Here is a 144,179-nt window from a genome sequence, read left to right on the forward strand (position 1 = left end):
GCTAGACCCTGTTTCCAAATGGATTTCCATTGTGGTTGTTTAATGATGCACTATTCCTGTGTAAATGTACAGTCGTGTCACATGTATACCTCTCTGCTGCTCTTTGACAGAAATATTTATAACATCTTCATACTTTCTTTCAAATTTCATCCACAATTGAAGTTTTTTTTCCATCGCTGTTAAGCTACTCTCAATGTCACTCAACAATAACAGCAGATATTTCACAATAAAAGTATATCAGGGAAAGGTGGAAATTATGCCCATTGAGCTGTAAGGTGACGAGCAATTTCATCATCACTCCCCAATATCTAATGTACACTAATCTACGGGGAGTTAAACACTATGTTCTGCTGTTATAATAAACATTTGAATCAGGAGTTGTCTGACTGAAATGTACATGTACATACAGGCTCACATATATAGAGGTTTACTCCTCGATGCAGTGGCTGCGGGTTCAACTCCGACCTGCATCCCTTTGCTGCATGTCATTCCCCCCTCTATCTTCCCTTTCAAGTCTTCATCTGTCCTGTGGAAATAAAGGCTTAAAAATGTTTGTTGAATTTACATAGTTTAGTACCAGAGGAAATGAAATAAAGGCCTGTCTGCAATATAAACCTGGTTCGCTCTGCAGTGAATCTTTTTTTCATTTAGAGAATTCACAGTTTAATTTCTGATATATTTTCATAGTTTATTCCTACACAACCTAAAAAAAAAATATATAGTTTTTTTTTTATAGTTTATAGTCTTGGGAGACTAGAAACAGGTTAGTGAAAGATCATGTTCATGGTTGAATAACAACAATGCCACTACTAGTTTATAAAGGTGTTCTTGATGTTAGGAGATGCTTATGGAACCCTGACATTTACCTTTGTCTTTTTCTAGTGTTACACATAACTCACAAAAGAAAAATTCATCAAAGGTGAATTCACTGCATGACGACTGACAGATGGATTAGGAATCACTGATGTGTTTAGGTTACGAACACACACACACACACACACACACACACACACACACACACACATACTCACACTTACACATACAGAACTTGCAGAAGACTCCTTCCACAGCAGCAGATTCAGATTCAATACAGAAAAAAATAGCTGATAAAAGTACACACACACACACACATACACACACACACGCACACACACAAATCTTTTGCTGTGCCACTTTCTGCTGTTATTTTTTTCCCCTCATACTCTTAATGAATAATACCTTCTATTTATTCTTGACCTTTAACTTTTATTGTTGCTTATTTAGTCATGGAGATAAAATGTCATAGAGATATACCTACGATGTGAAACCACACACACACACACGCACGCACGCACGCACACACACACACACACACACACACACACACACACACACACACACCCTTGTGGCTGGCTTGTGTAAGCGGCCTGTGTCCAGGGGAGCAGCAGATTACATATAATAGAGTCCTATGGGCCGCTCAGCCTCCCTGTGATATAGTGGATGGGCCTGTCAGTTTGACAGACAGCTTATGGTACTGTGGCAGGATGGGTGCAGAGAGGAGTAAAGGTGGCGGGGGGCGGTAGGCACAGGAAAAGAGTGATGGATGCCGTCCCTCTCTGGGCCGTTAAGAATGAGTGATCTCAACATATCTATCACCTGACAAGAGGGGAAGGAGGGATGGGGAGGAGAGAGAGAGAGAGAAAGAGAGAAAGAGAAAAAGCGTACACAGACAGGCACCTCCATTCCTGGCCGGTCTTTTCCCACCCAGCCGATGGCGAGTGGAGGGGTAAATCTAGTGCGTCTCATTTTGCTGATTGCCCCTTCTGACAAGATAAAGAGCTTGGTAGCCCCCAAGGGGGGGGCGGACGTCCTGAGCTGTCCCTGGGTCAATCACAGAGCAGTCAGCGAGGGTAAATCTGGTGGAACACACACATACACACACATGCTAGCTGGCAGTGCTGTTTTAATGGATTTATGTCAACACACACACACACACACGCACACACACACACACACACACACAAACACACTCAAACACACACATTTTAACCCATGATGAAACACACAGCAAAAGAACAGGAAACTTCCACTTGAAATGGTCATTTAATATTTACTAGGTTGTTTGAGGAACCAGGATTCTCTGACATCTAGCAACTGTCAAACAGTGAAAGAAGAAAAATTAATCTCCAAACTTTATTGCAGACCCTTTGTTGTTCAGCTGAGCTAACAGATTCCTTGCTATGCATTTGGATCACCCTACACTCTCTAAATAAATACAATCCTTTGTTCGCCAACCCTCCGAATGCGGGTAGATTTCGGCAGTGGCCACTTTGGTGGCGGGTGGCATGCCTTTATATTGTAACTCCGGATTTCCACTAGATGCGTAACGGCTGCGGACCGGCTCCGCTGCATTCCGGCTGCTCCGTCCGTCAATACCCACCAGATCTGGATTTGTTGCGGCACGGCTGCGGCAATGACTGACAGCTGTAGTCACGAGGACCCACAAGTTCTCGCGAATTCACGTAGAATAGAACCACAAAACCAACAACAGTTAGTTTCCATCCAGAGGAGTAGAGGGGAAACAGCTCTGTGCTGTGTTTTCAAGGTGTACTGCAGGGAAATATGATCTGCCGTAAGCACGGTGTATTTTATTTTGAAAATTAACCGGATGTTTTAACTTGCTTCTGTGCTCGACTTCCTGTCCCGCACAATCTGCCGTGTGCTGAATTGCTGCGGAGCTCTCCGGCGTCCGGCAAAAATAGAAGCTCTGCGTATCTGCTCCGGAGGGCTGCGGATCGCCGGAGCTGGGATGGAGTCGCAACGCAGCCGTTCTGCAGTCAGTGGAAATCCACACATTTACTTTAATGGAAACCTAATGACTACGCCATTGTTCCGGAGCCGTTCCGCAGCCGTTCCGCATCCAGTGGAAATCCGGGGTAACACTGGTGGCCGGAGTACTGTGGCAATGTGCCGCCCGCCCCGACACACAGGAACACAGCTTTGTGTCACGCTGAGGGTGTGGAATAGCGCTGCACCTTTTAAAGAGAACTACAACAAACCTGTGCTTACTCGCCATACTGTGTCTGGCTATTCCTGCGGTGGTGGGGGATGCCTCAAACAATGGTTCATTGAGAAACAGTTGATAAAACAGAAACTGTCATCATGATGAAGTGCCATAGTTTTAGCTCCCTCCACACACACACACATATACAAACACACAGGAAATGTATTAACAGATGTTCAAATATGTATGTTAGAATAAAATAAAACCTCTCTGAGGGTCATACCTGCCCCCTCAGCCTGTCTTTGCAGATTTGACCCTGGGTTGACAGTCCAGCTCTGTGGCACACAAAGGGAACTGTGTCATATACCACTGACATTGGAGATCGATGAGAACGTGTCACCAAAACCATAAAGGTCCGCTGATTTGAATGGAAAAAGTAGCGTCAGACATTACCGGTCCCCTAACCTTCAAGAAATGTGAGTAGGGATGCACAATATATAGCATTTTTTTTTTTTTATAATCGTCATCGCGATATCAACTGGGACATATCATGAAAGACACTCCGAGATTTTTTTGTGTTAGTTGAAAGAACATATCAGCAGAAAACTGGACTTTAACATGTAACTGTCATTATTGTATTAGCGGTGCCTTTGATATTTAGTTCAATGTTCAATTTGTTCAATAAAAGAATGCTGGATATTAGGGCTGAATGAAAATTTTGGTTTTCAAGCAAATGGTTTGTAATGCTATTTTGGAGGGTTACAAATGCAACACAACCCCGCAGATTCCAAACCGAAACGGGTCAGAAGTGTTTCCAAATGTCTTCCTGGTTTAGGGGCTCGGAAACGCCTGAGCAGAGGGGATGAGAGGGGGAAACGTAGCAGAAGATATTCCTTTTTAAACCAAAAACGTAGCAGTGTAAATGTAGTCATCAGTAATTTCGTTCTTTCCCAAAACTTTGTTCTGTGTGAATGTGCATGCACCATTCTGTGAAAGTAATATAAGAATGTGATATAGTATATTAGGAGAATGTAGCGGACTTGGTCAAATATTTTGTAGAATTTGATTCTTTTTTTTTGGTCTATCAGACTATTCCTTTCTCTATCCCAGAGTGCAGCTGGGGCTGGCTGTGGGTTCGGCTGATTCTCCCCGCAGCTCCTCCTCTTCCATTCACCGTGGATTAGAGAGAGAAAGCTCCGTGACATAAGCTAGGAAGGATATAATGCACAAAACAGTAGGCTAGGCACACTGTGTACGTGTGTGTGTGTGTGTGTGGGGGTGTGTGTGTGTGTGTGTGTGTGTGTGTGTGTGTGTGTGTGTGTGTGTGTGTGTGTGGGGGTTTCAGAGGGGTATTGTGTGTGTGAGATCTTCTGCACCATACAATGGAAGCTTGGCACTAAGGCCCTCAGTGTGATGGATAAAGAGGGAGATGGGGAGAGAGAGAGGGAGACAAATTGAAAGAAGAGCAAAAATGGTGAGAAATACAGTGGGAGAATATGAGATGATGACTGAATGAAGGAAGAGATTTAACAGAGAGCCCAAAACATGGCTGTCATTCTCAGAGTTGAAACATTTCTATTCTTTAGACCTTGTCTTAGTCTTTGTCCGGGTGTCTCATGGATCGTGGATTGTTTTGAGCTTCTTGTCCTAGCCCTGGTGGGAAACATGATGGTCATGTTCGTTGGTTGAAAACATTTCCATTTCAACCTTTCAAGAACCAAAAATATAGTATTGCTTAAAAGTTACCATTCTATTTATCTACACTCTAAGAAATGAATACGTAAAATAAGAGAAAAAGTTCTGGCAGCTTATTACCTGGACAATGTCCCCATAACTAAAAAACAGAAAATTTTGTGTGTATAGCTACGGTTAAAATACATAACAAAATGAAAAAAATAGCATTAGCTGGTAAATAAGGGAAAGTCTGCAGATTTTCTGTCTCCAGTACCCGGAGGTCTGTGTTTATCTGCCGGTAAAACTCCCGTTGGATGACGCGCTTCGGAAGGGTTGAAAATCTGCAACTTTCCCTCTTTAGCATATAGCTTAGAGCGGCAACATAGCAACCGGAAACAACACTGTCTCTACCATTTAGCTGCTTCCTGTTTAGTGCTGAAGGGAGCACACCCATTGGTTGTTGACATTGTTCACGTGATTTAACTTCAATACCAAGACATAAAACTTAGGATAATATCAGACACATTTGATTTTGTCTTAACATCAAGACGGGAAAAAGACTGACTGGGAGTGAGTTTTATGACCTCCTTACACCAAACGATGGAGACGACGGGAACGCCCCGACTATAAAAGACTCTCAGGATTTCATTCAGATATTGGAAAATAGTCTGTGACAGTGGAATCACTTGGAAAGTTCTTTGGTGTAAGGTCAGCATTAGGAGGCTGAAAATCTTGATGCAGGACTAATGTGAGTGTGCACACAGCCTACTATATCCTATAGGCCTACGCAACTATGCAACCAGACATCTGTTAGTTAGCCAGATTAGCGTAACATTAGCGACATGAATGATGTTAAAGCACTCCTAACTAGGGCTGGGTATGGTTCATAAATATTTGATACCTGTACCAATACCATGACATTGTTACTGGTTCCTAAACAATACCAATTTTATTAAACAAAAATGTTACATTACATGTTAAAGCACAAATCTTTTAATTTATTTTTCAGCTCCTACTACGTGAGCCCCGTCTCTGTGTTACGTAGAGTTTTTCCTGTGTTTCTCTACGACGTGTAACGTTAGACATCCAATCACAGACACTATTAGATCTTGGTAGAAGCACGCGGCATGCTGATTGGCTCACTGACGCTGATGAGATTTACTCCTTAGGTATTGAAATTGGGTATTAAGAGGCATTTTTCTATACTCGATACGTGGGAGGTGACTAGAAAATATTGAATTCGGTACAGGCCTACTCCTATCTTGCCACAATATTTGGTACTAAATAAATAAAACACATCTCATCTCTGTTACAAGCCCACATCATTAATCAATGTGTCCTCCTGCAGCCTTCTTAATGGACAGAGAGTCCACAGCGCTCCAGAGGTGCTGCTTGAGCCGATGCTGACAATCTCCCTAATGTGATCACTGATCCGCCCACTCTACCTACCTGCTGGGAACAAAGACAGTTAAACAGGTAGCAAATTACAAAGGGGATTTCCCTTATGATTTCCATTTGGACTGTTTGGTGCCTCACTATAGAATGCAAAATGGGCTGCAACCTTTTCGGGTTTAGAGTTGTTTCGGAGATTTGCGGGTCTTACTTTGAAATCTTGAGACATTTACTGTAAATCCAGCGCTGTTTGTTTGGTCCCACGTTACTTCTGTCCCTGATTTAATCCCTGATTCTTGGAGGTTATATTGGTGATGTCTCCGAATCCACGCTCACATACTTGGTCCATTAAAGACTATTACCACTGATCTCTGAAATGTAAGAAATGGAACTGTGACCACGTGACCAGCCGACGGTCACCAGGTTAGGATATCATACATATTGGTGTGCACGCATTTTCGTACAATATCAAACTGACCTGTTCATTAGAATGCGTTGAATCTGTTGATGCCCCACCTCCCGCAGCATTAGGGCCAAGCAACAATGAAGAATGCTGAGGCTCTTGGGGCAGAAGCATTGCCTTCAGCTATTATGCAATTCCCTCACTGTGTGATGTTCAATAATCTTAATCTTCATACTGATAATGAATGAACGGCTGCAAGAGTGCAGGATAGAAAAGAAGATGGCGAAAGGAGGACGTTATCAGTCCACTGTTTGGTTGAAAATAATCTCTATAAAACATGAAACAATTCGTCAGTCAACTATCGTGTGGTTAATTAGTATATTGTTCCAGCTTGGCCAGTGTGAGGAGTCCCTCGCACCTACTTTTGGTTAGATTAAATAAGATTAAATAAGCAATTGGAAAACATCACTTTGGGCTGTGGGACATTTGACTTGTATTAAGAAGACAAAATAATTTTTTTGATTTGATTAGTAGTGTGAAAGAACCGGAGGATGAGGCGTGCAGAACGAAGAAAAAGACAGAAAGAAAGACAGAGATGGAGGATGCTATCAGAGAAGGAACGAGCGCTGAACAGAACAGGGAACCCCAGCAGTGAATACGTGTATAGCTCTTTGATTTCTGCCCTCCTTTTCTTTCCCAATAATGGGCACTTTTAATGGTTTCTCAGAATGTCAACTCCCAGTCTGCAACCAGTCGCGCTGGGCTGTGTGGGTGGCAGAGTGACCGTAAGGGAAAGAGGGAGGGAGGGAGGGAGGGAGGGAGGGAGGGAGAGAGGGAGCATGGGGAGGGAAAAAGCGGCACACTGGCACAGTTTTCTAATGTAAGTAATTATGTTTAATACTACTGTGCACTAATTAATCATCTTTAGCAAGGCTGAGCCAAGTTGGTCAGTAGCAAGTGTGTGTGTGTGTGTGTGTGTGTGTGTGTGTGTGATTTCACACACACATTTCTCTCCATTTCTCCATGACTAAATAAGCAACAATAAAAGTTAAAGTTCAGGAATAACGCCGGGTATTATTCATTAAGGGTATGAGGGGAAAAAAAAAATAACAGCAGAAAGTGGCATAAGAAGAGATGATTTAAAATATCTATGTCACATGGGTTTCACTACTGTCACACCTCTTTAAGAGACTTTAGGAGTGTACTGATTCCAGTGAGAGCAGTGCCCTAGTTAGGAGTTCAGGGGAGTGGACGGTTCCCAAAACACAGGGCTTCTAACCTAGGACTTTCACCCAAGAAACGGGTGTTCATGTCCCGGGGGTACTACTTAAGTGGAAAGGTATTTTAACCCAAAGCACAAACTTTTTTTCTAATCTTAACTAGTCCTTTTTGTGGTTAAACTTAACTGTCACGACCGTCACCTCTTCTGTCTGGATTTACTTTGCCCCCGTGACCGTTTCCTATTGCTGTGATTCCATTACAATGAATTAAATGTCTCAACGCTAGAACTACCAAGGCAGTCATTCTGACCGTTTAGAAAGAAAAAAAAAAATAAAACTTGAGATGATTATAAAATATAAACATCCAATTTGTTAAGGAAAAACTCAGGAGCACCACAACTCATTTCACATATGTGAAGAATGTTCGGGAGACTTTAATTACTTACACAGGAGCATTTAATGAACACTCAATTGAGGAGAGAATTAAGCAGGCAGTACAGTTGAACCACGATGTGTAATCGTGCACTGCCATCCCAACTCTCTGAAGTTCCTGTCTTCCTGAAGGTATATTTAAACTCATGCTGGAGGCGTTACGTTTAGCTGAACCTTCAAAATAAACAAAGATATTGCAGACACCCAAATATCTCAGCACCGACAAAATGTGTTGTGTTACCCTAACCCTAACTGTGGGGAAGGTAGGATGAGGCCACACTGTCTTATCATCATTGTTGGGCAAGCTACTGAAAATTAGTAATTAGTTACAGTTACTACTTACTTTACATTACATTACATGTCATTTAGCTGACGCTTTTATCCAAAGCGACTTACAATTAAGTGCTTTCTACTGTGAAGGTTCAAACTCCAGACAACAAGTAGTAAGTGCAAGTACATTAGCTTAAAATAAGCAAAGCTACAAAGAGACAAATGAAAGTGCAGGTTCAAGAATTTATTTTTATTTTTATTTTTTATCCGAGGTGTGGTCGGAAGAGATGTGTTTTTAACCTTGGGCGGAAGATGTGTAGGCTTTCGGCCATCCTGATATCGGTGGGGAGCTCGTTCCACCATTTGGGAGCCAGGGGGGGCAGCAAGCAGGTTGGCTGATGCAGAGTAGAGTGGGCGGGTTGGGGTATATGGTTTAACCATGTCCTGGATGTAGGCTGGGGCTGATCCGTTTGTGGCCCTGTATGTAAGTACTAGTGTCTTGAAGCGGATGCGGGCAGCAACTGGTAACCAGTGAAGAGAGCGGAGGAGCGGAGTAGTGTGAGGGAACATGGGGAGGTTGAGGACAAGTCGAGCTGCTGCGTTCTGAATGAGCTGCAGGGGTCGGATGGCACATGCAGGCAGGCCAATCAGGAGGGAGTTGCAGTAGTCTAGACGTGAGATGACTAGAGCCTGAACCAGAACCTGAGCCGCCTTCTGCGTTAGAAGGGGACGTATCCTTCTGATGTTATGCAGCAACCCGGTCTCACGGCAGTTCGTGTAAATGTCCACGTTATTCTTAATCTATTGATACGTGTTCACGGAGACGTTTTCTCATTTTTTCAGTGTAACTGTCACGTTATTTTTTACGTGTAAATGTCACATTATTTTCTCGGGGAAAGGACGCCGGCAGGCGGCCGAAAAGGTCGCTCCATAAGCCGGGATCGGCGCCCGCGAGGCGGCCCGCCGGGAGGCGGCCGAAAAGGACGCTCCATAAGCCGGGAGGCGCCCGCAAGACGGCCCGCGAGGCGGCCCGCTGGGGACGCCCCACAATAACGGGATGGCGGAGGTTGGGTTTAGGAAAAAACTTACGGGGAAAGGGCGCCTTAAACGCCGGAGAAAGGGCGCCTTAAACGCCGGAGAAAGGGCGCCTTAAACGCCGGGGAAAGGGCGCCTTAAACGCCGGAGAAAGGGCGCCTTAAAGGGCGCAAACGGGACGCGATCCCCGCTCGCCCGGGTGAAAGTCGTTCTGTGGCCACGAAATATGCTTCCCATTGAAATACATTACTTCACATTTTCGTGTTGTCCACCACGTAAAAAACGACAAAAACGTCTCCGTGAACACGTATCAATAGATTCAAATAACGTCACATTTACACGAACTTCCATGTATCTACACGATCGGGTGGTTGCAGCAATGTTAGCAGTGAAGGAGAGTTGGTCGTCAAGTGTGGGGACTACCACAGAGTTGTCAATTGTTATAGTCAGGTCTTGGGTAGGAGAGACTTTCCCTGGAAGGAAAAGGAGCTCAGTCTTGTCAAGGTTGAGTTTCAGATGGTGTGCGGACATCCAAGGAGAGATGTCAGTCAGACAAATTACTTCTTTTAAAAGTAATTGAATTTTATTTCACACTATTATTATGGTTAAACTTTACAATTGATCCTCGGTTCACATTCACTCCGAACAGTCTTGTCTTTTAATTTGCAGTTTTACAACATATGTTACTTCTGAACTGATACAGTGTGGGTAACACTTTATAATAACTATTATTAATAAATTGTGAATTTATTGTTAATCAAAGTTTAGTTTATAGTTATTTTACTGTTAACAAACAATGGAATGATGATTAATAATGTTTACTAATTATTAGTAATGTTTCATGTTAATCATTTGTCTAGTGTAATATAAAATAAGTTTCTACATTTAGATATGTAGTCAGTACTTAGTTTTTTTAGTTTTGGTTAAAATTGTTTTGTAAACAATCTATAAACATTTGGATGGTTATTACAAAAAATGCTTATAACAAAGAGTTAATGACTAATAACTGGTTTATAAAGCATCAAATAACATTGATCTGGCCCCATTCAATATTTTTTGGCGATTGATGAAAGAGATGATGATTTGTACACTAGCAGCTGTAGCTATAAACAATGTTTATATATGCTTTATAGAGTCTTTATTAACCATTAACAAGTATTATAATCATCAGATGCAACTTTACAATAGCCATCCAAATAATGTTTATTGATGGTTTATAAACGATTTCTTAATCATTAACAAATACTTAATATAATATACAAAATGGTATCATTTGGAAAACAAGAAACTGTAATATGAATAATAAAAGTATTAATAATTAAACATTCTTAATGATCATTTTGTTGTTAGTTAAGTTTGTTTAACTATCAATGTATTCATTATCAATTATTAGCGATGGTTATTATAAAGTGTTACTATGTGACCTTACATTGTGATTCATGCATCAATGTCTGACCTGCTCCAGCATCAAGCTTTGTCGTGAAGTTTATTTGTACAGTAGTATGAGATCAGGGTTACACATATGTCATCATACCACCAATGCGTTGCTCTTTCCCCACCCTTGCATCAATAAATCATCTGCCTCTCTGGGCAAGACTAAAAGAAAATATAAATTACATTATAATATGATGGATATAGGGTAGGAAAATCTTGTTTGTTGGTTTCCCAATACATATTTACAAAAATGAATTAATTTGATGTGATTTTTTGTTTACATTTGGTTCAAAATACTTTGAGTTGAACAATACAAAGTATGTTAGTTCAATATTATTAAATCAGCTAAATTAACTAATTAATTATAATTTTTCTTACTGTGACACAGGCGTCATATTAGGTTTTCTGTGACTCTTTTAAGGTTAAAAACCCGATGTTACATGTGTTTTATATCATGATATCATCACTATGTTATGTAAGCATTTGAATCTTTAAATGACAACAACAAAATGCTTAAAAAGACAAAAAATTGGCAAACTGTCACATGACAGGATACCAGGATGTTCCATCAGTGTCACTTAGGGGCTTCATGAGTTAAGATCAAGGATAATGTTGAATGAGGAACTTTCCAGAACAGTTAAAGAGAGTGTGACCCCTGTGTCACCGTGGGTCCTTATGGGTTAAACAAAAAGGATCTTAACTCTTAAACAAAAAAAGGTCTTATCACTGTAGGGATCATTTCCATAATGTACTCAGACACTTAGAATAATAATCTGAGCCTGTCAGTGGCAAATACAGAACTTTTAGTGGACGGAATTAACAATACACATTTGTCCCCTTATGGTTACATTGCAGCTGTCGGTCACAGCATTCTCGCTTAATACTGGACCAATTTCAAAGTTTGTTGTTTTCATCAGTCCCTTACACACACAAAAAATACTGAAGTTAGGCTTCAAAGCCAGAGAAAACTTATTGCTAATCAATACTGAACCATCAGGAGTTCAGTTCCAAGTTTCTTTTACAACTTGATGCTGGCGGCTCTCTGAGTCTACCACGCAGGAGGTTTTGTTGTCCAGTCTAACTTTATGAACTTGTTCTGCTTGTATAATCTGGGCATCCATGGATGAATGCTAAGCGATTCCTCCACAGCTGATTCACTTGGATTCATGGAGTCATTAATGCTTTCTAATCATGGTCACTACCACAACACTTACAGTGCCTCTGCCCCCAGCTGCAGTGTCTTATCACGTGTGCCACAAGCAAACACTGCCCTCCTTCAAGTTATATTCCGATATCTCTACTGACACATTACATTTGACTTTTTGATCGCTGCCCTTGGTTGAAATCCTTCTGCCCCTTTCCCAAGCAAACTTTAAAGTGTTAGGGCTTAAGCTCGCTGATCAGATGATTTGCAGAATATCATGAGCATTTCATTGGCATTTCGTACAGCATGCAGCACATCTCATCAACTGATTTTCTGAGATCCTTTGACATTTCCAGTGGGCTGACTGAGTCAAAGTCAGGGCTGCTTCTCTTCATTTTAATGAGCACCTTCAACTCTCCTACCGCTGGCTCATCCAACTTCATCTTTACTTGTTGGTTTTTAAAGTCTCTATCTCGTGTATTATATATTTTCTTATCATGTTTCTTCCATTAGAGTGGTCAATCCCTGGCCTCTGCAGTCTACACGTTGAAGTGTTCTTAGGTAAGATACTGAAGCCCAAATGTCGCTCCTGATGAGAAAGGTGCATCTGCCTCTGTGTGTGTGTGTGTGTGTGTGTGTGTGTGTGTGTGTGTGTAACCAAGTGATATCCATCGTACAGACCCAGAATTAAACGGGGACCAGAGACTGCTATACAAAAAATATAGAGTTTATTAGCATCACAGTATCAGGAAGAGGATGTATAGCCACTACATGAACCATCAACAACTCAAACAAATAAAACTAAATAAACTGGATGGGGTTAAACTGCACTGAAAGAGGGACAAATGTAGAGTCAAGTGCTAACACAATAATTGGAGGCAATTAATAGATGAACCCAACACGGCACACAAGCTACTTCAAACAGTTTTACACACTCAAATTGCCTATTCACAGCACAGTAAGGTAGCCTAAACCACACATGAAACACACATGTAGAATGGCTTCTCTACTAGTCAGTCCTCCCTCTAACACAGCAGAAACCCCACAAAAAAAGTAAATCAAAATGGCCGTCCAGTAGCTTAATTAAAAGTACACAAACAATCTTAAACTGGGAAAAACAGTGGTTGGCCCATCCAGCAGCGTCTTTGCTTAGAACTTTAAAAAAACACATAAACAAGTTAATATGCTTTACAAAAGAAATCACCAAAAAACATTTGCAAAGCATATACAATAAAATTAAAATAAATATACTTTTTGGCGCTAGAATAGTCCCTTTTCCCTATCATGCAGGTGACTGGCATCTACATTTATAAAAAGCAATGTTGATATTGAAAAGATACTAAAAAAACACTTAAAACATCACATTCAGCATGAGCCTGCCTTCATTATTGGCTGATGTGCAATCACTCCAATTTTTTGTCCCTCACCAAACATGACATGAGAAATCTAACAAAGAACATGTTTTAATATTTAATACATCTTTAATGCAGTTTAAAACATAAAACAGTTCAATGTTCACTAAAACCATGCTTTTAGGCACATTATAATAAAGAAAAGGTCCCTGGTAAGGCCCAGGTAGCTCTCCACCCCCTTTTATAGACTCTGCCCCTTGTTTGAGTCATTCCTGTTTCCTTCCCTCCCACATGTGAATGAGTGAATGCTAGCTTGTATTGTAAAGCGCTTTGAGTGGTTGCCAAGACCACAAGGCACCACATGAATGCAGTCCATTCACCATTTCCCTCTTCTCCATTTCCAACCTCCCGCTCTACTCCTCATCTCAATCATCTTCCTACTCCACTGTCTGAAACCAACTTCCAGATTAAGTGTTTCAGTCCAAGGCCAATTTTCTGTATAGTCTCAAATCATAACAGAATATATCTCAGGACACTTTACAGGTAGAGCAGTTCTAGACCACACTCTAACATTTACAGAGACCCAACAATTTCCCAAAGAGCAATGCTCTTAATGAGGCGGCAGCGGTGAGGAAAAACTTCCTTTTAACTTCGAACAGGGAAAAGAGAGAGAGTTGGTGGCTAACTGCCCCCTTTCAGACACAGTCTGAGCAGCCCCACAACAACATTGCTATCCAATCACCAATCGGAGTAAGGCTACATCTACAATACTCAGTTTGGGTTTTTAAGCAGAGTTTTGAGCCTAAAGTGATCTTGGTGCAAACAAGTTGTTTTAGCTTCAGTAGAAGAATATCCGTTTAAACTAACATGGCCAAATCTCATATCTCATCAACATTCTCCCATACTGGGCATAAACAGGAGGCAGCGTATAGACTCAGCCTGCTGCTGGTAGTTGGTAACGTTAGTAGCTTAGTGTCAGAGAACGAGACGTCATGACCGATAAGCAGTGGTGGAAGAAGTATTTAGATCCTTTACTTAAGTAAAAGTACTAATACCACACTGTAAAAATACTCTGTTAAAAGTAAAAGTCATGCATCGAAAATGTTACTTAAAGCGTTAGTGTGTAACTTTTTGATATTAATGAACGGCCGTTACATTCAAGCCATTGCCAAATGAGTTGCTACAAAGCTAACTAAGCCTAGCAGCTCCACCCAACACTCTCTATATTTCTAAGTAAGATTGTGTCGTCCGGCGACTTGCCGCGCAGAAGCTCGAATGAAGATAATTACTTCTTCTGAAGAGTCCATCATTCTGCCCTTTCCACTCGTGACAATCCTTCATGCTTTGTCTCATCTCTTCCAAAGCTTCTGATGTCTCCTCAGGTGCAAGTTCCTGGTTCCATCGTACGCAGGTCCTTGTTGTGGTGTTGTTGTTTTTTAACCTTTATTTATCCATAAAATATGTTGATTGAGAACAAATTCTTATTTGCAACGATGAGTTGTCAAATTCACACAGTTACACATTCATACCTGGAAGCTGCCCAGTACAACCACAGTCTAATCTGCTGGCAGCTACACTGGAGCGGTTGGGGTTAAGGGCAACTCAGTGGTGGTAATAAGGGAGGGACAAGCGCTGCTCTTTCACTCTCCCCACCCAGATTTTATCTTGCTGGGCTGGGGATTGACCTCCCGGTCCCAAGGTCCCTTCTCTAACCACTAGGCCAGGGAGTTGTTTCTGTTTAAATGCTCTATGCGTACTTTCATATGAGATAAAATTGATTCATATCCTGCTCCTACTGTCCTTCTTCCATCATCCATTGTATCTGCCAACGACTGTGGATACTAGGGCTGTGTATTGGCAAGAATCTGGCGATATGATACGTATCACGATACATGGGTCACGATTCAATATATTGCAATATATTTCGATAATGTGCGTAAGGCGATATATTGGAAAACTAATATTTCAAAAAGTCATGATGTGTATAAAAGTCAAAGAAGTTTACTTCAGGTAAGCAATTCAGTACACAGAAAGTCAAACTGCCAGTTTGGGATTGTGGTTCACAGGTTCTTAGTGAGCAAATTTTTATATGCCAAAGTTCAGCCATAGCGTTGTTAGCTTCTAGCATAAAGTCAGGCACTGCTAGGCACTGTTAGGCAAGGACACTAGTGGTGCGTCTCAGCATAGCCATCTAGCAGTAGGGCGGGTTTAAACACAACATAAACGTGAACCACTGTCTTACATGAATATTTTTGCACGTAAACTAAAAAAATTTATTAAAAATAAACTAAAAATAAAATAATAAAAAAATGTTTTATGTTTTTTTTTTAAATCGATATTGCATTTTTTTTAAATCGATACAGTATTGCGAAATAAAATGGCGCAATACTCAAGTGTATCGAATTTTTCTTACACCCCTAGTGGATACTGTCTCACTATGGCCTTTGCAATCATCAGACATTCACTTCAAACTTTCTCATGTCATCAACAAGTATTCGAATGAACTGTCGCCTGTCCCCCGGCAGAGGCCTCTTTCAATTCTGAATGGCTGTACGCAGGGCAAGGGGCATTGTGTCCCACTTAATTTCAAAAGTGTCAGGGCAGTTTCTTATTCTAGGCTGAGGTGGAGACATTGGAGGAGAGGACATGGGGCTACTTGACAATGAAGAGGTCTCCATCAATGGGCCACATGCAGACATCTGCCTGTGAATGTCACAACTGTTCTCTGGCTCTGCAATGACAAAAAATATACCATTTTAAGATGGAATGTTGTCAGAATACCCATCACTCACATGTTTTCAGTTGTTGGTGCATTATGCTCTTTTGCGCATTTTTATCCAAACATCAGTTTGATGCTTTGACATAGTCAATATGGATATGTATTTGTAATTTTTTTTTGTTAAAATAATTGCATATTCAACATACCATATGAATATACTGTATTTAGTTATCAGCTGTAGAAGGTGGGAATACGAAACACACTTGCTAAGTGTGTTGATAAATCTTTTGTGTAATATGTTAATAGAAATTTGATACACATTTATTTATTTTCTCTACTCTTATCTTCTTTTGTCATTTGTCATTGTGCAGTATCTGCTTTTATTGTATTTTCCCTTTAATTCTCTTCTCTTTTTTATATTGTGTCATATTTGTTCTTATTGTCTTCTTTTATCGTAACAATTTATTTTACCTTCTCTTCTCTTATTGTACCTCCCTTCTCTTAACTTCTATTACAGTTTATTGTCTTCTCTTTGCATATTGTCACATATCTTATTTCCTCTTCTCTTATGCTGTCATGTCTTCTCTCATTAAGATGAATAATCTCATAACTCAGACAATATACACTCAAAAGGTTTGATTACCTTTGGGCTTCCAGGCATTCAGAAGTTTTCTGCACTGAATTGGCCAGATTAACTCTTCCATGTTCTGCTCTTTCACATACTGCAAGTCTTCTCTGCTGTCCACTCCTTGCTGCACCAGCTTCTCAATCACATTTTGTAGTGACTCTGGAGTGATACTGGGAAGAGTGCAGAGGATGGACTCTCTGATCAGAGCACTAGGGGTGGAAAAGAGTGGAGTGCTATTACTGATAAACCCTGCATATCATACTCTGGCAGAGGATAGTAGTCCAGTAATTTGTCATGCTCAGTGCAAACATATTGTGCATTGTGTGCATCAGTTGTAAGGCAATGAACCCCCTGATCGACGAAATAAACATTTTTCTGTGACAAAGAAGACAACAGAAGCATTTTGAGTTAGTATCAACCTAGTCCTGCCAAAGACTAGTCCTTCATCGTCTTCCTCTAGCACAACACATGTTCTTTTTATAGCATGTACCCTTTACCATAACTTCATGAGCAGCAACAGTGTTGCTTGGCGGAAAACTGAAGTGAGGAACTGCTTCTTGTATCCTATCGTTGTAGTCCAGTACAAAGAAATCTGTACCTCTTTCAACAAATACACATTGTGGGAGGATATCACCAGCACTATTGTAAGCTTGCAGAAGCTGATGCCTTTCAGCAAGCATAGAAGGTTCTTGAAGTTGTTTAGTTTGCGAGCAAACTGTTTAAAATAGGTATACTCTCAAATCGAAGCATCTATAGGCGTATGAGAGGCCCAAAACAAATGGCAAGATCTGGGTAACGTGATACATAATGGTGCTTCGGCTTCAATGGATTATCTGGAAAAGCTTCTTTTCGGCTGAGTAAATACTCCTCTGTCAGAACTTTCAAGTAGGCTATCTGACCAGTGGTCATATCTTTGGAGGACAGATCAGTTCAACAATTTGTCTGAGTTACAGCACCAGTTGCCAAATATTGGTTGTAAATCTTGTCCCCAATCAAGACTGGCAGAAGTCTCAGAAGACACCAATTCCTCACTGCATGTCCACTTAGTTTCTCACTTTCAGGATTGACATCACTGGGTTTATTATTGGCGTCACTGCCAAGGTAACGGAATAGATTAATGCGGCGGTTTAGTCCGATGTAAGTAAACTGCTTCTGCTCTGTAATGAGGTGTCTGATATACAGGGCCAGATCGTATGATACAACACCTTCAAAAAAGATCATGGCCTATGCAAGGAGGTAGCCCAGGTTGGCATACATTGAAGAAGTAAAGTTCATTCAATTTTGAATCAAATGTAATGCCGGCAGATGAATCTGAGTTTGTTCTAACATTTTGCTGCACATGGCCATTGTACGATTCGAATGTGCTGGCTGAGGCCTTCGCCAAGGGGTTGGTAAGAAATGTCTTAATATCAATATCACAGAATCTGCAGAAGTAAATACTTCTGCTAAAATACTCATTGAAACCACCAATATTGTGTGATCCCAGGTTATCACCAGCAATGGCACACAGTGTGCCTTTGTGCACCTTTCCATTAGACAAGGTCACACCATTTTCCTCTAGATCTTTTAGTTCTGTTACAAGTGAGCTAAATACTTTGTCTTGGCCAAAGTACTTAAAATCTCTACATAATAAAAATGGCTGCATTTGATCTACAGCAAAAATCTTATGCTTGTTTTTCCCGAGCCTAGTGGATTTGCAACCTCAAAGGCATCCTGATATAGTATGAGGCCCAAGGAGTTGCCTTCGGATTTAAATAATACATGCTCTGTCACATTTCTACCATCCCACACGTGCTCCAGTGTATCTTTTGGCTGAGCTGAGGAGCGCACCTGCTCCTTACCTGAATAAACTTGTTGACTGACTGATTCACACTGGAAAAAGTGACTTAAGTGTCTCTTTCACAGGCACATATTGGGCAAAGCATTCTTTTCCTCTCATTCTTCTCATTTCTGACTCATTCTGACCAAGACAGAGAGGAACTGGTTCAACATATCTGAACTGATTTTTTAAAACTGGTTTTCTTCTTTTATCAGTTTTTAATGTACCAGAGTTGCATGCCCGGAATAGGTCTTCTGATTTGATGATATCTATAATAATGTTAATATCCCCGTTTGGGATTCCCTGGGCAAACAACTTCTCTACAAGCTTATGGAATACATTAGATTGGCTGATATCATGTATGCCCTGGAAATCCTCAATAATGGACTGTATGACTGAAGATGGTAATAACAGCTTTGCCTGCAGTTTAAGATAACACAATGCCAAACTGTTCAGTACAACGGACTCATCTACATGTTCAGGAAAAACCTCTGAATGCTCCCCCTCTGTATCACCATTATCGTTGTCAGCCAACATGTCTGCCTGCCTACCAATGACTTCTGTCTGTTCACTCAAGCCTTCGGCCTGCTCCCTGACACACTCTATCTGAATATTTGCTCCTCTTTCTGAAGTCAGATGGCTTGCAACACCTCCCACTGTACTTTTTTGTGCATCCTTGACAAATGTGATGAAAATTTAGACACCACAGAGAATCTTTTATCACAGTTTGTATGCATACCTGTCAAGTTTTGGATTTGAAAATAAGGGAAATTTTCCGGTGCCCACCTCGAGCAGTCCCACCACCCCAACCAAGCTCCAGTATCCCTTACATTTTAAGACAGGTGTACAAGAAAGCTAAAATCACCACTTGATGCAGAATGCTGAAAACATTTAAAATGTATGCTTGTCTTTACATTTACATTTTATTTTCATTCCACACATTCTTTTCATTTCATATTGCTTTTCTTTTACAGTTTTTCTTTTAATTTCACATAACTTTTCCTTAGTGAGTTATTGTACAAATTTGTTGCAGACTTTGCATTCTTTAAGACTGTTTTGGAAGGAATGTATTTGTGGGCGGGGCCAGAGCGGTTAATTTTACATGAGAGTAGAGCGCAGACATTTCTGTTGTCTAACGTCATCCTATTCTCTGTAACAATCTTTCGTACCATGCTAAACATCCTTTCTCAACTTGCATTGCTATGGGGAATGCATAGTAAAGCCTTCATAAGTTTTGGCAGCGCACCGTCTCTGTCGTAGCGTCCATCATCCGTCTCTGTATTTTCTTCTTTTTTTCCACCGCGTTGTCACTCATCATCTGACCTCACACACTAACCTCGCGACAACTGCCACCTACAGTACCTGCAGTAGGCTACTGCAGGTGGCAGTTATCGCGAGGCTAGTGAAAGAGCTCAGATTGGGAATGTTTTTTTTCTTTTTTTTGCTCCACTCGGGCCCGGGGTATTATTATTTTTTAATAACGCAGGTTAAAATACGGGAGATTTACGGGAAAATACTAATACGGGAGGACAGCGGGAAAGAAGAGTAAAATACGGGACTTTCCCGGCCAAAACGGGATACTTGACAGGTATGTTTGTATGTGGACAAGAAACTGACCTGTCCTCTCTAATATAGCCCTTTAAAGGTCCCACGGCATGAAAATTTCACTTTATGAGGTTTTTTAACATTAATATGCGTTCCTCCAGCCTGCTTTTCATGTCTGAGGCAAGATCAACATGCCCTGGATTTATTTCCATTACCCGGCTTTACCAAACCTAACAAAAGCGGTCCCACATGTGGCTGGGTTGGCTCAGTTGGTAGAGCAGGCGCACATATACTGAGAGGTTTGCATGTCTTCTCTCTCTCTCTCCTCTTTCTCACCTAGCTGTCCTATCCATTAAAGTGCCCATATTATGAAAAAATAACTTTTTCTGGGATTTGGGGTGTTCTTTTGTGTCTCTGGTGCTTCCACACACATACAAACTTTGAAAAAAATCCATCCATGCTGTTTTGAGTGAGATACGGTTTCTGAATGTGTCCTGCTTTCAGTCTCCTAGTGAGCTGTTCAAAATTGGCTCGGACTGTGACGTCACAGTCCGAAATGAGCTGGCTAACCACAACCGTTAGCTCGTAGCTAACGGTTAGCATGCTAACGCTAGCATGCTACGTCGTTCTCAATAGCAAAGCACTGCTACAACACACACAAGTTCACCATAATCTACAAAAGAACTACTTACAAGAACTACTTACATGTGCTGCCTTGTAACTGACCAAAGTTGGAGAAACAGGCTTTCTTTTACTGTCTCTAGAGTTAGCTAGCTGACATGCTCTACATCTGAGCTACTGAGCATGTGCGAGTGCAATCAAAGATAGTACAGAAGAAGAAGATGAAAAGAGGTCTCACTCTGTAGCTAAAACAGAAACCAGGTGAAAAGAGGATCTGCAGCTTTGAGAGAGAGCTGTGCAGTACAACAACAATATGGTGTTTTTAGAAAATTAAACCATGTAAACCTATTCTGGAACAACCTTAAAATACAGTTATGAACCTGAAAATGAGCATAATATGGGCGCTTTAATGGCGGAAAAGCCCAAAATGATCTTAAAATACCCCAAAAAAAGGTGTGACACGACAGTGGTTATCAACTTGTTTAATCAACCCAGGGTTTCCCAATCTAGCAAAGAGCACGTTCATATAAAAGGGCCGGTGTTTGCACTACTGTATGTGACTAGTCTCGCATTGCCAGACCTTCCTCCACAGTGCTTCGGAGGAGGGTCTGGCGAGTCCACACAGCGTTCTGGGATGGGCGAAAAATGAGCTCATGTTTATTGGCATTTCTTTTAGCCAATCACAATCGTCTTGGCCGGCGCTTTGGCGACTCTGCAAAATAGCTTCGGGAGGGAACTTGTTTTGGTGGAACATGTGTATGTTCAAAGGTTGTTTTAGTCGTGCAACAGAAAACTCAGATTGGACAGATAGTCTAGCTAGCTGTCTGGATTTACCCTGCAGAGATCTGAGGAGCAGTTAACCTGATAGTCATCTTCAATCCACCGGAGTTTAGAACGCCAACACAAAGGAAGCCCAAGGCAACGGATTTCCGGCCTAAATGTGTGTTCCTGGTTGCTGGTTTCCCAGTGCTTCTGTGTTTCCTGGACTTTTCCCCGAGTTTTTGTGTTCCTGGTTATTCCCTGTGCTTGGGGATTCTGGATCTACTTACGTGGTTTGTTAGTCCCCTTGTGTTCTGATTAAATTCCTTTATACCAACTACTGCCATCTCCTCGCCTTTCTGCATTTGGGTCCAAGTCTGAACCAAGTTGTGACATAGCCGTCTGCTGCCGCACTTTTCATTATGATAAACTTGTTGGTCTGTGGGACCCCGACTCAATCACCTCTTTTCCGCCTTATTTCCCAAAACATATCCAATCAAGACAAAAAGACCACCCGATGTGCAACCCATCTCGAACAACCAGACATTTGGATGTGTGAAGAATTAAATACAACATCAACATTTTGTAAGAGCAGAGAACAGCATGATTTAGAAAACAACTGATTTGTATGTGCCAAAAGAGAAATAACAGATGTTCAAAAATAATATCAGAAAATGAACACATTTTACCGCAAGCATGTGTGCAATTTAACTGTGCTTGTTTGTTTAACCATGAAGCTTCAATTAACACCAGCGCCCTGATTATAGAGCAACAAATTCAAAAGATTTCCATCAAATGTGTTTCACGGACAAGTACCACATTACCAAAGACGAGAAAAAGAGTCAGTATTATCTTTTGGGGGACATTCTAAGTGGCCCTTGAAGAAATTAGTTTTCAATTACTGTCACTGTGATTTCTAACGCGGTCTCTTTAGCATTCTCACACGAAGACAAAATCAAACTCATTAGCTCTCCGTAACTCTGCGCCGAAGACGTCTGTGTGAAGAGTTCAGGGATGTGGACATGAGCTGAACTCTTCACACAGATGTAATTGGCGCAGAGCTACGGAGAGATAATTAGTTTGAGTTTGTCCTCGGAGCAAACTCATCTAGGACGCGATGAAAGGGACTCAAACCTCTCAGAGGGATGCTGAGAAAAAATGTAGTTCTTTAAGTGAATGATTATTTTGCATGGTGAGAGGTCTGTTTGCAATGTGAATAAAGGTCTACTGTGGAGGAAGTGTGGAAACTTAATTGAACCATGACTTTGACTGAAAAGCTGCTGCAATTTGGACAGAATAGAACAGAAGAAGACAAAGACAGCTTTCTTCTTTGAGATGAAACATCCTGAAACCTACGTCCTATTTAGCTAACAAAGAACAGATTAAAAAACACTGGGTTTACCACAACATCAACTCCAAATTATTACAGCAATTATATTCTACAAAACAATACCTACATCAAGTTCCCTTGCCAGCTATTTTGAGAACTTTCAACTGTATCAAATGGTTTTCATCAGTAGCCCTGTTGTCGTGGAGATTCATCTGCTGGCACATTCTCACTCCCATCGCGTCGGAAAGCGACGCTTGGTCAGGTGCGTTTGGCGTTTGTTATTGGCGCAAAAACTCTCCTTTAGCGTCATATTCCTTGGTCGGGACTCTTGGCGTCACTTTTTGACGCTCTGGGTCGGGACGTATGTTTAACTGACATGCGGCACAAGAACGAGACAGTTAGGTTTAGGGGTACCACTTTACTTGAAGGTATCTATATAAGGGTGACATGACACTGTCATGAACACATGAACCCTAACCCTAACTTGTCATGACAAAAACCGAATGACACTTAATGACAGAAGAGTTATGTCATGAACGTTTTTGACTTGTTTATAATGTTTATGACACGTTCATGACAGTGTCATGTCACTCTTATGTAGATACCTTCAAGTAAAGTGTAACCGGTTTAGGAAAAGATGGTGGGTGGGGTTACAACATTTTTTTGCGTTTGTTATTGACGCAAAAAGTCTCCTTTAGCGTCATGTTTCTTGGTCGGGACTGTTGGCGTCACTTTTTGACGGTCTGGGTCGGGACGTACGTTTAACTGACATGCGGCACAAGAACGGGACAGTTAGGGTTAGGGAAAAATGGAGAGTGGGGTTACAAAACGTACGTTTCAGTGACATGCGGGACAAGAACGGGACATGAACCCCCGGTCTCCTAGGTGAAAGTCCTGTCTTGTTTGACCCATCCACATCCCCAAACCAACCAACCTCCTTACACTGATTTTCGGTCTTTCATACTACTCTCTACGGTTGTCTCTCTTAATACTACGTCATCTTACGGCCTCGCGGTCGAGCTGCTGCTCTGCCCGGTGCGTTCCGTACAGACGCTGATGGGGGATTTTGGCGTCGTATCGGACGCTGAGAGACACTGACCAAGTGTCGATGACGCGTTGGGAGTGAGAACGGGTTGGTTGACATATGAGCACAGTAGATGTTTTTCATCCATCCATGACAAACATGTAGTATTACAGTAGTATTACATGAAGTATTATAATTTATTTATCATTTTACGTTACTGGGATTTACAATACGTGAATTGATATACATAAATATTAGGTCTTTTTTCATAGTATTTTTATTATCCTGGCTAAGGCCCTGGTGAAGAAGTATTCACAAGGCTGTAGCACAAGGTGATATGAGAACAATATTGTTTGTATGCATGTAAATATCTAACATGGACAGATTCAATTCATATGTATTTGTGTATGACATGTGGGAAGAACATGCATTACAGAGCAGACTTATTTCAAAACAATCATTGCTGTTTTATTTAAATATTAGCCATTTTAAAATGTTTGTTATCACAAAGTGACTCTTTTGTTTCCACTCTCGGTGCTCTTTGTGTTAAAAAAAACATACCGGATGTTAAAGTTATTGAATCATAACAACCCTCAACATCTGCATTAGCATAACCCAGATCTATATTGAGATCATCATTTTGAGCCTATTTAGGGGTTTCCATTCACATTTGCATTGCATTGGATACTCTATTAACCTATAGAAACTCAATTTGTACCACTCTGATTTGTATTGCATTCTTTCCCACAGCCAACACATTTTACAGAAGTGAGGCTAATCCATCTACTCCCTCGTGAATTAACTGATTATTGGCTTCTTAGTTTTTGTGGATGCGGATATCAGTCTGTACTTTATCATATCGCTGTTTCTGAAATATTCTGCTGCTTTTCCCTCTCACAAACACACTGAGAACACGAGTCACCTGTGGCAGTCCGCAGGGGACACTGGTCACATTCATGCTTGAATATATGACAAGGGGGGGAAAAAAAAAGTTAATGTGACCTCTTTGTGAAAAATGACCTGGGTGAAATGCAAAAAAAGGGTACTTCTCATTATCAGGGGCATTATTCGCCCTCTCATATTTAATTTCAATGGCATTTTGCGGACATTTAAGGGCAGATTCATTCACCCAAACCACCTTCAGAGTGGGTCAGAGACACGTGGCAACATTAACAAAAAAGTGTAAATGCAACACTCCAACCCATGGATACTGTAATAACTGCAAAATCCAAAAACATGTGTTTGTAAAAAGTGCATCCAAATAATCAGTGTGTGGAAAGGATTCGGACACCCCTTACGTTCACTGTCTTGTAGCGTTGATGATGTCATCATCAAGAGCATAATAGCAGGAAGTGATTGGTTGCCACCCTAGAAAGGATGTTAAGCATAGGTGAGAGTGAGAACAAAGAAAGCTAATATTTGACCCAAGAAAACTGAAGATGAAATGGTTTTATTTTCTGCATCTCTTCATTAACAGATTGAGTCGGCTCAGTTGTTGTGGGGACAGCTCAGGTGTCAACAGCTCAGGTGTCATCACGTAGAAACATTGGTTCTTTTTGGTCTGTTACCTTCCATACTTCCATACTTAGGTCATGTGAGACATCTGAGCTATGGTTAAAATATGGTAAGGGTACATGAACCTTTGTCTTTCTCAAATCAACTGGAGCACTGAAGAGAAACGTCTGAATCTAGTGATTATAAGGAATGACCTAAATTTATGACATTTTTTATGTAATTTCTAAGCAGATTCCTGAGTGCGGAGACCTCAATCACTGGAACGATTTCAGCAGTTTGTTGATTCAGAGATGACATCTGTTAATTGTTTCAAAAGAAAAAGTGACGGAGTGACATCTATTCCTGAAGATCCTTAGTTCCATGTCCATATACCAGTCCCTCCAGAAAAACGCGATTATGCGATCGCATACTTCAATGCATAATCAGCCAAAGTCCGCATATTTATGGGGGGGCCCGCATTTTTTTTTTTTCACCTTTCGCCGCATAAATTGCCAATTTCCGCACAAAATATGCGGGGCTTGCACAATTTCATAATCCCCGCATTTTCATTGCAAAAAATTCACATATATCTTAAGAGAAAGTTGAAAAATGTTGAGTTCACTTCACACAAGAGCAGCCATTTCCACCTGTTGCCATGGGAACGTTATGAAGTGAAGTAATTACGCAACGTGAATGTCATCGAAAAGCAGGGTGTTGGGGGGTTTTATTCATCAAACTGCAAGTTCCCGCAATTTCATTGCATAAAATTGCATAAATATCCCGCATATTCCATTGCATTTTTGATGAAAACGTGCCGCATAATCAAGGATTTTTGCCTGCAATAATCATAAAAAACTTTTTCTGGAAGGACTGATATACTGTATATATAATATAATATGTATTCAATTCAAATCCCATCTATGCACACAGTCCATATATGCAGCAGAGGTATGTACTTGTCATGTGTTTGCCAGGAAACCGACTGCTGAAGGATGAGATTTGATTGCAGCCAAAACAAGGGAACCTTTAGGACACAGAGACAACAACAAATAAATGAAGCAGTGCCAAGTGCTTTTGTTCACTCTGGCTGGTAGATGCGATGCATCAGTGCATGATGGGAGCCATTTATGGGACTGTTAACTTTGTCAGCTAAACAATGACTCCTCCTAAATTGACAGAAGCCATTGTGGTTACATCTCTCTCGTTCTCTCTCTCTCTCTCTCTCTCTCTCGTTCTCTCTCTCGTCTCTCTCTCTCTCTCTCTCTTCTCTGTCTCTCTCTCTCTGTCTCTCTCTCTGTCTCTCTCTCTCTGTCTCTATCTCTCTCACTCCCACTGCAGGGTGCCATGTTCCCAACTGTGTATGAGCGCTACCATTAGACTCTGTCAGGTGTGTGTGTGTGTGTGTGTGTGTGTGTGTGTGTGTGTGTGTGTGTGTGTGTATAAATAGAGCCTCTTACCAAGCTCAATTGATTAATTGCATGTTGAGGCCCAAAGAGTGGCATTTGGAGAGGCCACTGCTGGAAGAGAAAAGAGCCATTAGGATTTCACTTTCATGTTCATCAATCCACACACACACACACACACACACACACACACACACACACACACACACACACACACACACACACACACACACACACCTTGCATGACGACTCCTTCCACAGCAGCAGATTCAGATTCAATACAAAAGAAGAATTGCTGATAAACGTACACACACACACACACACACACACACACACACACACACACACACAATGTAATCGAGATGCCTGGCACTGAGAGGTTTGGAGAGCGGGAATAAAGGAGGCCACCTGCCTCAATTAGTTTGAGGACGGAGGGGTAGATGGAGGGAGGCAATGAGTGTGTGAGCGAGAGATGAAAAGAGAGCGAACGAGTGGGTGGAGAGAGGCTGGAGGGAGACTGAGTGAGTGAGAGAGCTCCAGTGAACACAGAGAGAGAGAGGGGAGTGGAGGTATAGAGAAATGTTTGTGGGTGGCAGAGAGGGCGCACAGGGAGCTGCTGATTGGGGCTTCTGAGGGCCGATACTGATGCTGCTGATTTCCAGCAGTCTGATATGGAGAGGCCATTTTGTTTCCTCTTTGTTATTCAATCGCACAGAGAGGGACAAAGTGAAAGCAGCAAGCAAGTCAAATCACCGATCAATAGCCATGTTTCCATTCAGACGTTTTCATGCGAAGTAAGTAATATTGAATGAAAAATGCCTTAAGAAAGTGCAACATCTGATTGAATTTCATGAATATCGACACATCCGATTTTTTCTTAATTGGTAAACGGCTTATGTGACAAATGCTGATGGAAACGTTAACCGAATAAATAATGAACTGTGATTACGTTTTAGGCAACCCGCCATAAAACAAACTTTAAACTTAACTTAAATTTCATTTAAGAGCGAAATATAACGGCTATTTTAGATAGCAAAAATCATTGTCATTGTGTTATGTGGCATTTACGTGCATCATCATAGCGATCTTTGATAGTGTCGTTGTTGCATTGTTATAGCTTGATATGTCGCTATCAGCTGGCACATAAGCACCATTACAACTTTGTTCGCTAATCTTTGTTTGAATGTTGTACGATTCAGAGCAGAAATGAATGGAAACACCTTAAAATGTCTCAAATCTATTCCATATACCAATTTTATAGCAAAACAGCATGTGACGTCATTACGCAATAGGTTTTTATTGGCTTTCAAGTCGAGGTGAGGATCACATGACAGACGGAAACAGCACAAAGCATTGGTAGGCTACTTTAAGTACAACTATAAACAGGTTATATATAGCAGTCCTGCTGGAATTTTTTTTTAATTGTTGCTGTAGTTTTGTACATATATATCTATGTTTAACTAGTATATATCCACGACTTTCCATTTCCGGGATTGCTCCGTTGCCACCGGAAATTCCACCGAATGTTTTTCTTTTTGGCCGGATGTCCGTTACCTTCCTCTTTCTTTGTGTTGGCGTTCTAAACTCCGGTGGATTTCTGAGGACTATGGTTAACAGCTCCTCAGATCTCTGCAGGGTAAATCCAGACAGCTAGCTAGACTATCTGTTGCACGACTAAAACAACTTTGGAACGTACACATGTTCCACCAAAACAAGTTCCTTCCTGAGGCTATTTTGCAGAGGCACCGTGGCTCTGTCCTGCGCTTAGCATCGCCCATGACGATTGTGATTGGTTTGTAGGAATGCCAATAAACCAGAGCACGTTTTTTCTTCCATCCCAGGAATGCTTTGTGGACTCGTCAGACCTTCCCCCGCAGCGCTGTGGAGGAAGGTCTGCCAATGCGAGACTACTTTAAGTACAACTATAAAAAGGTTATAAGCAGTCCTGCACAAAAAAAAAAAAGAAACTTTATTGTTGCTGTAGTTTTGTAACATGCTAACAAATGTATCTACAGTATGTTTAACTGTCTTTAAACCACCAAGTCCTTCCTGTTGTAACGATGTGGGGGGGGGGGTGGTTTGATTGGTGATTCAGTTGTGTAACCAGGCAATAAAAAAGAGATTTGGACGCCTTAACTTAAAGGAACACGCCGACTTATTGGGAATTTAGCTTATTGAGCTTACTCTGGGGTTACGGTGGTAACCCCCAGAGTAAGACAAGTCGATACATACCCTTCTCATCTCCGTGCGTGCTGTAACGCTGTCTGGCGGCTCCAACATTAGCTTAGCCCAACACAGATCCTGCAGGTAACTGGTTCCAACTAGCCTACTGGTCCGAATTGTGACAAAAGTGCCAAGTTAACGCCAACATGGTCCTATTTACATGTGCGAGATTTAGAAGTCACTAGCGTGTACAAAAACAACGTAAACATGAGACACAGCCATCTTCTATCCGTAAAACAAACCAGGAACTATATTCTCAGACAGGCTTGCTGCGAGCATATCACTCCGCCCAAGTACTATATTCTTCCGCCTGAGAATATAGTTCCTGGTTTGTTTACGGTTAGAAGATGGCCGTGTCTCATGTTACGTTGTTTTTTGTACACGCTGTGACTCTACAAATCACAACATGTAAACAGGAACATGTTGGCGTTATTTTGTCACTTATTTGGAGCAGTAGGATTACTGGAACCATTCACCTGCCTGTTCTGTGCTGGGCTGATGCCGCTGGAGCCGTCAGACAGCGTTACAGCACGCACGGAGATGAGAAGGGTATGTATCTACTTGTCTAACTCTGGGGGTTAGAGTGAATAAGCTAAATTCCCAATAAGTCGACAGGTTCCTTTAAAAGCCTCATGCCACTTTTAAAAAAAAGACCATTCCAGTGCTAGTTCGTATCACAATTTTGGATAGTCATCATGGAAACATGAATTGGTCATGTGACAAGGGCTGGGAAGATTGACATTAATTAGTAAACGCCTTTAGGAGTTTAGGATGAGTCATCAAACATTTGAACCCGTTTCATAGGAAGAGAACAGACTGTGATTATAAAGTAAAAAAAAAACTTTTACAATTTTTTTGTTTTTATTTGGCATATAACAAAAGATAAATGAACATTTAACACAGGGACACAGTGTTAACACTGGAAAAAAATGCTTTATTCTTTCACTTGCTGTGGGCTTTAAACAAACGTTAACCCATAGAGGTGGCAGATCAGAAAGCACTCATATGAATCATTTTCATAACGGGCCTATGGGCTATGAGTATAAGAAGTTGTCTGATTTCTCGGGATTCATCAGTGATCATAAGAACGGGCCTCTGACTCACTCTCCTAATGTGGATGTGGGCAGGTGGTTCAGGAGCTGGACCCAGGCGAGGTTTCGAATATGTTGTGCTGATATTCAGCTTGTTGTAATTTTCACATTTTCTGTTAAAAAAAACCAACAACATTTCAGCTTTGTCAGGCTGCAAAAGTCTGTGAAGCAGCATTGACTGTAGGCCATGCAACACTCAATTTCTCCTGTGAAACCAGACTAATGAAAGCCTTGCAGGGTTAACAGCTATTTCAGACAGGCTGACCTGCCACATATATTCAATGGCAGACAAAATACAAGTACAATAGGGCTTTAAAGGGCAAATCCAGTCTTAAACAGAGGAAATGAACACTTAGCATCAAGTTCTGGTGTCAGTCCTTCACAATCATAGAGTGAGGATTTCATTTTAGAGCTGTAAAACAATCATAAAGGAATGAAGCCTTGGTAGAGAAGCTAATTTCTTTATTAAGAATACAATGCAGCTGCAGCGCATGTTGGATCTTCAGTGAGAGAAATGGCTAGAAGCTTGGCTGTCGTGTCACTGTCTAACACCTGCAGTACCCATCGTGTCTGGGACCCACGAGGATCCCATCTATAGACCCTAGGGCATGGGTGTCAAACTCAACTTCACTAAGGGCCACACTAAAAAATCTGAATCACATCAAGGGCCAGACATGTTTACTTTATTGATATGCTTTTATTTAATCGAAAAAGTGAAATATCTTTGACTGTATTATTGCATGTGTCATATAGTCTTCTCACTTAGAGTTTGGTCGACATACAGTCCTAAAGAAGTCAGCAAAAAGTTCCTCAGCCATCAGAAAACGTCAGAAAAAGTGACAAAAACTTCGGCAAAAGTGGCAACAACGTCGGAAAAAGTTACAAATCGTCAAAAAAAATTACGTCAGAAAAAGCGAAAAAAAACTAGGTGGGCCAAAATGTATTGTCAACCTAAATTGATATGCGGGCCGGATCATAATCTGTGAGGGGCCGGATTTGTGCCCTAGGGTTAAACGCATTGGTTATTATCAATATATACTGTATGGTATGTTTTTTACCATTTAAAAATGTTGGTGGAATGTAATAAGCACATATACATAAGTACTGTACTTAAGGACAGATGTTGAGGTACTTGTACTTCAGTCTTTTCTTGTCATGCCACTTTCTACTTCTACTCCGCTACATTTCAGAGAGAAATATTGTACCTTTTACTCCACTACATTCATCTGACAGCTTTAGTTACTAGTTACTTTACACATTAAGATTTCTGTACATAAAATGTGATGTTTTATTATAAATTAAACTAGCCAACAACATAACGGCCTACAAGTCCAGCTGAAATGTTTAGACCATTAAACAGACAACTGTTTGGATCCTTAACACTTTCTAAAATGGGAGGATTTTTCTTTACTTTTAATACTTGAAGTACATTTTCCTGATGATTCTTACAGACTTTTTCCTAATTAACATTTTCAATGCAGGACTTCCACTTGTAACAGAGTATTTTTACAGTGTGGTATTAGTACTTTTACTTAAGTAAAGGATCTGGATACTTCTTCCACCACTGAAACACACACATTTTAATCATTTATTTATGTCCACCTGAAGAAAAGTAGTACAGGGACACAAATAATACCGATGCCGTACAATACATACACAAACTCATGGACCAGTGGCACACAGCAGGTCTTTACAATATCACTTAACAAGCACAATACTCAGGGCTAGATTTATCAAGCCGTTTGCGCCTGTTTCCAGGCGCTAATTGGTCGCAAAGACGGACGTATCCGATGCGGGCTATTTACAAACAGGGCGCACTTGGGTAAAATCGCAGATTGTCTGCCACATGAGCGAGAAGAGACAAGTTGCGCTTTCAATATGCGTTCGTGGGAGGGTCGTGGGGAAAGTGGGAGTTCCACCCAAAAAGGTGGGAGGATAAGCGCAAAGTGCACCTAATTATATATTCCGTATATAAGACTGTCAGTAAGAGTGCGCCTCTATTCTGCGGGGGAAATTCTCCGCCTCTTAAAAGCAGGTGTAAACCAGCCGCAATCTAATTTCCTCGTAGACCTTTATGCCGCTGGTGAAATGGCAACAGTAATTTGAGCAAGACGAAGACATAGGCGAGACTGAAAATATTTTTAACACAAGAATCACACTTTGTCAGTGAACACAACATCATTTAGCATTACAGATCAAGCAGCCATGCAATATTAGAGTTACTGGAAGAAATCAAAGATGAAATTGAATCTCCCACTCAGCGTTCACATCCCATTCCAGCAGTTGTTAAACTCCTCGCTACATTACAAATATTGGCATCAGGATCATTTCACACAGTCATAGCATCAGCAGTGGGAATATCGCAGTGTGCACTCAGCTATATCATAGCACCAGTACCGCTTTGCTACAGCGCAATTTACGGTATAGTGGGCGGAGAAAGACGCTGATTGCCTGATGGGTGTCAGGGTTGATAAATGCTACGCAAAATGTGGAAGCATAGCGTGCGCTGTTACCGAACTCGCATAAACAGACGCAGCGCAAACTGCGCTAGTGTTAGTAAATTAGGCCCTCAGTTCTTAAGGGTATAAGTAGCACAATACTCAGTTCTTAAAGGGATACGCCACCGTTTGTTGAAATAGGGCTTATCACAGTCTCCCCTAGCTGTAGATAGGTGGGCCAACGCATTTTTTGTGCATGCATTGTTTATAGCCCAGCTCTGAGATGGTGTTTAGGAGTGGTTGGTATTTAACTACCTTGGTGTAGAAAGACTCCTCCATGCTGGAATCAAAGCTGCAGCCTACCTCCAAAATATGCACCTCTCTGGACTCCTCATTAATAATAACAACATCTGGTGTATTGGCAACCAGGTGTAAGGAAGTACTAGAGTTACTACTGCAGTGCTGAAACATGGATGGTTTTACCTGAGAATGTTTGTACATTCTTACTGAGAGAGAGAAATGGTTTAATATGTCTTTCACTATGAGGTCTACTATTCTGTCATGACGTGCGATGTACAGTCCTTTGTAGGCATGGCAGCCATTTAGGATGTGTGACAGTGTTTCAGTGGTTTGTTCTGAGGTGTGATGCAGGCAATGAGTGACCTGAGTTGTGGGAAACCAGATAGAGAGGTTGAGTCTAGTAGGGAGGACTTGTAACCTGGCTTTTACTGTGAATGTGAGAATGTCCTCATTGAGTGCAGTGTTACCCACCGAAATATCATGTAACACAAAGATATGATTGAAGATAAGATATATTTTATTATAATTTGTCTTGGACAAACAAACAATATCTGCTGTTTAAAGAATTCAACACAAAATAGTGCAGATATACATACATACACATACTGTATACATAATCGATTTATTTGTTACAGTAACAAGTTAATTCAACAAAGAGTTCTTTTAGAGTTCAGTGGATTACATTTGTTCTCTAAATAACCTGGAAATGCTTGATAATATTAATTTCAGTGAAGGAGGGGTGTGTTAGGTGCAACTGCAGGTTTACTGAAAAATGTATTAGAGCTCAGATGTTAAAAAATACACTCACCTAAAGGATTATTAGGAACACCATACTAATACCATGTTGAACCCTATCCTATCAATATGGGCCAACATTTGTAAAGAATGCTTCCAGCACCTTGTTGAATCAATGACACAAAGAATTAAGGCAGTTTTGAAGGCGAAAGGGATCCCCCACACCATTACACCCTCACCATCACCAGCCTGCCCAGTGGTAACAAGGCATGAGGAATCCATGTTCTCATTCTGTTTACACCAAATTCTGACTCTACCATCTGAATGTCTCAACAGAAATTGAGACTCATCAGACCAGGCAACATTTTTCCTTCAACTGTCCAATTTTGGTGAGCTCGTGCAAATTGTAGCCTCATTTTCCTATTTTTAGTGGAGATGAGTGGTACCCGGTGGGGTCTTCTGCTGGTGTAGCCCATCCGCCTCAAGGTTGTGCGTGTTGTGGCTTCACAAATGCTTTGCTGCATACCTCGGTTGTAACGAGTGGTTATTTGAGTCAAAGTTGATCTTCTATCAGCTTGAATCAGTCGGCCCATTCTCCTCTGACCTCTAGCATCAACAAGGCATTTTGGCCCCCCAGGACTGCAGCATACTGGATATTTTTCCTTTTTCAGACCATTCTTTGTGAACACTAGAAATGGTTGTGCATGAAAATCCCAGTAACTGAGCAGATTGTGAAATACTCAGACTAGGCTGTCTGGCACCAACAACCATGCCACGCTCAAATTTGATTAGATCACCTTTCTTTCCCATTCTGACATTCAGTTTGGAGTTCAGGAGATTGTCTAGACCTGGACCACACCCCTAAATGCGTTGAAGCAGCTGCCAGGTGATTGGTTGATTAGATAATCTCATTAACGTGAAATTTAACAGGTGTTCCTAATAATCCTTTAGTTGGGAGTATATATTTGAAAGAGGTCAAATTAGTTATTTGTTTTCCGAGATTTGACATTTGTACCAGGCCAGAGATGAAAGTTTGTAATAAGTGTATGCTGTAATTTGCTATTAGAGTTTATTTTAAATTATGAAATCACATGACACATGAACCAACTGCTGATACCACGCTGATGAAAATAAAGCCAAACCTGTTGGGGTATAAAAAAACCACTATTGTGAGAATTTGAACTTTTGATACTCTTTGATTAGATTAACCATTACCAGAATGTTTCCCCTTACCAAGCAGTGTTAGTGGGTTGACCTTAACCAAGTGACCGTCAAAGCTTTCAATATTTATGTTAAATGGTTTATATATATTTGGTTTCTGGTTTAACATTTTGCTTTTGTGTGTCTGGCCATCTATTTGTTATACTAGCATTGTACGCCGCTGAGAAGGTGTACGCCTCACTAATAATATACACACAAAAACCATCCCGTTCTCACTCCCAACTCAAAAATACTCTCAAATCCTGACGCTTGGTCAGTGTCTCTCAGCGTCAGATACTGAAAATTCCCCTTCACCGTCTGTGTGGAACGCATCAGGCAGAGCAGCCGCTCGACCGCGGTGCTGTAAGATGACGTAGTATTAAGAGAGACAACGGTACAGAGTAGTATGAAAGAACAGAAATCCTCGTAAGGAGGCAGGTTGGGGGGGGGTGGATGGGTCAAACAACACAGGACTTTCCCCCAGGAGACCGGGGTACATGTCCCGTTCTTGTCCCGTTCTTGTCCTGCGTGTCACTGAAACGTACATTTTGTAACCCCACCCACCATCTTTTCCTAAACCTAACTGTCCCGTTCTTGTGCCGCATGTCAGTTAACCATACATACCGACCCAGAGCATCAAAAAGTGAGGCCACGCGTCCCGACCAAGAAATATGACGCTAAAGGAGACTTTTTGCATCAATAGCAAACGCCAAAGTGAGAATGAGAGTGAGAATGCGCTGGAAAAGCACAAGCAGTCAGACTGGAAAAAGATATACAGATATTTTTATCAGGTGCAAACCAAATTGAAGCTAAAAGAGAGCGAGTATTGCATTCATCGGGTGGACACTGGATGTTTAAGTAGGCAACTGTTTGCTGCCATGCTAACTAGCAACTTCAGAAGGTGATATGCCAGAAATGTATGTGTGTTTCAAGCTTGTTGTGGAGTTCTTCTACACCTCACGTCCTCCAAAAATGGATTAATGCAGCCTTAAGTTGCCATGTGAAAAATATTAGAAGAATACGTTCAACTGTACTTAATACTTGCGTTCAATTGCCACGAGATGCAGTCATGTTTCACTGAGAACATATTTTGCTAATGCAGAATGGTTGAATATGAATGTAAGGAACACTGTTTTTCCCATTTAACCTAGATGCAGTTTGGAAAGAAGCAGAGGAAGCAAGTTGGTGAAGGACAACCCTGATTCCAAAGTCAATAAAAGCCTAGTCTTGCTTTTACACAACAGGACACCAAAACATTGGTCTAAAGTTAGAACAGAGGGAATGTAGTGCAAGACTAGAAAGAGACAGAGGGATAAAAGAGAAACAGACAACTGTGGTTTTGTTGTTAGCACGCAAAAGCTACAGGTATTCTGGCATCGCCTCCTTTAGATGGTTTTCTTTTTAATAACTGCCAGCTTGACTCTGCTGCAGACTTTCTCCTGGGCAAGCTATATTCATGATTATACAACAACTACACACACACACACACACACACACACACACACACACACACACACACACACACACACACACTAAAGCAGTTGCATGCAGAGAGAGGCAGTGAGGGAGTGAAAGGAAGAACATGGAGCGATGGAAGCTAGGATCAATATATGTGTTCTTGTGCTTCTATCCTCGTGTGAACCAGTTTGAGCCGGAGCCTTTCACAATGAGGACATTTTGTCCAATGGAAGATCAGGCCTGCGGTTCTGTACACATCAGCAATAGTTGTAGGTATGATGGCTTCGTCCCCTTCATTCATTATTGTGCGGTGGGAAGAAACTGCTTCCACAGCATCAATCTGCAATCCATTGCAGTAAACTGCAACATGCATTGTGAATTGTTCTGTTTAATTCTGTCTTCAGTGTGTCAGAGTTGAGTTGTGCATTATCAGTGCATACATTCAGGGACTTATCATCAGACCACAGACATTTCAGAGCTCTTATAACCAAACATGTGGTCTAAGGGAATAGTGTGTGTGTGTGTGTGTGTGTGTGTGTGTGTGTGTGTGTGTGTGTGTGTGTGTGTTGCTTGGCTTCCTATTTCAGGTGTCAGTCCTGTTAATGGACCGGAGGGTTTAAGGGTTAGGTGAGAGACAGGAAGCCCAGCTCAGGCAATCAAGACTGGGCAAGAGTGGAACGCAAGCCTCCTGTTCTCTGCTGCACAGCAGCTGGCCGACGGGCTCTGTGAATTGGGGTTGATTTACACACACACACACACACACACACACACACACACACACACACACACACACACAATGGAGGCTCTGGTCACAGCCCTAATTCACATAGGGACATGGACTCTGCTTCCCTATCTCTAATTGAGATGTATTGCCCTGTGTTTCACTGCATACACACTAACCTCGGTAGCCTCCAGCCATATATGGCAGCTCCCAAACTGTGTCCTGGGGACCTCTAGGGGCCCTTGGGGAAGTGGATTGAGTTCCATAGGACTTTGTGGGGGACCCAGAAGGTCTTCAGCAAAAAAAGTTAATTTAATGTCATAGCCAGGACGAATTATCCAAACAAAGAGAATAAATTAACATGGCTATTGGAGTTTAGGAAGTAGTATCACCTTTAATTCTCACTTCCCAAAAAGAGACCCTCAGTCAGGTGCCTTTGGCGTTTGTTATTGACACAAAAAGACTCCTTTAGCATCATTTTTAGATGTGCTTGGTTGGGACTAGTCTTGCATTGCCAGACCTTCGTCCACAGCGCTGTGGAGGAAGGAAGGTCTGGCTAGTCCACACAGCATTCCGGGATGGGAGAAAACCGTGCTCTGGTTTATTGGCATTTCTTTAAACCAATTACAATTGCCATGGGCGGCGCTAAGCTCCGCACAGAGCCGCTGCAAAATAGGCTCGGGAAGGAACTTGTTTGGTGGAACAGTTGTACGTTTAAAAGTTGTTTTAATCGTGCGAGAGAAAACTCAGATTGGACACATAGTCTAGCAAGCTGTCTGGATTTACCCTGCAGAGATCTGAGGAGCAGTTAACCATTATAGTCCTCATAAATCCACTGAAGTTTGAAATTACAACACAATAAAAGCGGAAGGAAATGGACATGGGCGAAAAGAAATGCATCTGGTGGAATTTCCTGCAGCACCGGAGAAATCCCAGAAGTGGAACGTCGTAGATTAAGACTAGGTCGGGAGTGTTGACGTCACTTTTTGACGTAAGTTTAACTGACATGCGGCACAAAAACGGGACAGTTAGGTTTAGGAAAAGATGGTGGGTGGGGTTACAAAATGTATGTTTTAGTGACACGCGGGACAAGAACAGGATATGAACCCCGGTCTCCTCGGTGAAAATCCTGTGTTGTTTGACCCATCCACCACCACAACCAACCTCCTTATGAGGATTTTCGGTCTTTCATACTACTCTCTACCGTTGTCTCTCTTAACACTACGTCATCTTACAGCGCCATGGAGCTGCTGCTCATGATTTAACGAGTGGGGAGTGAGAATGGGTTGCCTTTTCCAATGGTCCAGGTTTATTTAAGGGTGCGATTCAGGATCTATAACGACCGTGGAGGCCATACTTTTCTCCCTGTAATCACTCTGAATGCTTTCATTTTCCATATCCTAAACATGAGCTCTCTAATGAGTCATTCAACAAGAGGAAAATTGCAGCCTAATGGTGGAAGTCATTATTATGCAGAGAGTCGAACGACATTATTAGAAGTAATAAGCGAGGATTATACTTCATACTTGGTGAATTGGAATGGACGAGGGTACTTCAAATGAAACTGGAATGAGGGGAATTAATCATTGAGAAGTGTCAGAGTTAAATATCAATTATCAGAAATGAAATGTTTCAATGAATGCATCAAAACCAATTTAGGCCCATTTCTGCCGCAGTTATCACAGTTACTATACTTCACTACATTGGTAATATCATCAATGTTACCATCATCATCCTCATCATCATTATTATCATCATCATTATCATCATCATCATCATCATCATCATGTCATTGATCCCAGGAGCTTGCAACCTACCAAGAGTCAAACATTTAACCGAAATTGCTCCAATGTTCTTTTGATTTTGACTTCATAAATATGATAATTCATTCACACAAAGTGATTATAACTATCACAATCCACATCATTATCATTATAATCATCTTTGTTGTATTTGGCAGATGGTGTTGGTGACTCATCCACACCATTGATTTTCATTTTACATAGTTGAAGTGCATTTAAATCAGGGTTAAATAAACATGGGTTTTGAAATGTGATCCCAGTAGCTATTTAAACAGCAGCTGCTTTGGATTTTGTACTCTAAACCTATGCTTTGATCATTTCCATGCCCAAACTATTAAAAATACAAAACAAAAACACGTACAACTCAAATTTCAAAATCAATACTATTGAAACAATTTAAGTCAGGGTAAATCAGCGTTTGCACTCTCTCAAGGAAACATTTTGTTTGTCTGTATATTTTCAAAGAGTTGTTTTATAGGTGTAATAAGTACTATAAATAGTAATGTAAAACCTTACGTTGATATGAGTTTTCCGCAGTTAAGCCAAGTTAACAGTTGAGTTGATTGCTATTTATTTTTGTTACATGTGTGAGCTGGATGTACTGTGCAATTCACATTTTGCCTCCTACCACCTCTGGCTTAGATTAATTTATTAATCGAAGGTGCCAGAACGCTGTTATGGATCGTTCCGTCCCACTTACTGCTGCCTTTAAGATACACCATAGATCAAAGACAGAACATGGCTCTGTACATTTTGATGAAGGACATCCCCACATTATTTGGAATTCTGAGACACATAGATATATGCATTTATGCAACTGCCTCAGGACTCACTCGACAGAAGAAGGCGTGCTTGTCCTCATAGTTATTACATCATTGCAACAAATGGCCTTTAAGAAGACTAAACTCTAGCCTGTATCATAGCAATTTCATCTGAAGGTACATTCTGGTGTTAGGCCCCCAAAGTCGCCTTCCAGGCAGCGCTGCCTAGAAGGCACTAGGATTAGGCAATGGTTAGGGTTAGGGTTAAGGTTAGGATTAGGTGCCTTAAAGTCGACGGTCGCAGCACTGCCTTGAAGTCGACGTTAGGGGCTTAAAACACCATTGAGCGTACATTCTCCACTCCTTTGTGTTTGTTTCATTTGAACGACTTTGCTAGCTTCTTACTGTTCAACTATTTCCATACTAGATGTCCATGAACTCATTCAAAGTTATTTTTAATTTCTGACAGACAACCATCAAAGTGCAGCTTGTGGGTCCAGTCATGATCCATTCCTTGACTGAATGGTCTGTAAACACGAATGCCTCTTGAGGCAGTATGAGTGTCCATACACAGTTTATCCTTGACAAGCATTCTGTGTCAGCTCCATTCTTATCTTGAGAAAGCTTTATTGAAGCACACTGACTGGTGTGAGTGATAAGCAGAGCGTAAACAGTTTTCAAGCGTTGTACCTGATGGAGGTGGATGCTGATGCATGTGGAGAGTCTTTGTCATGTCTTGCTGGGTTGTTTTTCTCATGCTCTGATTTCATGGATCTAGTAGTAGTCTTGCATTGCCAGACCTACCTCTACAGCGCTGCGGAGGAAGGTCTGGCAAGTCCACACAGCATTCCTGGATGGCAGAAAAACGTGCTGTTTATCTCTGCTGTTGTTGTATTTCACACAGAACTGGGCTGGTTAAAGTAAACTGATGATATAGAGGTCCGTGAAAACAAGCGCTATCAGAGCACATGTTAGGTTGTGATAGACAACGGCAGAGAGAAATAGACGCACTTGCGGTTTGGGAGATCCAGGTGAAGTCGTGAAAGCCGCTGCTGTAGTTGTACGGTAAAGCCAGAAGCTTTATGAATGCGGTCAAGCCGTACAGGGAGATGAGGGGCTATTCGCTGTTTTTCCGTGCTGGTCGGTGTTCTTCAGCATTTCGCGGCAGTCTAGAACAATTTTAATGTTAGGCGTATATACTGCCCCCGGCAGATCCCAAAGGATTGCATCCCCCGATACCTGGAAAAATGAGTACCGGCACGTTTTCAGAATTTTGGTACAGAGTTGGTACCGAAGTATCGGTTCTCGTGACCTCCCTACATTTTACCACGCTTGGTCGGGACTCTTGCCATCACTTTATGACACTTTGGGTCGGCATCACTTTTTGATGCTCTGGGTCGGGACATACGTTTAACTGACATGCGGCACAAGAAGGGGACAGTTAGGTTCAGGAACAGATGATGGGTGGGGTTACAAAATGTATGTTTCAGTTACACGCGGGACAAGAACGGGAGATGAACCCCTGTCTCCTGGGTGAAAGTCCTGTGTTGTTTGATCCATCCACCACCCAAACCAACCTCCTTACGCGGTCTTTCATACTACTCTCTACCGTTGTCTCTCTTAATACTACGTAATCTTACAGCGCAGCGGTCGAGCTGCTGCTCTGCCCGGTGCATTCCATACGGACGTTGATGGGGGATTTTTGCATCGGTATCTGACGCTGAGAGACACTGACCAAGCGTCAGTAGTTGACGAGTTGGGATTACAACATTCTTCCTTTGCAAAGCACTCAGGAAAGTTGTTAGCATGTACAGCAGGAACTCAGACATTGTCTTTCTTACACTTTCAACAAAACCTAATTGAAAACTGCAGAGAGGATTTTAATTCCCTGTGTAAAGTAGGTCATACTGTAGTTCCTCAAATAAAAAATGGTAGTCATTAAACGCCGGGCCTCTGATAGTGGCCGGGGGTGTGGTCAACATGGACAAAGGCCGGGCAAAAAATAGTGTGGATAATCTCCTAAATGCCTTTCATATAATGTTAAGTAAAACTCTTGTTCATTGACCAATTTATTCTAAGGATTCAACAATATATTCATGTTTTTTTTCCATACTTTGTTTTTCTGGATTATGTTACTCATGTAAAGTATTATTGTCCTACCGGTATTTTAGTCAATGCGTCTGTATGTGTTACTCAGCCAAGTGCAGTTTGTAGTAACGTACAGGTGCCAATAGATGGCAGTAGCGACATTGGATGTAACACGGGTCTCATTTAGTGCTAGCAGAGAATGACGGGCTCTGGTGCTAGTGACGGACTTTTCAACAACAAAAAGAAAAGAGTTTTAAAGTATGCGGCGGAAAAGAAGAAAAAAGGAGAAAAAGAAGGATGAGCTGACAAGATTAGGCGACAAGAGCAGAGCACGGCTAGCTAGCTGGAGGTGGGAGGACAAAGCTAGCTAGCTACCGTCTGTAACGTTAATCAGATACTGGTGTGCTGCAAACCAGCAACTACTGTATGCTCTTATTGTAATCTACCAGCAATCTACCGTAGTACCTGTATTTGAAATAAATACCTGGTACATTTACAGGGTTCAAACTGACACAATGGTGGTGTCACCCTTTGTCACCCTTCTGGCTGTTGTTGTATATGGTGATATTGTTGCTAATGTTTCTTAAAAAACTGTCCACTGCAACACTATGGCTTTTCATTTAAAACAGTTTATTTAAAACAATTATACTTATCAAACAGATGGAATTAGAAATAAAGGCCTGCCTCTAACAAAAGCCTGCTTCAAATTAAAGCCTGGTACCTTCTGCAGTTCAGGTAAATAAAGGCAGCTGGTTTTTATTTGAGGAATTACAGTATTATATTGCATTGGGTACACATGGAGTACCGTGTATTGTGCTTCCCAAGAGATGAAAGGACTTTCCGCACTGCAACTGGCCGCCCATCATCTATGTTGGGCAGCAACAGGCTCTCACGATTCTGTGGAATATTTATTCAGTCAGATTAAATTGTATTTAAATTCATCACATCTGTTGTCCGTTCATCAGCACTCTGATTGGTTTCACACACTTTTCCGTTCATCCGCTGGACTGTATTTTCATCATGTACCCTCATCATTTCATGTGAGTGAGTGCAGCACCTCGTCCACTGCACCGCCGCTGCTATTACTGCCATTTTCCCCCCATCACATTCAATCATATTCCATTACATCCCATCGCTGACCCTGAGAAGCTTGGTGCCGCCTTCCTCTTTTTAGTGCTAGCTGAAATGTCACCCATGTTCCCCGTGGCTGCATTATCCCTCCAACAATAAGATACACAGCTGCTGGCACAGGCACTTTGTCGTCTGAATATGTCTCTCTATCAGTCCCTCTCCCCTCTCATACAATCTGTGCTGGACACTGCAATGTGCTGCAATAAAAACGATTACGCGTATGTTATCTGGTCATTGGATTTGGTTTGTTCTTCAGAGATGAGACCCACAGAAAAGAAGACACACACATACAAGCACGCACACACGCATGTGCGCACACACACACACACAGCCTCCACAATAGGCTGATGAACTCTTTGTCTGGAAAAAACAAGGCATACATGCAGGCACTTCAGTCAAAAAGATGTGTAACACATTTGAAGTCCTGACACACACTTACATGTCTACATACAGTATACACACACATTTCTCTTGATGCCCTCTCTCATGGCACCTTCAGAGCATACATAATCAAGGATGACTTGACATTGCTTGGAGGAAATGTTTATAAGTGTGCTTGTGTTTGACTTTATGTCGGACATCAATTCTAAGGAGAGTAGAATAGAAAAGGAAAGAGAAAAAAAGACAACAGGAAATTCAAGAAAAAAGAAGAGGGGAAACAGGTATGTAAGAGACATAAAAGAAAGAGTAATTAATCTTAACCTTGTGTCTTTAGCAACGATATTACACCCTGTCTAATTTCATTCAATTAAACTCCCTGGTGCAATGCAAACTATTTGTTTTTAACAATGTTCTAGTGTCAAATGTTAAGCAATTATGAAAAGCATTGCTTTTCTGTTTACAGTAGTATGCTGGATGCAAGTGGCAGTGGGTAATGTTTTCCAGTTTGGCCTCATAATGGCGCTTTCAGGCTTCTCACTGTTACTAATACATACAGACTGATGAAAAACTTTACCAGCCGCGACAGCGACGCTGATATTGTTCTCACCTTGTGTGTGTGTGTGTGTGTGTGTGTGTGTGTGTCACCATGGCATTTTGCAGTGGAAACTACCACAGAAGCGCTAATTTCCGGATGCCACGACAGTGCCTCTGTAAAATAAGTCCCTTTCCGACCGGAGGGATTTTTGCAGTTCCTAGAACATAATGTTTCTAGAACCTTTTTTTTCTTGTGTTCCGACTGGACCAATTTGGTGATTATTAAATTCCTCTGATTGCAGTTCCTGTAACTCTTTCAGCTCCTACTTCGGGGCCACATAGTGACCTAGGTCTACATTGATTGATCCAACTTATAAGTCACGCCCATCTGTAAAAGCCATGCCGTCTGCGTTAGCAAAACATTGACTAATTGAATTACTTGACCACGTGAATTTTTGCGAGAATGGACGGAATGCTGAACTCTGGAAAGTGGACTGATGCAGAGGTGCAGGCGCTGCTGTACGCCACCCATCATATGAATTAGGATCATATTACGCTGGAGCAAGGCACAACATTCCGATGGCCTCCTCCATGCTGGTATGTTGTTGTATGTGGCGCTAAAGTCAAGTGATGACGCTATAAAGACCGTTGCCGTGGTTGCGTCACTCCCTTACCCCTCCTACCAGTTTCTATGGCCACTTGGCCAGTGCGAATGCAAATGGCAAAACCGGTTTTGGGGGGAGAGTAGTTAGTAGAACTGTTTAGACGTGGACTGTTCCTATAACTACGTTCCTGTAACTACTTGGTCGGAAAAAGACTATAGTCTTAGGAAGGAACTTTTGGTGGAAGATTTGCCCGTAGGGAGGCTAGCTCTGGAATGGCTAAAGAAAACGTCACAATGAAGTTAACTCTTCACACAATACAGTAACGTGAGCTATTTAAATTAGCTGGATACATGGTTAAACCTCGTTGGCTCTTACCAGTGAATCTCTGTGTGCACTTCGTCCACAGCAATCCCACCAATCAGTCCCAACACGTCCCAGTTAGAGAGGAAATGCCCTAAACATATTCCTTGTAAATCTTTACAATCATTCCCCGAAAGAACCAAGCAGGCCGGTCTTGTTGCGCCATCCAAATTATCGTCAAAACTTGACATTTTCAGCGTGTAACATTAGCTTACTAGGTAACAAGTTGTTTTTGAGAAGGGGCAAAGACAATGTCTGGTTTGTCATGCATATCCTGGCACAGTACTTCCCTTGATCCATACTAGGTTTTGGTAACTTAGATGCTACTCTTTGAGAAGTTACAGTCGACTATGTGTAAGATTAGTATTAAGTAGGGGAGACAACAACTGTCCCCAGATAGTTTTAACATGGGTCAGTTGTAACACATCCAATTTCTCCAATCAGGAACACGTTTCGAATGATCTGATTCACACTAAACATGCTCTGTTTAGTCCTTATTACACATGTGAAGAATCAGCATCCTGTGACACATTTTAGAAAGAAAAAAATATTTTTTCAGGTAAGAAAGTTTTGTAATAATGTGACATTTCAACCCAGGGTATGGTACAACAAACCCGGATGGGTTCCGCCATCCATTCCGACATATCCCCACTCCAACGTTGACGTCTAGTTGTCTAACTTCCATTGTTTTCAAACGTCCATTCCATTTCCATTAGGGTTAGGGTTAGGGAATAGCAGCAGTCGGAATAGCGGCATGTCTGAATAGAAGCATGTCGGAGTGGCAGCATGTCGGACTGGCAGCATGTAACCAACCGGGACTATAAGGTAAATTGTAACATTTTACTTCTTGTGTTTGAGAGTGAGCTCCAAGATACAGACAGAAATGTCAAAAATGTTACAACTATCCCTGGTCTCCCCTAAGTTACAAGCAATATGATTTGAATATACAGCTTAATATGTGCTATATACGTGCAGGGTCGCTCGCACCTGAGGCCTGAGGTATGTATGTTTTGGAGAAAAAAAACTACCATGCATTAAGGGTTAAAAGGGATTGGAAAGAAGGAAAAAGAGGAAGAATGAATAGAGGAAAGAAAATAGTAAAAAGTGAATAAAGCGGAGAGATACTAGAGGGTACTGACCACTACTGAATAGTCACTGCTGTGAATGAGTGGAAGTGGAAATTGTGAATGTCTGAACCAAATCTCTAGGCAGTCCATCCTGTAGTGGTTATGGCATTTCCATCTGGACCAAAAGTTAGAGACAGACTTCGCCATCCCTGCAGGCACACTGCTACCGTGGCTACGGGATAGAGGGAAAAAGCAGGAAAAAGGAAAAAAAGGAAGCTAGGAGAGTAAAGAGAGAGAGAGAGAGAGAGAGAGAGAGAGAGAGAGGCATATACACATTTGTGCTGACCCCCAGCCACTTTGAGAGACAAATTACACTGGTGAACCATTTCCCCCACTCTTCCCCTCATTCATTACAGCTCTCTGCAGGATAACAACAAATGAATGGCTGCTGTAGGAAATCTATGTCCCACTAAGTGTCAACATGGCCCCCACTATTCAATGGCCGATCCCTCTCTCTGTAGCCATGCACCGAGCCAAAATACACCGGAATGCACTTCATTTCCGTAACGACAATCGTTAACCGCTACAGACAAATTAATTTTCCACAATGATCGAGTTATGAAGCAGATATTTCTCAAGTGCAAACATGGTATTAGCCTGCTGATAAATGTGGCCAATAGCGGTCTTTTATGGCTTTTACTGGAATTCAGATATCCTGCAGTTAGTACATCCTCGTTTTGTTATGGGGATTTCTCACTGACTACAGCCAATCAATAGGGTTTCATTCTTCTTATTTTCCAATCAAATGCCAGACAAGAGAAATCATTAGTGTGGAGTGTATGTTTTGGTTAAAACAGTATGTGTAAGTGCACGCCGCAGGTAGAATGCCCTATAACCTGCAGTGATTAACTGATGAATACAAGCACTGTGACAGAGGACAAAACTACTATTGACATAACGCTCCAGAATACAATCCTGTCACAAGGTTTAACTATTGCAGGAAAGTGTTCTTATATCTGTCCTCTGCACATATGTCTGAGATTGATGAAAGTATTGGCAGCTCATCTATGTGACTTATTTTGAGAAGAGGGCAGGTATTATAAGATAATTTAATCATGGACTGTGTATCATGTTGTCACCTATTGGATCTTTTGTTGGATTTTGTGTTAATAGGGTGAACTAAAGTGAATGGAAAAAAAAGTAATAGTAAATATTGAGGAATGATTAGTTTGTAAAATCTGAATAAGAGAAATGAGAAAACCCTACATATGATTCATGAAACATGCACATTTGATGTTTGAAGTAAATCAGAAGTATTCTTAAATTGTCTGTGGTAAAAACAACTTTAAAGTCAAAGTCCACTTACCAGCTTTGGCCAGAACTCTCAACCCTAACCCATGGAATTCCCCAGCAAATGGAACACGTTCAGTTTGCATCAAGCGCAAATGTGCCAACTCCGCGTTATTATGGAAACCCCCCCCCCCAACTTCTAGGCAAGACCTGCCCTTCAATAGCATTCACACACTACTATTGGCCAGGCGTCCATGCATACGCAAAGTAACGTAACCTGATTTGTACAGGTCCTATCCCCTGACTAATCGGCTATCCTAACCTTAACCACTCGAGGTCAATGCCTAACACCAACCAATCAAGCTGCTTCGTAGGGCAGGACTTGCCTAGAAGTTACGTAGGATCCATAATAACGCGCCACCACCTGCTATCACAAGATTGAAGTTTTGCACTTGAGTAGGAGCACCTGAGTGGGTTGCAATCGCTTGCGTGGGCCCCAAGGGTCGTGGTCAAAAGAATGTTAAAAAACGACATTTGTGATCTGTGCAAAACTTCATAAGGAAGAGGTTTGTGGGTGGATGGGTCATCAAAGCATGTGACTATTTTAATACACTGATTAGATCAAATAACAGGCAAAAACACTGAATTATATGCCGCGTCCTTTCCTGTGAATCTCTTGTACATTTGAAGACAGTTTGAAAACTACAACATAGAGAGGTAATTACAGACTGTAAACACATTGAATGGCTATTACCGAAAACGTACCACCAATAAATAGTATCAAAAATTACGTTGGATTTCATGAACTGTCAGAAATAGAGCTACTTGGACAGCCACTCCAATATGATAGTTCATTGCCACACAACGGACGTTTCCGCTCCGTTGGGATTGAAGGGCTATTTGTGGATGATTAACTCCACCTGGGCAGTTTTGGTTCTATAATTAAACCCACCTGGGTGTGGAGTATTGTTTATAATTGCCTGTGCACACGCTGAGGAAGGGCGCTGCCCGAAACGCCCGTTGTGTGGCAATAAACTATCAAATTGGAGTTCTGTCCTAGTAGCTTTATTTCTGATTATTCACTTTTAGGATCCAGCACCCAGCCTTCAAAGCTTTCTAAGTATCTTTGTGAGTTGAGCGTGTCCAGTCCTATTTTTTCATTTCATGACCTGTGAAATGTGAAATTGACATATTCTTTAACCCAAACCCCAACCTTTTCATAACCATCACCAAGTAACCAAGTTGTACGTAAACAAAAACATCCTTAATCATAGCGGTGCCTAATCAGAAAAAAAAACAATATTCATCTTTTTGGAACAGTATTATCTAAGTGTGTTCTTGACTTCTGCCAGTCGTGAATAGTTTCCTTCCATTGTGTGTGAGCTGTCTGGCATTCAGCGATGTAGAGAAGGTGTAAGGGATACATATCTAAATTCAGTTTACTGCATGTTTTTTTGCAGAGTTGATACTTTTTTGCTGACTGTAATGTTCATAACAGGAATTCGGTGTATGTCAGGACAACACACTAAAGCATGTTACTGTTAAATGACTACAAGACCTACATGGGCCATATGGGAGAGGAGGAGAGAGAGAGAGAGAGAGAGAGAGAGAGAGAGAGAAGGATTGAAAGAGAAAAAAATGCGTGTGAGGGAGGAAATAGTCAGATAGAGAAAGTGCTTTTGAAATGGACGCACCAAGCTGCTCCAAGCCACAGAGAAAGAGAGGAAAGGTCACTGCCATCCTTTTAAATTACACCTCGCCTAGTGGGGAGCGCTCACTTTGTGTGACCGCAGAGTTCAGCCGAGTGGGCAGAAAGTTCAGATTCGGGTTGGAGAGTGTTGCAATCTCACCCTCTCTCCCCGTCTCTTCTTTTTCTCTCACTTTTGTCTTTGTTTGAGATACGCTTGTTCTATGACGTGATTGCAGTGGAACAATATATTAATAATGCCGTGACATGCCATCTGCATTGCCCTAAATTTACAATCTTTATTAACAATTTATTTCAAATATGCTACACTGGGATGGCAGGAGAGATACTAATGCTGCAAAGTAATATACTGTAGTTTCTTATTGAGGTTAATGACAATAAATGTCAGCGTTATCAGCAATAATCAAATAAAAAGGCATTAGGTCACAGTTTGCACATATGACTCAATAGAGTGTGATTAGATGATGGCTGTTGTGCAGGCTTAGTAAAGCAAGAACGTTTATGAATGTTGAGAGGAGTTCTTTACTGCCAAGGTGCTTCCTGACTAATTCGCAACTTCCAGGTTTGAAAAGTGAAGCCAAATGCCTTAAAGCTGCATTCTATCTAACTTCCAGCAATTGGCGATTCCATTGGTTCAATGCATTCTCATGAACTGGGCCATATGATATTGTATAATAATGTATGCACACCAAAACATAAGATATCATATGAAACTAAGAGACTGACGGCTGGTCACGTGACGCCTGAAGATAATTCAATGTTCATTCCATACATATATTGTGTGTATATATATATATACAGTGTTGGGGAGTAACGGAATACATGTAACGGCGTTACGTTTTTAGAATACAAATTATGAGTAACTGTATTCCGTTACAGTTACAATTTAAATAGTTGGTATTTAGAATACAGTTACATTGTTGAAATCAATGGATTACATGACGATACTTCTCTGTTTCACGAGTTTATTCACTCTGACTAAATTAAGGCAACTCTATGCATTTTCCAGAAGCCCCGATATGAAATCGAAAAAAATAGCTATTTGCGTGATCAGTCACAATGGAGTCGGAACCGGCACGAAAGAGCCAGGACAGGAATAAGTTTCTATCTTGGAAATTCAAACAGCATTTCACATTAAAGAACGAACAGGGAGAATGAAATATAACTGTGCAGTGCAGCCTCTGCTTGCCAGCAACCAACCTGCTTTCAGCGTCCAAATTACTCCACCTCCAACCTGAAGAAGCATCTTAAAGTAAGTTATTTTTTAATTAGCCAGGTGTAGTCGTCTGCTGTAGTTTTACTGGTCACCTTGCTATTTTAACGTTGACGTGCGACTTTACATTCTCCTACGTGCTGATTTACTAGCTCCAGAGCCGTTTAAAGACTGACTATAGCCCCGTTTTACATGCTAGCTAACGTTAGCTAAAATTAGCTCGTGGTAGCAAGACTGCGGTTAGATTTTTGTAGTATGCAGTTCGGGACTACCAATACAATAATCTATCTGCTTGTTCAGGTACACATTCAGCTAGTTGGAATAAAAAGAACACACCATTATAGGCCTGTTTAGTAAGCTGGATGTGATAGCTGCATTCCTACACTTATAAAACGCAATTCAATGTGGAAGTAATCCTGAAGTAATCCAAGTAATCCAAGTATTTGTAACGGAATACGTTACAAATTACATTTGTGGGCATGTATTCTGTATTCTGTAACGAAATACGTTTTGAAAGTATCTTTCCCAACACTGTATATATATATATATATATATATATATATATATATATATATATATATATATATATATACTGTCTATAGTGCCATCTGTTTCTCTTTTAGTCCACACTCAGGACCATGGAGGCCGGTGATTTGCAGCCTATAGTGGACACCTCTATGGCCAAGTGACGGATGGCTTTTCCATATTATCCTTTTAATTATGCACATTGATTCCTCTGGCGACCACTGCCTTGTTTACTCTCCGGCTGTAATGCATTTGTGTCTGCTGCTGCACTGATGAATGTATCCTAATCTTAATCTGCGCGCGGCAACATCCATCTGACTAATGCAGGACTCTGGGATAAATCACCGGGGTCTGACTACCGCCTCCCTCTCTCTCTCTCTAAGTCTGCCAAATACTTGCTCTCTCTCCGTCAACTTCTTCATTCCTTCCTTATCCCTCTCTGTCTCAGCTACTCCTTCTGTCGTTACTAAACTTCACTTGCTCTCCCTCAAACTTTGACTCTTCTCATTTGATTTTGGCTGCTCTTGCCCTCCCCTGTATCAATTCATTTTTTACTTCAATTGAATACTTCAAAGTGATCGAGTCAGTCTGCCAGCAGAGCTTCATCCAAATTTCAACTGCTTGAGTGCCGCTCCAAATGGTTCTACATCTCAAGCCCATAGGCCTGCAAACATAAGCACAGACACTTGTTATCTGCCTACCTTGGCACTGTTGACTGTCAACTGGCTACTGGCCAGAAATGTGCTCAATCAACTGAGAGAAAACCCATTTCAGTGTTCTCAAGGTCCCTTATTCCCGAATTCAGCAGCGTCATTACAAGACAGCATACTGATTATTGGTGTAAGCACAATCCTGTACGGTTCATTCATATTTAGGTCGCTCGGTTGACGATCAGCTGGCTAGTCCGCATGCTTCTGTCAAGCTGAGTCCTTAAATAAGTAAGCACAGTGTCCACAGAGCCCATAGATCATGATCAAGGGGAGAGAGCTCAAAAGTTTAAAAACCACAATCTCAAAGTCCCCATTAATTTTGAGTCTCAACAATCAATCAATAAGGCCTGGATCAGAAGACCTCATTGCGATGACTCTTTAATGTAGACAGGCGCCTGACCATGCATGATGTTTAAATGGATTCTGAATGTACTGAGAGCAGTGTAAAGACAGACTGGTATCAAAGTAGACCTCTAAGAAGATCTGATTAAAAGCTTTTCAGCAGCATTTTGGAACATTTGGAAAGATTACAGCGATATTTCAAGACATTTTCGAAATTATTATTTATTTTTTTGTGCAAAGTGAAAATGCGCCAAAGGCCCTGAATGGAAAAGCACCTTCTGTGGGTGTTGAGTGTGTTTGTGAGTGAATCTGCTGTTGTACAGTCTGATGGCAGTGGGCACAAATGAAGTGCTCCATTTTGGACATGGTTGTAATATGTAATGTAGTTCTAAGACGATACAATATTTTTGTTATTGTTGTGTACAGTTAATGGTTGTTTGTTTATCCAGTATACAGTTGTAACCATGTATAATCGTATGTCTTCAGTAGGTCAACAGTAAAATACATGTACACACTCTTTAAACCAGGCTGTGAAAAAAATAACAAAATATTCTACTCAGACATTTCTACAAAAAACTAATATGCCTGAAATCTATATCAGGACAATATAAACTGTGTTTTATAAACTGTTAATCATGCTGCTCCTCTACCAAACACATGAGAAACACTGCCAGCAGGATAGATTGTAGCATCCATCACCGGGGCTGATAGCTGACTTGTAGCTAATTAGTCCTTGCTAAGTAGTGTTAACGAAACAACAGAACACTTTGACAAAGTCAGTGTAATAAAAAAACCTACTGTACAAACACATGCTTGGTACACATAGCTAGTTTTTCATAGCTCTATTTATAAGTCTAAACAGAGACAGTGTTCAATTGTTAGACTTGAAAAATCTATTAAATGAATTCATGAATTCCAATCAAAAGCTGATCTTTTAGTCAGTGGACAGCAGGTCAGCTGAACGTGCAAAAGAATTGCTAATTGTCTACGAGCCTTGATGTGGCAACACATTCTCACTCCAATGGCGTCGAAAAGCGACGCTTGGTCAGGTGCGTTTGGCGTTTGCTACTGACGCAAAAAGTCATATTTAGACGCGCTTGGTCGGGACTCTTGACCTCACTATTTGACGCTCTGGGTCGGGACGTACCTTTAACTAACATGTGGCACAAGAACAGGACAGTTAGGTTTAGGAAACGATCGTGGATGGGGTTATAAAGGTACATTTCAGGGACATGCGGGAGAAGAACGGAACACGGACCCTGGTCTCCTGGGGGAAAGTCCTGTGTTGTTTGACCCATCCACCCCCCCAACCAACCTCCTTATGAGGATTTTCGGTCTTTCATACTACTCTCTACTGTTGTCTCTCTTAATACCACGTCATCTTACAGCGCCGCGGTTCCATAAAGACCCTAAAGGGGGATTTTTTTCGTCGGTATCTGACGCTGAGAGACACTGACCAAGGGTAAGTATTTTATGGGTCGGGAGTGAGAACGGGTTGGATGTGAACACGTTTGGGAACCACTGCTCTAACTCATCCTCCACCCTTTCCCCCTCAACTCCTTCTCTCCTCACTTGGCTGGCTGGGTGAATTAGGGCTGTTGGCACGGTGGACGGGTGAGGGTCCTTTATCCTTTTTTCCCCCAGTTGGCTACAGTGTTCAGAGTGAATGGCAACGCTCCCCTCCCCATTCTTCACCCCCTCCCTCTCAGTGGTGTAGTGGAGTGTGGATGACACGGAGCACCTATACTCCCCCTGACGACTCCCCGAGCACAGAACTGTTGAGTCTCTGCATGATCTCTCGACCCAGCCAATGTCTGTCCTGTGTGGATCACCGGAGCTAAATCCATACTTGACACGAGCTCTTTATGGGCCCCTGGCAAGCACACATTCCACACACACACACACACACACACACACACACACACAGACACAATCAAATCGGTTTTTATTACAATGACTTGACAAATGCGTGTGTTACCAAAGCAGTTTCTATTGAGATTCTTATTATATTAATTATGGACACTTGCAGATAACTCGTAGTAATTCTGCATATCAGTAATAATATCAGCGCTGTCAGCAATATTGTAGTCACTCTCTAATCTCCCTCGTGCTCTGAACCCCTGGCTTTTTCTTTTAATTTCCTCTTTTTATTAAATGGTCAACGCTCGCCAGCGTTCAGCTCATTTCAGTTTGATTCAACACACCCAGATTTACTGCCGTGCAAAGCAGTAACATCAAAGATCTGAATAAATGTGCGTGTGCATCTCAATGGAAGGTATTTAATTTCGTGCCAGCACAAAGCTCGCACTGGAACTAACACGGTCTCAGCGGCATTATCTCTTAAACTGCCATTGTGAAAGAGAGGTCTGTAAAACTGTCCGGCAGTGTTGCAGCAGCAGCTAAGTGTAGCTAATGAAGCTCCACGCTACTCCTGATCCACAGCATATACTACACTTTTGTTGGAAGAAGAAGTTGCAATGGTGATTCTGTGATTAGTGGGCGAGCTATGCTAATAAGCGAACAAGCGTGCTAACTGACCATTCCCTCTCCAGTAACTTTTTCACTTAACAAAATGAATAGAGTAGGCTAGGGCTGCAGCTATCGATTATTTTAGTAATCGAGTATTCTACCAATTATTCTATTGATTAATCGAGTAATCGGAGTAGAAATCATTTTGCTTCATAGCAAATAGCAAAAGTAAATATACAAAAGAACTGCAGTAATTGCAGTAACAGGAATAGACACTAATGTTTTTTACGCACTGGCTGCACGGGCCACCAAGCCCCTTATTCTGTTGGCCAAAGTACATTTTTGGTGGCCCCTTCCCCCTTCATGCCTCTGGACACTGGATATGCACAAGAGATACATGTGACTGTACAAAGCTTACAGCAGGGCGATTCAACTACACTGTTCTGGCGAACACATTTTCACTCACAACATTTTCAACGCCGATCTGAGTGAAGTTTAGAAAGAATGATGAATGCAGACATCATCGGCATGGTCCGATGATGTCTGCAGTCTTCATTAATGTCGAAAGAATTTTGCATGAATGATTTTTAATAAAAAATTATTAAAAGCAAGGGTGAAGTAATGGCCCAGGACAACGCAAGTAGAAGCTGAAGAGTGCGGTTGTCTGTTGTGGAGTGGGGGGGAACAAGGACTGTCACAGGCAAGTCCAGTGTGTATGGAACTGTCTGCATCAGGGGCAAGAGCGATGGTCTGCAGGTGGGGAAAGACACTTGAGACCAGACAGTATAAGACGTGGATTACCACAAATCTACCAAACCAGTGGGTGACGTCACTGATGCTATGTCACTTATTTCTTACAGTCTATAGAGACAGAGCGCATTTAAGTCCCGCCCCTATCGGAGGGGAAAACAACTCTCCGCTCTCCATTGGCTATATTGCGTGAAGGTTTCCTCCTCGTCATTTTGTATGCTAGCAGCCAACAGAATAATGCCTAAAAGCAGCTGTGTGGCGTGATGCACTACCGACAATGTGTATAACCCATCTGCCGGCCCGAAGAAACTGAGCTTTTATGAAGACAAAAGTGGAAACAGACGTGAATAATCACCAGAAAGAATGGGAAGACACTAACCTAACGTTATGTCCGACGTTACGTTTGCAGCAAGCATTTTGTTACCAAGTCAAATAGCCAAATATCAGTTGCATCGAGGACTGATCCATAGGCGAACGCTCTACCAGGTGAGCTACCCAGGCGCCCCTTACTATATTTCTTAGTTAAGCTAACACGCGTAACGTCGGACATAACGTTAGCTTATTGTCTCTCCATTCTCTCTGCTGATTCCTCACATCTGTTTCCGCTTTTATCTTCCTTAAAGCTCTTTTTTTCTGGTCGGCAGCTTATAAAAACTCAAGTTCTGGGTTCTTTACATTGTTGGTAGTGCATCCCACGACACAGCAGCTTTTAGACATGTTTCTGTTGTTTGCTAGCAGACGGAAGTGGCGAGGAGGAAACCTTCAATTGCATTCACACACTACTATTGGCCAGGCGTCCATGCTTAGAAGTACAGGTCCTATCCCCTGACCAATCCCCTAACCGTAACCTCAACCAATCGAGCTGCTTCGTAGGGAGGTTCTAGGTGTGGCCATAGTGGGATTCGTAATTTGTGATTGTGAGTTTATTTTCGGAATTTGACTGATGTAACATTAATCAATTTAGACATCATATGTGGGGAATATAGTTATAAAAATGTGATTACTTGTCTGACTTGTTGGCAGGGAAAAGGCATTTAGACGAGGAGAGCAGTTGAGAGCTCATCACAACTTCAAAGTAATGGGTGATAATATAAGAGTGTGATGATGATGATAACAGCAGTACTACAGCCAGATTGTTCATTTAAGTGTATATTTTGATTGGTTTTTGGAGGTAAAGTAACCCTGATGCTTCTTGGCAGATCATTATTACTGCTGACAGTTTTAAGGAGGTAATCTTTAACCTGTGGCAGATTCGATTTTTGAAATAACCTTCCCTACGCTGTCATCATGCAATTATTCTTCAGCCTGTGTTGTGGAGATAATAGAGAGCAGATCAGAGACTGGCAGAAAGATAGAGACAGACCAACAGAGATAAGAGGAAGAGAGGGGGGGCGGGGAGCCTCAGGGCACGAGGAGGTTGGGGGTTCAAGATCTGACTTTAGATGGCATCATCAAAAAACAAAAAAAACAAAAAAAAAAACATCATTTTATTTCAACATTAAACTCGGTGGAGCAAAAACAACATGGGAGACATGCCACAAAATGAAACATGTGCATCATTAATACTCTAGTAATTCAAAGCCGAGTGAGAGGTGGAAGGCACACAGCTGCAAGGGCCTCATAGACGCAGGACTCAAACAAACACAGGGCTTTCACACTGGTGTTTGTGTCCCGTTTAAAATTACAAGTAAACGGGGTGACATTTTAACTTTACGTAGCAATCAGAAATACATCACATTCTGCTTTACGCACAGATGTGAAGTAACCAACAAATGTACTGATTTGAACTCAAACCACGATCTTTTCCTAAACTTAACTAAGTAGTATTTGTGACTCAACCTCACCAAACTTTGTTCGTTTCACCAGTTAATGACCTGTTTAAAACTGCGACCGTTACGTTACGTTCTCTGGGTTTGCGCAGGCTAAACAATTTGAATGTGGACTGGACTCTGATGGTTTTATTTCTTTTACATTTTGTTTGATTTCATTCTATGGGAACCTTACAGTACAAAACAAAAGTCGTCTATCCAAAATTGTTACAGAGGCCAGCAAGTATAATAGGCATACAGCAGATCCCTCTAACAAAGATCTTTGACAGACAAATTCTGCAGAAGGCGCAGCCAATTTTGTCAAGCTCTAACTGCCCAGTCTGGGAGGAATTCATTCCTCTTCCCTCTGGGTGGAGATATAGGCTCCATAGAGCAACAAACAGGTAGACATTTTCTTTGGTCCCTTGTGCAATTAAAGCTGTTAACTTGCACAAGTCTTGAGTGCCCAGTTTTTATTTGTGCCACTTTGGGCCTTCTCAGGGACACTTTTAGAAATCACTTTTCCAGACAATCTCAAGGGATTTTATTTGACACTGTCCGTCAATATCGACACAAAGTTTTTACTTTCGATCTCATGGGATTTTTCTCTGAATTGGTAACCTGCTTATGTGATGAACGCTGATGGAAACGTTATTTGCCCAGTAAATAATTAATTGCCATTATGTTTTAGGTAATTTAATGGTTGCAACCCGCCATCAAACGAACAAGAAGAACTTTTAGGTCAGCTTCGCTTTCACATGGCGGATGTCAACAAAAACAGATATAAGTGGATGAACGATACAAAAGACTTTTTTGAAATTTAATTTACAACATATATATAATGGCTATTTTAGATGCATCATCATAGCGATGTTGTGATAGCGTTGTCTTATTATAGCTTGATATCTTGCTATCAGCTGGCACATAAGCACTATTACAACGTGTGCAGTATTACTCATTTGTAGGTAGAAGGTGTATCCATTTTGGCTAGCAAATCTTTGTTCCCAAATGTTAGCTTGAATGTTGTGCGATTCTGTGAGAAAATGAATGAAAACACCGTAAAATTTCAACACGGTCTCACGGCAGTTTGTGAAATGGTCACGTTATTTTTTATCTATTGATATTGATATTGATTGTTTATGTCGTTTTTTTGGGGGGTGGTCAGCACGTAATGGGAAGCATCTGTACGGAGGTTGTATTTAGGAAAAGAAGAACGGGGAAAGGACACGTCACATGCCGGGACACGATCCGCGGTCTCTGGGGGACGCGGGACAACACAAAAAATAAATAAAACATGTATTAGTTATTAATAAAATAATTCAAAAATGGAATCATGACCAAAGTCATTGTTTGGAAAAATTGTTTAAAAATTGTTTTTATTTTCTGTCAATGGACTGACAGCTCTAATTGTACATACTGTTGGGCAGTCGAACATATATTAATGCCTCATATTTTGAAAGCTCTTATATATGTTTATATTTATATTATATATGTTATATGTTTTGTAAGTAAAACCTAATGTGTGAAGTAACAACAGTAACTATAGCTATCAGATAAATATAGTGCAGTAAAATGTATTTGGCTCAGTGGAATGGAAGTGTAAAGTAACATAAAAGGAAAATACCAAAGTAAAGTACAAGTTACTGAAATGTGTTAGTCTTTTGGACGTGAGTCTAGGGTCTTACTCATCTTTATGCGCTGGGTCAATCTTAGCAACAACAGGGGTCACGACTCTGAAGCCTGAAATTCACTTGTGAATGCATTTAAATGCTTATATTTATATACAGTTGGGAAGATATTCATATGTGTAAATATGTATGTATAACAGCTTCATTATGTATTGACTGTGGCTTTACATTCAAACAACAAATTCATCATGTTTATATATGTCACTTCAGATACAAATACTACAAAAATAGCACAGTGTGCTGTAGTACCGTAATGCAAGTACAGTACAGCCACAAAGCCAACCAAAGTGCCAATCATAAATAAGTTGGAGATGAGAATTCACTATGTTGGCAAAACAACGTAAACATTGTAAATGTGTCCGCTGAAGAACACGACAGCTTGAAGACACTCTGCTTCTTCTGAAACCCTTCAGGTTGACATTTGAGCCGCGTCAGAGATGTGATGGTGCGACTGGATTAAGACACAGAACATGGACATGAGGGGTAGGACTCCACAGTGTAGACAAGCAGGCTGGTCCAACAAGTCAAATCCTCAAAAAGCTGCCTTTGCTGTCTCACTGTTTGGTCCAAAATATGTGATGTTTGAAGTGTCTCCCGTGTTTTGTTATTTTGTATTTTTGGCCAAAAACAGGGTCTATGGATGGGGATGGTGATGCAATTCAGTTGGTCTGTCCAACACAATGTTCCAGAGCAAGATATCTCAAACACTGCTGGCCAAAGTTCCATGACATTCAATGGGGATGGTTGTTTTTTTTTAGAGATAATTTCTTTATGGCATTTTTAGGCCTTTTCTTGACAGGACAATTTAGACATGAAAGAGGGGAGAGAGGGGGAATGACATGCAGCAAAGGGCGGCAGGTCAGAACCAAACCAACGGCCGCTGCGTCGAGGACTGAGCCTTTGTACAGCGTGCGCTCTACCAGGTGATCTACCCAGGCGCCCAATGATGATGTTTTTGATGACCCCCTTGCCATTTCCTTTCATCAGGACAAATTCTTCCCTAGTGTTAAAGAAAGACTGAACTTTGTTGAGCTACTGTAATCACGATAAAGTTTACTGAACATATTCCTGCTCTCCAGAGGATGGACCCTTTCCATTTTGGACACTCCATGAGCCTTCCTCAAGTACCACTGTCAGGACAAAATGTCAGCTTTGCACACAAGTTTTATCATAATCTTACATGCAGATTGCCATGTGATTTTCTGAGCACATTCATGCACCCAAGGTGATGAACGCTTTAGTTTTTAATTACCCATGACCCTCCTCTTGTGCCACCCTCAGCACAAACTTTGCATTTTAGCTGCACCACTGCAAGGCAAAGACAAGAATGAAAAAGTATCTTCCTCTTCCTTTTCTTTAATTTTATATTGTGCTAGTATACATTGTATACTTATTAGCCTCAGACTAGTCTGTATCCTTGACGTTACACTTCAAATTCTGCCGGATGCATGTATTTTTCCATTTCCTTCCACTTTCTTTGTGTTGGAATTTTAAATTTGGTGGATTAATGGGGACTATTCTTGACTGCTCCTCAGATCTCTGCAGGGTAAATTGCGACAGCTAGCTAGACTATCTGTCCAGTCGGAGTTTTCTCTCGCACAACTATTTTGCAGCGGCTCTGTGCAGAGCTTAGCGCCGCCCACGACGATTCTGATTGGTTTAAAGAAATGCCATTAAACCAGATCACGTTTTCCTCCCATCCCCGAATGCTATGTGGAGTAGCCAGACCTTCCTTCCGGGTGCTTTGGAGGAGGGTGTGGCAAAGCGAGACTTGCCTCAGACTAACCATAGTCTTAAGAGGATCGGTTCCTTTTTTACAACTGTGAGAATCTCACTTTCAGACGTGCCAGCATATAAAGTGCTTTATATAATCTGGATAAACTGTCAGTTTGTTTACAACCACTTTTCCTACATCTCTGCAATTAACTTGGTTGAGTGTTATCATAAGGGGCCAACACTACAAAATGAGACCTAAATTGTGATGAACCAGAATTTTTCTTCATTTAAGACATCATAGTTTAACCATATTTGTATTGACAGGAAACCAGACCACCAACAGATGATACTTAGTTAATAATCAAGTGTTTCCCATTCAGTCATGATCAGAATGTTTTTGGTGGTCTTCTCTCCAAGAGAGATGTGATGCTCACTGGTATCTCTTTATCTATAAGGCTCTTGATGGAACACTTCCACACTACCTTCCAGAACGTCTCTGTTACCCAGAGAAACATTATCAGACTCTCTCATTATCAGGATCCAATACAAAATTCTCACCATAACCTATAGGACTCTACATGGTCAGGCCCCTGCTTATCTTGCCAACATAATTCACCTACACACCCCCTCCCGGTCTCTCAGGTCTATCAACCAAAATTTGCTATCCACGCCATGCACTCGTCTGAAGACGTGGGGATAGAGCCTTTGCCGCTATGGCACCCAGACTCTGGAATGCTTTGCCAACCAGCATTAGGTTTGCTGAGAATGTGGACTGTTTTAAGGGACAAGTGAAGACTCACTTGTTCATTCTAGCTTTTGGGTAACCTCTGTCCTAATTTTATCTTTTATTTTTACTTTATTTTATTCTTAGACTATTTCTACTATGTTTTATTGTCTATGCACATTGTAAAGCACTTTGTGACCCTGTCTATGAAAAGTGCTGTATAAATACATTTTACTTACTTACTTACTGTACTTCATGTTCCATGAGCTAGCTCTGAACTTGGAAACACTGCTTTTAACTCTAGCGCATCTGACTCCTGGAACAAATTACAGCAATTACAGCAAAAATTAACTCACTTGTGCCTTTTGGGCTATTTAGAAATCTGGTTTTAAACCTGCACACTTCTACTTGTAGTTGCTTTCCATAGTTGTACCTTCTTTTGTATCCTTAAGATCCTAATTTATTCATCTAATCAATTTTACAATTCAGAAAGTTTTGGTGTGTTTCTGTTTTTTCTGTGATGTTAATTTGTTGTTGTCTTTGTAATTTGTCTCGATGTCGCTGTAAATGAGGGCCATCCCTTCAGTGATTTCTTGAGTTTAAATAACGGTTGAGTGGATTTCTCAGCCTTGTCTACAGGTTCAAATAGCCACGTTTTGACAGAATAAACCTCAGTGGACTTTTCAACCAATCCACAGCACCCCCCCTGCCGGCTTTCAGCAGAGGCCTTGGTTAGACCTCGGCGATGAGTGTACCATCGAGGCGGTTTGTCTGGCACGCTGCATATTCCCCTGGAGAGCTATTTCATTATGGCGTTAGCTGCCTTATTTCCGCTTAAAACTACCTCTCGCACAACAATCAACTTGGAAAGTCTCACAGGACCACTGCATGATCCGTCTGTGTGTGTGTGTGTGTGTGTGTGTGTGTGTGTGTGTGTGTGTGTGTGTGTGTGTGTGTGTGGGGCAAGTATTCCCAAGAAAGGGGTGTTTCTCCACCTCAATGAGCAAGAATAATGAGTTGCTGGTCCATCGAGGGAGGGGACAACTCTTATCATTTCGCTCTTCCCTCTCCTGCCATTATTTGCCAATTACCAGCATGTAAAATGTCTTATATGTACCCACCACCAGCAACCACACACATAATAGCTTTGTCATTTTACTAATTCATTTTGAGGATTTTGCTGTATTATTTGATGAGCTACTTCAACGCAGTAATTGGAAAGCAGAGGGGGAGGGGTGCCTTGGCACTGATTAGCCAATTAGTTAAATGATCTAGCCTGGTAAATCCCAAGCTCCTCCTGGTAAATGTGAATGTTCCAGCGTTCAGTCGATCTTAGCTGACTCTTTTGCTTTGATTTTGCACCTTGTTGTGGCAATCCAAGAGCGGTTCCTTGAATTATCTACTGTAAAAAAAAAAAAAAGGCATTAGCAGGAGTGCTGAAGGGAGAATTTCCATTACAGTTGGGATTGGCTCCACTGTCAAGGCAGCTTTCATTATCTTTTTGAGTGGGTTTGCATCGGAAAATATCCTCTGGCACCGCCAAGATTTTTCAAAGAGTACGTTCTGCTTTCTGCCTGCATGGATAAATAAAACAGAAATTCTAATGAAACCTTGATCCAATGATATATTGTATTAGGCTTGTGGTAAGGGATCCAGACCATTAGCAGCATAATGAACCCTAAAGCTTTTTCCTATTCTTTCTTATTGCAAATTCACAGATACCGTAGATGGCTTATTTCATTATACTTCTCAAACTTTGTTTTGAAAACCCTGCCATCAAACATGATCAAAAATTTATTTGGATACAGAAAGTTTCAGCAGAGGTTTTTTTTCACCAGAAATATTTTTGATCAAGTCAAATTACAATTGGTATGAAGATTGATAGACTGACAGGGGATTGACCTCTGCATCAGCACATTATCACATGGATGGATGGCTTGGCTACGAGCTGATTGGCTGAGCTAATACAGTAAAATCCTTGGTGAGGAACTTGGTTTAGTGGAACATTTGCACCCCGCAAAAGAAAACGCCACATACAACAAAGCGGGCCTGCCTTGTTGCGCGATCCAAATTTCCTTCAAGACATGATATTTTCGGCCTTTACATTGCTAGCTCAAAGTTTTTAGTTGTTTCCAGAAGCAAACAGAGTTTGAGGACGGCAACACACAGAGAGCGGAAGGTGAGGGACATCTTGAGCCAGGATTAAAACTCTAAAATGAAGTATCTTAAAGGTCCCATGACATGGTGGTCTTTGGATGCTTTTATATAGACCTTAGTGGCCCCCTAATACTGTATCTGAAGTCTCTTTCCCGAAATTCAAGGCGGGGGCAAGGTGGAGGGTGGGGTGTGGCCTTGACCATCTGCCACTTTGCTCGTTTGAAAGCCATGATGTCTCTCTCTCATGGGTGGGCCAAATTCTCTGGGCGGGAAAAGCAGAGAAAGGGGAGGTAACCTTGCTCCTTATGACCTCATAAGGAGAAGATTCCAGATTGGCCCATCTGATCTTTCATTTTCTCAAAGGCAGAGCAGGATACCCAGGGCTCGGTTTACACCTATCGCCATTTCTAGCCACTGGGGGACCATAGGCAGCCTGGGGGAACGCATATTAATGTTAAAAAAACCTCAAAGTGAAATTTTCATGACATGGGACCTTTAAACAAGCACGATTGCGGATGTACGTTTCAATGTGATGCATTAGCTATGTAAAAAAAAAAAAAATATATATATATATATATATATATATATATATATATATATATATATATATATATATATATATATATTGCTGTTGAATATATTCCAGGAAATGCAACTGTGGCTCAAGTGGTCGAGTGGTTGTCTACCAATCAGAAGGTCTGTGGTTCGATCATTGGCCCTGCAGTCTTCATGTTGAAGTGTCCTTGGGCAATCAACTGAACCCCAAATTGCTCCCGATGTTGTGCCATCGGTGTGTGAATGTGTGTGAATGTTTATCTCATGCGCAGGTGGCACCTTCTATGGCAGCCTTGCCCAGTGTGTGAATCTGTGTGAATGGTTAATGGTTCCTGTACTAAATGTATGGTGTTATTCAATCACGCATATCAGAGACATTGCACAAAGTTTGTTTTTGATTTACACAATGTGAAGCTGTTTGTCAGCACAATATGTTTGATTTGATATGGTCTTCCTCATCACTGGTAGGATTTTGAGGCTTTTCTGTGCTTTCACCATGTTAGCTCCCCTCCCTGTGGGAATCGAGTCATGTGGTGAAACAATAGCCTGTCGTTTGCTGACACATTAAATGCAAGTGGTTTGTTGCAAGAGATCTCCTTGTTAATGCAAACACAGCCAAATGGTTATCACGAAAATGAGATTGAAATCCTGGTTTTAATAGGATTCATCTTGAGAAGACTGGTGAAACTACTTCTGAACTCATCACAAAAGATGAATTGTGCAGCACAACAGCTGTTATATTGGAATCATTTGTCTCTCCCTGTGCTTTATGAAGCATTAATGTCTGCAGTAAACAGGCTCAGTGCTGACTACCTGCTGTTGTTGAACTCAGGTGATAATCTAAATATCAGACCTGCTTTGAAGCGTTGCTGCGGCTACATCATGCGAGAAAACAGCCGTCATTACAACTTGTTAAAGGCAATGACTGGGATGAATTCAAGCTTTCACACATTCATTTAAAGTTGTCAATACTTCCTGATTGATTTTCTTCCTGCAGACTTTGGTTGCTCCTGATCAGCTGTTTCACACTTTAAGTGGTAATCCATGAGTTCTTGAGTGTTTTTTTTGCAACAATCCGGAGGCTCAGCGACTCCTGCGAGCAATCGCTGCTATTCAAGTCAATGCTTGGTCTTCCACCACCCGCGTCACGGCGCGTCCCAGAAGCACGTCCCAGTGGCTCTCCGCTCCGCTAAAGATTCGCGCCAGGTCTATCTTCACGCGAGCCGCAGGGCGTTCATACGGCCGGGCAAGAAGTGAAACAGCGAGAACATCCAGTCAATTTAGCAAAAGACACCCCCCAACATGGTCAACTTTGGTTGTTTTAAAGTGCTCTATAAATAAAGTTTGATTGATTGATTGATATTGTATATGTCTCCTCTACAACACCATGGACGATGAGATATAACACAAAAATCACCCTGTTAGATTACATAGTATTAAGAGAGACAACGGTAGAGAGTAGTATGAAAGACCGAAAATCCACTTATGGACGTTCGTTGGGGGGGGTGGATGGGTCAAACAACACAGAACTTCTCACCCAGGAGACCGGGGATCATGTCCTGATCTTGTGTCTTGACCCACGGAACGCAGCACAGATGTGCCCGGTAGAAAATCTGGGTGAGAAGGAGGCGAAAGGCAGCAGAAGAGGGTCCCTGAAGCATGGCAGCCAAAAGTCAGTGGGCTGCTAGCCCTTGCAGAGAAGGGCACCCCGGGACGTCGCAGGGAGGAGCATTCTGGATCAGTAGCTACAGGGCAACTTCCAGAGCCACAGGAGAGAGTGTGCCCACACCACAGTCCAGGAAGAAATCCTCTCTGTGCAGGTGGAGGGCAGCAGTTCAGCCGCAGAGGCCCAGACCAATCGTGCCACTTGAAGACCATCCACAGGGGCTTCACCCACATAGGCCCCCAGAATAATGAAGGTCCTGGCCAGGTGGGGGCTGGGGACGGAGGGGAAACATGCAGCAGAAAGCTTCAGAGAGAGCAAAAGGAAGGTGAAGGCAGAAGTAGGAAAGTAAGGCAAGGCAAGGCAAGGCAGCTTTATTTGTATAGCACATTTCAGCAACAAGGCAATTGAAAGTGCTTTACATAAAAACAATAAAAAATAAATTAAAAACAGATAAAATACAGGAATAAGAGTTACGGTGCAGTATAAGAAATGAAACATTAAAGAGCAGTTAAAAACATTTATAAACATTAAACCATTTTTTTTGTCATCATATCCATTATTGGTCCACTAAAGTACTTTTATTTTAAAATTTAGTCGTCACTTTAAGTTTCTTTCTTTGGAAAAACTTCGCAAAAACCCTTTTGGTTGAAATTCACACTTTTTGAAATTAGATTTTGATTAGTGATCTCATGCCAACCAGTTGAAATTCACCCTTTGTTGTAATTAGTGATCTCATCTCAACCTGAAACCCTATTGATTGAAATTCACACTTTGTCGTAATTCGTGATCTTATTTCAACCTTAAACCCTTTACGGTTCGTAAAAGGCTGCAAGTAGCAGGAAAGTAATTGGGCTCCATTTTGGGAATTGGATCAGTGATTTCAAAGTTGTAAGATTTGCTCAGAATGTGGGCTGCAAAGGTTCGCTGGTCCGCACACTCCTCAGCAATATCCAAATATACTGTAACCTGAGCCATCACAGACCAACAAGTCTCACAACTCAACACAAGGTTCTTCCCATCGGTACATTGGGCTGTACATACATGGTATTTGAGTTATCTTTCTTTCTCACCTCATGTAAAATATCATACTGTTGTATGTAAAGGGTGAATGGATACAGGAGAGTGTTATTGTTCCAATAATATCAGATGTCAATGTCAATGGGACATTCTGAGCCTTAGTCATGTGAACTAATATTGCAAAAGTTACTATACTGTAAATGGATTCCGTCACTCGTTTTATTGTAATTCTTTGCAGTTCTTCTGTACTTCCGTACGGATCAAGGATCAACTATGTAAAACCCTACTGTATATTCAACGCCATTTACAATGTATTGATCAATTAAAACATTTTGTATTGATAACATGAGGTATGGACTGGGTCTGGATTGATTGAGAGGTGGAAGGGGTTTTAAGGACGCCTGAGAGAGACAGATATGTTTCTAATGGAAATGTAGAGAATTCATCAATGTGTATAAAAGCTCAAAAGGAGACCTTCAAAATGTATTGCAGTGCTTTTCTTTTTCTGGGGCACAAATAAGCATTAGAAACCTGTTTCTAGATGTTCTTTGATAAAGGCATGGTTTAGTTTGTGGAGCAGAGGTTTATTATTGTCTGTCTACTCATTCAAACACACAAATGTCAAATATGTCTATGATATGACATATAAAAGCTTTATAAATAATGGATATTGTAGAATATTTGCATGAATGATGGTGTGATGTTCATGCAGAAAGTTATACTACATTTTCACTTTTTAAAGGTCACAGACTTCAGACTTACAACAGAACTACGTCCTAAAAAGGAGAATACTCGACAGAGGCCTCAGGAGGCTCTCCCACTGAGCTGTGTTTGGATTAGAAAGTCTTTCCATTCTCACCTTAGTTATCATTGAGAGGAAATGTCATGGCTTGACTATTTACTTTAGTATTTTCAAGAGATGTGTATAGTTCATCTTGCACACTAAGTGGCAAAGCACTGTAGAAAAAAGCAGGAAGAAATGATGGGCAACAGGAAGGAACTTAAATCACAACTTTAAGGGGAATATTATAAATTAAATATGCACCAACTTGTTAATATAGAACAAAAATGTCTTAAGAAGTTAGGGGATCACTAGTGATTGCCGAAAAAAACCTTTATGAATCTTCATAAAGCATTTTCTTAATTTTCTGAGCCCACTAGATGGCGTTCTCTGTTGAGCAAATTTAAACCAAGAGTGCTATCTAGTGTGAATTAGAAAATCATGGAATATAGCTCATGAAGCTTCATTTGGACATCACTAACTTATGGACACATACCGTCAGCTTACTTAAAAAAAACAAAACAAAATAAATTATCTGGGTAGATTTGTAGGCGTGTCAAAAAGTCATTTCAGTAGGCCAAAGTGTTTTGTAAAATTAAACCTATGCGTATTTGTTCCCGTGATTATGACTCAACGTACAATCATTTTCCACAGAATACGATAATCTTAAGCCTCCGGTACGATAGTTTAACATTTCCCATCGGCAACGCTGGCAGGCTCTGTAGTTGGATGATACTCAAGGGGGTAAGCCGGCCTCTGCAAAGCGTACCTTTTGATGCCAATAAGCCATCACCCGCCGTTAGCATTCCATTGACTGCCATTCATTTTGGCATCACGTTGACAGCCAATTACTTTACATCTGAAGCGTTTAGACTTTATTTGTCCATTGTTTATTTCTAAAGAAACGCAACAATCTCTAAAAGGCTCCATTTCCTTGTATCTCACGTTATGGCCCTGTAGCAGGCGTTTTTGTAAAAATAGGTTGTGTCATAACCACGCCACTTTCTGTCCCATAGTAGGAAAATTACCGTGTAGCACAGGAGAAGCTCGCAGGCAGTTTGGACTTACATTAGCGGTTTAAGTTTAATAATGTTAACTAGCATTTTAGTTAGCAATAATTAGCCTGTGACTATGTTTTCTCCTAACGTATACCTACGCTCTCCGTCTCTGTAAGATTGAGAATGATTGAGATTTCTCTTGGCACAGCTATCAGAAGACTTTCAGGCAGGTTGCTCACATCACATCTACGTCTTCAAGCTCAGTTGGAGGCTGCGAAGTAACGCTCGGCTATCACCGGAAAAGTGCTTCTAATTCACTTCACTGGTCTCCGTTGCAAGTCTATGGCGTTGCTTTGTCCATTAATTTTACTGTCCATGATGATACTCAGTCCAGTTTCAGGCACTTTACAACACAGTGGGTACTTGTTAGTATTCATAACGAATACTGCTAAATTTCAAGTTTGTTAATGGACCCTAAGGACACTAACTGATACGACCAATGCCCACTTTCCTAGCTGCTCTTCTGATCTGACATCTGACCTCCATATAGAGGGGAAAGCAGTCAGTATCTCAGAAGTCTCAATGGAATACACACACACACACACACAAACACACACACACACAGTCATGAACTCATATGAAATCCCTCTCTCATGTTAACAAACCCTCTGCATCCCACTGACAGTCCTAACAGGATTTGAAAATGGTTTTGCTCTTGGTAATGAAATGCACATAGCAACAGATTGTGTTGCCCACGGCAACTTCAAACATGTCAACAAGGATGTTTTGGAGTAGTTTTTCTCTCTGTAAGTAGGTTAGGTCCTTGTTGTTCCCACACCATTACTGTGAGTGTACAGGATGAGCAAGAAAGCCTTGCAAGTACAATGTAAACATATTAACTGTTTACACCTCAGCACTTTTTATTACTAAAGGGGACAATATGCCCAGATTTCAAGGATATGAAATGTAAGATTTGTTCATAACCGGCTTGAATGTTTTACCACCAGCATGAGGAGACAACATTAGACAGATATTAATCTGTAATGTTTAGTACATTCCTGACATTTTTTTGGGAATGTATTTTTGGCTTTGTAGTTGTTTATTAATTTAACTTATTTTTTAAAAGTGCTGTAGTACAACTAGCAGGAGACAAGTTATAATTGAGGTAAGTTTGGAGACACTATCTTATTTAATCATTAAATTAATACATATTTTTGTTGTATCTCTTTTCGGTGTTGTAATTTGTAGACGTCCCCAAGCACTCGTCTTACTGCCGGTAGCAGCAGCAGCAGAGAGCAGAAGCCAGCAGGCAAGTGTTATTTAAATAAACTCCTGGTGTACTTACAAACTTTCCAATCCATTGTTTTATGAGTGCATAACCTATTTGTACTAGTGTAGAAGTTTGGTATCATTTCGGGCATTATTAGTGGGGTAATGTACAAGATACACTCTTGGATCCATTAGCGCCTGCACTAAGCTATTCAGCTGATAACGCTAACTCTCACAATATTCGATCCAGGTGAAAAAAGCTTCTGGGGGGTTGTTTGGCTCGAGGTCATGGTGCAAAGGACCCTAGGGTGAAATTTCTCCGAACCATCACTTAAACTGTCATCGCCGCGTTATTATGGCATTGATCATTTACAAATTACAAATATTATATGTAGACCAGAAAAGGGTAAATCCCACGCATACCCCCCCGGAAAATCTCACCCTGTTTGAAAGCAATACTTGAGTAAAAGTACAAGTATCTTACCAGAAAATGACTTTTGTAGAAGTTAAAGTCACCTTTTAGAATATTACCTGTGTTACTAAGTCTTAAAGTATCTGATATTAACAGTACTTAATTATCAAAATTAATTCTCTGATATTAAAAGTAAAAGTAAAAAACTAAACTTCACTGTAGCTTCCTTATAGTGTAGCATAATATTAAGGGTTTCCACACCTTCTTAAACATCAAATTAAAAGTATTTTCCAGAACTTTCCAGGCCCACTTCCCTCAAGTTAAAGGACCAAACACGACATATTTTGAGAGGGCTGACACCAACGAAGACAAAAACTTTTAAATGAAAATTTCACTCCAACGTACAAAACATTTCTTGCAAATACGGCCCCAGGAGTGAAACGTTATGCACACCACTGTAGTCAGGGCGGTTATCATCTGTTGTGTTGGTGGCAAAGCCTGCTGCAGGTGCTTCCATTATTATGCTTCCTCCTCTTCTTCGTCAGTTTTGGCCTATGGCTTTGTACGGTGGCCGAGACGGTTCAACACAAATACAAAAGCCACAACACAAACACAAAAGCTTAAACACAAATACAAAAGCTACAACACAAATACAAAAGCTTAAACAAACGCAAAATCTACAACACAAACGATGTATGTGTATGTTGTGTGTGATGTCTTTCAGCTACTGGGACCTTGAATTTCCCCTTGTAGCTTTTGATAGATGGATAGATAGATACTTTATAGATATAAAGTATCTATCTATCCATCTATCAAAAGCTACAACACAAAAGCTACAACACAAATACAAAAGCCACAACACAAATACATAAGCAACAACGGAAGTGAGTGACAACGGAGTGACAAGTGAGCGTGGATGAGCAGCAGGAGGAAAGTTCTTGTATGTTTGAGAAGCAAGTAAAACATGGTTCCTTGGTAATTATATTTACTGTCACTATGTGATTATCACAAATAAGCAATGTTGTTCAATATCTTTGTATTTTCATATGTATGTACGAAGGCAAGTGTGTGTGTGTGTGTGTGTGTGTGTGTGTGTGTGTGTGTGTGTGTGTGCGTGCGCCTATTTGTAGGGTAAGACTGAGGGGACATGTAACAAAACCATAGACTGTACAAATGGTAATATACAGTCTATGAACAACATGGCTTTAAATACAGTGTAAACACAAGAGTCCACAGTCTGAATTATATTTATTTACTTATTTTATTTTCCAGTAGTAAGCACAAAGCAAGGTCATGGTTAAAATTCTGGGTTTATTTCAATCAGACCCACCGTGTATGACCGTGGACCGTGAACATAGACTGTGTATGTGTGTATGTATGACTCATTACACCCCTAACACTGTAATAGGCAGGATATCGAAGGAAACACAATTAGCATTCACTTTAAACATCTGTTTACCGTAACCATAACCACACACACAAACACACACACACACACACACACACACACACACACTTTCCAAACCAACTGTATCGAGGGAATTTGCTACTTTAAAGGTCCCATGACATGGTGCTCTTTGGATGCTTTTATATAGACCTTAGTGGTCCCCTAATACTGTATCTGAAGTCGCTTTCCCAAAATTCAGCCTTGGTGCAGAATTACAGCCACTAGAGCCAGTCCCACAATGAGCTTTCCTTAGTATGTGCCATTTCTGTGTCTGTAGCTATTGAGGAGGAGAGAGGGGGGGCAATGTGGAGGGTGGGGGTGTGGCCTTGACCAACTGCCACTTTTCTCATTTGAAAGCCATGATGTCTCTCATGGGTTGGCCAAATTCTCTGGGCGGGCAAAGCAGAGAAAGGAGAGGTAACCTCGCTTGTTATGACCTCATAACAAGCAAGATTCCAGAACAGCTCATCTTTCACTTTCTCAAAGGCAGAGCAGGATACCCAGGGCTCGGTTTACACCTATCACCATTTCAAGCCAATTGGGGGCCATAGGCAGGCTGGGGGAACTCATATTAGTGTTAAAAAAACCTCATAAAGTGAAATTTTCATGCCATGGGACCTTTAAACGTAGCACTCGACGCTGGGCGTCATTTAGATAACGTTATAGCTGTAGCTTCGTAGCCTAAATGGCAGAGTACATACATGGTAACACTTTAACGCTAATAAATGGTAAATTTATAGTTAATTAAACTTAAGTTAATACTTATTTTACTGTTAATTAACAACTTACTGATAATTAACAAAGTGTACAAATTATTAGTCATGCTATAATTTGCTATTTTAACAGCTTATATATTAAGTATTTGTTAATGATTAAGTCATTGTTTATAAACTGTCAATAGACATTATTTGGATGCTATTATAAACTTGCATCTGATTAAATATAATACCTTGTTAATGGTTAAAGCATCTATAAACACTATTATTATTATATTTACTTAATGCTTTTATAAACAATTTATTAATCATTAACTTATTATTATAGGTATTAGTTGCAACTTCATAATGGCCATCCAAACAATGTTTATAGATGGTTTACAAAATAATTGTCAACCACTGACAAAGTATTAACTATCTAAATATCTAAAGTTATTATTTGATTTTACACTAATCTATTGATAAAATAGCATACATTAGGCTTTAACATTACAAATCATTTCATTGTTTGTTAACAGTAAAATAAGGATTAAATAAAGTTTAAATAACTATCAATTGTGATCTCAAATGTTACATGTTGGTGATTCAAATGAAAGTAGTAGGAATACCAATACCCTTCAGATGTTATGAATATAGTCTGCTGGCCCTGCCATGTGACCTGGTGCTTAGTATTTATAGAGGAAAATCAATTAAAGGAAATTAAATCAAAGTGATTATGGAGCTGTAGTGGGAGGGGCTTCCTGTGCTCATTGGAAGCACAGTGCTTTAATTTATCTCCACTTCCTGTCAGGGTCGAATGGTCAAAGGTGACAGATAATTTAATATGGCTGGTAATGAGACAGAGGCTGACAGCGGCACAGTGGAGACATTGTTCCTTCACACAGATACCGTGAATGTAAGTCACTGAAGCAGAAATAGCTTGCTGTCTTCATGGACAGGGTGGGCAGTCCTCTGTTCAACGTCAACTCAAAGTAGTTCACAGACTCCATTATTCAAAGTCCAGGCCTCATGCTAAATACCAGAACACCTATACTGTGTTAGTCTACATCGACGACAACGAAATTCCGCCAAATGTCCCTTAATTCGGCCGAATGTCCATCACCTTCCTCTTTCTTTGTGTTGCCGTTCTGGTGGATTTATGAGGACTATGGTTAACTGCTACTCAGATCACTGCAGGGTAAATCCAGACAGCTAGATAGACTATCTGTCCAATCTGAGTTTTCTGTTGCACGACTAAAACATACACATCGAGGCACTGTGGCTCCGTCCGACACTTAGCGCCACCCAACAAGATTGTGATTGGTTTAAAGAAATGCCAATAAACCAGAAGACGTTTTTCTCCTTTCCCAGAAGTTCATGTGGACTAGCCATACCTTCCTCAACAGGTTGGTCTGTCAATGCGAGACTAATACTGTGTAAACAAGAGACCGGAGCACTAACCCATCAATTCTGATCCAATCCAATCCAACTTTATTTGTTAAGCACTTTAAAACAACCAAAATTGACCAATGTGCTGTACAGAAAAATAAGACATCATAAATAAAATGCATAACAATATAACATGAATACAAAATAATAGCTACGCAATGAAAAACAATCAATCTAAATAATTAAAAGAAGTACAACAAGTCAACATCTTACTAGGTGTCAAAGGCCACAGAAAAGAGATGGGTTTTAAGACGGGATCTGATCCCAAATGTAAATTCCTTTTGGAATCTTCTTTTGACTGCATATCCAAGGCATTTAATACACCTACAGGATCACACTAGATCTACTTGCTATCTTTGGATCAGTGGTAGTTAATCCTTCCATCAATAAATATGAGGGACAAGCCCCCCTCCCCTATTTCCTATTTAAAATATCAACGGCGGTTGGGATAAAAGTCTTCTTATACTTGGCCTTTTTCACCAAAGGTACTTTATAACGTCTACCAGACGGAAGTAAATTAAATGAGCTATGCAGAGGATGGGCAGAGTCTATCGCAATAGTGGAAGCTTTCCTTTTTACTGCCACAGTGTAAAGATCAGACAGGTTTACTTGTTTCTCACCTGTAATTTTACCAGCTATATTTATAATCCTTAAAAGTCTATTTTTGCATTTAACAGAAAGAGAGTTGTACCAGGATACAATGTTGAAAGTAAGCACAGATTCGATAAGTGATTTATACACAATCAGAATATCTTTTTCAACATTAAAGCTCCTCAGTTTCCTCAATAAGCCTAGACGCTGGTAAGCCTTCTTAAAGACACTTTCTGAGTGCTTGTCGAATTTAAACTGGGAGTCAATCTCTATACCCAATTACCTATTAACAGAGATAACTTCCACTACCATACCTTACTTTATGTTTTTCATGAATCTTTCCCTAATCATTTTTGATCCACTAATCATTTTTGAGCCACTAAGCCGATGATTGGTCCACCTAGATTTACCAGAGCAGCCTGGTATGGTGGCTGAACCACCCACCATGCTTCGCCCTGCCTGGCAATCCCGTACTTTACCTGTTTTCACTTCTCACGACTTGGTCAGAGGTTAGGCTTTGTGATGCATGGTCATCGATTTTTCGAAAGGTCTGTCTGTCCAGACAACAGCAACAGTTTTTTTTATTTGTTTATTTATTTGATTAGGACAATGCACATTAATGAACATTTCTGTAAATACCCACGCAAACTCCACACAGAAAGGCCTGAGACGACCTGGGTTCGAACCTTCTTGCTGTGAGGCAGAAGTGCTAACCACTGAGCCACTGTGCTGCCTGTTTTCAATGTTCAACGTGTCAGCAGAGTTTCCAAATGTCCTTGTTTTAGGGACTTGGATACGCTGGAGAATACATGACTTTTTAAACAAAAACATCCCTGTGGATGAAGCCTTACATGACATTCTCTTCTCATTCCATCTAACAAAGTCTCTGGTCAGTCTGCAGCTGCCACTGTTCATGCAGCATTTCTAAAATCATCTCCGCCCCAGCATCCACCTGTAGGCTCGAAGTCAATGTCCCCCTATCACCAGAAAAACACTGCACGCTGAAGCGCCGCGAATAGCCGTGAAGCGTAGATTTGTGCCTGATGGCGCGCCTGGCTTTTCATACCAGACGCACACTTCTCCGCGCCGGTCACTAATCGATCCTTCTCCTCTCCACTCTACAAAACATCGCCATCCGTCAGTCTCTCTCTCTGTGTGCCTAAACGTGTGTAAGATAAGACAGCCAAAATCACCATCAACCAGGGTGTTTTATTTTGAAATTTTGTTTATTTTGTAAAGTATCCAGCTGTACCGTGGCCTTCCTGTATGAGGTCACCTGCCTGGCTTGACACATTCGCTAATGGGTTTCTGAAGTAAAGGTTCAGTTATTATTATCTCTCCCGACTCCCCATAAAAGCCAGTGTAAACCAAGATGGCCTTTATTTACTTCCACATTGTCAATGGCAGCGCAAGAACGTAGCCTAAGTGGTCTTTTCAGTTACACACACTCTATCAAAGCATCTCCACTGCAAACCTGCTCACCACGACCATGCCTTCCATCACGGTGAATGAAAGAACGTAAACACAGCAACTGCACCGCAGACACAAGAAGAAATAGAAATAAAGAGTGTAAGAGCAGTATCCCGCTGCTGCTCTGTGTCACAAAGTACATAAAAGCACGTTATGTGAAAAAACCCAGAGCCTGATCACGTATGTAACATCCGTCTAGTGTTGCAGTGGTGAGAGGATGTCTGCTGGTTAATGATGCACCCAGAAGTGAAACAAATGTGTGTTTGTAGCACTGGATTGCTTAGTAGAAGACTTTGGACCTTTTAAGCGGCGGAGGTCTCGAGTCTATCCTGACCTTTGAACTGCCTTCCTCCCCCTCCAGTGCCCCTCGTTCCTGTTTGATGTCTGAGAGCCACTGACACGGATCCCTTTACGCATCTGATGAGTTAGAAAAAAAGATAAGAACAGAGAGACTCAGGCTCAACAGAATCAAAAGCATTCCGCGAAGAAACAGAGCGTTAGTGTTACTCAGCCTCCACTCATTATCTGCTAGATTTCATCTGCGACACAACAAGCCATCAAACCTCCTATCCTTTAATTGGTAGGAAACTTTCCAGTAAATGTGTGTCGGAAATCGGAAATAATGTGTTGCTGTTTGTCTATTCCCCGCAGGCAGAGCGACATAGGTAGACAGGGAGGGGGGGAGGGAGGCAGCGGAGCATTCAGTTTTCTCATCTCCGCTTGGAGTGTGCGACCGCCGGTGACAAAACGGGAGTCAGATTCCACCCACAATCCCCCCACTGCGCTACTTTGGGGAAAAGGGCTGTCAGAAACAAAGCGTGAAGGTGTGAGGGCTGGGGCTGGTATGGTAGGGTAATGATTAGAATGAGTAAGGGGCGATGGCTGGGGGTGTGGGGTCTGTGTGCGTGTGTGTGTGTGTGTGTGTGTGTGTGTGTGTGTGTGTGTGTGTGTGTGTGTGTGTGTGTGTCACGGGAGCCCGGGGGTTAGCTTGTTAGGAAGAGGCTGTAAATTGAAAGTGGCGAAGCAGCTGACGTGACTTAAGAGTTACAAATCACTACAACACGCTCTATTCAACCTGACAGACTGCTGCTCCCTGATGCAGACACACACATACACACACACACACACACACACACACACACTGAGACAGCTAATTAGACTCTACGCACAAGGTTTGTTCTTAATGACATCTGCATGAGATTTTTCTACACCGCACAACGTAAAGTGTGTGTACGTGTGTGTTTGCGTGCCGTCACTGTCACCTTTCTGCTTCATTGAATGTTTGTGTGTTGATGTCCCGCCTTTCCCCCTGTGAGAGGGTTTCTAAGTTTGCCATTTCCCTGTCTGACAGCGGGTGTATGTGTGGGTGTGTTATGCCTCAGTGTGTGCTTGTGTGTGTGTGTTTGTGTGTGTGTATACCGAGGAAGCAAAGTGAGCATGGCATCCAACTCAGAGGAGGTGGATTTCCTGCAAAGCAGATGGTGTTAAGTGTTGCTGGCTGCCTCAGTGGTAAGGTTCCGAGTGACTTTTTGGGCGCAATCTGATGCAGTAGTTTGGCCTTCGTAAGTGTGCATTTTATGGATGTATAGAAAAGACAACTAACATTCATGCATATGTAAGTGCTAACCAGCCACATATGGAAAATGGACTGCGCTGTTCTATTTTAGAGAACAAAGCTCGTTACAGCCAGTGGCAATGGGAAGTTGGTGTATTGGCGTTAGAGCTGCAAAAATGAATCAATGAATCGAGTATCCAAAATGTCAACCGGTCTTTTAAAGTACGTGTCAGCCATGTCCATCTGTGACAGCTGGGGAGAAACAGATTGCACTTAAGTGTCACATGAGCTAAAACTGTTTTTTTTACTGAACAGAAGGACAGAACACTGAACAAAATCATGCCTTATGTTGAAGTCAGATAAGTAATGACCTTACTGAGTGTGCTCATCCAGAAGCACAGCATTACATGGCAGAGGTGGTAGCCTACACTTTACCCTCAGCTAGACAGACAGCCACTGTCACACTGCAGATCCCTGATGGTCAGAGCACTGCAGGAATAATGGCCCTCGCATATTTATCGCAGAAGCCATGACAAGTTAAAGTATGAAACTGATAGTGAGGGTCTTGTCACATTTCTGTCATTGCCCAGTGAATATACGTGTAGCACACAGACCTCAATGTCACTCCAGCCCAACCACGAAGGCTGATTTGCATATCACTTTGAAGGGAGAAGTCCCTGAACTCCCCAGCACTCGTCTTCACTCACACTGACGCTGCCGGTACCACGCTGAATCTAATTTTGATGAAGTATCCTCAGACTCCAAAAACGCACAAATTGAAAGGAAATGATGTCAGCGTGGTGGTATATGTTTGGAGGAATTAATGGCCTGAATTTAATTACTGATGTTATGTACCACAGAATGTGATTAGGAAAAAAAAAGTCAAACAAGCCCTACTGGGAAATGTAATAAATTAAGTCCATCAACTTCTTTTACCATTCTGTTTGTCTGCAACATCCAGCGCGCTGCTTTGAAGAATGGCCACACTCAGAAAGAAGTGATCCATCGTTCAGTCAAGAGGGAACCAATGGATCATCCGCCACAGGAGAAGCAGTGGAATGGTTCACCTTAAAAAAAACTACATTGCAAATATGTATTTATTTATTTCCAATTCAAAGTGTATGTCTGTGTCTACCATTGAAGCTACATCGCAGTCCCCAATCACTAATTCCTTATATGCTGCCATAATAAATCAAACTCTGGCGCTTGCATTTATTCTACTAAACAAACTGTGCTTGCTGGCCGCCACGAACATCAACTTATTGCTTGATGTGACGAGCACGTAATTTCCCAGAAAACATGGACTCCTACAAATATTGAATGAACTGGCTGCAGTTCATTTACACCATGTGGCACTGCTCAGACTCCATGCAGTGTGCTCCCTAGGTTTTTGAAATACTTAGGTACACGTATTTGTTGAGTGATTTAGGGGTCCTCCCTCAATTTTACAAAATCATCACAGGTCAGATTCAAACCCTGGACCTCTGCGTCGAGGCATAAACCTCTCAGTATATGTGCGCCTGCTCTACCCACTGAGCTAACCCGGCCACACATATCTGTCTCTAAAAGGTGGAAAAAGTTAAAGCGGATAATACATTAAAAAAAACTCAAAAAGACTTTCAAGAGAAGTCCCGTGGACCAAGTACAACCATTAGATCGAAGAAAAGTCATTTAGTAAATCGATACTGACATTGATTTAATATTAATTTGGCTCAGGTGGTGCCCAAAATGACTTGAGTGCTGCGCCTAAGCCTTATAATGGTAAATGCATGGTTACTGTAATACTACATCATTAGATCAAGCGAAGGTACACGCTGATAGCTATCAGATCATACCACTGATTAACATATTACAATAAATAGAGAGGGTGAATGTATGGGGAATTCTTCACACAACATCATTTTAAAATAAATGAAATGGATTTTTGTTTGTTTGTTTTTTTCTGAAATAATGCACCAGACAAGCTGTCCACATGTAGAATACTCTGGAAAAAGTATGTTACTGTACAGTAGGTAGAATAAGTAAAGCACCAGAGAACAAAAGGGGGCATAACAAAGTGTTAAGTAACAGTGTACGGCTAATTCAATGTTATTCAAGTTAATAGCACGACCAGTTTTTAACATGACAAAAATAAATAGACCAAATGCAAGGAAATAAAAAAGAAACTAATACAGTCGGCTAATTTAGTTCTACTACGTATGTAGGCAATAAATGAATCTGAAAGTCAATCAGTGTTAACGTCACTTTGAGACTACAACAATGTCCTCCCAGTTGTAGCAGTATCATAGTACATGAGCTGATTATGTGCAATACCATCCAGAATCTTCTGCGTTGTGAGAAAGATGCACTGAGCGGGGAGAAAATGTCATATTCTTGTCTCTTTCTTAGCAAAACTGCTCGTTCTATAAGTGGCAAATGTGACATTTCCAGTCCAACATGTAACAGCTTTATTATCATCCAACACATGGAGAAATGGACAGTACCTTTAATGAAACTCTTGTAATGGAAAAATGATCAGTAAATACTACACATAGGCAGGCACAGTACGCAGGGTTTCAACTCTCTGTTTTTCATTTTACACACACCTGCTTCTGTCACTACCTGTATGTACAACCAGAACAACACTATGAACGCTAGCCTTGGCCTAGGGAGAGCTTAAACTGGTTTCATGCTTCTTGCGGTCCCCGAATCAGCTGATCAGTTTAGGAAAGAGAGAGAGGAGAAAGCTTTAGAAGTCTTCCTGAAATAATTTACGCTGAGCTTCATTAGGACCAGGAATAAACACTTTTGCCTTCCATTGGCCCATACCCGTCGCTATGGGCGGGCCATAGGGGGCCGGGCCCGCCCCAAAAAATGCTTGTGCCCCCCCCACTTGAGGCACAGATCTCTTAAAAAAATTACTTTAATTTTATATTATCATAGTTGCTAATTTTGTGTTGCTTTAATGTTACATTCTTTATCATTAAAACATTATAAATATAAATAAACAATGGTGTGATTTTTGTTTGATTGATGGGAATCTAAACTGCAACAGCCTATCACGGCCTTACTAAAAATAAAGTTAGGCTACGACGTGACGTAGCCTACGTCAGTGTAGCTGCTCAACAGTTACCGCACATTTTTGAAAGCTGGATGAGTTTTCGCCGGCTTACTCGCTTCACTTCCTCATGGTAAGTGGTTGAAAAGCCCACCAACATCTCCTCTGCCAAACTGGATACGACACCGACGCCTCCTCCTGATGTTGTCGTTGGAGAAGGAGCCCCTGGACGACAGTCTGAGCCTGATGCTAGTAGCTCCGTGGAGCCCGACCCTGGGCCTGGCAGGACCTGCAGGTCAAGTGCAACTGCGACTGGGGCAGCATTTGGGCCACAACTAGCTAACTGTTGAATCAGGGGGTGTGACGGACAAACCCAAACAGGTTGTGTTGAGGAAATATCCAGTCAAAATGTTTGGTTAAAAAAAAAAACGTAGCTGTAGCTGGTATTTGAACAGGGACTGGCTTGCGTAGGCTACTCGGTGGAAAAGGACTCCGCATTTTGTTAGGCCTGCAGGAAATTCACATCTGTATCATCGGACGCGACCTTCTTCATTAAGGGGTTTAAGATTTACAGACAAGGGCTTAAATAAGCATGCAGCTTCAAATGACAGGAGGGACTGGAGAGAGGACATGCTGCCTCCACTCAAAGTACCGGTAGGTTCAAAGTCTCTGTGTATGTGTGTGTGTGTGTGTGTGTGTGTGTGTGTATGTGTGTGTGAGTGTGTGTGTGCGTGCGTGCGTGTGTCTCTCATGGCACATGCATAGCAATGCATATCCTTCTGTTGACTGCTTTAAAATGCAATGTTTGAGAGATGCTTCTGGTGTTACATCTAATATGTTGTATAGTCAAGTGTTTTATGGATATTCATAACATTGCTTCTATGTAATGTGTTGTAGGCTATATAGGCTACCTGGTCATATTGCTGTTGGTTATGTTTAACGTGATGATTACATGCAAATAGTATAACAAGAGTATATGATTATTATACATATACGTACTGTACGCCAATAATAATTGTGCCCCCCCATGTATTTCATGTGTCCCCCTTAAGACTGAGGTCTAGCGACGGGTCTGCATTGGCCTATTCTTTAGATGTTTCAAAAACCCTAACCCTAAAAAAAAAAGCTTTAAAATGTTCATGGAAAGGTGATGCTGGATACCAAAAAAAAAAAAGAAAAAAAAGAGTGTCACTGACCTGACAAAGTCAAGCTTTTGAAAGCCACTCTGAACGTCAGACTTCTGAACTTCCAGCAAGCCACACAGCAAGCCTCTGGATTCTCTGACAATGACATGAATAGTCTTTTTGATAAGGTAAAGTCAGCCTCTGTGTGCAAGAACTCTTTGATGGCCCATCGGAGCTAAACTGTGCACCAACCCATTTCGTGCAGGCAGGCTTACCCGTTTGAGAAAGACCTGCTTTGTGCTATGTTCTGTATCTGAATACCCTGGAGGCCCCTGGTGGAAGGGAGGTCTTAGACAAAGCTCGAGCACCCACCTTTAACCTGCCACTCATCTCTCAATGGGCGCCAAAAGGTGCTGAAATACCTTTATCTGACTTCACAATGTTTCGTGCTACAAAGGCCCCAGGGTGCTCTACACATGACCTACATACATTTGGTTCTGGAGACATCACTGGACATGAGCTGGTACAGTTTATATCTGTGTAGGGGAGGATGTATGCCTTCTTTTCTTATTTCCAAAGCGAAAGGCTCAGGTGGCTCAAACACTCAAAAGAGACCAAAGAAAACAAAATCATAATTAACTTACCACACTGTAAGCAATTGCTGTAAATTTACAGCCAATTTCCAACACTAAAATACTGTTTTCATGTTAAACAGTTTAGTACTGTAGTTAGCAATGCATTGTGGGCTGCTTAACTTGGAGCAACAGGACAGAGGCCCTAAACAGTATGCTGATGTTTTAAATTACAGGACACTACAGTATTTTTTGGAAACTGAGTGTTGACTGGGGAATTTGGAGCACGGTCAGAAGTTTGATACGTTAGTCTTTTAAATTGATGCTACTGCTTTTGGTCAATTTTCTTTAAAAAAAATAGAGAAATAATTTGCCATCAACTTCTGGAGAGACTTCAGGAACCATCATCTGGATAGGAGATTTTCCACAAGAAAACGCACATTTTAGATGACATGTGCTACACATCATGGATTGTTCTTCATCAACATCCATCGGGTCTTGCATTTACAAATTAAACGGAAATTAAAATCTTATTCATATTGCCAAGAATGTTTGACATCAAACTGATGCTCAGGAGCTTGTCTTGCTAGGGATTTGAACATGACATTTATCAGTGAGGCTTAGATTTGAAAAGCCAAAACAATATTACTTTTGGGTGTTTTTTTGTTTAATTTTGGTAACATCCGAACGTCTGCATCCGAGGAACAACCCTTGTTAACTGGTAAGAGAGGCCAATCGGCAGATGGAGGCAGCAGGAAGATATCATTATCCTGTACATTCCTGATTGTATAGTTTATTTATTATTATGATTATGATTGTTTGTTGTTGTTTGACAGTATCAACACTGGAATAATGCTGCAGAGAGGAACAGCGGCTACCAAAGTGATGGTCATCTCTCCTGGATCCACAAGAACTAAGATGTAGAAACACAAGCCTACTTTACAGGACTATTTTAAGAGGTAACCTGCAAGTCTAGCTCACAGTGGCACAGGTGCCTACCTTACAGTTACATCCCCTAATGTTTTTATTGATGCATATTATTGATGTATATTGTCAACATTTTCTACTGTATTATAACAGTTACAAAATGGCCTTAATGCACATTTTCAAAATGTTCTTAAGTTTGTTTTCCAAATGTTGTCAATTCTGCATATGTTCAAAATGTTATTATGAAAGTATATTTTTACAGACAGCAGAGAATATATTGCAGATTACATATGTAAATAATTTAAATTGACTTTTGAGGAAATTTTAATCTAACTCACAGGACTATTTTAAGAGGAAAAACCCCAAATGTGCCAAAGATGCTTGTATGCTGAATGTTCTTACGCATGTAATCTAAAAGTTCTTAATGTTCCTTAAATAGTCGTAATAGTGTAGTTTACCAAATATTGCTAATAATGTGTATTTGTTGCCTTGGTCCTTTTCTTAGACCCATTGTGTTTTTCAAGGTAAAGCTTAAGTTACTGTAGATAAGATAAATCACTTATGACAAGAATTTGATAAGTGTTCAAACTTGTCTTGTCTTAAATAAAAAAAAAGTCAACTATAGGTTATGCCCTTCACATTTGGTAAGGGTTAGGGGCAGTCTCTGATGAGTAATTTAAGAATTGAAGTTTATTGCCATAGTCTAAAGCAGACACTACTAGGCTGTTTCTGTTTGCTACTAGAAATCTCTTGCCAGCGTCGTCCAACAGGGTTTATTTTCTTTTTTTCCATTTTCTGAAAGTAGCAGTATTCATGTTGACATTGATATTTGAAATAAAGGTATTTGATTTTGAAGTTTTTATTTCTTATTTTGCATAATATTCACAATAATTCATATCTTAAGCAATTGTCTATAGCCCTGAGAATAATGTTCATTGCAATCAATATTGATTGGAGTGAAGACTTATATTTTAGGAAACTGTTAAATTTAGTTATTGTATTATCTACTGTGCCTGTCTACAGTAAATTACGAGAAAATAAAGTAACAACCTAAACAGAATATTATTGTAATTTCCAAATAATCACAGACATATTCTGCATTTATTTTGTTACTGTATTGGAATGTGAAATCATTTAACATTGTGAATACAGAAATACTGTATTCCTGGTTTACAGACTACTACTGTAAAATCATTTTACAGTATGCATACCGTAAAATTACAGTATATTGCTGGCATCTTTGCTGCCAGCTCTTTACTGTCAGTTATAGAAATACAGAAATATACAGTTTTTCTGGTTTACAGACTACTACCATAAAGCACAATGGTGCAAAGCAAACATTTGGGGGATTATCTGCAGCTGCAGGAAAGATCATGATGGAGGAGAAGCTGGTTATCTTTTCTGATGTAGAGACAGGAGTGAAAAGAAGAGAGGATAGCAGAAAATGTGTGAAAAAACTGAGTTCCTGGTAAGTTTTCAAAGTGAGTGATGATCATCAGTGCGAGTATGAACCGCCACACACATTTACAAGCACACTTCACTCCCACACACAGTCGGAGCATGTTGTTACAGCAACAGTTACAGTGCTGTCAATCTGGGAACACATCCATTGGCTGTTTGTGGCCTAAACAGACTGCAGAAACACTCCAGCGGCCACATTTGCCTGAGAAAAATGACTCCAAACTTCTTCTGTTGTACCTGAAAACTCCATTAATGTTTGAAGGGGTGGTACACCACCAGCATGCTCAGCTGAGAGAGAGAGCTGGTGTTACATCTCACGGTGGTGTTTGCAAAGTTTGCCTCAACAAGGCCCCAGAGGGCCGGAGCTGGTTTAGAAAGTCAGGGGGAAGCAACTGATGAAGCAAAATGTGCAATGCAAAATGAGTTATACCCTTTTTAAAACCTGTATTGACAAATTAATCAAAATTTGAGGATTTATCCCTTCTGCAACAAAATTATTTGACTTTGTTATAGCTCCCAGTATGCCCCCAAGTCCCCAAATTCCCAGATGAATTCACTTTTGTAACTCTTTCAAAGGCCCATAAATGCGCTTCTAGTGGCTGTCAAAGCTCCGCCAGACTCCCTGTCAGGGGAAACAGAGACTTGGACTGTAGCTTGTCATGAGTACAATTGCTAAGTTGCTGCCCAGGCTACACTGAGCGGTGGTCAGTCAGTCTCCCCCCATACACTAATTAACACTGTTAGCATCAATGTGTTTTCAGACTGTGTGAACAGACAAGAGAAAAGGAGTGAGACTGGAGGTAAATAGTTCACTGAGTTCTGAGACCAGTCAGAGCCTGAGCTGTACGTTGCCAGCTGGTAATAGTGCATGTCTGTAAAAGCTGTTTGAGGTGAACAAATACAGACAGCAAACGTTCATTGGGGGCGGCTGTGGCTGAGGTGGTAGAGTGGTCACCCATCAATCGGAAGGTGGTTTGATCCCTGGCCCTGCAGGTTAATGTCGAAATGTCCTTGGGCAAGACACTGAACTCTAAATTGCTCCTGATGCTGTGGGTAAATGTGTATTAAGTAGTATTGTGGAAAAAATGCACACTACAAATGTGTTGTGTTTTTTTTTTTTTTTTAGATTTTTTTTTGGGGCTTTTTCCTTTTAATAAGTAGTGACAGCGGATAGACAGGAAAGCAAAGGGCAGCAGGTCGGATTCAAACCTGCACCGCTGCAGGACTCAGCCAACATGGGGTGAACGCTCTTACTGGGTGAGCTAGAGGCCACCCCATGTGTTGTGTTTTTGACAGCGCATTCATAGCTGTTTCTAGTATTTGCGTGACAATGAAGAACATAGAAAAAGGATCAGCTGAGCCATGAAATAGTAACGGTAATGTCAGACGCCACATGAATGCAGCACAAATTCATTATTCCGTCAGTTTAAAAAAAAGTGAAAATAATTTGTGTATCTGCCCCCGTGAGTCGGATCTGCTCCAAAATGTAATGGGTTCTTCGTTGGCCCATTCTACGCCCTTCCACACAGTTACATGAAAATACACACGTTCCAACAAAATAAGTTCCTTCCAAAGACTATTTTGCAGAGGCGCCGTTGCTCCTTCCGGAGCTTAGCGCCGCCCATGATGATTGTGATTGGTTTAAAGAAATGGAAAAAAAACAGAGCATGTTTTTCACTGTGGAGGAAGGTCTGGCAATGCGAACTAATGCTCGAGGTCCCCAGACCCCCAGGGGCCCCAAAAGCCCTGGGTTCACAGTTTCTCATTTATTTGTAACAGGTTAATCTACAGTATTTAGTGTTTTGTAATGGGTTAACTTATTCAGGTATTTCCTTCATCCATGTGAAATTGTCATATTAAATATAAATGAATTAACAATTCTCAGGGCTCTCTTGGTCATCCATTTAACCTGGAGAAGTAACTAAGCAGTCATTCTCCTGTCACTAGACGGATTAGAAGGGGGCTTACTGAGGACTGATTAAGACTGATAGAGAGTCTGTCATGGTGTGAGACACTGAACTCTTCACACACACACACAGCATAGCATTTGAGAGCCAGAGCTCTCCCAGTCCCCAGATGTGCTGCATAGGGCTAACAGTGGGGGAGATCCGGGGTCCACAGGGAGGCAGCCAGCTTGCTGGGGTGCTGAGGGACTCCAGGGCCATGGGTCCAAGCTCATGAAAGATGCATTAATGTAGCTTTCTTTCACTGTCATTGGACTTGTAAGGCGGTTGCTGATCCCTCTGGGTTTGTATCTGTAATTTGACTCACATCCTTTCTCTTGCTGTGTGTGTGTGTGTGTGTGTGTGTGTGTGTGTGTGTGTGTGTGTGTGTGTGTGTCTGCGTGTGTGTGTGTGTGTGTGTGTGTGAGCGGTGGACGGATGTGAATATGTGTGTGACTGCATTATTCATCTCCTTTGTCGTCTTCTTGTTATGATGACATTGGTAAAGTCTTTGAAGGCTTTGAAGTATTTTTTATGTGTTGATGCAGGTGCATCAGCGGTGCGTCGCCATGCTTTTGTCATTTTAATTAGCAATAAGCTCGCATTACAAAATGGGTAGGCGGCTACAAATAGTACAGCAGACAATAGATGGGAGAGTAGATCATGACTGCCATGGAGTGAAAGCAGAGTGAGCCGCTGGTGACAGCTTGTCAAAGAATCCAAGCAGCATGTTGGACTCCATTGCTTATTTCATTCGGATGAGCACATGCATATGGCTCTCTTTCAGTAATGAGCACAGCCCAGCAACCAAAGACGACATCACATCCTGTGTATACATCATTTAAGTGGAAATATCTCCTTGGGTCTTACTTTGAATTTTCATTCCTATCATTAAGAACCACATTTTACACACAAAGGTCAAACCTGTTCTCACTCCCAACTCGTTACTGGCGCTTGGTCATGTCTCGGCACTGCAAAGGCACCCTTTACTGTCAGTAAGGTGAGGGTAGTATGAATAGCCACAATGATAGCGAGTAGTAACGTTGTAATAACGTTGGTCTCCCATTGTCAGACCTTTCTTCCCAGCGCTGCGGAGGAAGGTCTCGATAGTCCACACAGGATAGGAGAGGAACATGCTCTGGTTTATTGGCATGGCTTTAAACCAATCACAATTGTATTGGGTGCTAAGCGCCGGACGGAGCCACGGTGCCTCTGCAAAAAGCCTCATGAAGTAACTTGGTTTGGTGGAACATGTACGTTCAAAAGTTGTTTTAGTCGTGCGACAGAAAACTCAGATTGGACACATAGTCTAGCTAGCTGTCTGGATTTACCCTGCAGAGATCTGAGGAGCAGTTAACCACAGTCCTCAGAAATCCACCTGAGTTTAGAACGCCAAAACAAAGAAAGAGGAAGGTAACGGACATCTGGCCGAAAAGGTCATGGATATAGACTAGTTAATCTTACGCAAAAATGACGCCAAAGGGGTACATCGGAATTCGTTGAAAGCCCCCTGTGTCTGACTGAGACGCTAAAGGAGACTTTTTGCATCAGTAGCCAATGGCAAATGCCCCTGACCAAGCATCAGTTTTTGAAGCGCTTGGAGTGAGACTGTGTTGCAAAGTTAATCGCTGACAGGGTAAAGGATTACGTATCTTTGAAACAAACAGCATCCCACTGCCACCCTGATCTATCTCCGACAACTCTTTCTGTCGTTTGGGCGTCTTTGTAAGGCTTGACATGATGATTCCTATAAATCGGAATAATGACAATTTCAGACATTCTCTCCTGTGAAGCATGCTTGGTGTTGCATCTGGTTGTACACACAAATTGGTGGAGGTAGTTGTGTGAAGCATCAAAAGACAAAGATGGCTCCACAACCTCACCTCTTTCCTTTACATATGAGGGAGCAGTGGTTTTACTGTGAGATAGTATGTGTAAAAAAACTAATTTTGGCTTTTTGTATTTGTGAGCTCATCCTTTCAGCCACTATTCAAAACTCACAACTTTACTTGAGCTTTGAGTTGTACTTGGACTGGTCAAGTCAGACGTTCACATTAAGGCTGAGCAGCTGTCGATCTCACACTCCCTGTACAAACCCTTAAAATGCTTGGACTCACTCTGAACCCATTATGCCGGCTGAGTGCCATGACTTCAGGCCTGGAAATGCTCCACACTCAGCTACACACTGGTCCAGGGTTTTTCTGGAGGTCACTGCCTGGCAAGGCCACAAGGACTGCATTATGGATGAAACGCAGTAATTCAATCCTGAAGGCACCTTAAGATTCTGTCATGAAAGTGCAGACTTACCCCAGTCCACGACTTAGACAAAGTCTCAGCTCTCAGTAGGACTAGAGGGAAAGCAATCTGATTGAATCCCCAGACCAACTGGAAAAATATGGGTGGGAAACTCACTCAAAAAAAGGTTAAGTATGCATTAAACTAAAACTGGTTCATGCAGAGGATCATCTGACAATGTGTAAAGACAAAAGTGTGTCTATGTGTTCCGAGGGGACACGCTGGAAATATCGTGTCTCGCCTCTCTCATGTTAGAAACGGACGAGGCTTGATGAATCGAACAAATGGGTATAACTGAAGCTTTTAGGGCCCTATTTTAACAATCTGAAACGCAAGTGTGAAACGCAAAACGCAAGTAGCTTTGTGGTCAGATCTCAGGCGCTGTTGCTATTATACCGGCGGGATAAATGACTCTTGCGCCCGACGCAAATCTTAAATGGGTTGGTCTGAAGTAGCTAGGTGTGGTTTGGGCGTAACGTGAAAATAACCAATCAGAGCGTCATCTCACATTCCTTTTAAGAACAGGCGCGCTTGTTCCATGGCGGATTGTTATTATGACGGCGGATTTGCCTGGCGCACACCAGCGGGACCTGTCCGGGATGCGGCAAAGTAATAAATGCCTGTCTTGTACTGGAAAGTGCCTCCTGACCTATCCAAACACCTGAAGCACATTTTCAGTAATATTTTTCTTTGTAATTATGTATGGTTTTCAAAAATGTGAACTGCTGTAGATGAGAGAAGTGTATGCGCGTTGTGCACACGCTACATTATGGCCAAGCATTCATCCCTAAAATAGCATCTGAATAACGCGCCACTGACTTTAGACCAGGTTTTTCTTGGTCAGTGGCGGAATTGTTTTCTGAAACTGCAAAATAGCACCAGGGAACGTTTGCGCCGGAACATGCCTCCTCTTTTCGCTGAACCGCCCCCGGGAGCGCAAATACATTCCCTAATTTACCGACGTGCATCTGTGGAGGGAAACGTCTGTTGTGCGTGGGGTGCAAAATAGGAATGATACATGCGTCGGTGTACAAAGGCAATTGCGCTGAGTGCAAGATAGGGCCCCTTAAGGTGCTTCACTCAGTTGTTACGTTTATCAGTGTTTTTTGGGAGGCACTGGTTAGGGTTAGGGTTAGGTTTGGTTAGGATTAAGGTTAGGGTTAGGTGCCTAGAAGGCAGCGGTCGCAGCACGAAAAGAAAAGGAAGTGGTTATGTGAAGAATGAAAAAAGAAAGAATTTCAAATCCTGCGCTGTCTCTCACCCCCACATGGCCCCGGAAAAACAGCCACATGAGTAAGTTGTTCAAACAAAAATTAAGACTCATCTTTAAGTTTCTAGTGGCGCTGCCCTCTAGTGGCTATAAGAATTGTGACAGGAGCAAAGCAGAAAGTATAAGAGCGCATCAAACACACATCTAACAAACACAGGACATTCACCCAGGAGCCAGGGTTTTGTGTCCCATTTGAAAATAGAAGTAAATGGCAAGGTTTTTTTTTTATAACTTTTACGGAACAAATAGAAGAAACTGAGCTAAATCAGTTCTTCGTCACATGCGTAACCGGAAGTAAACTTAAGTTACGTTCTGTGGTTTAGATATGAGGACGGAAAACTCTCCTGTGGGTCGAATTTCCTGCAACCACTAGGGCCGCTAATTCATGTGGGTCGTATCAGAAGACAGGAACAAACAACCGTATATATCGTTTGGTTTAGAGGACTTGTTGCATGGCCAGTTGCTCTCCATTTCCGAAAGATACAAAACAAGTCCGACCCAGTTTCCTATGTTTGGAAGAGAAGCACAGAAATTGAAGCATATTTAATAATTTAAGGTGCCCTCCAATCAAGGGAAGGCTGCGGGACAGGCCACTACGTTCATATTAATCAATGTGAAGAAGGGGGTTGCTTGGAAAACGCATGAGACTCAGTCAGGCCCGTGTAAACGAAGGTTAAAAAAACACAGCCAAATGTTTATTCCATTTCTCTTCCTCCCTTCACCTGGCAGCTGTGCTGTCTGGATGGTAGTTGTGTCGGCTGACAGCGGGTCTTCTCTGCCTCTGGTGTGTATTTTCTTGTCTGCACCGTGACACGGGTCAAGCAGCAATTGCGAAAGGGTCAGTTCAGCCAGGCAGGAGAAAACAGTCTGCTTTATTGACAAAGAGTCTGGCTGATTGGTCCGCAGGGAGAGAAGCTGTTACTGTGGCAATCAAGATAGCATGGCTGGGCAAGCGCTGTATTGTCGAGTCTCCCAGGACCCAGTGACGCGGAGAATACTTGAGTGGCTCTGAGAGAACTGGGAGTTTGTAAATGGGAGTTCAGTGCACTTGTGTCATCGCTGTCACTCACGCTGCACAATGCAAAGTGCAGTCGCTGGAGCACAGTGGGAGGGCAGTGCAGGAGACAGTGGTAACATGAAACACACATATAATCGCGCAACTGAGGCCCTGTGGAAAACACAAGCTTTGTCATGACGAATACATATTTAGTTGGAGTGGCAGGAGTTGGCATTTTTCGTGATAACACAACAAATAAGGCCAGACCTCAAACTAATATTTTTGCACCCACATATGAGGAAGCTGTCTTTAACATCAAGTGAAAACATTGTGGCTGAACAAAAAAATAAAAGCACATAATACAGTTTTCTAAAAGATTATTCATTCAGGTATAAGCTTTGATAACGTTCAAATGTTCTATGTTTTTAAGAAGAATTGCAGCTGTGTGCTATGAAAAAAGCCTATACTATCTTCAGAATTGTATCCTTGTTTCTCCAATATGAAATATCATCATACCAAATATTACATATTATATACATAAACGTTGTCAAATATACATATATAGACCTTTTCTATGCAATTCCATTGCTAGGCAACAGCCTGTGTCCTTGTTAACTACCTGTCATATAATGTTATTCACATACACTGCAACATGAAATCAATTTGGGCACATTTAGAATGCTGTTGACAACTTTAAAATGGTCTATACTAGATATATTTATTCTTACAAATGTTCAGACGTGACTTAATATTTTGTGTGTGGAGCGTTAGTCGAGTATATGTGGCTTGCAACAAAGTACCATGTTGTATTGAAGGTTCCCAAATCAGTTCTACGTTAAACAGCAAGTAGATCTGACCAGGCAATCTGATTGGTCACCTAGACATTTAGAATGTGGCTTGGTAGCATTGCATTTCCCCCGACTCATTTCCTGGTTCTCCTTCTCCATAAACAACATGAAATCAAGGAGAGGGTTAACTTTTCATGCTACAGATTTCCCACCGTGGTCAGAAAGCACAGGGGAGACACTGTTTCTCTCACTATGACTCTAGAGTCGGTACTCTCCGAAGCTAATCGCCGTCACTCTCTCACTTCTCCCTCTACCACACACTTCCCCCACACACACATGCCGGCTCAACGCACACACCAGCGCACAAGTATAAACATCAGGTCACTTATGTAGGCTACGGCGAAAGCTCTGCGTGGAGCCTCCGCACAACTGTAAAACAAGCTTTAGGGTGTCCTGTTTGGCCACTGACCTAGCGTTTGACACCCGCTTTGGAAAGATAGGACGGGGAGACGGGGCCCTCCCTAATTTGCCGGGCCCTTTGCACCTTGCTGGTGTGCGTATAGGGTGGACCGGCTCTGAACTCATGGATCTGTTACTCACACTGGAGCACAGTGCATCGTCTCACCGGTACCTAAAGCAACACGACGCAGTGTTTTGCAGTGCTGTTTTCACTCTAAACGCCCAGTTAATCTTCTCTGTCTAACGTTCTTAAACACTGAGACAAACACACACATGATGATCAAATCTGACCAAAACCTGTCACCTGTCAAGCAGGTCATGGTGTAAGTGGTGTAACATCAAAACTAAAAATATGAAATGGTTTTCACTGTATAATATCAGAGGCGGAAAGGTTGACTGGAAAAGCTTTTTCATAAAAAGCCAAACTTAGCCTCTGGTATTGGTTTGCCAAGCGCCACTCTCTGTCTCTCCCTCTTCTTTAATTATACGACTCTCTACTGTTATCACCGTGAGAGCGTTCAGGCTGTCGTGACACACCCTGCACATTTGTCAGAATCACAAAGCTGATATTGCTGCAGACACGGCATCATAAAATCTACGCAGCACCACTGTCAGCCCAGTAATGGACCATCACTCCACAACAGTGCCTCGACACGAGTTGGTTTTTGCCACTGATGACATCTCTGCTAGCACAATGGCAGCATGGAACAAAGCTGGGCCTTCTAGTTAAGCATTAGCCTGTCAAGAAAAAAAGTCACTTTACCCCTGTCAACACTCACTGGGGTCATGCTTTTTTCACAGATGCCATGTTCTGGTTAGAGTTGATGAGAAAATTGCTCACTGGGAGTTTGCTCTCACATAGGAAAGCTAGGACTAGATAAAAGACTGAGGGTTTGATTTACTGAGGGATTGCAAACTTTTCAAATAAACTAACATGTCAGATAATGTATGTCCAACAGTATATGTAGCTCTGACAGAATAGTAACACTGCTTTCTCATACACAGAGGTCATTCAAAGGACTTTACAGGCAGAAACAACAACAAAAATATACAATTGAGATACATGAAAAAGATAGACACATTTTATAAAGGCATAACATAGTTTAAAAACAAATAATAAAGTAATTAAAAATGCCATCAAACGGGACTAACTAAAAGCTCTGGATAAGACAACAGTCTTTAACTTTGATTTAAAACCACTTTTCACCACTCTTGGAAAGAACTCTGGGCACCACCAACTGACCAGTACCTGCTGATCTGAGAGACCTACCAGGCTCATAGTCATTAAACAAGTTGGCAATGTATTTAGGGCCTAGACCATTAAAAGACTTAAAGGCAATAAGTATGGCCTTGAAATCGATTCTGAATTTAACCAGAAGCCAGTGCAGGGATTTGAGAATTGGGGTACTGTCTCTCTCTGTGTTTGTGAGTATTCTGAAGCAGCCTTTGGATGAGTTGCAACTGTTTTATGGTCTTCTTAGCATTATTAAGCATTGCAGTAGTTACCCTACAAGAAATAAAAGCATGAATATTTTCGATATGTTTATACACAAAGTTTCTGTTATGTTTTGAGTCCAAAAGATAACTTGTTATTTAAATGACTAGTATGACTAAAGGTTTCATCAATTATTACCGGTTCTTTGGTATTTTCTAGTCAAGGTAAGTACTAAGTGCAGTTTCTTTGTTATTGCCAAAGATAATTATTTCAGTTTATCTTATTCAGTTGGAGATTTTTGTTGATCCACTTTTTACTTTCTCAGAAAAGACATGAGAGTGTATAGAGATAGTATTTGTGAAAATTGGTTGCAGTAGCTGTGATAAGAGATCTTCGTGTTGCAGAGTATGACATGAAGCATATGAAGATTGAACAGAAGCCAAGAACAGATTTGTGGAACTACATATGTTTGTTTTTATTCGAGACTTCATATCCCCTGCCATCTACTGTAAGTATGACCTGAACCACCTGAGGACAACCCAGTTTTCTAATCTATCCAGAAGGATTGTGTGATTAACAATGCCAAAAGCTGCGGTAAGATCTAATAACACCAGGACTGTCAAACTACCAGCATCATTATTCAAGCAAATGTCGTTTAAAATCTTTATAAGAGCAGTTTCTGTGCTGTGATGTTTACAGAAACCAGATTGATTGCTATTGAGGATGTACTTTTTTTGTTGTTGCAGGAACTCGATTTGATTAAAAGCAACTTTCTCAATAATTTTCTTATGAAGGGCATATTCGAGATAGGACTGTAGTTGTTAAGTAAGGAGGCATCGAGATTTCTCTTTTTCAGAAGGGGTCTGATAATTGCAGTTTTCAGGGATGCAGGGAAACTGCCTGTGAGTAATGAGCCATTTACAATAAGCAACAAATCCATTGCAAACAAGCTAAAATCATTTTTAAAGAAACTAGCAGGCATGATGTCTAGACAGCACTGTTTTGTCCTTAATAGCACTACATTCTGATATTGAGACCATTCCTTTTGTATGGGGTGATAAAGTGTCAATGTTTCCACTCAAAGTGGAGCTAATATTGAATCTTATGTTTTCAATTTTAGTCTGGAAGAATTGGGCAAACTCCTTACATTGTTGAGATGAGACAAAGTCAGGGCACAACTGCATGGGGGGATTAGTTAATCTATCAACAGTGGCAAATAATACATGTGTATTATTAATACTATCATTAATAATTCCTGAAAAGTGGTACTGCCTCATACTGCGTAGCATAGTGTTGTACTGACCGAGTTTATCTTTGTAGATCTGATGGTCAATCTGTGTTTTCATTTTTCGCCATCTTCGTTCTGCCTCCTGCATTCTTTCTTCTGATTAGCTACTGTCAGGGCATTTCTGCATGGGGCTTTCTGTTTACCAGACCTTGTTTTAGTCTTATCAGGTGCTATGACATCACCCTGAGTATTTTGGAATTAAACAGTTTGAGATGATCTTCTACAGACCCTGCTGCTGTAATTAATTTATTAGATACCAATTCCATGAAAGTAACACTGGTGTTGTTAGTAATATACCTTTTTTTTTTACCAATTTAGATTGTGTGTGAATCACTGGAGAAACTACTGCATGAAAGAAAATGCAGTAGTGGTCAGACAGAGCTAGATCCCTAACATTAACACCAGCAATGCTTATTAAGCAATGACCCTTATTAAGCACCAAATCCAATGTATGGCCTTTCGTGTAAGCAGGACCATTTACATGCTGCAGCAGCTCGGAAATATCAAACAGGTTCACAAAGATCTTTAGCAGTGTTATCCTTAAGTTTGTCAAAATGAATATTGAAGTCACCAGTTAAGATGAAATAATTAAAATCAGTACATATAATCAGCAGCATTTCAGAAAATTCATCAATTAAGTTTGTACAGTATTTTGGGGGCCTGTATAAGGTAACTAATAAAACGCTTGGTGAGGTTGAATTTCCTAGTGAAATCGGTTTACACTGAATTGAATCTTTGAAAATAGCAACAACCCCACCACCCTTTCTGCCGACTTCTTTCTGATGCTTCAATAAGGACTGTAGCGCTGCAGCTATTATCTATCTGTCTCCGTAAGAAGCATAAAATCTAGGTGGTTAAAGGTCATAAAATTGTTGATTAAAAATGACTTGTTAGACAAAGAGCAGACATTCAAAAGAGCTACTTTTAAGAGCATGTATGACATTCGCAAAATTGGGTGCAGATTGGATAAATTAGCTTTGTTAGGAAGGGAGAGAGGGACTTTGTATTGTCTATTATTGATTATAACTGGAATGATAGAGCAACTCTGTGGGCTAGCAGAGTTATTTGAGCAGTAGGGGGAGCTGTTGGAACAAACAGATGGCAAATAATCGATATCAGATGAACAGTTCAAAGCCATTGTGGGGTTTATCATCAAATATGCTCTGTGATCATAGGGGGAGCTCATGAGGTTGGTGATTAAAAAGGAGGGTGACGAGGAAGAGTTGGGTGCAAGTGACAAGAGGGGCCTGCAGAGGGAGCTCTTGAGGAAAAGAGATAGAGATATGGGTTGATTTGTAGAGGAAGAAGAGCTTGACTGGGGCATGGACGTGGGGCGTGTGCTTATGGGAGAGTGTGATTGGGAAATGTGCTTGTGCACCTGTTTACGAAATGTAAACAGTCAATCATAAGTCTGTGTCTGAAGCGCGTGCCGCAAATTCCCACTGTGCATTTGGCTGCCGCGTGTATTGGGATGAATCCTATCCCTGCCAAATAGAGAGCGACATTCCAAACAGATTAAAGTTGTCAATAAAACCTATATTGTGAAACCTGCTGGCGGACTGAAGCCAAGTGTGAAGGCTAAGGAGTCTGCTAAAAAGGCCTAGAGATGGAAGTGGGCCCGAAATAAAAACAGACTTCCCAGTGCTCTTTAAAGCATCAATTAGAAGGTTAAAGTCTCACTTTATGTGTTCACTTTCATGATAAGACATATCACTATGTTCACAATGTACCACGATACGATTAATGGACGGGGAAAAGAAGATTGCCTACTCGAAGTTTGTCTTTGAGGTACGGTCTCATTTGACCGGTCCAGGCAGAGGAGGCCACCAGACCGTCTGATCACCGCATCCTTCAGAAGCTTTCGACGCAAGGCAGCGTTCTTCGCCTGTGATGATAGCTGGTGAGCCAGCAGCATAGCAGGGGCCAGCCCGGGGACCATCAGACACCCAGGGAGGGGACGCTGAGCCGTGGGGAACCACAGCAGCCACTACTGGGGAGGGGGGCGTTGTGACAGGTAGCCATTGGCACTCCACCAGCCACCGATAGAAAGGGAGCAACCCCGGTCGTTGAGCTTGAGCCAGGACAGTCACCCAGCTCCGACAAGGCACTGGAGCGATTGGAGAGGCAGTGGGTAGGAGACGATGCAGGAGGCGATGGAGCCCTATCTGAGGCTTTCTTTCGGCCGCGAACCACCCCAGTTCAGGACGACCTGATGGTCGGCATCAAGCAAGAATATGGACGCTGGCAGGTGGATGAATCTCAAGGCGCCGTATCCTGGAGGGTCGCTGAGAGAGTTGAGATCCGGAACGATCATGAGCCACGTCCAAGCAGGCGATTAAGAAGGCGTCTTTGGTCTCTAAGTTCTCGGAAAGCTGACTAACATCTTCCCTAAGTTCAGCAATTTCTTTGTTTGCATTCCTAAACAACGAGGACATTTTGCAGGGAAGTGGAGGCTCGCCAGGAGGTGTGGAAGTAGCCATGAAGCTGGCGCTAGCTTAGCAGCGTTTACCTTAGCTAGGGCTACCCTCACTCTCTGGTAACTTCTAATAACTTAAAATCCAGTCGTTTGATGACTGAAATCATTCATCCAGTTGAAAGAAACAGATGAACACAGCCAATGTCTAAAAGGTGTATCGTAAAAATAGTTATAGTAATAACTATTCAACAGGTTTAGTCACACTGCAGGCTGAGGAACAAGAGTGACATCTTCTGGCGAAATTTCCGGCGGCTCCGGCGGCTCCAGCGGCTCCGGCATCCCTAAAAGGAAACACATCAAGGTTACTTGTTACTGGCAGTAATACTCAGCCCATGGAAACACTTGTATGTCGTTTTTTTCTGGCTCTGGAGCAGCTTTGTCAGGTCTGACAAATAAAATAACCTGATGATGCAAAGTGATGTCCCATGATCTCAAGTCTACAGACTTTTACCAGAAAGACTCACAAACTGTTACAAAGTATCAAAGACATGGGCATTCGGCAGGCAGAGAGTTTCTAACAAAAATAAGCTATTGAGTTGCATTAAGGGAAGTGCCGCATTCAGTGTTTTTAGAGCTTGGTACAGAATAATATATATTAATTTGTTAATATAATTAGTTATTTGATGCTATAAAAATGGGGTAATACGTCATGATTGACAGCAGTCATTGACTCGCGAATGGTTGAGCGGGTGTATGGGCCGGGGTTTTAGTCCTCATAAATCCATCGGAGTTTAGAACGCCAACACAAAGGAAGAGGAAGGTGACAAACATCCAGCCAAAAATGAGGGACATCTGGCGGAATTTCCGGTGGCACCGGAACAATCCCGGAAATGAAACATTGTCGATATAGACGATATAATGGGCAGACTCTGGCTCCAAAATTACAAGATGGCAGCCCATATTTGGAATAGTTTGGCTTCACTTTTGTACAGCGGGAGGAAGTTGAAACGGGTGGAGCTCAGTCTTTAGGGACCTGGCTTGGGAACCGGAGGGTGGCTGGTACAGGTACGGAATGGAATTCGTGGGCAATGCCGAGGAGACTACCTGGCAACAAACCTCCGGGAGCATAATAACTCTTAGACATAAATTAAATCTGAAATGTCCCATGTTGGTATATAAAAGACGTGTCGCAGGCTTCTGTCTGACTGTCAATGTCACCGTCAGAATAGTGACGGTTAATGTAGATGCAGTTTGAAATTATTTTATGTAAATAAAAGGTTAGAAATGATATTTCAGATGCTTGTTTAACTGTGCTTATATTGCTGACTGATCACCTCATTTGTGTGATGAATATGGTCATCAGGTATTTTTCTCTTGACTACATGTTTGAAATAGCTTAACAGTTTTCCAGCGTGAAATGAGTTGTTCGTATACTCTGCAACTCGTTTCTACAAATCAAACAACAGCTTTGATGACACTCGGCTTAATGGATTCCCCATGGGAAGAAAACGCATTACTTAGAGTTGATTAGGAGAAGACAAGAAAACAGTTTGATCAAATGTTTCAACAACTAATGGATGAGGATGGTAGAGCTGTCTGAGTCTCCTAATAGAAAAAAAATTGTGTAACCCATTTAATTACAAATGCTCTGATTCAAAGGAAATATGTATTATTGATGCCTTCTATAGAATAGCTTTCTAAACACATGCACACACAAACACACACACACACACACATAGAGCTTCTCCAAGCTGTTGTGGCTTGTCATTCAGCTAGGCTGGCTTTGTGATGTGGCTTGGCTTGGGACATTAATCATTGAAGACTCCACACTGTAGGGCTCCCATTGTGTGTGTGTGTGTGTGTGTGTGTGTGTGTGTGTGTGTGTGTGTGTGTGTGTGTGTGTGTGTGTGTGTGTGTGTGTGTGTGTGTGTTTGTGTCTGAATTGTCTCAGGGGAAATCTGAGCGTTCATATCAGCACTACCTTCCTTCTATCATGGTCACCCTATGAACACACACACAAACAAACACACAAAGAGAGAGAGAGAGAGAGAGAGAGAGAGAGAGAGAGAGAGAGAGAGAGAGACACAGGTTATGTGACATTAATAGCCATCTGTGCTGTGGATATCAGGTTTATTAGGTAGCACTTGTATTTATCATCCTCATCATGTTGGGCTCATAACCAGCTTGTGAAAACGGTTAGCATTAAAGGAAAGGTACGTGCTTAAAACGACAATGACATCATGCAACATTAATATAAAACCCAGAGCCACATGGTAAAACACTGATAGCCATCTGCTCACACACACACACACACACACACACACACACACACACACACACACACACACACACACACACACACACTGTATTGTACATTTGATCAGAATCAGAAAAGATTTATTCCCAGGTAAGTAGTACTAGGAATTTGCTTTGGTTTGGTGTATACATATAAACATATGTAAACATTAATATTAATAAACACACAATAAATACAGAAACAAATAACATAATATTAGTGCTGTCAATTAAATGCGTTATTAACGGCGTTAACGCTGCACACACTTGTTTGGGCTCGCGAGCCGGCCAAAGAGAAGTAGGCTAACGTTTTGAGTGGATGGCGAGTGCGAAACGCCCAAATGGATGCCAATAAGATTCTGAATGGAAAGTTGACTTTTAAAAAGTTTCCAAATGGTTCCATTGACAAGACCAAAGTGATCTGTGTGTTTTGTCGTTGTGAACGGAGCTATCATCGCAGCACGTCCAGTCTGAAATACCACTTGATGGCCAAGCACACAGCTGATGCCAATTCTCCGCCCCCTTGTCAAAGCCAGGCGACAAAAGCACAAAGCAAGCCGATCCACTTTTCCATGTTGATAAGAGCATTAAAATGAGAAAAAATAATGGGACAAAAAGAAATCAAGGGACATTTAGAATAGATACAAATATGCGATTAATTGCGAATTAACTATGACATTAATGCGATTAATCGCGATTAAATATTTTTTTAATTTAAATCGTTTGACAGCACTACATAATATATATGTACATACATATAACTAAACAACATTAATTAAGAAAAAAGAGGCATCATGGATTAGTGCAGGATGTGCAAAAAATATTTGATTTGATGTTCATAGTGTTGTGTTGAAGAGTTATGAATTGCTCATTAGCTCTCTCTATATTTCCCTTGTTCCTGTTTGTCGCTAGTTTTTTTCCAGACAGTTCTCCAGTTGTTTCTAGCTACATGCTAGCACATAGCATTCCATCAACACTTACTGCAAAGTGATTGGATGAGAAGGTGCATCTAGTACAAACAACAGAAACGTCAAAGAGACCCCTTCAACTATTTAAATATGAATACTTTTGAAGCTTATCAAAATCAGGCGTATGCCGGGGTATGCAGGAATATTTGTCCCCCGCAAAGAAATATGAAAGACAAACCACTCCCCAAAAGAGGTAAAAATAACCATTCAGGGGGCTCAAAAAATTACGTAAAACAGGAATGTGTCTACTTTGCTACATCGGGGGTTAAAGAATTAAAGTATATAAATGAATAAAAAGTCTTTTCTCCACAGAAATGTCTGGTATCGATCTCTACAATGGCACTGCAAATTATAAAAATCCACCTGTGTGTTTCTGAAAATGTATAAATCATGCCAGTAAAAGTGAACGGCTCACCCCTGAGGAGGCTATTTGCCTTGCCTAAACACCCATAACACCTCTCAGCTTTTAGGCTCCAGAATAAATACATCAATGCCTACTTATTGGTGTACTGACTTTGCTTCTTTCTTCACATTTTACTCACCCAAAGCCTGAAAGAAGATGGTCAAAGTGACTCTGTGCAAAGTAAAATCACATGGAGGTGGCATTCTGTATACAACATGAAGTATGCATTTCTAAATGAAATGTGAGAAAAAAATATAAGCTACATTATGATATGTAGAACTAGCTACCAAGGTGAATAAGAGACACCTTCTCGATTTTCCAACAGTGCCCAATAGAGCCCCTTGATTTCCCAATAGAGATGTTTTAAAATTCAACACAGTAACTGATCCATCAATCTGCTTACATGGAAGTTATGCTGACAATGCTACTCTTACTGCTGCTGCTGTGCATACAGCATTTCAAGAGCCCCACCTCCACCCCAACATCCACCTGTTGGCTCTGAGTCTACTTACTCCTATAGGAGGGGCGTTGTCATCGTCACTCCCCAACTCCCTGCTGTGCTGACAATTCATTTCAGCGATTGTTCCGGTGCCGCTGGAAGATCTGATGGATGTCCCTCATTTTCGGCAGGGTGTCCATCGCCTTCTTCGTTCTTTGTGTTGGCATTTTAAACTCCGGTGGATTTATGAGGACTATGGTTAACTGCTCCTCAGATCTCTGCAGGGTAAATCCAGACAGCTAGCTAGACTATCTGTCTATTCTGAGTTTTCTGTTTGTTGTTTCACCAAAGCAAGTTCCTTCCTGAGGCTATTTTGCACAGGCACCGTTGCTCCGTCCGGGGCTTAGCAGCGCCCAAGATGATTGTGATTGGTTTAAAGAAATGCCAAAAAACCAGAGCCTTTTTTTCTCCTATACCGGAATGTTGTGTGGACTAGCCAGACCTTCCTCCGCAGCGCTGTGGAGGAAGGTCTGGCAAAGCGAGACTATAGCCTCATACGCTACTGTCCTTTCACATTATAATGCATTCCTCATAAGTTGGTTGACTTAGTCGTCCAATAACAACATTTTGTCTGGTGAAAGGGTTGCTTTTTTTCAATGAAGCTTATTGCTACAACATTATATACTGTACACTTATTATCATTTGGGTTTGTGAGATGCACATATACTTTGGTTAAATCAAGTATGAATAATTGAAGTGAAGTGTTTTCATTTTTCATCACCAGTGGGGATTTACCCATACCAGTAGATAATACTCACATCACTTTCATTGGCATTTAGATGGGCTTTGTAGTCATAGTTTCATAGCCAAAGTACATTTCTGAAAGAATAGCGGATTTGGCCCATGTGTACTATTTGAAGACCTCAACCATAGACGGTTGTGTTGAGACAGTGTGGCTTTAGTTTCACTCCTGTCTCCCTAAATCACAGCCAATCCACTGGGGAGCCATTTTGTTGTGGAAACCTCATGGGGCCTATTCGCTGATTTTCAAACCAAAGGACTTCATCCAGAGTAATCCTTAATTAGGCCTGTGGCATTTTAGAGCACACTCTCCCTGCACTCACCTCGCCCTCCTGCCTGTGCACAGCGACTCTTTAAACAGTATTGATCTATGGCGCTGCAGGGCGCTGCTGCCTACGCACAGCAACATTCACGTGTGTGTGTGTGTGTGTGTGTGTGTGTGTGTGTGTGTGTGTGTGTGTGTGTGTGTGTGTGTGTGTGTGTGTGTGTGTGTGTGTGTGTGTGTGTGGATGAAAATGTGCACTGCGCTGACTTGGAAACGATTTGAAAGCGTGATTACAATCTAGTCGTGTTTGGTGACCCTTCATCCACACACACACAAATGAGGGGCAGCTCTGACTAATGATTGGCTGAATAATGTGAACTGCTCACACAGAGGCAGATGCACAGTACTGGAAGTGGACAGAGTTCAATGCTAACCAAACTAAATAGGTTTGGAGTGGGATAGTGTGACAGATGGGTGTGAGTGTTTGCTAGTGGCTGCAGTGGGGAGGTTAGTGGGCGGGCTGCCACCTCCACCAACGCATACACACTCATTCTCACACACAGTTCTACAGCATCACCTAATGGGCCATGCAACAGGAAACACACATGCTACAAACAAAAATGGAACAGATTCCTCAACATTTGTAACAAATTAATATGCGATGCATGTCAGGACACAACCCTCCATGTGGACATTACATCACACAACTCTTGTCCTGTCGAAATGTGTAACTACTGTAAATCTCTATTGCTAGATCAAAGCCCCAGTTTCACAGTGAGCCATGGTGGATGCAACATTTTCACACTTTCTTCTTGTATAATTCTGATGCAGTCTACAGAATGTATTGTCCACTGACCATATTAATAGTTTGGATGGTATTTGTGACTTGAGTCCTCCCAGTAAAGAGCTCAGTAAGCTCAGTAACAGAGCCCGACACACTTTTGCACTTTTTGTTAATCAGCCAGAAACATACAGGTAGTAGCAATGTGAGCTCTCTTGTTGTTAAATACGTGTTGCTAAATACGTGTTGCTTCTTTGCCAGTTTCTGTGCAAAACTATCCACCACTTTATTAAAATCCAGGGCTTTAATATGGCTAATAATGATGCTCTCTGAGGTGAAAGGGAGGTTTGCTTCCTGGGATATTGAGCCACCCATTGCTTTTGCAGTTCGTAATCTTTATGGCACAATAACAACTTCTCATGTTGAGCTCCTCATAAGCTCTCACACTGGGTTTACACTGAGGCGCCGTGATTGGCTGCGATATGTCCAGAGAAGGGCGAGGAGCCGCCTGGCTGTTTCCATTAGAAACACATTTCTCCACGCCGGTTATCAAGCGATTATGTTGTCTGCTGTTTCCTTTTCACATGTAGATTTAATATCTGTGTGTGTGTGTGTGTTCAGTGTGTTTTCTTGCCAGATTTGCTCACGACTAACAGATAAAACAGAACCGAGAATGTTCGCTACAGATCACAAGCTGTCCGTGGAACTCTGCAGCGCGGCACATTCTATCTGAACAGCAAACACATTCTCACTCTTGCATCGTGTAAAATATGGACGCTTGGTCATGTGCCTTTGGCGTTTGTTATTCACGCTTAAAGTCTCCTTTAGCGCCGGGACTCTTTACGTCACTTTTGACGCTCCGAGAAGGGACTTACTGACTGACACACGGCACCCCAACCAACCTCCATACACGGCATTTCGGTCTGTCATACTACTCTTTACCGTTGTCTCCCTTAATACTACGTCATCTTACAGTGCCGTGGTCAAGCTGCTGCTCTGCCCGGTGAGTTCTATACGGACGCTAAAGGGAGAATTTTGCGTCGGTATCTGACGCTGACAGCCACAGCCCAAGCATCTGTATTTTAGGAGTTGGGAGTGAGAACGGGTTGGAACAGCACAATTGCGGGCCCTGGCGCTGAAATGAATCGGGCAGTGCTTCACAGCCAGTTGTCGCCCTTCAGTGGCACTAATGACTGCTGTACAGCCATCCTAGGCTCTAGGAAGACATATCTTTTTAGTGTTGCCTTTCTTTAAATAACCTATTTTTAACTGCTCTTTCTTTAAAATTCTTATACTTCACTGTACATTTTATTCTTGTCTTTTAATGATCTGAAATTGTTGTTAATTGTTTTAATGCTTTGACATTGTTTTTAATTGTTTTCTAACTGTTTTTAAAGTTTCATGTTTCATGTAAAGCACTTTGAATTGCCTTGTTGCTGAAATGTGCTATACAAATAAAGCTGCCTTGCCTTGCCTTGCCTTACTGAGACACAGCAATACTTTGGGCTTAATGCTAACTTGCTCACTCAGAGATCTTCAGCAGTGAGTCCGGGACCTCATATTTACCTCAAATATACTGCATATTTACTTAATATGTAAGAACACATACCTAAACATGAGTCGAATATATTATTCGCAAAAGTAAATTGGCCTGTTTGTGATTTCTTTTTAAATGTACACATTGATGACAAGCTGACTGGGCTGTAGGTAAGGTAGCCATTCACGGATACAGTTAAGCTTATGCATTCACTGTGCTACATGTATAAAATTAAAACATGATGTATAAATGTTAGCGTCGTCATAGTCAGATTCTAGTCAGAATGTGAGTCTGATACCGCTTCATTGGGCTGTGATTATGGGGCGTGTTTTAACCGAACCAGGAAAGAAAATGCCTCTGCACTCAATTGGATAGACCTACAACCAATCAGAGCAACGGAACTCAACTCAACTGGCAACAGAACTCAACCTGAACTCACCACCAATGAGACGAGACAGTGTATCGTCTCAATAGCAACCTCTTTGCACAGGATATATCATTTGTTTCGTGTAAATATGAATGTGGATAACGTTAGTGATCGTGAGATGCTTGCTACAGTTGCATTTCTAGTGACGAATCGGCGAGAACACGTTTTATTTCTCTGATTCACGGCTTTGTTCTAACGCCGCTAGGCGCTCTCTCTCTTCAGTCACTCTATCTCGCACGACCATATAACGTTACCGTGCTTTCGGGCGGACTTGAACAGCTGAGTCACAGCGACACCATCAGCTGGTTTGAGTCGAGCTGAGATGGGCTGGTTGAGGATTTTAAAATTATTCCGCTTTCGATATCTTCTATAACAGACGCAATGGCGGAATCTACACATCTCAATTCTCCGAATTCAACCCAAAGCGCTCTTTGGTGACGTGGTTGATTACGTTAATGTTGATCATCTGTCCATCATCGTATAAAGCCCGCCCTGACAATCTGATTGGTCCGAACAGCTCTGGTTCGAGCATAGTTGCTCCACAACGGATCGAGTCCAGGCCGAACTTCCCAACCTCAAATGTTGTGGGTGGCGCTAAGTTCGGCTGGCATCCAGGCTATTTAAGTATATGAATATGTCAATAATTACTATTTTAAAATTTTATAAGGTTAGGAAAAAAGGAAATTTAAAAAAAAAAAAAATAATATATAAAAAAAGTATGTGTATTATGTTAAGTTTAAGCCCAACTACATGTTACTGTAGGTCCAGTTTAATATGCAACTCAATTTTATATAATATGTAGTTTTTTTTTTTTGTTTTTTTTTTTTTTTTTTTTTTTTTTTTTTTTTTTTTTTTTTTTTTTTTTTTTTTGGGGTCAAAGTCATCCTGGTTTAGTATGTATGTTTGTCATGCTCATCGTCTTAGTTTATGCCACCTTTTTTTTTTTTTAAAGTACAGCTGAAGGCTGATTGGGATGTCATTAGTTCTGCAGGTATGTGGTCATAAATGAAAGTGTTGGACACATTCAAAGTTAACCTCCAGGAAGCACTATTTAAACCCTGTTTATTTAATTCAATATTTCGAGCAGCTAAAAAGCTCCATACTGAGCAGGCATGTTTTTTTTATGTATACTTTTGTGACTACAGTCTAAATATCTTTCTGATATGTGTTTAAAAAGTGTTTTCAGAAGTTTATAACATCATCTTCTGAAAATGATGCTCTTAGTTGGTTTGATGAACTTGATAACAGAAATACTCGCAGGGTGAATACACAAATCTACTTGGACACACACACACACACTCACGCATGCCCTAACAGCAGGATGGTCTTATGCTGCTTTAATCCTGTATCCATGGAGACCAATCTGTCCATCGCCCTGGGGACAAGAAAAGATCAGCCAGCATCTGGTTTGCTGTACTTCTGTCTGTCTGTTTGTCAATCTATCCCTGAGCCGTATGTCTGTCAGCCTGTTTGTGCATGTTGCAGTCTGTCACGAGCCCTTTTCATCAACTGCCAACAGCATTTTGAATAACAACAAATGGCATTTTTACATGAACAACTGTCCATTTCGCTATTCTTTAGTAAGTAAATGGATACAATTCAGTTTAGTTCCGACATGACTAACAGCAAGTGATGTGTTTAACAGTGGATTGATTATTAAATGAACCAGACAGTTGAAACCGAGCTGTGATAAAAAACAAAGTTCCGTAAAATATGTCACAGGCTAGACTCATGGTCTTTGGGAAATGCAGTGCCTACACACCACGGGAAAGAGCTTTTAACACAGCATGGAGGGGGTCTTGAGAATTTGTAAAATAGAGCCATAATATTCAGTGAGCCTCTGTCCACTTTCATGGCATGGACTCATCCAATATCCGTTCCAAACATCTGTTTTCCCTCCTACATTCTTGCACACGTACCATGGTGATGCTCAAACTCCTGTGAACCAATCCTAGAGATATAATCTACATACCAAATGTTAAATATCATACAATTTAAGGTTTCTAAAAGTAGATTATAAATGCTTTTAAGAGGCATGATATAAATGCATATCATGCCTCTTAAAAGTTGCTTGAGTTGTGTGAGTCTCTGAAGCCCACCACAAACTCTTTGAAACACTCCCCTCTGGCAGGAGGCCACATAAACAGTTCATTTGCGAATGTAGCTGGACTCAGCAACAAGGCCCGGGACGCCCCACTGACTCCCATCCCGCCCCATAGACACTAAGTTACATTTACATTAAGTCGCAACTTCTGTCACAATGTGTTACATCATTTGGACGATCATCTCTTAGATCTTTATTGGTTTACACAAACAAATACTACAGATTGATATACACATAATCAATAAGAGATGTGATGGAGAGATGCAAAAAACACCCAGAGGGGCTCAATCCGGGCACTCTCCAATGCATAATCCAATTACAATATAAAAAAAAAGACCAAACTAAAATTACACACATCAAACAAATATTGACAGAATAAATATCAAAGGTAAAATCATATTAGGAGTTACATGGGTTGTTTACAAGACATTACAGACAATGTGTTCGCTTTGAAAAATCTGATGGCAAAGCATTCCATATCACTGAACCTCTGTCATTTAAACCAATCTCTGTACATTGCACATATTGTCAATACTTTATACTGTGAACTTTTGCACATTTCTTGGACAATATTTTTCACATTTCTTAAAACTGCTTTTCATTTGTAAAACACCTATTTTTTATAGGTGTATTGATTTTTCTATTTAACTTACATTTAACGTGTTGGTTAAACAAACAAAATACAGATACTGCGTGTTTATTAGTCAGCTTCAGATATTTTTGTAGATATATTTCTGGACTTTGGAAAGACCCAGGCTAGCTGTTTCCCCTGCTTCCAGTCTGCATGCTAAGCTAGGCTAACCGATTGCTATCTGTCTAATCAGCTCATTCTCAAAGACAGCAAAAATGTTCTAGTATATTGTATTATATTATTAAGTAGAGTAGTGGACTTAATAAGTTCAAAGAAGCTTAGACCATACATTAACTGAAATTAGGGATGGGCGATATGGAGGAAATCCGATATCACAATATTTTTTAAATAATCAATAATGATGATAATGTATTAAAGAGTTTCAAGTGAAATTAAAGGGAGAAAATGTTTTTTTTCAGCTAGATACTACGGAGCCCCGGAGGTGACATGGAGGAAGAAAAAACATCGTACTGTACTGTACAACACTGACTATACTTTTGCGAGATCTTGATTTTGTTTTGCGATATCTTGAGTTTCAAAGCAAAACAAAGGCTAAACTTAGTAGCTAGCGGCGCTAGCTAGTAGCACGACATAATGATTACATCCCCTTGGTTGTCTAAATACAGCCATTGTTTATTTTGATAAGCATTACTAATTAATACATGCCAACGTGAAGTGTTATAATGAACATTGTCGTTGACTGTTGATGTCAATGGCTGCAGGCTAACCTTAGTAGCTAGCGCTACTAGCTAGCTACTAACGTTAGCCTTATTGTTTGTTGGATTTGTGAGATCTCGAAAGTGAAACTCAAGATATCGCAAATAAAACTCGATATCCTGCAAATGAAACTCCAGATATTGCAAAAGTATAGTCAGTATTTGTACATGTTTTTTATTTTCTTATTTTTTTTTTTGTCTTTATTTATTTATTTTCCTCCATGTCACCTCCGGGGCTCCGTAAGATACTGACTATGTTTACATGTATGCACAAAAATAGTCTGATGTTAAAACAAATCTGCAATTCTTCCAATGATATTCCCGCAAAATGTTTTACAATTGATTTTCGGAGAAAATGGAGTTAGTATGTGCTTGTTATTATCAATGTAGACAACGTAATTGTACTTCACAATATCTGGATATATGACTTCATCACGATATGATTCCATTGAAAGACAATACATTGTCATATGGAACTTTTGCAGGCTGTTCTTTAGGTTACTGTAATGTATTAACACTTTTTTTTTCTCATCAAATTACTGTTACCCAGACACATGTAATCCATCACTCTCCTCCCTCACAGGTTGGCTCCCCAGAAGGCCGGAGGAATGAAGGAGATGAAGAATGAAGGCAGAGTGTTGGTGAATAAAGATGCTGGAGGCCCCTGCAGCCCTTAATGAATGTGCATGGGCCGTACGGGTGACTGGGCTCCACACTGGGACCATTTGATGCCGACTTATGTCTGAGTGAGGGAGGAAAGAGCAGAGTGAAATATGGAGCGGCAGCCAGAGGTGGGCCGAGAGAGGGACAAATGGAAAAAAGACAGATAGACAAACTGAGAGGCTGAGATAATCTCTCTCTCTCTCTCTCTCTCTCTGTCTGTCTGTCTGTCTGTCTGTCTGTCTCATTCTGTCTCTCTGTCTCCATCAATCTCTATCTGTCCATCTCTCCATCTGTCTATCTATTTATATCACATCCCTCCATTAGTCTCCCCCACCCATCACCAACTGCACTCAAACACACACACACACACACACACACATACTCACACACCAACACATACACAGACACACAAACATATGGGAGATTGAGCGTGTGCAAATAACTGGGACCGTATGTGTGTAAGAAAGACGCTGAAGCATGTACATCTGCTATGATTTATTTATTTCGGTTTTGGATACAGTTGCTGCTGAAATGATAGACCTGACAAAACTAATTCCAGTTTGGTAACACTTTATTTTATTAGCATTACATCATCAGTAAATAGATGGTTTATAACAAACAATAATGTAGTTGTACGCAGATATAAGAAGGACATTTTTTTGAAATCTATGTGTGAATGATTTGTATAAACAGTTAATAAATGCTATATAACACTATTTACATGGTGTGTGTTATAATATATCAGGTTTTTGTTTAGTTTTTTCAATAAAAAAAAAAGTGCTTCATGCATCATCTTATCTAAATGTTGTTTAATCTTGAACGTAATGTGCTGTATGATGACCCTTTTTTCACATACGATTGAATCATACCGTTCCTGACCTTTTTTTTTTTTTTTTAGAGTAATAATCATTTATACTTTATTAAGCCCCAGGGGGGAAATTACAGTTTTTTCACTCTGTTGTTAGAACACACTACACACAGGCCTGAAATACACACACATGCTCAGGCCCTATGGAAAGATGTTTGGGCTGCGACTGCTGGACAGGCGCCCCGTGCAGTTTCGGGGTTTGGTGCCTTGCTCAAGAGCACCTCGGCAGTGCCCAGGAGGTGAACTGGCACTTCCCCAGCTACCAGTCCACATTCCATACTTTGGTCCGTGCAGGGACTTGAACCGGCGACCCTCTGGTTCACAACCCAACTCCCCCCACGGACCGAACTACTGCCACGCTCGTGTGTTATGTGGACGCTACAGCGTAGAAAAGGGCCTCCTTCGCAGTCTTGGGGGTCAAGAGTACTCGGATCCGGGGCCGGGATCCTGATGTGGAAGCCCCCTTCAGATACAACGTGCTAATTAGTGACTTTATGAGGTGCTAGTATGTGTATTTTTGAGGCCAGTGTGTTTACCAAGGGTACTCTCGGGGTCTTACAAGTCTTAAAAAAGTCTTAAATTGAACTTGAAGAATCCTGGGGGTACCCTGGTTTACCCTGCTTCCTGTTTTTACTAAACTAGACTCTGGATGAACTGAACCTTAAAAAACTAAAAAAAAAAAAGACCAGTGAGCTGCTAGGACAGTTTGGTACATGTAGGCTCTGTTATAAAATCAGGGAGTGTATCTTTAAACAGGTCAGTTAGTGATCTGTGAAAGACCACATTTATAATCCGCTTCCAAACTCGGCGAGAGACTGTGTGGCACTCCGTAGCAGGGTGATAACAGTCGGAGCTGCCCTCCCTCTTCCTTGTGCGTGGGGAATATGATTGTATTGTAATATTCCTGCTGAGTTATCCGCCACACCACTGCTTTCCATTGCACCTAAATTATTGTCCCGTGTGTAACATGCAAGACTCTGATTGTAATGGGGGCCTCCCACTGTTTATTGGCACGCTCTATGGTGGCAGTCCACACACATGCTACTATCTCGTTCCCTTACAGTCTCACACACACACCAACACACACTGCTGCAGACACACACTGCATCAGCACACAGTGCTGCAGACGTCAGCGGAGCATTAGCAGAGGTAGACCATTAGCATATAAATGTCTTCCTGTGTGAGTGTATTGTGTGGTGTTTGTGTGTGAGAGAATGTGGGTAAACTTGTGCAGAATTAGCATGCACGTCAGGCACAATGTGTGATACTAGTGTTCTTTGTTGATGGTGTGCCAGTTGCAGAGCTACCTCAAAAATTTAATATCACTATATTTTTGACCAAATACATCGATGTCGACAAAATATTAACACAATGAGATTTTAGATAAATAATCATCAGTAATGTGGATACAATGACTGAGCGGGTAAAGGCAAATAATAAAACAGCTAGAAGAGTCTGGTGAGTTCAGAAAAGGACATCAATTTACTGTAACACAGCCTTTAAAACCAGGAAAAGACATGTATAGTTGGACCTCCTTGGGCAAAAATTGGCATTTGTGATGTTGCTTAAAGATACAAATTAAATTTTTGAGCCATTCTCAAATACTTTCTTTTGTTCGATCATTTGAAGCCAACCTTCACCTTTTGGCTGGTCTCCATGGCACAACAATACAAAGATCTTGGTTAAGATCTCAATTGTGTTTTTGCAGGTATTGATTGAAAACAGGATACATTTCAAACAATGGCTGTATGGCAACATAGTTTCTCTAAATAATGCTACGAAACTGGTCGTTACTGTGTCATATCACAATATTACGATATCCAAAACTGACGACGATATCTAGCCTCATATAGCGATGTCGATATAATATCGATATATTGCCCAGCCCTATCTCTACTTCGCTCTACCCTCCCTCCCTTTATCTTTCTCTGTCTCTCTCTCTCTCTCTCTCTCTCTCTCTCTGTTCTCTCTCTCTTTCTGTCTCTCTCTCTCTTTCTCACTCTCTGTCTCTCTCTTTCTGTCTCTCTCTCTCTCTTCTCTGTTTCTCTTTCTCTCTCTGTCGCTCTGTCTGTTCTTGACATTAATTAAACGTAAACCACCGCCCATCTGCTGCCACTTAAGGCAGCTGACCTCGTGACCCTGGGACTTGGCAGGCCACTGCAGCCCTTATATATATATATATATATGTGTGTGTGTTATGCTCCTACACACACACACACGTTACCACCCCTGTGAGGTCCGTCTATTGTTTACATACAGTCTGTATCCCACATAATTCAGTGGTGCTGCCTCAGAAAAGATGTGAAAATACTAATACTATACTGTATATTATGCTATTTTCAATGACATTACAGTTTGTTTTTCCGATTGCTAAACGACACTGGTCACAACTGAAGCCACGTGTGCAAAACTCAAACTACAGTCTGCACTACCAACAGTCACCTGAGCTAAACAGTTCACATCTCCAGCAAAAATCATTCCTAACAACAACAACACAACTCTTCACACACACGTCTCAAAACAGGCTCAGTGCAGCCAAACACTATGCACAAGCCCCACTGACATAACACACACTGTCACTCAGAACACACTGAGCGTAAAAACACTAGCGTCAAACACCAATACAGAAAATACTTTCTCATCTTTACAGTTTGTACAATTTAACTGACTTTACACTAATCATTATTTTCTATAAGGAAAGAGTTACATTATTTTTCTTTCCTTTTTTATTTCATACAAGTTTTGAGGTAAACAAGAATGAATGAAAATCCTCAGTTTGCTTACCTACAGTAAATAGAAATATATATTCATTTTGTCTGTTGTAATTTACATAATTACTGGAGATGTCACTTTTGCAAGGCACTGTATCCGTGTCACATTCTCATTAGGGGCTGAGCCCCCTAAAATGTCTGATCCTAGAATCGCCCCTGCTAATTATATTGAGGCTTGGCCTCATCAACATAAAAGTCATGAGAAATGTTACAGCTTCCAGCCCTTTAAAAATCATTTGACTCTATGTAAGGAATTTGAAGAGCTAGAAGAAGCGACATTTCCCAAGACTTTTACTTTGAAGAGGGAAAGTGGTGAATGCCCCTTATGTGTTTGTTTTGGTATTGCCAAAATAATCTTCGCACAAGGGCCACGTCCATCTCGTGTTCTTCGTCAGCAAATCGTTGGCCTGGTTTGTCATTTAACATGCACTCTCCACCAGTGGTCTGACCACACGCATCTCTCAAGTAACCTTCTTCGAATAATACATTCAGAGATAAACAGAGGGCCTCAGTATAGAATAATCACACTGTTGCATGCCTATTCAATCTCTGCGCTGGATTGAATTGGAGGTTTTTCCCTTTTAGGTGACCATTACACCGAGAATGACCTCAGGAGCTGATGACCAAACAGGGGATACGGTTACGACAACATGCACACAGCATCGTGGATATCATGTAGAGCAGCTGACCCACCCACACCCACACACATACACACACACACACACACACACACACACACACACACACACACGTGTAACATGGCAGTTGGCCGGGATGAGAAGATGAATCAAAGGTCAGGTACACAGCCTCTCTGGAGCCTCTCTCCGTCCATCTGTGTCAGCGAGAGTGGGTGTTAACATTACTCACAGGAACAGGACTGACCTGTCGGGGTGGGACGACAATGAATATCAACATGACATACACTTCAGTAGGAAACACGCGCTGGGCAAAACACTCATTTATTCATTCATCTGTTAATAAGTTATTTCAATTTTCTAAAGGCAGACATCATTCAGAAAGGGGGATGAGTCCCTTCACGATTCAAATCAATCATTCTTTATGATTAGATCTGACAGAGCAGGGCATCAATGTTCTTAAATATTTCTCAAATGTATCGATATAACACTAAAACCAAAAACATCACAACACACAAAGAAATCAAAGTAGCCAACCATAAAGAGAACATATGTATATTGTTTTTGAACCAAAGATATATCTTGTTATGAGATGAATAAAATATCCTGTTACATCATCGAAATGCCGTCTTCTTCTATACATTTTTACATTAATGTTAGGGATTACGACAAAAGTGTTACCTGAGTGCATTCATTATGTTGTTTGATTTGTATGTTTTGTAGTTTTGTGTCGTTATTTAGTTTGTTTTATTTGAATATGTTTGTTTATGATTATGGCATTTTTTTGTCTGTGTCCTAGTGTGAAGGATCCGGAATATGAATAATGAGATGTATGTTTGAAATATCTTTACACTGTTTATGTAAAATAAAAGAAAAAATATAATAAAAAAAGAAAAAGAAGAAATGTCGTCTTCCAGTATTAGAATAAGAACACTGAATCCAGCAGATCCTGTCCCCCTTCTATTTGTGGAAAGCTGGTGTAGTAAAAGCATCTTGTTCAAACAGCAAAAATGTTTTTTTTAGAAATAAGAAATTCACTTTGATGACGTGTACATCTATGCAGGGGTGGATTCATGCACAGGCTGACCTAGGCTGCATTCTAGGGGCTAAACATGTGTAAGGCCTCCCTGATTGGCCAGAATATTTCAATATAAACATGAAAACAATGACACAACTGGGGAGATGTGGCCATGAGGTTCATGAGGTCAGTTTGGTTTTAAACAATGCATCACTGCTACTGGACAGCACAGCGGCAAAAAATTAAATGTGAAAATATGAAAGTGAAGCGCTAAAAACAAGGGTAAAAACGGCTAGAAGAACACCAAGATCTACTGAGAAAAATCCCTAAACTGCTGCAGTAGTTCTACCTGTTGCTTTAGAAAACTAAAAGCTGTGCGCTTTTTTCTGTAGCATTGCGGCCACAATTTCTGTACGTGGGGCATGTAATATGTATATTGTTTCCTGGTAAAGCATGATATCTAACAGGGGCCCCCCACACAAAGAGTAACCTAGGGGCCCATCACTTCCTGAGTGTACTGTATGTCTATAATCAAGGCTTTAGTTAATTTCTTTGGTCAATAGGCCACATAACTAGTAGATTTTCAAAGTTATCAGCCAATCAGATTTTCCAATAGCCAATTTATTTCCAGGGAATATAAACCAGATTATGAGTGCCGGTGAATACATTTAAACATCCATGTTTCTTTAAAGGTCCCATGACATGGTGCTCTTTGGATGCTTTTATATAGGCCTCAGTGGTCCCCTAATACTGTATCTGAAGTCTCTTTCCCCGAAATTCAGCCTTGGTGCAAAATTACAGCCACTAGAGCCAGTCCCACAATGAGCTTTCCTTAGGATGTGCCATTTCTGTGTCTGTAGCTATTGAGGAGGAGAGAGGGTAGGGGGGGGGGGTGGCCTTGACCAACTGCCACTTTGCTCGTTTGAAAGCCATGATGTGTCTCTCTCATGGGTGGGCCAAATTCTCTGAGTGGGCAAAGCAGAGAAAGAGGAGGTAACCTTCCTCCTTATGACCTCCATAAGGAGCAAGATTCCAGATCGGCCCATCTGAGCTTTCATTTTCTCAAAGGCAGAGCAGGATACCCAGGGCTCGGTTTACACCTATCACCATTTCTAGCCACTGGGGGACCATAGGCAGGCTGGGGGAACTCATGTTAAAAAAACTCACAAAGTGAAATTTTCATGCCATGGGACCTTTAAAATGTTTTTATTTGGGTTGATGACAGATATACAGTACATTCAAATGTTAAAAAATGTAAACATTTACTTTCAAAACAATCATGTTATAACAATATCTTAAAGGTGAACAGAAGATAAAGCCCAAATTTACAATGTCACCTGCCAAAGTAAATTTTTACCCGCATTTGGCTGGTAGGAGGATGTTCATTTAAAGCCCTGTCTATCATAGTCTCCTGGTAGCCTGCTGCACTCACTGAAATAAACACTTTATTATTACGTATTTGTAATACAACTTATATTGAGGCTTGGCCTCATCAAAGCCAAAGTCATGAGAAATGTCACAGCTTCCAACCTTTTAAAAATCCTTTTACTCTATGTAAGGATGTAAGGATTTTGAAGAGCTAGAAGAAGCAACATTTCACAAGACTTTTACTTTGAAGAGGGAAAGTGGTGGTTTTTTTTGTTTGTTTTTTTAATTGCCAAAATAATCTTCATTCAAGGTCTACGTCCATCTCATGTTCTTCGTCAGCAAATTGTTGGCCTGGTTGTCATGTCATGTTGACCTCTTCGAAGTCAAAGTTGTGACCGGTTTGGTTTGCGCCTGGCTGTCGGTGTCACCTGACCAAAACCTCTCATAGCATCTACTAGAAAAGGTCAAAGGTCGTGGAGCAGGAGGGAGTGGGCGCAGTGGTGTAGTCTAATGTATTGTAGTGGGTATACTGTACTGTATGTATATATATATATATATATATATATATATATATATATATATATATATATATATATATATATATATATATATATATATATATATATGTGTATATACAGTATATATGTGTGACAACATTCTGTGGCGACTGATATTGTTTTTAATACTATAGAGATAGCATGCTATATTAATGGCAAAGAATAGAGAACTTCACATAGCTAACTAGGTTAGTTATTTCTCGTATTTCACTCATTCACTCTAGCTAGACTATTGTTTACTATAGCCAGCTAAAACATCCCTTTATCTTTACCTCAATAAACGTAGCTAAAGTTAAGAAAGAAAGAGTCATTAACAGCAACTTACAATTTCACTCTGTAGTCTATCACTCACTGTGTGTGCAGTAGCAAGTTCAGACCAAAGAAAGACGCCAATGAGACGAGACGGGACGGTGTATCATCTTCATGGCCATCAGCTCTTTGTGCTTCTGTCTAACTTTCGACTTTCCGGCTTTTTTGTAGCTGGATATATTATTTGTTGTTTCTAAATATGAATTTGGATAACGTTAGCGATAGTGTGATGCTTGCTACAGTTGCATTTCGAGTGATAAATCGGCGACAACGTTTTATTTCACAGATTTACTACTTTGTTTTAATGCTGCCAAGCGCTCTTCTCTCTTCAGTCACTCTCCACCTCGCTCGTCCACGTACCGTTACGTGCACGCGGGCTCGTTGAGCCTCCGTCTCCGCCTTATCCACCAGCTGACAGTTCATGAGATATGAATAAAACAGACAGACTGCAGTGCAAAATAGGCCTTACGACGTCCCTGAGCGCACCCATTGGTTGTTGACAATGTTGACATGATTTAACTTCACTACCAAGACTTAAAGTGCCCATATTATGAAAAAAACACTTTTTTCTGGGATTTGGGGTGTTCTTTTGTGTCTCTGGTGCTTCCACACACATAAAAACTTTGAAAAAAATCCATCCATGCTGTTTTGAGTGAGATACGGTTTCTGAATGTGTCCTGCTTTCAGTCTCCTGGTGAGCTGTTCAAAATCGGCCTCGGACTGTGACGTCACAGTCCGAAATGAGCTGGCTAACCACAACCGTTAGCCCGTAGCGTTAGCCGGCTAATGCTAGCGTTAGCCGGCTAACGCTAGCATGCTATGTCGTTCTCAATAGCAAAGCACTGCTACAACACACACAAGTTCACCATAATCTACAAAAGAACTACTTACATGTGTGCCCTCATTTAGAAGTCTCCCAGCTAATCCTGCCTTGTAACTGACCAAAGTTGGAGAAACAGGCTTTCTTTTACTGTCTCTAGAATTAGCTAGCTGACATGCTCTACATCTGAGCTACTGCACATGTGCAAGTGCAATCAAAGATAGTACAGAAGAAGAAAAGAGGTCTCACTCTGTAGCTAAAACAGAAACCAGGTGAAAAGAGGATCTGCAGCAGTGAGAGAGAGCTGTGCAGTACAACAAAAATATGGTGTTTTTTGAAAATTAAACCATGTAAACCTATTCTGGTACAACCTTAAAATACAGTTATGAACCTGAAAATGAGCATAATATGGGCGCTTTAAAACTCAGTATAATATCAGACACGTTTGATTTTGTCTGAACGTCCAGATGGGAAAAAGACTGACTGGGAGTGAGTTTTATGACCACCTTACACCAAACGGTGGAGACGCCCCAACTCTAGCAAGACTCTCAGGATTTCATTCTCATATTGTAAATTAGTCTGCGACAGTGGAACCGCTTGGAAAGTCGTTTGGTGTAAGGTCGGCATTACCAGGTGCAGTGCAGCCTTTTTCCCCCCCGTGTGCATCTTATGAGTTTTGCATCCCTGCCTCCGTGTTTTGGTACTTTCACCGGTGTATGTTGACAGTTTGTGAATAAACTGTTGGACTTTGACACCTGTGAAGTCGAGCATTCGTGAGTCCATTACCCTGTCTGAGCTGTCTGTCACATACAGTACATTTAGAGGCTGGGGCTGTGTGAGCACAGGTCATTTCTGTCCTAACATTAATTTGACCGTTCACCCTTAACAAATATTCCACACTTGCACACACGCGACTGAAGATATTTCTCAATTACGCTTTAGATTTTCTTATTTTTTACATTCTTTAAAATTACACTAATGGCTTACGATTGCTCAAAATAGCGCAAGCAAAGGAAACCAGATTGAACAACCTTGGAGAATGACATGTTGGTGTCATCAAAAGTTTAGGAAATGAACTCGCTGTTTCCACATTTTTGACATAATCGAAAAAACATAAAACTCCAGAATCCTGTTTCCCATGTCTTTACTTTCTCAGTTTGCTGAGAAAAAAAAAAGGCATCCGGTTATTACACTCTGGCAGACAGAAACACAGGCCTATAATGTAGATAATTACCTGTACAAGCCATACATAATGTTGGAATAATAAAGAAGTGCTTTATCTCTCTCATCCCTCTTCAAGTCAGCACTGGCGCTATCTGCTGTATAAATTTGTCTGACACGACACACCCCGAGAAAAGCGCATTGCATGATAATAACGCCAAATTCAAAAGATTTCCTCTGCCTGATATGTTCAAAGCCGCATCCCGTATTTCAGCAGGTGATGGGCTTCTCTACTCGTTCTCTTCTCTGTGGAACGGGGCGACGAGCTCGGATGAATAAGACAGTGTATCAGACACTGTTTGTCTTTTGTTGAAATGAAAGGCTCACAGAACAAGGATTCTCTACTTTATTATTTCCACAATGGAGAGACAGAGTGTCTTTATGTAGCGGCGGAACAATGGAGGCTTTTCATGTGGTGCGCGGCAGAGGCGCCGCTTTTCATGTTTCCCCGTGTAACGAGGCTGCGTTTACCTTGCAAATAGGTTACGGCAGCTTTGTTGTCCTTTACGTCTTCTGCTTTCAATTCACCAACACGTCCACACACTTTCCGTGTGTGTGTGTGTGTGTGTGTGTGGGGGTGGGGGTGGTGTGTGTGTGTGTGCTGAGCCAAGCCTCTTTCTAGCTGCCAGAACACTTGGCCTCGCTCTCAAAGCGAGCCACCATATGTTGATTGGTCTTGGGACTGCGGGGAGAGAAAGACATCGGCATATGAAAATAAAAAATAACTGTGAAAATCGGGTAATTGCTCTGCCGTTTGTGCATTAATTTTCCCTTTCAATGACAAGTAAGTTGACCCAGCTGAAACCCGCACAAGCCATTTTGCCAGCGTCGTGCAGAAATAAACTTTGCATCTGACAGGGAGATAGATGCCCTCAGCTTGTCTTCACGCAGAGATGAAGGAAACAGGAGGGGAGCGTTTAGTGGGCTTCATATTATCGTGTTCAGAGAAAGCAGCATGTGTGTTTGTGTACAGCACAGTATGGATATGAAGTAATGAGGCATGCGTGTGGGAGAGGCTCCACCAGTGTGTGATGATGTTGTGGTCCACAAAAGACCCTCAGCAGGACAACCGCACTGATGATCAGACGGCACAGACCTGGGCCGACTGTTTGCACTCTTTGAGTTGTTTTCTATCCTCCACCTCGAGCTTTCAATTCTACTGTCCTTTAGATTTTCTTTTTTCTGTTGTTTTTCTTACCATTTTTTCTTTTTCTTTTAAGACTTCAGGCTTTATTAGTGTTTGCATTGACTTCATAGTGTGTTGGAAATCATTTCCAAATGGATAATACATCATTTGCATCATGCTTCATTGGAAGAATCATTTCTCTGAATCCACATCATCCGATATGACCGAAAGCTCCACAACAGCTGATAAATGGCACTCGAGTTGAGTTTGCTTAACAATGATCTTCAACTTTTTAACCCTTGTGTTGTCGATGGGTCAAATTTGACCCGTTTTCAAAGTTTTTTTTATATCAGAAATATGGATTTCTTACAACCAAACTGCCCCAAATTGCCCCCAAAAAAACTTGTTGATGCATGGATGTACATTGTATGGAACTCATACAACATTCTTTGCAGGTAAAATTAATGATTACCTTCACTGAATTTTGGGCGTTTCATTCAATTTCATGCATTTGAAAAAAAAAAATTTAAATGGTTTTAAAGCAACACTAACTTTTCCCGCTTTCTACAGATCCGCTACCCGATCAGGCAAACTTACATTATGTAATGTAATGGACAATTCCGCTTCCAACCTGTAGGGGGACCGAAGCGGGAAAAGTTCTTTAGTGTTGCTTTAAAACAGTGTCCTGACTAAACTTTGACATAAACCAGTCTGCGATCCACTCAACATCCTCTAAACTTAACTATTAGTCAAACTAATTTTATAATTTTTTTACTCAAAAATTTGGTATAATGTCATTTGAATTAGGTTTATTGACCATGAATTAAAAAAAAGTGTTCAAAGAAGTGAAAAAAACTTTTTAAAAAGTGTCAAAAACGTCGAAAAACATGGGTGAGAAGTCATTAAAGTGCACAGAAAATGAGCAAGTCATTGACAACAAGTCTGTCGTGTGACCAAAAGCTCCAGGACATCTACTACAAAGAATATTGCTTAATTCAGTTGTATAGTTTGTACTATGATATACATGTCTGATATTCTGTGTTTTACAGTATAATTTAATTGAAGAATGTATTAACTGACAATGCACATGCTCATAGGTGGGTTTGAAACTGTTTATAAATGAAACTACTAATGAATACATATTATGTATGACTACAACCAAGTTACACTGTGTAATTAAGTATTCTCTCATTCATTATTTAAACCTCATAAACCAGTTACGAGTGCTTCATAAAAAAAGTTATTGCTTAAAAACCCTTTTATAGTGTTATAAAGCACTCAGTAAATTGTTATGGTACATATTTTAAATACTGGGGACACATAGTGATACAATTCCAACACATTCTCTCTCCCAGAGCGTAAATGACGCTCGGTCAGGTGCCTTTGACATTTGTTATTTTTGAACAAGGTCTCTTTTATTTTCAAAAATAACAAGCAAAAGAAATACAATACACACTTGAAATAGTCAAATCAAGTTCCTATCCAAACAACCCAAATAGTTCCCAAGTGCCCCCCACCCACATGTACTGGACCCCGACAACTTTCCATGTATCCAGACATACTCAGATATGAGTCTGCAGATTCATACAAATATAATTCAAATATCTAAGTAAATAAAAGAAAAAGACAACATCAATAAATAATAATAAAAAAATTATATATATATATAAAAAAAAAAGAAAAAAAGAAAAAAAATAAGTAAAGTATGACGTTTGTTATTTTGCAAAAAGTCTCCTTTAGTGTCTCAGTCAGACGCAGGGGGCTTTCAAGTAATTTGCGCTTGGTCCAGGACTCTTGGCGTCACTTTTTCACGCCCTGGGCTGGGACCGATATGGAGCCATTTTTCAACGTGCAGAGTAAAAACAATTAGTTGAGGTTAGGAAAAGATCGTGGGTGCTGTTAAAAAAGGTATGTTTAATTGACATGCGAAATTCCGCTTAGGTGTGCAGGTTGGGGGGATGGATGGGTCAAACAACACAGGACTTTCACCCAGTAGATCGGGGGTTCATGTCACGTTATTGTACTGCGTGTCACTAAAATGTTCATTTTATAACCCCACCCGCAATCTTTTCCTAAACCCAACTGTCCCATTCTTGTCCCGCATGTCACAGAAACATACCTTTTGTAAGCCCACCCACCATCTTTTCCTAAACCTAACGGCCCCGTTGTTGTGCCGCATGTCAATTAAACATACCCGACCCAAAGCGTCCAAAGTGACGCGAATAGTCTCGGCCAAGCGCCTTCAGATAAAGCGCTTTAAGATATGAAGCTAAAGGAGACTTTTAGCATCAATAACAACGCCAAAGGTACATGGCCAAGCGTTTGGATTTTACGCGATGGGACTGAGAATGTGTTGGCTAGGACCGTTAGTTTTTGACTGTATGTCTACAAGTATGTCAACAACTGGTGTTCATTCAGTCTCTTTGTCAGCTTTCTTACTGTCTATTTCATGTAGTGTCCCCACGTTATTCTTAATCTATTGATACGTGTTCACGGAGACGTTTTTCTCGTTTTTTACATGTAAATGTCACGTTATTTTTTACGTGTAAATGTCACGTTATTTTCTCGGGGAAGAGGTCGCTCCATAAGCCGGGAGGCGCCCGCGAGGCGGTCCGCTGGGGAACTGCTGGATGAGGCGGCCGCAAGGCGGCCAAAAAGGACGCTCCATAAGCCGGGAAGCGCCCGCGAGACGGCCCGCGAGGCGGCCCGCTGGGGACGCCCCACAACAACGGGATGGCAGAGGTTGGGTTTAGGAAAAAACTTATGGGGAAACGGCGTCTAAAATATCACATGTTCTATCCATTAATTAATATCCGTCTCGTGAACACGTATCAATAGATTAAGAATAACGTGGACATTTACACGAACTGCCGTGAGACCGGGTTGGTCCCCCACAGCTGTCACATGTGATGAGGTGATGATTTCATTCATACACCACTCAGGGGGGATACTGTCTGTACTGTGAATGAGCAGAGATCCTAAGGTGTTGAATGAATATTGGTAAGCACAGCCATGGAGTCGTTTTTCACCAAACAATGTTTACATTTTGGCAAATCAGCTATTAAAGCTAATAATCATACTATTAAACGTCATGTCACATTAGCTTATAGCAGTTCCTGTTTGCAGTGTAACCATGAATGTCACCAGGATTACGAAGTATGAAATAGCTTAACAAGAACTGTTGTCTGTATGAAATACACCTTAAAATCAACGGAATTAGGATATAAATAAGGACATTTATGATCCCAGATGAAGTATTGGCTGCAACTTTTTACTACCGGCTGCTAGAGACATAATTGAGTAATTCTGCGAGACATTTGAGAAGTAAAAGAGGAGGAATCCAGGCCGAGCATCTAGCATCATCAACATATGCAACACACTCTCTTCTTGTCCCCATTTAGACTCGGTACAAACGTACTGTCAGGGTGATCGATAACAGCTGCCAAGGAGCAGGCCCCTTTTGTTTCCACATGGAGAATTGCCCTAACTACCAATTTTAATATGTAAACGTCAGCAAGGATGGATTTTTAATCCAGAGCTGGCGGGGTGGTGGATCAGAGCGTAGGGAGGTCCTGGCATCAATCATGTCACAGAGTTGGAACGGAGCAGGCGTGACAAATGACCAGGCCCGCCATCAGCTTTGGGCTTGAATCTCCCTTTATAGAATGAGAGGAGCCAGTCATTTATATACTGCGGCCCAGCATGGAAGGGGACAGGCCGTGCATACATATCCCTCTTGTTATGAATGCTGTTGCAGTCGGGGATTCTTGTATCAGTGTTAGTGAATCATTTTCGCTGAGCTGTATCGAGGCTTCAGGATTGTGACACACGCAGCTCAGTCTGGAACTTGCATCAGCGTGCTTGCGCTAGCTTATTTGCTGAGGCCACCAATAAATGCATTGATGCTGCATCTATTTTTAAGCTACTCTTTCTGCTGCTACTGCAAGATAATGGCTTCTCTCTTTGAAAGAGAGGGACAAACACAAATCTGAACAGAAAGCTCTTTCAGAAGCACTGATTTACAGGTGGGAGGTACTTTTTTCGTCCGACTCTTATCAGTGTCTTCAAAATGCTCCCTGCATGGAAACAGAAAATGTTACCCCCATTATGAAGGATTACACAAAGGACGGCTGACTGCACACAGGCGGTGCTCTGATATTCAACAGCATGGCGGTGAGCACATGGTATTGTCTGTAAGGTGAATGAGCATATTCATGTAGAGTAATGAGCAGAAATACCAAGATGATTACTATGGAGCCAGTGGGAGTCAAGAGGATTTTTTACTTTAAGGTATCCTGTTTTTGACCACTTGTAGCGCTAGCAATGTGTATATGAGTTGGTCACCATTTTGACCAAGCGGGGCTGAAAAGTAAAGCCAACGCTGAAGTGCCTTAAACCTGCATTCAATCTAATTTCCAGCAGGGTGCGACTCCACTGCAAGAAGGTCTATGAGAAAATGACCCTACTTCTCACTTGATTTATTACTTTAGTAAACTGTCTCCTCAGACAGAGTTACCAAAGTAGCCTTTATACGCTCTGCCGCTGCGATAGTGAATGAATAACCGAACAGTCTATTCCAACAGCGCTCCGAGTATATAAACAGACCAGTTTGTGCCAGAGTGTGCTTTACGAACGCATCCATAGATTGCACTTGACTGTTATGTCCTTTTTTAAAAGATTATTTTTTGGTTACGTCAGTACAGCTTAGATATAAAAAGAGAGAGAGAGACAGAGAGAGAAGACATGCAGCCAATTTGCCACAGGTCAGATTTGAACCCTGAGCCTCTGCGTCGAGGAATAAACCTCTACCAACTGGGCTACCCTGGTGCCCATGTTCTTGTCCTTTTCTTTGCTAAACTGAAAGTAATGGAAGGATACTCATTTCGAAAACGTCGAGAACACTTTACTTGAAGGTATCGACATCTATCTTAGTATCTTGACATGACACTGTCATAATCTATGACATGACACTGTCATGAACGTGTCATAAATGTTATAAACAAGTCATAAACGTTTATGACTTTTGTCATTAAGTGTCATACAGTTTTTGTCATGACAAGTTGACATTGTATGTGTTGTCTTGATTATGAAAACTTAATTAATTAATCAAAGTGACATTACCAGAAGTTGTCTTGGTCCTGACATGTTGACATTAAATTTGTTTGGGATGTCTTTGTAATGACAACTTGACATTAACCAGGAGGACAATACTAGAGGATGTTTTGTCATGACAACTTGACATAATGTCATCCTGTTTAATGTCAAGTTGTCTTAATAAGGACACTCCAAATAAATGTAATGTCAAGTTGTCATGACAAATACATCTTCTGGTAATGTCATCCTGGTTAATGTCAAGTTGTCATTACAAAGACATGTCAAACAAATGTAATGTCAACTTGTCATGACCAAGACAACTTCTGGTAATGTCACTTTGATTAATGTCAAGTTGTCATAATCAAGACAAGCCAAACAATGTCTTGTCATGACAAAAACCGAATGTCACTTAATGACAGAAGTCATAAACGTTTATGACTTGTTTATAACATTTATGACACGTTCATGACAGTGTCATGACATAGTTATGACAGTGTCATGTCACAATTATGTCGATACCTTCAAGTAAAGTGTTACCGATATTTCTTTCTGGTATCGCTCTGGCGGTAGTGGCGCCGTATGGATGAATGAAAAAATTAAAATAATATACATTTCATTTTGGGTGATAACACGTTTACTTTGCAAAATACGTTTAAGAATTTTACCAAAATCCTATAAGTAACGCATTATAATACTTACTGCTAAAAGTAATATATAACTGTAACTGTTACTTTTGTTACAAAAAAATTGTTGCACCATGACACTGTCATAACTATGGTCATATTGCACCACTTATTGTTGTGTTTACTGCAAATGTAATCTGCTATGCTGTATAAATCTGTACTCTGCTATTCTTACACTCTTATATATTCAAGGCTGTCAAATGCAGTATAATATACTGCGCAACAGTGTACTGCGCTTATGTGTACACTGTAAAGGTACTTTATTTGTCACATACACGTACATGTAGCGAAATTCATTCTCTGCATTTAACCCATCCCTCAAGGTAGCAGTGGGCAGCCAATCACAGCGCCCGGGGACCAACTCCAGATCTGAGCCAGTGCCTTGATCAAGGGCACTGACTTGAGAACCTAGTACATGTTTTTGATGGTGGGGGAAACCGGAGCACCCGGAGGAAACCCACGCAAACATGGGGAGAACATGCAAACACCACAGAGAGTATGTTCCCACTCCTTTGTCTCGATTGTACATCCTGTTAACTGCCACAACCAAGATTAAAAATTCCATTCCTTAAGGAATGCTCTTGAACCTAACCTCAACCTTCACTAAATGTAATGTGTTTTTCAGTCCAACCATGTTGTTTGTATGTTCAGTACAGAACTTAAACCTATATCTTAACAAACGTGGGTTTATTACTTCTTTTCTTTTTCAATTTTTAAAACCAAGGATTTTCCAATACTAATCTATTTGAAATTTTAACCTCATAGCTGCTAGTTCCAGTTTAAGCTTCTCCTACTTGAAGAGTAAAGCCACAAAAATATGATCAACCATTACTTGGGGTAAATAAGTTTGCCTCAAGTATCTGGACCATGAGGTAAGATTGTTTTGTCTACAGTTTCCAAGATGAAGCATGGAATATCAAGCACACTAACCGACACAAAGCACATACTGCTATCGATTAGTGGCACTTTTAGTTAGTGAAAACAATGCAATTTGCCAAGGGTAATCAACCCCATTCACTCTACCACTCATTTTAGCTTAAGAAATTAAAGAAATGCATTCAAACGATGACAGAGCCTCGAAATACGCCCCCACCCCCACCCCCCCAAGTCGTCATAGACTTCTCACTGATTTTTGGAGGTTCGAGAGGACAAAATTACTGGATTTTCTGTGGACAAATGAAAATAGAGTCTGTTGGAATTAACACTTTAAAATGAGCCCAGTATCAAGAGATAGTGCCATAAAGTGACTGTGCATGTAGTTTACTCATGAACAAAAGTTACTCTTTAAGGCTCATTTAGACTCATGCTTATCAAGGGCGGCAGCTGTGGCTCAGGAGGTAGAGCGCCTTGTCCACTATAGATCGGCGGTTCGATCCCGGCTCCTCCAGTCAGCGTGTCCTTGGGCAAGATACGGTGTACGCTGTGAGATCGATTGTTTACTTGATTACTATCTCCTGATGAGCGGGCGGCACTTTGCCATCAGCCCTCCTCTGCCATCAGTGTATGAATGTGTTTGTGAATGTGGCCTCGGCCATCAGTGTATGAATGTGTTTGTGAATGTGGCCTCGGCCATCAGTGTAGGAATGTGTTTGTGAATGTGGCCTCGGCCATCAGTGTATGAATGTGTTTGTGAATGTGGCCTCGGCCATCAGTGTAGGAATGTGTTTGTGAATGTGGCCTTGGCCATCAGTGTATGAATGTGTGTGTGAATGTGGCATGCGGCCATCAGTGTATGAATGTGTGTGTGAATGTGGCATGCGGCCATCAGTGTATGAACGTGTGTGTGGATGTGGCCTCTGCCATCAGTGTATTACGATCTATTTTGCATCACGTTTCAGATGTGTCAGAGCGCGTGGTCACCATCCTGACCTGACAGAGTTGGTCGCTGCTGTTCCTGAGCTAACAGTCATATTTGGATAGAATGAGTCTGGTCTGTTTCAACATGCAACAGGAGGCCTTGCCCCCCATATTTTCCTAAAATCTTTTCCTAGAGACCTCCGCCAGCCGAGCCGGCTACTTCGCGTTTAGCGCTTCTAGACTTTCCAAAGTTTATCGGACCGAATGGATCAAATTCTGATAGTGAAAAAATTTTGCGAGGGTTGTGACGCTATAAAAAATGTCTCCACTGATTTACAGACGTCTCTTTTGGGCCTGGGGGCCTGATGTAAACACATACTGTAACTCAGTACAAATAAAGAACTGGCCTAGACTCTTGGGTGCAATTAGGGAGTAAAAGACATGCCTGTCCAGGAGACCAGAAACCTCAATCGTGTTAGAAACCTTGTTAAAGTTGTAGAACATCTTTACCTTGGTGTCAATAAAAAAGGTGACAGGGAGCTGAGAGAGGAGCATTAGAAATCTAACAAGCATTAGCCAGAGGGGGCAAAGGGGGCTGCAGCGTCTGGACCCCAACTTCCCACAGGTACGGATAACACTATATGACATAGCTAACACATGTAGTTACAACCCCATAACCCTGTAAATAAAGGAAACGGAGAAGAAGGTTGAAGGGGTATTTAAGACGTACTGAGTGATTTAAAAAGTTTGGCTTAGTTTTTAAAATGAAGAGGCAGGGAGAAAGACATCACCTATGAAAAATGGCTGAAATAGTGATGAAAGCAGCCATAATAGTTGGAATTGATTACAGCGAGAGCGGCTGGTGCTCTGTTAAACAGTGAGAGCAGAAACATGTGAACTCTCTGAATTGTCTTAAGGCGCCTGAAGGCTGGCTGGCTCAAACAGAGATGTTGTGATTGTTAGGAAATCACATCTGAAGAGTTGGAAAGCAACTCCATAGTTAGTCCTGCTTTTTCAGCCAAACAGTGGCTTTCTTTCTACAAAGGCTGGTGAATGATTTAAAAAGACAGCTTCTGTGATGTGGCAGCCGTCTTTCTTCACTGGAAATCACAGCGTGCTTGGGTAGTTAGAGGAAAAACTCTTTCACATTCTATTTAGCAGTAGTTTGTGCAATAATATGCAGTGTATTAGACAAAAAGGAACTTTTACACCAGTAATGGAGTATAAAACTCTGTAAGGATAATGCACAATAAAGTTACTGGACTTATTAAAGGGTTGCTCCAGCAAAGTTGGGAACTAAAATGAATAGTTAAAATGTGTGCAGCACACGTCCTAACTTTGAGTCCCTAGTATGGGTCAACCTCCAAAAACACTGGATCCTGCATTTCCCACAATGCATCTTTATATTTGTCGGTCTACATTGCGTGAAATGACACAGCACGTTTTGTCTCTGCTCTGTAAATCACGTCACGTGCACCCTGCACGAAAACGAAAAATTAATGTTTCTCTGAGCATTTACAGAATTTAGAATTCTGCTCGTTGTCGGTCTACATCGCCAAAGAAATGATCTGTGTAAAGCTAATCAAATTATTTCGTTTTACACTTGTGTATAACGCAGTAACACCACTGTTTTAACGAGGCAGATGGCCGCCCACCAGAGCCCGGTTCCGTTCGAGGTTTGTTCCCGTTAAAGAGGTTTTCCTCGCCGCTCTCTGATGGGGAAATGTTGGGTCTCTTTAAATTAAAGAGTATGGTCTAGACCAGGGATCTTCAACGTAGGACCTAGGTGCTCCTCAGAATCAAATCAGGGGGGCCTCCAAATTATTGTTAATTTTCAAAAGTTTTTTCAAAATGAAAAAGTCCTAACATGAATCAAACCTATTACTAGCAAATATAAATCCCCACTGATGATAGGCTCTCTGGCCTATAGATAAGGTATTCACTAAGGCTATACACAGATACAGTTCATCCTAAGGATTCACATGTATGTTTAACATGAAAATATGATTTAGAAAATCATGCCACCAATTATTAGGCTATTTTAATGGCTTAGTATTCAACGCAAAAAAGGCTTTAGGCCGCCCTACATGTTATTGTAATATGGAACTTAATTTTATACAATAGGGGTTACCTGTGCCATCTCTCTTTCAGTTAAGGGGTCCTTTGCTTAAAAAAAACATTGAAGACCCCTGGTCTAGACTCTATATGAAAAGTGTCATGAGATAACATTGAATGTGATTTGGCGTTATATAAATAAAATTGACTTGACTTGTCACAGTGACACTAACAGCTAGATAACAGCCTGACACAACACAACAGGCGCCTCGGACAACTGAACACAACATGCTTGTTAAGTTGCTCTTTAAAACCTGTAAATGTCAGCATCGGTTCATTTAGATGCTAAACAGTGTGGTCCTTGTTCTTAATTAGAAACAATAAAAAGGACACACACTCCCCGTGCCCAATAGGATGGGTGCTTGTTAAAAAAAGATATCATTTCAACAAATAGCCCATGGAAGGATTTTAATTGTGTGTAATTTCCAGACGTCTTGTTCTTTGTTACCACTGCAAACAAATCTGTATTTAGCTTGTAAAATACAGTATAGCTAGCATGCCAGTTTGTTCACATTCATTTCTCTACCTCCGCTGGCTCAGCTGTCAATCAAACATATACACTGGAATATCTCTGACTTTGATCCAAATACCCCCTTTCTCCCTTTTCACTAGGACCTGCTCCCAAAATGAACAGTGTTTTGTGTCGGCTAAAGCCTTTAATTCTGGTATAATGTTTCAGTTTATCTGATAAATTATTATTTGATGAGTATTAAATAATTGTATTAATGACACCGGCCTGTTTAGTTTTAGGTTCAAGGGTTTACAGTATTGTAATTCTGGTTCTGGCTGTGATGTAGGGGAGAGATCAGCTGCTCAACACCTCAATCAAGGAGAGTGCATGCAGGTTTGCCAGATCAGGGTCACGTTCAGCCCCGACAAAACGTAAGTAACACATGCTTTTTTTAAGTGTGCCTCCTGTACGGCTTCTTCAGAATCCCTGCGTAATGGTTTCGGGCAGTCCACCACTTCATTGGCTTTCACATGAGGTGGTAGTGCTTCTCTCTTGATGAACAAAAATGACCAACACTGACTTTGAAAATCAGTTCATTTTGAGTGCAAAAAGGATGACTTACATAATTCCAGTTAGACATAGACCACTATTGTTGTTTTGCAAATTTGACCCTCTTCCACCGACAACACATGTACCTTACATAACGGTCAGCCAGATTTCCATCGCATATAAATCAACTTGCTGACACAGGAATCTTAGTAATCCATCATAGTGCAGTACAGGTGGGGCCTGAGTGGGGGGGGGAAGGCTCCTGAAATCTGTCTGGACACACCCTGCTGTGAACATCATGTCTGCTTATATATGCTTACGTGAGTTTTGTCAAAGTTGAATTACTGTTCTGTGGTGATGCAGTGCAGACTTTATAAATCAAGCGGCATGTTTCAGTTATCAGAGACTGTAGTGTACCAGGATGTTGGAAATGCTTTCCCAGAGGCCTTTTATCCCCATAAGAATACCATAGAGCTGTGTAGATTGAATTATTACTTTATGTTATCACTATTATAAAAAAAAAATGAAAGGTATGAAATAGGTAAATGGAAGCACAACAATTGTTGTCTTCCAACTCAGGTCACCAATAGTCTCGCCTTGCCAGTCCTTCCTCCACAGCGCTGCATAGGAAGGTCTGGCTAGTCCACACAGCATTCCTGGATAGGAGAAAACCATGCTCTGGTTTATTGGCATTTCTTTAAACCAATCACAATCGTCTTGGGTGGTGCTAAGTGCCGGAAGGAGCCACGGCGCCTCTGTAAAATAGTCTCGGAAAGGAACTTGTTTTGGTAGAACGTGCGCTCGTTTAAAAGTTGTTTTAGTCGTTCAACAGAAAACTGAGATTGGGCAGATAGTTTAGCTAGCTGGAATTTGAAATGCCAACACAAAGAAAGCGGAAGACGACAGACATCCAGCCAAAAATGCAGGACTCCTGGCGGAATTTCAGGCGGCACCTGAACAATCCCGGAAATTAAACATTGTTGATAGCGACTATAATTAACTTAAAGATTAAATAAAGATCTAAAAGGACCATGTATTACCCCAGAAGTTTGAGTAGCAGTCTAATTAATCTTAGTAATCTAAAGCTTTTCTGGAGTCTGGGAAAGCTCTCAACTTGACCCTGCGCTGAGATTGTTCACACCTTGCTTTCAACAATCTACTTGCGCCAAAACCTAGGATATCTTTTTACATAAGACTGAGATTCTTGAGACATTTTATGTGATGCCGCTGCATCATTTCTCTAGAGAAGAGTCAAAACTCAGTTGGTCTTGTCGAACTACAACAACATACAGCCTAAATATGCACAGAAGGTACAGAACCAAATATGCATCACTCTCAAATATTTTGGCCAGTTAGGACTCACTTCCTGCTTTGAGAGGCTTAATAAACACTATGCTTGCTACTTTAATATTGTGCAGACTGGATGTGGAAAAAAATGCATGTGACATACTGAATTGAAACAGAGGAAACACTGTATTCAGATCAGAGACTTTTTTTTGCATTCAGCTGCATACTTTTACATTTATTTTTTTTATTTTTTTATTTGAAAGAAAAAGGGGACAATGCATATTAATGAACATTTTCACAAATGTAAATATGCCATATTATAGCCTTAGGCTAATTTCCATCTGCAGACCCCCTGGCAGGTTGGTGTTACACACAAATTAATAAAAACATACAGACACACTATATGCAGACTACATACAAAGAGACAAGGACGTGTGGTGGAAGCAAAGTGAGTCAGGCCTTGTGGTAATTAAACACCACACATGAGTCACACAGCAGAGAGGGGTCATTAACAGGCAGGAGTTAGCATTAGTGATAAACAGGAGGACTGCTGATTGCATTAGCACTCATGTGACAGTTTCATAATGTGGACTGAATCATTAAGGGTTCAAATTCCAAATTAAAACAGTTTAACACCCACAAAACAAAAACATAACAGACATGAAAAAGAAGTCACATTGGGAGCTCGGACAGAGAATTTAGCAGCCAAATGATTTTAACTCTGGCATTATAAGACATGGAGCATACTGGATCTTCACTGCAGGCTATGTACTGTATACATGTCTCAGTGTGGTCTGTTCAATAATATACATTTGCACAAATAAGATGAAGCCCTTATTTTATTACACAGTTGTTGGATTATATATGTATTTAATTATTTCCTGATACGCACAGACAGGGTAGGGGGGGCGGGGGGGTCAGAAAGTATTACGAGACAGACTAACTGGAGGGAGGTGATCAATAAAACCATGTTTATCTTAATATTCCACTTGACCCTATGTATTGATTTTGCTATACTACAGGAAAAAAGGACTATAGCTCTCATCTGGAAGAAAATGGAGGCACCTACCATTGGTGCTTGGGTCAAGAATTTGGCGCAATGTATGTCCATGGAAAGATTAACGTATGTATTAATAAAATTAGGGGTGTATGAGAAAATCTGGAAACCATTTGACCAATATATTTAAAAAAGGAGACAGGGGAGCTGCTACAAAGGGGAAATGCGGGACAGGATACCTAAAATGTAATAATAAGTGGTGAACCCCAGAAGGGGAAAGGACTGAGGCATGTCTTGGAAGCTGATAGCAAAGGTGCAAGTCATATTTTTGTATTTATGCGTGTCGTAACTTTGTTAGAGGTGCCATTGTTCTTTGCATGTGATACTGTCATATAGTTTACTTTTTGGTTCTTTGGCTCTTGTAATACAGCAGATGTTGAGAGAACGATTTTGTAATGGGCTGGGACGGGGACAGGAGGTGGAACTTGATGGTCGCACATTGTTGGTTTGGGTCTTTAGTTTATTTGTTGACACAAATAAAAATATAGTAGCCATCTTTAAGTTTAAATCAATCTTTTGGGGATGCACTATTCATTTCTGTTTGTTTCTTTAATAGCCAAAAGTAGACAAGGTATTTGGCACAACTGGACTGATTTTATTCATTTATAATGACAGAAGGCTGATATTTCTATTTTTTTTTTTTTTACTGCACACTCACACACTCTCTGGGGATTGTCAAAATGTGTGTTCCGGGAATGCTGCAAGTCACTTAATAAGGTATATGAGTTTAATTTAAAGGAAAAGGACTAAACTGTAAAAGGTAAATCACAACATCATGGAGTGAGTTGTATGAGATCGAGCAGACTAATCATGTCTGAGTGGGGGTTCCTTAGTAAATACATGTGATGATAGGGAGAGAGAGAGAGAGAGAGCTGTGGGTGCATGAATCATCCAGCTGCATCTGAACAAACTGCACTTGAAGTGTGGTCATTTGTCAGGTGTAATGCTGGCACAGTTCAGTATGTTTTCTGAACTGCTCAGACAGATGAGACTTTTCTGTGAGCTCCGATGCCTCATCTATAACATGCTGAGATGCTGGAATCTCTGCCAGTCTGAACCTTTTTTCAGGGGTCCAGCTAGAGTGAAGCAATATACCACACATCAGATACGTTGTCCAGGGCTGCAAGTAATGACAGTCCATCACTTCCTCAGTCCATTCTTTTGTTCTGTTTAATGACACATTGTTGTTGAGAAACGGAACAGAGCAGCACATTTAAATTGGAGAAGCTGATAATAGAGATGGTTAGCATTCCGCGTGATACATTACTTAAACGGTTGATTAATTAGCAAAGTGATTGATGACAAATTGTCAAATATATTAGTTTTACTTTTAGACTAATGACAGACAAAAGCACAACAAGACCCGTAGGCCATTTCAGAGCTACAGTGCAGAACTGTGATTCCATGTTAGCAATCAGTTAAGCCTGCTGATAAATGCCAATCACTGTCAAATTTTCTTCTGGAACAAAAAGTAGCGGCTTCAAACTGTATAGTCCAGAATCAAGCGTCGAAACCTTTAATCCCTTGGTCAAGCTTTAAAACATTGGATCCTACACTTCCCATAGTGCAACTTCAAAGCATATTTTGGGCATACCACCCATGCCTGGTAAATGACCAAGTCTGTGTCCGACATCGCTGTCTATTTAGTTTAGCTGGTGCTGCATGTTTAACCTCCGCCATTTTATTTGATTCTCCAAATTCTAAGTATGAGATTTCTGCTCTATATACGGCAAAATTCCCACAATGAAACATAAATGTAGCGTCTTTGGGATGTACAGGTATTTTTTTACTAAACATCCCATAATGACGTCTGTCTTGGAATGGAATGCTTGAAAAGTTGTTTGGTGTAAGGTTGGCATTACCTGTAACCAGGGTGCGAACTACGGCTCCCCTTAATAAGACATGGGCTCCCCTGAAAATGTGATTTGTGAAATTTTGGGGGGGGTCACTAAAAATATTGACAATGTGTCATTTTGACGTGCAATTTTCAGTTTTGTGTAATGTGATCATCATGGATTATTATGTGTAATATTGCAAAAAATATCATTCATTCATGCATGATGGCGATTTAAACCTAATTCACTTCAATAAAGATGCAGTAACTACACATGCTATTCTTGCCATGAGAACCAAGGCGTGGCGGCGCTGCGGTGCAAATTCAACTCCTGTTTAGTACATTTTAACTCAAAGATTCGTAGAAAAAATATAAACGTTGGAGGCCATTAATTGGCCTTGAAATCCATTCTGCAGTCAGCATCATATAGCCGTGGCAAAAAGAAAACAAGGCAGTTTAATTCATTTAGGTTTTGACTAAGAAAATGACGTTAATAGCACGACCGATTCACCTGCTGCAAGCCCTGTTGGCTCACCTCCCGCAGACGCAACGCAAGAAGAAGCTGAAGAAATGACGTCCTCTCTGGCTGAAGATGGTGGTGGTAACAGCTCGTCAGAGGCCAGTCACCATCCCAACCCCTCTTGCTCCTCTCTCCCGTTAAACTGGAACAGCCAGCAGTGGAGAGACTGAAAGAGCTGACATACATGGCTGTTTGTTAAAGAAACATGCCGACTTATTGGGACTTTAGCTTATTCATAGTAACCCCCAGAGTTAGACAAGTCGATACATACCCTTCTCATCTCCGTGCGTGCTGTAACGCTGTCTGACGCCCCTAGCATTAGCTTAGCCTAGCACAGATCCTGCAGGTAACTGGTTCCAACTAGCCTACTGCTCCGAATAAGTGACAAAATAACGCCAACATGTTCCTATTTACATGTTTTGATTTGTATAGTCACAGTGTGTACAAGGTCACATGAGACACAGCCATCTTCTAACCGTATATATAAACTGGGAACTATATTCTCAGAAAGGCGAAGCACTGCTACTTGGGTGGAGTGATATGCTTGCAGCACCTGAGAAGCCCAGAGCAGCTTTGCCTTTCTGAGACTATAGTTCAGAGAAAGGCAGACTGAAGTCCCAATAAGTCGGCATGTTCCTTTAAGGGTAGAAGCTTGGGGTGCGTCGCTTAGGCCTAATTGAACTATGGTATACTTCGGTAGCCTGAGTAATTTTAACCGTTGTTCATGTGAAATCTCAAAGACAGCCTGATGCTTTGTTTATAGACTATTTGTGGCTGGCTGTTTGCTGTTTGACCTATCAATACCTGTCGATAAATTATAATAGGGTAAATCCTGTATAGTGCATACACTTCTAGCTGTTATGTATCTTTGTAAGTCGCAAGCGCACCACCTGGTCCCCCACCCTGGTGAAGAAAAAAAAAGAAGTTGGCTCCCCCAAATGACACGGTATAGTTTGAACACTGCCTGTAACACTTAATGGAAGTAACTCAATAACTGACTGCAGTCAGTGGTTTTGGTGTTTAGTCACAGTGAATAACATTAGAGTGCTGGATTACAGTCTAACTCTGAGAGGGATTTGATCGAATTGGCTGCAAGGTTGAAAACAAGCTTTTCTCTCTTCCTGTTCAGCCAACAAAAAACGAGCCGCTTTCTTAAAAGGTGAACCAGCGGTGAGATGTTTTGGGGTGCCCAGAGTGGCTGTCTGGATATTAATTACATATTCCAAGTCTTTGAAGTGGCTGAGTCTCGGGAGGGCCTTGTAGGAGCGATACAGAATCAGACTTCTGCCAAGCTGGGCTCTTCCCCCACCCCCGTGTTATTGTTCTGCTTCCTCTGTGGGTTATCAGCCCATTTGTGAATTGTTAGCTGGAGCTTTTTTGGAAATTATTTTTCATTCATTTGGATATTTGTGTCATAAAGAGCTTAAGTAGTCTGGAATTAGTGAGGGAGGGCTGTTTGTTAAATGATCTCCGTGCCCCCAGGGGCATAGACCCAAATCTATTTGGACATGGGCTTAGAGCTTGTAAGCCTATTATTCCCATCTGATTCAAAAACACCACATTGTGCGTGCAATGGTTAAATTGATTGCATTCAATTCTTTTTTTTTTCTACCTCGTGCCCTCATGTCCAGGCATAAACAAAAACACACAGACTTGATATGTGTGAGTGTGTATGGATATGTCAGAGCTTTCCATTGTGTTGCTGCGTGCTTTCAAACACACGCACACACGCGCACGCGCACGCACACGCACACACACGCACACACACACACACACACATTTAGAGCCAGTACCTGTGGCCTGCGCTGACTCCCATTGTCACAGAGAACAGAGCTGAGTCTAAGCCGCAGATGAAAGAGAGTTGTTTGCCACACTGTGATTGGCTCTCTCGGCGCAACAATGATGGCTCTGCATTGCTCTTCCTTCTTTTTCTTCTCATTCCCACATGTTTAGATGGAATCTGAATTGGAATGAATTGAAGGGAAAGAGTAAAAAAAAAATGCCTGTGTGCCGATAACACCAAAGCCACGAAGCCTGTCTGAGAGGCTGTGTCGTTGTCTCCGCAGCCCCACTGACGGACACACTGAGGTCCGAACAGCTGATGAGCTGCCTGGCTTCAGACGCCAGATTCTTAGAATTCAATAGGGAAGACTCTGGAGACTCGGCTGAAAAAAGCACTGGAAATCAAGAGAAATTGAATCCTTTGAGGTTAGGATTGTGAAGTATAATGGGAAAAAAAGATGGGCCGGCTGGGAATAACCAGTTACTGAGTTACAGTTACTACAACGTCCACCCACCCACCCTCCCCCCCCCTCCCTTTCCACCCTCCCCCAGGCCCCAAAGCCGCTGGTGAAGTGAAATATTTTACCCTTTTAAGTAATCTCTGATGGACGCATTATTCTGTTCAAGTGTGAAAACCATCCTGACGTGACTGCCTGCCGTCACTGCAACTTGAACAGAACTGGCTATAAGTAGCTAATAATTGGCGCAGAAGAAGTCGCCTTTTTCGGCGCTTTACATAGTCCTTTTAAATAATAGGCTTCAAATAGTTGTCTATTTACTAACTAGTGCTGCATATTTACCCTCCGTCATTTTATTTCATTCTCAAAAGTGTGAGATGTATGCTCTACATAAGGCAATAGTCCCACAATGAAATAGAAATGTAGTGTCTCCGGGACGTACAGTTCTTTTTTATTACTAAACATCCCATAATGATGTCTGTCTTTTCTTTGTGCAACCATTTTGCTGAACATACCGACGGAACACAGAGAGAGGTTTGAGGAGAACTGGGGGTTTATTGCGAAAAAAATATGATGGAAACAAAGTTAAAGTAATTGGCCGCCTATGAGGCTGGCTGGGACTAACCAGTTACTGAGTTACAGTTACTGTAATCTCTGATGGGCGCATTATTCTGTTCCAGTGTGAAAACGATCCTGACGTGACTGCAGCTACACGTTTGGAGGAGCCGGTGAACGCAGCTGGCCGTGGCTAATTATTGGCGGAGAAGAAGTAGCCTATTCCTTCACCTTGCATAGTCCAATTAAATAAAAGGCTATATGGAAAATGTGAACACAGTGTCCAGTCGTCAGCTCGTGTAGCTGCCTGTTTTCTGTACATCCCCCAGGCACATTTGTGCAGAATGTACATGTCTTATCCGCTGCCCGCTAGCTTTAATCCTGTAAATCTCTCCTCTTGGGGGGGGGGACCTGGGTAGCTCACCTGGTTGAGCGTGCGCCCGATGTGCAAAGGGCACAATCCTTTCTGCAGCGGGCCGTTGGTACAATTCCAACCTGCAGCCCTTGGCTGCACGTCATTTTGCCCTCTCTCTTCCCATATACTTTCTACAACTGCCCTGTCTAATAAAGGCCTAAAATAATCTTTAAAATAAATAAATAATGAATCTCTTCTGTTGTGCACTCAGAGCAGCAGCTGACCCGCTATGGACTGTGGAGGTGAGAAGATGAAAACGAACGCTCTGTGCAGAGAAGGTTCTGACGGCTGCTCGTTGTGAGCTAAGACATCAACTCTGTTGAATGAAACAACAGAAGGTCAGTAGAAATCTGCCTGTACGCGTGAAGCTATGTGACGGAAACACAGAGTTATGTACGGAGCTTAACATTAGCACAATATCAGCGGCTATGGTATGTTAACAGTTTAATGCGTTGTGTTTACAGGCCATCAGCAGCTGAATGAATACACAATTAATATAGGCTGTCAATGGTTTAAGTGTTCCTCTGGGAATATTTTTGTTAGCTGCTCACCTCAAGCTAAATGCAGTGCCTGAAATGGGCCAGTACTCACCAGTACTGAGCACCAGCACTTCTGTTTTTTGCCCACATGATTACCAATATATCGAATTGGTATTAACAGTATTATTAATAGGCTGATCTGAATAGGATGATACCAAAACAGGCTATATATCATGATTTATTAGGGGGAAAAAAAAGGAACAATTCTATGTAAAATGAGACATTCAGCACCCCCATAGAGCCTGATGGATGGAATGATTCTTTTTTTCATAACCACATTTTCAGACACTGCGACGATTCAACCCGGTCTCACGTCAGGTCGTGAAATAGTCACGTTATTTTGATTTATTGACTGGTTTACAGGTCACGATTTTGACGTTTATTTCGTGTACACGTCACGAATTTTGAACGTGTACAGGTCACGATTTTCGAACCTGCTCTGGGGGACGCAACAACGGGGGAATGAGGCGCCACACGCCGGCCACAGCAACAGGACGGACCGCCAACATGTGTGACGCGATCCCCGGGCGCATCCCCAGGCGCAGGGGCACGCAACAACGGGGAAACAAAACGCCAAACGCCGGCCACAACAACGGGACGGACCGCCACTCGCGGGACGCGATCCCCGGGCGCAGGGGCACACAACAACGGGGAAATGAAACGCCACAACAACGGGGAAATGAAACGCCACAACAACGGGACGGTTGTGGTTAGGAAAAGAAGAACGGGAAAGGAATCGTCACACAGGGGACACGCCGACAACAGCGGGAAGGTTGGGGTTAGGAAAAGAATAACGAGGAAAGGAACTGCAACACGCGGGACGCGACCCCCGGTCTCCGGGGTGAAAGTCCTGTGTTAACCCATCCACCACCCCGACCAACCTCACTGCGCGGACTTTCGCCTTATCAATACTACTCGTTACCGCCATCGTTCTGTGATCACGAAATATGCTTCCCATTGAAATACATTGCTTTAAAATTGATAATCACCACACGGAAAAAAAAACGACATTATGGTGTCCTGTCGACGACTCAATAGATTCAATAACGTGACCGTATCACGAACTGCCATGAGACCAGGCTGGACGATTCCTCCGTGAGATTGGTACATGATTGGTACATTGGTCCTTGGATTGAATTGTCGAATAGTGGACTATTCGGGGGCACCCCTACAAGATATACGTTTGAATATCATATCAGTCAATATCAATATATCATGTCATTGTCCTGCTGTGTTAGGGTGCTGGCACCGTTTTTTGGTCCAATTCAGGCCCTTGCTTCAAGTGTTTTGGTGAGGAACTGAGTGAATCCAGCTTCTGAATGGTCACGCTGCTCTGTTTTCAGGCTTTGTCAGCTTCTCGTGTCTTGAACTTGCAGACTCCAAAGTTTGCAAATTTCCGTAAGATTCAAATGGATCCCTTATATCCCCCAAGCTCATCAGAGCCTGTGGGGGTCCCAGTCATTGGGAGGATGTCATTCCGCCTCTTGTCTCAGCCTCGGCCAGATAAATGGCCCTGCTGTGCAACTGTGGGATCCGGCTGTTATGCAACTCGACATGAATATTTAATCGCCGGCTCTCCGCAAACACCGAGGAGTCGGGATGTTTGGGTACGAAGGACAAATGTTGTGATGGCATGGGAAGCCGCAGCCATGTCAGCACTGATTTGTTTTTTTGCCTGCTGTGAGCGGGCTCCTGTGGCCAGTCTCAGATCAATAGTGAGGTCAATGATTTATGGAATAAACATGGCAATATGGAAAGGTTTATTAAAGCCACAATATGCATCTTCTCTCCTCGAAGAGAGGAAGCGTATTGTCACTCCCGACCTCCTCCCCCTCATCTGGCCACGCTTCCATTCCAACACCTGACAGTCATGTTGATGAGCTGTCATCTATCCTGAGGCTGAGCTAACAGCATCTGCACGGCTCGAGCAACAGACGGCGAACGCAACCCATCTGCAATTAAGAAAAGCAAAGCCATCCAGCATGTTTTTCAACTTTTTACTTCCTGTGACTTTACTTTTCTTTACTGCATTCCTTGTCATCCTTGCCATAGTCTATATGGACGATGTTTCATTTCTGGGATAGTTCCGGTGCCGCCGGAGGTTCCGCCAGATGTCCCCTCGTTTTCGGCCGGATGTCCGTCACCTTCCTCTTTCTTTGCGTTGGCGTTCTAAACTCCGGTAGATTTATGAGGACTATGGTTAACTGCTCCTCAGATCTCTGCAGGGTAAATCCAGACAGCTAGCTAGACTATCTGTCCAATCTGAGTTTTCTGTGGCACGACTAAAACGACTTTTGAACGTACACACGTTCCACCAAAACAAGTTCCTTCCCGAGGCTATTTTGCAGAGGCACCGTCCCTCTGCCCCAAGATGATTGTGATTGGTTAAAGAAATGCCAATAAACCAGAGCACGTTTTATTCCCCATTCCGGAATTCTGTGTAGACTAGCCAGACCCTCCTCCGCGGCGCTGTGGAGGGAGGTCTGCCAAAGCGAGACTTACCTTGCCATGACTTCATCTGCTTATCACAGCGTCCGGGAGATTATTTGAACCATGCTAAAATGTTCTTCTTTCTCCCGTCCAAGAAGAGGGAAAAGAAGGACATCCGGTGGAATTTCCAGCGGCGCCTGAACAATCCCAGAAGTGGAACTTCGTGGATATAGACTGGGGGGCGGGGGGGGGAGGGGGGTATATCCCTTGCATTGAAATCTATGCCTGTGTGCTGCACAATGAATCGTTTGGTCTGTCCTGGCAATAACTTAGAGACACCTGTCCTCTGACCTCCAAGCATTCTTATTAGAGACATCCGAGACTTGGCAGGTCCACAGTCCCACTGCCGGCGGCGTCTGTGACCCACTCCAAAAGGATGAACACGTCGGCAAAAAACAAGATGCTGATGAGGCGTCCTCTCAGTCCCGACGATGAAGATATTCCAGCAGGCGTCTTGGCCCCGTGCCTTGCTCTGTCTTTGTTAAATGAGTCTCTCCCCCCAAAGTTTTATTAATTAGTGTAATTAAGTCCTTTTGACGAGTTACTGCGAAGTTGGGTCTGAGGTATTTTCTCTCATTTTTCAGCCACCACTCAGTGCTAATGCCACACAACATTAATAATGCTAATTAAGCACTTTGACAGTTAATTTAAGATAATTAATACAAATACTAATATTAGATGGCACACAATTGGAGCCGGGCAGAGCGAAGCCACCAAATACCTTTTCACACATGCCAAAGGACTTTTTCTTTTTTTTTTTTTTTCAGGGAAGCAGAAAGGGGAAGGAACGGAAAGTCAGCTCCAAAATACCTGCACGGATCTATATTTCACAACTGGGCTGTCAGAATTTTAAATGACTTCTAAAATCACTGCAATTTCTCTGCACAGGAAGACGCAGCTGTCTAGGAGCGCTTCCTCGCTGCCCGGCCCCGGCTTTGAGGACTTTTTGCCTTTTCGCATTCCAAAAGTTCATTAAATTTTTGCCCATTAGGTCTGTTTATAACCCTGTACTTTTTCATCTCCTTAATGAGCAAGTTGCCTTTTTTTTCTCCCTCTCCATATAGAAATACAAAAGCCCTTTTAAAAAATGATGGTCAAGTCGTATTGCACGAGGGCTATAACAGGCGATCCAGATGGCCCATTTGCGGTGCAGGAAGACGCCTTGGCTCGCTGAAGACAGAGGGGGAATAAGTCACTGTCGCCGCTCTTAACTACCAAACACATTACCTCTGAAGTATATGCCATTTAGAATGCCAGGCTCATTTTTAACATCTCCAAGGCCGCTTAGCTTGATCCCCACTGCTGAAAAAAAAATCCAAAAGATTAACATAGTGCGCTCGGTGAATAGTCCGTCTCCTGCAGTCGATACAGCTTAGCTTATCTCAGGAGTGGTGTTTGCTAGGAGCCCCCGGAGCTATTGGAAGCACAGGGCTCCTTTTTCACAGCCAGGGCAGCCACAGAAGTTTTAATAGATGGTGACTGCTGTGTAATTAAAGACTACAGATACAAGTAGAAGAGGGCGGACGAAATAAATCCGAGCTGCTTGTTTTTGAAAAGAGGAGGAGGCCCGTTAGCTATGAGATGCTAGGGGCTCAATTAAGAACATTACGTTGCATAGCACATCTAAACTCTAAATCACGTGTCAAACTCAAGGCCCACGGGCTAAATCCGGCCCCTCGCAGATTTTGATCTGGCCCTTATATCAATTAAGGTTCACAATAAATTTTGGCCCACCTGGTTTTTCACGAGTATTCGGTGTTTGGAGCTTTTCCGTTGTTTGTTGTTGTCTTTTTCTGAAGATTTTGGTGCTTTTTTAGACAATTTTGTTGCTTTTACCGGCTTTTTTTTTCACTTTTTCATTTCATCACGTGTCAAACTCGAGGCCCGTGGGCTAAATTCGGCCCCTTGCAGATTTTGATCCGGCCCGCATCAATTAAGTTTCCCAAAAAGTTTTGGGCCATCCGTTTTTTTGACGCCTTTTCTGAGGGTCTTGGCGCTTTTTTCAATGTCTTTTCCACTTTTTCCGGCATTTTTGTCACATTTTCTATGATGGCTGAGGAACTTTTTTGCCAACTGTTTGGGGGCTTTATGAGGCCCAAACTTTAAGTGAGGAAGCTATATGAGACATGCAATAATACAGTCAAAATATTTGACTTTTTCTCCTAAATAAAAACATGTCAATAAACTCTGTGTCTGGCCCTTGATGTGATTCCCATTTTTCCAGTGTGGCCCTTAGTGAAGTTGAGTTTGACACCCCTGCTCTACATCCTAACATGAGAAACATGCATTAACAACGCAGACAGGGGCCCGGTGTGATCCGAGCACCAGCGGGCACTTGTATAACCTCTGCCTCACTGCACACTACTTCCCCTGATGGGTATTGAAACCAGGATTGGAAATTGTCTTATTTATCTTCTTCTGACCTCCTCCCCAGACACTTGTCTTAACCTCCGCTCACAGTCTTAATTGAATGAGCAGCAAAGCAGAGAGAGAAAGAGTGTGTGTGTGTGTGTGTGTGTGTGTGTGTGTGTGTCTGTGTGTGTGTCATCTGGCTGGCTGCATGCATGACATTAGGTAGGTAGAGTTTATTATCAGTCTCAGGCGCCGTTCCGCTGCGGTTAGTGTTTCCTTAATGAGGCTGGAGAGCGGCGTGGGCCAAAGCTCGTTAGCCAGGCCCTGGGGTTAATGTGTGATAGAGTGGCTGGCCGGCACACTGGTAAACAACACAAACCTTAACCCGCAGGGGTCATGCGTGGCCGTGCATTTTGTTTCCCGATGTGACACAGACACCGCTCAGGTGCAAAGAGTTCAGACTGCAGCTGTGGAGGAGCGCTGGACTGAAAAAAAAAAGAAAAAAAAAATAGAGCGTAAAGAAAATAAACAGTGGCACAGCCCACAATCTTGAGTCAAAATGACAGATTGCTAACATTACACTTGGTTTGTTAAAGAGCACGCAAGCGTCACAAAACACTGACTGTGCATTCACACTGCATGCAACATGATCAAGAAGTCCATCGAGAACAAGCTTGTCAGAAATCCGATGTGTGACGATTTCCTGCATGTCTTCCCCCCCTCTTTCTCTCTTGATACAGGTCATGTAAACAGCATATTCCGTTTGGATATTTTGAATAAGGCCTTTTTCCGAATATCGCATTTTCAGATTAAAGGTCCCATATCATGGTCCTCTTTGGATGCTTTTATATAGGCCTTAGTGGTCCCCTAAGACTGTATCTGAAG

Source organism: Perca fluviatilis, chromosome 10 (assembly GCF_010015445.1).
Source record: "Perca fluviatilis chromosome 10, GENO_Pfluv_1.0, whole genome shotgun sequence".
Lineage (NCBI taxonomy): Eukaryota > Metazoa > Chordata > Actinopteri > Perciformes > Percidae > Perca > Perca fluviatilis.